Source organism: Oncorhynchus clarkii, chromosome 10 (assembly GCF_045791955.1).
Source record: "Oncorhynchus clarkii lewisi isolate Uvic-CL-2024 chromosome 10, UVic_Ocla_1.0, whole genome shotgun sequence".
Taxonomy (NCBI): Eukaryota; Metazoa; Chordata; class Actinopteri; order Salmoniformes; family Salmonidae; genus Oncorhynchus; species Oncorhynchus clarkii.
The window spans coordinates 52,535,520-52,679,698 of NC_092156.1; the positions used below are offsets into that span (position 1 = coordinate 52,535,520).

The 144,179-nt window shown below is 41.3% G+C and overlaps 5 protein-coding genes across 5 annotated transcripts in view; 3 read left to right on the top strand and 2 right to left on the bottom strand.

Annotated features, from left to right (window-relative positions):
• Positions 1-8,879: 8,879 nt before the first annotated feature.
• Positions 8,880-12,373, bottom strand: LOC139418762 (small ribosomal subunit protein eS6). Its single transcript, XM_071168444.1, has 6 exons — positions 12,319-12,373; positions 11,334-11,465; positions 10,653-10,863; positions 9,977-10,123; positions 9,275-9,432; positions 8,880-9,012 (listed from the first exon to the last, which is right to left on the bottom strand). Exons 1-6 carry the CDS (start codon positions 12,322-12,324, stop codon positions 8,917-8,919), a joined length of 750 nt encoding a protein of 249 aa, XP_071024545.1. The 5' UTR covers positions 12,325-12,373; the 3' UTR covers positions 8,880-8,916.
• A 3,176-nt stretch (positions 12,374-15,549) lies between these two features.
• On the top strand, positions 15,550-44,674 carry LOC139418763 (alkaline ceramidase 2-like). The gene is made up of 6 exons (XM_071168445.1): positions 15,550-15,937; positions 16,469-16,583; positions 24,734-24,875; positions 32,884-33,021; positions 40,357-40,494; positions 41,324-44,674. Exons 1-6 carry the CDS (start codon positions 15,830-15,832, stop codon positions 41,511-41,513), a joined length of 831 nt encoding a protein of 276 aa, XP_071024546.1. The 5' UTR covers positions 15,550-15,829; the 3' UTR covers positions 41,514-44,674.
• A 9,285-nt stretch (positions 44,675-53,959) lies between these two features.
• On the top strand, positions 53,960-88,571 carry LOC139418764 (tetraspanin-5-like). The gene is made up of 10 exons (XM_071168446.1): positions 53,960-54,377; positions 59,448-59,498; positions 60,593-60,739; positions 65,809-65,979; positions 75,781-75,906; positions 79,873-79,920; positions 84,213-84,329; positions 85,524-85,585; positions 86,079-86,124; positions 86,397-88,571. Exons 1-9 carry the CDS (start codon positions 54,294-54,296, stop codon positions 86,089-86,091), a joined length of 819 nt encoding a protein of 272 aa, XP_071024547.1. The 5' UTR covers positions 53,960-54,293; the 3' UTR covers positions 86,092-86,124; positions 86,397-88,571.
• A 14,338-nt stretch (positions 88,572-102,909) lies between these two features.
• Positions 102,910-133,616, top strand: LOC139418765 (microsomal triglyceride transfer protein-like). Its single transcript, XM_071168447.1, has 17 exons — positions 102,910-103,282; positions 105,117-105,307; positions 107,248-107,391; positions 109,461-109,568; positions 109,957-110,213; positions 110,561-110,711; positions 111,085-111,242; positions 111,628-111,796; positions 114,932-115,039; positions 115,582-115,794; positions 118,437-118,648; positions 122,966-123,063; positions 123,291-123,412; positions 126,696-126,923; positions 127,251-127,375; positions 132,121-132,291; positions 132,439-133,616. The coding sequence occupies exons 1-17, from the start codon at positions 103,222-103,224 to the stop codon at positions 132,584-132,586; spliced, it is 2,664 nt and encodes an 887-aa protein (XP_071024548.1). The 5' UTR covers positions 102,910-103,221; the 3' UTR covers positions 132,587-133,616.
• Positions 133,617-136,153: 2,537 nt separating this feature from the next.
• Positions 136,154-144,179, bottom strand: part of LOC139418766 (uncharacterized protein C4orf54-like) — a 28,320-nt gene continuing 20,294 nt past the window's right edge. Inside the window, exon 2 of the mRNA XM_071168448.1 lies at positions 136,154-140,802. The gene's annotated coding sequence lies outside the window, so the exon portion shown is untranslated. The remainder of the gene's footprint in view (positions 140,803-144,179) is intronic.

Sequence of the window (144,179 nt, forward strand, 5' to 3'; positions counted from 1 at the left end):
GATCTCCAGGAAGAGGGTTGGGCAGCCCTGCAGTACAGTAATACAGTTCACACTCAAAAATATTAGCCTACTGGAGCTAGTTTAATTGATAAAACGCAACATGCAACAATTTCAAAGATTTTACTGAGTTACAGTTCATATAAGGAAGTCAGTCAATTTAAATAAATAAATTAGGCCCTAATCTATGGATTTTACAAGACTGGGCAGGGGTGCAGCCATGGATGGGCCTTGGATGGGTTAGGCCCATCCACTTGGCAGCCAGGTCCACCAACTGGGGAGCCAGGCCCAGCCAATCAGGATGATTTTTGTGCATAATGGAACATTTCAGAGATGTTTTATTTCAGCTCATAAAACATGGGACCAACACTTTACCTGTTGTGTTTATATTTTTGTTCAGTGTATTTACCAAAGGTAGCAATAACATCTATGGGCTTTTCTTTTTTCCTGTTGTGTGTAATGTGCAGTAGCCAGTAACCTTTTCTACATTTTGTTACTTTACAGCCTTATTCTAAAATGAATTAAATTGTTTTGTTCCCCCTCGTCAATCTACACACAATACCCCACAATGACAAGGAAAAAAATAGTTTTTGCAATTTTAGCAAATGTATAAAAAATTTAAAAGATCACATTTTCATAAGTATTCAGACCCTTTTCTCAGTTCTTGCACTTTTGGCAGCGATTACAGCCTTGAGTCTTTGGTATGACGCTACAAGCTTGGAACACCTGTATTTCGGGAGTTTCTCCCATCCTTCTCTGCAGATCCTCAAGCTCTGTCAGGCTGGATGGGGAGCGTCGCTGCACAGCTATTTTCAAGTCTCTCCAGAGATATTAAATCGGGTTCAAGTCCGGGCTCTGGCTGGGCCACTCAAGGACCTTAAGAGACTTGTCCTGAAGCAAATCCTGAGTTGTCTTGGCTCTGTGCTTAGGATCGGTGTCCTTTTGGAAGGTGAACGTTAGCCCCAGTCTGAGGTCCTGAGCGCTCTGGAGCAGATTTTTCATCAAGGTTCTCAATTGGCTCTGTTCATCTTTCCCTCGATCCTGACTAATCTCCCAGTCCCTGCCACTGAAAAAAATCCCCACAGCATGCTGCTGCCAGGGTTCCTCCAGATGTGACGCTTGGCATTCAGGCCAAAGAGTTCAATCTTAGTTTCAACAGACCAGAGAATATTGTTTCTCATGGTCTCAGAGTCTTTAGGTGCCTTTTGGCAAACTCCAAGCGGGCTGTCATGCGCCTTTTACGGAGGAGTGGCTTCCGTCTTGCCACTTTACCATAAAGGCCTGATTGGTGGATAGTTGCAGAGATGGTTGTTCTTCTGGAAGGTTCTCAGAGCTCCAATCGGGTTCTTGGTCACTTCCCTGACCAAGGCCCTTCTTCCCCAATTGCTCAGTTTGGCCGGGTGGCCAGCTCTAAGAAGAGTCTTGGTGGTTCCAAACTTCTTCCATTTTAAGAATGATACAGGTGGACTCCAAGATGTAGAAACATCTCAAGGATGATCAATGGAAATAGGATGCACCTGAGCTCAATTTTGAGGCTCATAGCAAAGGGTCTGAATACTTAAGGTATCTGGTTTTAGGAAGGTATCTGGAAGAGCCCTTACTGCTGCTCGATCATCCTATTTTTCCAACTTAATTGAGGAAAATAAGAACAATCCTACATTTATTTTTGATACTGTCGCAAAGCTAACTAAAAAGCAGCATTCCCCAAGTGAGGATGCCTTTCACTTCAGCAGTAATAAATTCATGAACTTCTTTGAGGAAAAGATAATGATTATTAGAAAGCAAATTACGGACTCCTCTTTAAATCTGCGTATTCCTTCAAAGCTCAGTTGTCCTGAGTCTGCACAACTCTGCCAGGACCTAGGATCAAGAGAGACACTCAAGTGTTTTAGTACTATATCTCTTGACACAATGATGAAAATAATCATGACCTCTAAACCTTCAAGCTGCATACTGGACCCTATTCCAACTAAACTACTGAAAGAGCTGCTTCCTGTGCTTGGCCATCCTATGTTGAACATAATAAACGTCTCTCTATCCACCGGATGTGTACCAAACTCACTAAAAGTGGCAGTAATAAAGCCTCTCTTGAAAAAGCCAAACCTTGACACAGAAAATATAAAAAACTATCGGCCTATATTGAATCTTCCATTCCTCTCAACATTTTTAGAAAAGGCTGTTGCGCAGCAACTCACTGCCTTCCTGAAGACAAACAATGTATACGAAATACTTCAGTCTGGTTTTAGACCCCATCATAGCACTGAGATTGCACTTGTGAAGGTGGTAAATGACCTTTTAATGGCATCAGACTGAGGCTTTGCATCTGTCCTCGTGCTCCTAGACCTTAGTGTTGCTTTTGATACCATCGATCACCACATTCTTTTGGAGAGATTGGAAACCCAAATTGGTCTACACGGAAAAGTTCTGGCCTGGTTTAGATCTTATCTGTCGGAAAGATATCAGTTTGTCTCTGTGAATGGTTTGTCCTCTGACAAATCAACTGTAAATTTCGGTGTTCCTCAAGGTTCTGTTTTAGGACCACTATAATAATGTTAACTTTCACTGCTATGCGGATGACACACAGCTGTACATTTCAATGAAACATGGTGAAGCCCCAAAATTGCCCTCGCTAGAAGCCTGTGTTTCAGACATAAGGAAGTGGATGGCTGCAAACGTTCTACTTTTAAACTCGGACAAAACAGAGATGCTTGTTCTAGGTCCCAAGAAACAAAGAGATCTTCTGTCGAATCTGACAATTAATCTTAATGGTTGTACAGTCGTCTCAAATAAAACTGTGAAGGACCTCTGCGTTACTCTGGACCCTGATCTCTCTTTTGACGAACATATCAAGACTGTTTCAAGGACAGCTTTTTTCCATCTACGTAACATTGCAAAAATCAGAAACTTTGTCCAAAAATGATGCAGAAAAATGTATCCATGATTTTGTTACTTCTAGGTTTTAGACTACTGCAATGCTCTACTTTCCGGCTACCCAGATACAGTGCCTTGCGAAAGTATTCGGCCCCCTTGAACTTTGCGACCTTTTGCCACATTTCAGGCTTCAAACATAAAGATATAAAACTGTCTTTTTTTGTGAAGAATCAACAACAAGTGGGACACAATCATGAAGTGGAACAACATTTATTGGATATTTCAAACTTTTTTTAACAAATCAAAAACTGAAAAATTGGGCGTGCAAAATTATTCAGCCCCCTTAAGTTAATACTTTGTAGCGCCACCTTTTGCTGCGATTACAGCTGTAAGTCGCTTTGGGTATGTCTCTATCAGTTTTGCACATCGAGAGACTGAAATTTTTTCCCATTCCTCCTTGCAAAACAGCTCGAGCTCAGTGAGGTTGGATGGAGAGCATTTGTGAACAGCAGTTTTCAGTTCTTTCCACAGATCCTCGATTGGATTCAGGTCTGGACTTTGACTTGGCCATTCTAACATCCATATGCTTATATAACATATCCATATGTTTATTTTTGAACCATTCCATTGTAGATTTTTGCTTTATGTTTTGGATCATTGTCTTGTTGGAAGACAAATCTCCGTCCCAGTCTCAGGTCTTTTGCAGACTCCATCAGGTTTTCTTCCAGAATGGTCCTGTATTTGGCTCCATCCATCTTCCCATCAATTTTAACCATCTTCCCTGTCCCTGCTGAAGAAAAGCAGGCCCAAACCATGATGCTGCCACCACCATGTTTGACAGTGGGGATGGTGTGTTCAGCTGTGTTGCTTTTACGCCAAATATAACGCTTTGCATTGTTGCCAAAAAGTTCAATTTTGGTTTCCTCTGACCAGAGCACCCCTTCTTCCACATGTTTGGTGTGTCTACCAGGTGGCTTGTGGCAAACTTTAAACGACACTTTTTATGGATATCTTTAAGAAATGGCTTTCTTCTTGCCACTCTTCCATAAAGGCCAGATTTGTGCAATATACGACTGATTGTTGTCCTATGGACAGAGTCTCCCACCTCAGCTGTAGATCTCTGCAGTTCATCCAGAGTGATCATGGGCCTCTTGGCTGCATCTCTGATCAGTCTTCTCCTTGTATGAGCTGAAAGTTTAGAGGGACGGCCAGGTCTTGGTAGATTTGCAGTGGTCTGATACTCCTTCCATTTCAATATTATCGCTTGCACAGTGCTCCTTGGGATGTTTAAAGCTTGGGGAATCTTTTTGTATCCAAATCCGGCTTTAAACTTCTTCACGACAGTATCTCGGACCTGCCTTGTTCTTCATGATGCTCTCTGCGCTTTTGACGGACCTCTGAGACTATCACAGTGCAGGTGCATTTATACGGAGACTTGATTACACACAGGTGGATTGTATTTATCATCATTAGTCATTTAGGTCAACATTGGATCATTCAGAGATCCTCACTGAACTTCTGGAGAGAGTTTGCTGCACTGAAAGTAAAGGGGCTGAATAATTTTGCACGCCTAATTTTTCAGTTTTTGATTTGTTAAAAAAGTTTGAAATATCCAATAAATGTCGTTCCACTTCATGATTGTGTCCCACTTGTTGTTGATTCTTCACAAAAAAAATACAGTTTTATATCTTTATGTTTGAAGCCTGAAATGTGGCAAAAGGTCGCAAAGTTCAAGGGGGTCGAATACTTTCGCAAGGCACTGTAAAGCACTAAATAAACTTCAGTTAGTGCTAAATACGGCTGCTAGAATCCTGACTAGAACCAAAAAAAATGATCATATTACTCCAGTGCTAGCCTCCCTACACTGGCTTCCTGTCAAGGCAAGGGCTGATTTCAAGGTTAATACTGCTAACCTACAAAGCATCACATGGGCTTGCTCCTACCTATCTCTCTGATTTGGTCCTGCCGTACATACCTACACATACGCTACGGTCACAAGACGCAGGCCTCCTAATTGTCCCTAGAATTTCTAAGCAAACAGCTGGAGGCAGGGCCTACTCCTATAGAGCTCCATTTTTATGGAATGGTCTGCCTACCCATGTGAGACGCAAACTCGGTCTCAACCTTTGAGTCTTTACTGAAGACTCATCTCTTCAGTGGGTCATATGATTGAATGTAGTCTGGCCCAGGGGTGTGAAGGTGAATGGAAAGGCTCTGGAGCAACGAACCGCCCTTGCTGTCTCTGCCTGGCCTTTTCCCCTCTTTCCACTGGGATTCTCTGCCTCTAACCCTATTACAGGGGCTGAGTCACTGGCTTACTTGTGCTCTTTCATGCCGTCCCTAGGAGGGGTGCGTCACTTGAGTGGGTTGAGTCACTGATGTGATCTTCCTGTCTGGGTTGGCGCCCCCCCTTGGGTTGTGCCTGGCGGAGATCTTTGTGGGCTATACTCGGCCTTGTCTCAGGATGGTAAGTTGGTGGTTGAAGATATCCCTCTAGTGGTGTGGGGGCTGTGCCTCCTGACCCCTCCTGTCTCAGCCTCCAGTATTTTGCTGCAGTAGTTTATGTGTCGGGGGGCTAGGGTCAGTTTGTTATATCTGGAGTACTTCTCCTGTCTTATCTGGTGTCCTGTGTGAATTTAAGTATGCTCTCTCTAATTCTCTCTTTCTTTCTCTCTCTCGGAGGACCTGAGCCCTAGGACCATGCCTCAGGACTACCTGGCATGATGACTCCTTGCTGTCCCCAGTCCACCTGGCCGTGCTGCTGCTCCAGTCTCAACTGTTCTGCCTGCGGCTATAGAATCCTGACCTGTTCACCGGACGTGCTACCTGTTCCAGACCTATTATATGACCATGCTGGTCATTTATGAACATTTGAACATCTTGGCCATGTTCTGTTATAATCTCCACCCGGCACAGCCAGAAGAGGACTGGCCACCCCTCATAGCCTGGTTCCTCTCTAGGTTTCTTCCTAGGTTTGGCCTTTCTATTGAGTTTTTCCTAGCTAACGTGCTTCAACACATGCATTGCTTGCTGTTTGGGGTTTTAGGCTGGGTTTCTGTACAGCACTTTGAGATATCAGCTGATGTACGAAGGGCTATATAAATACATTTGATTTTTATTTTTCAAGAAATTTGCAAACATATCTAAAAAAACGTTTTTGCTTAGTCATGGAGTGTTGTGTGTAGATGAAGATTATTTTTTAAATGTGGTCTATTTTAGAATAAGTAACAAAATGTGGAAAAAGTCAAGGGGTCTGAATACCTCCTGAATGCACTGTATGTATTGGATAACTGCAATATAATTTTCTTTTTTTGGGCTTGGGCTCATTACATGTCATTAATGTATGGATCGTAAAATGCATTTCATATATGGCTCATCAGGCTCAGGTAGCATCAGGTTAGCATTTTCATGCTGATCAAAGCTCTAATCAAACCCAGACATATGATTATGATTTTGAATGATATACATGACTACCTGGGAGAAAAGTGATTTATTATCGGTGTGGGGCATTTGTAAAATACCAGGAAAATATTAAATCCTGGTGTATTAAATCCTTCTCCTTCTTTGGGGTGGACCCACCAGTCTCAATCAACGAGAGAAGATTTTAAATAGACACTATGACATTGTAGATATTATTGGATTACTTTGTTTTATTTTTATAAATGGAGCATTTTCTAAATTCAAATGGATCATCTGCAACTGGACACATTTTAGAAGACATGTTTGGCCGAATCGAGAATGAAGATCGTATTGCCACATTAAGGTTGGTCGAAAATTCGCTGTGCTACACCAAACAGTACTTAACCTGTAACTCCCAGTAATGGATACCAAAAAGCTTTGGTAAAACACATTATCTGATGTAACACTCTGTAGTTAATGCAGGCCTGGAGTTCAGCTGAACAAATCACAGCTCTCACTATAAACTTATCACCAGAAGTAAGTACCAACAAACAAAAAAGTTTTGCATGACAAGCAGTGGAATGATGGCAGAAACAGACTGGTACCCAGGTTAAAGCCAAATGTATAGCCTGTTAACCAAGCCATGCCAAACAATCAGTGCCGAAAAATCTGCGCACCGGAACAAAGCTTCACGTTAACTGTCGCATCCCACAGTCTTGACAGACGCTACAACACCAGTTTTGTTACGTGCGTCTGTCCACGAGCTTGAGATAAAACGGCTGACGGGGCTAAATCCTGAAACATCCCAAAACAACCACGAATTCCTGCTTCAAATAACGCGAAAACATCATTTTTATAATACTTTGTACAGCTTGACCATTACCTCATTATAAATCATTGGTATACAACACCACCATTGATTCAACCTGACACCCATAGCATGAATGACCCAGAGTTGCTTGAATGACTGTTGTCTGACAGAGTAAATGGTTCATCCCGTTCTCTTTGTGGATGTTATCCATGCCTCAGGACATCCCCTCGAATATTCTACCAGACAGAGCAGCCATGTAGTTTCTCCCTTGTGAGTCAGTATATCTGGGTCACTTTATGGCTGCATTTACACAGGCAGGCCAAACTCGGATTGGTCAAAAGACCAACTGAGAAAAAGATCAGAATGGGGCTGCCCGTTTTAAAGGAGCCGTCGTCTTTCCTGTGACGAGTCCACAAACATCACCATTTTCAGAGCCTCTGCGTGGAAGTGCAGTACTAATATTGAGGCACATTTGTATTTTTCTAACAGAAAAGAGAATGTGAAAATTAGTTATGTACGTGCAAAAGTTCCAAGTCAGTTGAATGTTGACGGACAAACAGATTTTTCATAATCTGTCCGGCCCCGGCTTCAAGCACATCAGCGTGGCAGTGTCAACAGCTGTTTGTTCATTACCCTGGCTTCCAAAGGATGGCAACTGTTTAATGAGATCCCCTCCAGATCAAAGATTGCCTTAAATAGCAGTGGGTGCCTACATTTATTTTACGATTGCCCATTGGGCTGTGGCAGTCATTAAAACAGATTCCATCTCAAGTCTTGTTCTCTACACTCCCTTTACAGATTTTAGTGTTCACCAATTACAGTGTCAAGAAAAAGGATGCAAACCCTTTGGAATTACCTGGAGTTCTGCATAAATTGGTCATATAATCCAATCTTCATCTAAATCATAACAATAAACAAACAGTCTGCTTAATCTCACAAACAGTCTGCTTAAACACACAATTACACTTTGTTTTTATTGAATACACCATATAAACAGTTGCAGTGCAGGATGGGAAAAGTATGTGAACCCTTGGATTTAATAACTGCTTGACCCTCCTTTGGCACTAATAATCTCAACCAAACATTTTCTGAGGTCAGGACTCTGACTGGGCCCCTCCAGAAGGCGTATTTTCTTCCGTTGAAGATTTCCTTCTGTGTTTTGGGTCGTTGTCCTGTTGCGTCGTCCAACTTGTTGAGCTTCAATTGGCAGATACTTACATTCTCCTGCAAAATGTCTTGATAAACATGGAAATTCATTTTTCTGTTGATGACAGCAAGTTGTCCAGTCTCTGAGGCAGCAAAGCAGCCCCAAACCATGATGCTCCCTCCACACGTTAGTTGGGATGAGGTTTTGATATTGGCAAACTTGTTGTGAATAGCAAACTCACATTGTGTGAGTTTTTAAATAGGGCAGCGCTAACCAACATCTCCAATCTCGTCTCATTGATTGGACTCTAGGTTAGCCGACTCCTGACGCCAATTAGCTTTTGGAGAAGTCATTAGCCTTGGGGTTCACATACTTTTCCAACCTACACTGAATGTTTAAAGTATGTATTCAATAGACAAAAAAAATACAATAATTATTTTAAGCACGGTCTATTGTTGAAACTTAGAGGAAGATCAGATCCCATTTGACCAATTTATGTAGAAATCCAGGTAATTCCAAAGGGTTCATACTTTTTCTTAACAGTTTTAGGAGCCATGGAGCCTCTTATAGATGTGATAGACAAATAGAACCAGGATGTTTGTTTCAGGCATTGACATTATTTTAGATGTATGAAACAATAAAAAAAAACAGTAACAGCATTTCAGCAAAACATTTAATTCAATTCCACATTTCACTTCTGGCTGGACTCAGATTTGGATGTGGAGGCCCTAAGGGAGGAGAGACGGCGCCTTTTGGCGATCTGTTCCTGGCGCTTCTCCTTAGCCTCCTGCAAACAAGGATGAGATTTGTTAGTCCTCCTACATGTTACTCTGACAAAATTGTTCACGTCATTGGGGATTTTATACATACGGACATTTTTAATTAGTTAACCATTTTATGAGTCAACTTGCAATCATACATCAACTCGCTTGCAATCGTTGGAATGAAATCAATGGTGTTCACAACATTCAGGGCAATTCATTACACAGAATAGATAATGACTCATATTACAGCCAAATGCCTAAGTAGTGCCTAAGTCCCTTCGGTACCTTCATCCTCTTGGCCAGCAGTTTGGCGTACTCGGAAGCCTCTTCCTTGTTCTTCTGGGTGCGCTGTTTCTTAAGGGCAATGCGGCGGCGCTTGTGCTGCAGCACACGAGGTGTCACTAGCCTCTGGATCCTGGGAGCCTTGGTCCTAGGCTTCTTACCTGGAAAAGATGGGGGAGAAGAGGTTACCAGTGGCATTTACTACAAAGTGTGTGCGTGCGCATGGGAAAATAGTTAAGGTTTCAATGTTTATGAAATGTATGTAGATCTTAGTGATTGAGAGTTATAGCCGTTGTTCATTCTAGTTAGCATTCTGAATGTTCACATGAAAGAAATGTCCCATTCATTCAAAATGTCCCACACAAAACTATAAGTTGCCTCAAATTAGATTTTAGCAAATCTACTTATTGGGAGAGCATTGCAGTTCAACCAGCCATGGTCAGAGGGTCAGGTTGCATCTGGTAAAGCAGCTCTACAGTTTCTATAGCACAACATTGTCCCCCCTTTGAGGCTACAGACCAGCCAGAAAGGGTCTACTGGTGTGCCAGACAATAACTTTTGCACAATTTGGCAAGCAGAAATATTAGAAGTAAAAATTTTTTTTTTTTTTAAATCATGCTGTCAAGAGTTTACAAGTGCTGATGTGCTAAGCTTGTTACCAATCCATTCATTAACAGGGCCATTTAGAAGTAGTGTTGGCCTCACCTTCTTTAGTCAGGGGTCTCCTCACAACATACTGCCTGACATCATCCTCCTTGGCCAGGTTGAAGAGCTTGCGGATCTTGCTGGCCCTCTTGGGCCCCAAGCGGCGGGGCACAGTGCTGTCGGTCAGGCCGGGGATGTCCTTCTCACCTGGGAGATGGAGGAAAAAGGTGTCAGGCCACTAGATAAATAAAAAAAAGTCTATACAGAAATCACCACCCATATCATCCAAGCGCTGGCAGCGGGAGCAGAACAGCACTGAGGATGTTCAAGTTGTTTTCAAAGGTATATAGTCTTGAAACATGCACATCTTGTTTTCCTTAATGGGTTTTGTAAATTTGTATTTGGTATATTGTGTTTAATAGATTAGATTTATGCAGGACTCATCTTTAAAAAATTAGAAGGCCCTAGTCTCAGTAGGACTTCCCTGTGAAAATGAAGGTTAAATAATACATGGAAAAAATATGACCTTTCAAAATAACCCAATGTTAAATGGGAAAAGGATTGGGAGAGCATTGCAGTTCAACCAGTCATGGTCAGAGGGTCAGGTTGCATCTGGTAAAGCAGCTCTACAGTTTCTATAGCACAACACTGTCCCCCCTTTGAGGCTACAGATCAGCCAGAAAGGGTCTACTAAGGTGTGCCAAAGTGAGTGGTTACCATCATTACAACTCCATACCTTTCTTGATGATAACCAAGTTCAGCACGCTGAGGTTGGCATCAACGATGCAGCCACGGACAGACTTGCGTTTGCGCTCTCCTGTCCTACGGGGGCGGTAACAGGAATGGCCCTTGGCAAGCAGCAAGCGCACACGGCCATGGGTCAGCACACCCTGCTTCATGGGGAAGCCCTGCTTGTCGTTGCCTCCGCTGATGCGCACCATGTAGCCCTGGGAGAGATGAGAGCCAAGATTAAGTTAAAAAACCTAGCTCTATACAAGGACCTGATGATCATACAAGTTAGACATTTGTTTAGTGAAATGTATTAGCGAAAGGTTTGGAAGAGCAATGCAGTTCAACCAGCCATGGTCAGAGTGTAAAGTTGCATCTTGTAAAGCAGCTCTGCAGTTTCTGTAGCACAACACTGTCCCCCCTACAGACCAGCCAGGAAGGGTCTACTAAGTTGTGTGAGATCATGTTGAGTTGAACACGAAACCGAATGTTGACACTGCTCAAGACACACTGGCATCCAAGGCATTACATTTACTATTCCAAAATTACCCAGTGCTATAGTCAATGAGCTTGGAGTAAATACTGAAGACTACATTCACTTGAGTTTGAGGCTAACTAATTTAACTATTTTTAAAAATTGCCTGCAGGATCTGAAAACTGAGCATCTTTCTTAGTGACTGTAGCTTACCTTCCACTCATCTCCCAGGGGATCAGCAGCCACCTCTGTGGCCATACGCTTCTCGTAGAAGGTTCGCAACTTGCGCTCATCATCCACTTCAATCAGCTTCTGACAGCCAGTGGCAGGAAACGAGATATTCAGCTGAGAGAGACATATCACACATCAGTGTGTTGTAGATTGACCAGATGTAGCAAGCTCTCATTGTTGAGAAGGCCATAGCAATGTACATCAGGCAGATTGCTTGCTAGACAATCACCTTGAACCTATGCTACCCATCCATAACCAACTTTAAATGTCTTGAATAATTAACTACAACAGTAGCCTAACCAAAACGATGGTGAGACAGCTGAATTGAGTGCAACATTATGCAGATGTACACGGGATGCTAGCATGTTGGCTGTTAATGCAATTGGTTAATTCTTGTTAGCTAGTTTCCTAGAAACAAGATTCGTTACACAGAACACGGGATGCAAGTGAATTTCAGTCACGGGAAAATAATTCGGCAGCTAACTTCACACTATTTGGAACGATCCAGGGACACGCTGTTAAGTAGCTAACGTTAACTGTAGTTAACCAATGTCGGAAGCTTGCTGGCTGTAAGCGGCCTTGAGGATGACTACGTTGCGATTATCAAACCTGCAACTGATTGGCGAAATATGGATGTGTGAACAAACCCACATCAGAGATAATATTCGTACCCCCACCCCAAAGAACAGCAGAGGATACGTTGTTGCGGTTCTTTGAATGACGCCCGGCAAGACCTGCACATTTCTCTCAGGAGGCAGACATGTTTTCAGGTTCACTTAGTAACGTTGCCAGCCATAGCTAACTAGCTAGCTAGCAACAAAATCAACATGCATCCTAAAATACAATGCAATATCTGACTAAACAAGATACCGTGTTATAATATTGTAATAAACTACTCCAATTCGGCCTGGACATTAACAAGGATATACATGTTAATTGAAAGATGAGTTGAATTGAATTATCTTACCTTCATTTTGTAAAACTGGCTCGACAACAGTCTGCCACCGAAAAGAGAGCGGATGTCCGCCTTTCTGTCTCACATAGGCATCATATGTTATCGCGATAACACGTGGTGTTAGTTACAATGTTGCGTTTTTATCATATTAATCTTTCACCAGCATTTAAAACTGCATGCACAAATGTAATGGGAACATTCCGTTTAATACTCCTAAATGAAACATGTAATTATTTAAAAAAATGTAACTGAACCTGGTCTCTAATATCCCCATATTCCCCTCCAATGACAGTATAAACAAGGCATTCGTCTTTCTTTATTGTCAACTATAGGCCTTTCAATATGCTGTAATTCACTACATATATGATTTCATAATTTTTGTCTTTATGGAAAATTATACTTGTGCATCATCATGCATCTGTTACAATTAGTTGCTGTATTCAAGGGTAGGCCTACTTGAGATTTCACCACACTTCAGTGCCAGAAACATGGGAGGGAAAGGTAGATTTATGGAGTAATGGGGTGGAAGAGCCAAGATTGAGTGAAATGCTAAGGAAATATTCAGGGGATGTAGTATTTAACTATGCATTTCATTTCATTTCCTTAGGAAGACGAGAATAATGGGTAGAATTTAGACATTCCCTTTCCCTGGTCCACACTCCAGTCTAGTTGGTGGCGGCAATGCGCCCCAAAGTTGGTTGCCAACTGCCATATAAAATCCACAGAAGAAGAAGAAGAAGAATTACAGCGAATTAAATTGTAGACCAGTTAGCCAAAAGAGCTTTGAAACCTGATATAATTGATATTAATGTTCCACTGGGTAGAGGTCAGGCCAAGTGTATGATCAGAGTCATTTTGATAGATGTGTGGCAGAAGAGATGGGACTCTGAGCCCAAGTGCCGGCATTTATATGCCCTGCAAAGAAAGGTCGGTGGACCAATATTCAATGGTCAGATTAGGAAGGAAGAGGTGGTGTTTGCTCGATTGCTCTTCGGACATTGTCCATTGAACTTGTCATTACATCTGGTTGGCAAGCATGTGAATGGTTTGTGTCTGGACTGTATGATCCATGAAACGGTGGAGCGTGCGTTATTATATTGTGGTAAGTATGTTGAGGAGAGGAAAAGATCGAAGTGTAGGGTCATTGAGGTTGGACGGGGTTGGACGGGTTGGAAGGGATTTTGGGGATGTGGGAGGGTCTATAAGAAGTTAGTAGAGCTATTTTTTATTTTCTCAGAAGTACTGAGTTAGGTAGGAGGATTTAGAAATGTTGTAAACCGTAATAGACTACACACTCCAGCACTGTAGGTTGCAGCACGCAACGTTGGCTTGCGGACCACCATTATATACCGTCTGTGAACTGATTGACCCCCCATCTATCTTCAGAGCTCGTGCTGCTAGGTGGCCTAAACTGGGACTTGCTTAACACCCCAGCCACCCTACAATCTAAGCTTGATACCCTCAATCTCACACAAATTATCGATGAACCTAACAGGTACCACCCCAAAGCCGTAAACACGGGCACCCTCATAGATATCATCCTAACCAACTTGCCCTCTTGACTGTACAGTATGTTTGTTTTACTCCATGTGTAACTCTGTGTTGTTGTATGTGTCGAACTGCTTTGCTTTATCTTGGCCAGGTTGCAATTGTAAATGAGAACTTGTTCTCAACTTGCCTACCTGGTAGGTGAAAAAAAGAAGAGAGTAATTGGGTGAAGGCCACGGTGGGGAGGATCACGGAAAATAAAATAAAGAAGGAAGTGGAACATATTATGAATAAAGGTGGAGTGGGGGATTGCACAGGCCTTCGGAAAGATCTGGTGAACGAGAAGATGATGAAAAAAAAAGGAGAGACATTGAATATTTATTGAGTGAATATGGAATAGAGGATCGCACAGAACTTTTTGAAGAGCTTGAGGAGGAAATGGAACAGGACGAGAGTGAGGATTAATTAAATGTAGTGGCAGGTGCTTTGATGACTGCTGAGAAGAAGTTGAGTGTAGAGGAAAGTAGTGAGGTGAGGAAGGTGGGCGTCAAATGCAAAAACAGGGATACAAGCTCCAATAGTTGAGAGATTAAATTTGTTGAGAGTGAGGGTGAACTATCTGCGGTGAGGATCACCAATTTCGGGCCTCGTCCTAAAGATTATTTTGGTCCAGTGGGAGTGAGACTTGTAGAGAGAATGGAGTTTTGCTGTGTGGTTGATCCATATGTGGTATCAGGTTGGGTGGAGGAGAGGTTGGGGACTGTTGAGATGGAGAAGGTAACTTGGAGTGGACTCGTGATTATTTATTGTATTTCCTCCGCCCAGAGGGCGCTCTGGTTTACGAGATTAGGGGCAATAATTTTGACGTGCTTTGCTCTCTATGACAGGGCGCCTTTGAAAGGAATGATAACGGGGGTGGAAGATTCCCAGTGTCTGTGACGCCTGCCGCTTGATGAAACATGGGTCTGTTGGGGAAAAGGAGAAGACATTATCTGTCATGCTGAGTTTTGATGCAGTTGTTACCAGATAAGGTAAAAGTAGGAAGTGTCAGTTATCCATTGAGAGTTTATGTTCTGAAAATATTACAGTGTTTATCAGCATATTGCAACAGATGCCTAGATGTGAGAAGTGTGCAGGAGGGCATGAGACAAAGGAATGTGTAGTATCGGTGTAGAAAGTTCTGTGTGTTAGTTGTGGGGGTGATCATGGGACTGGAGATACGAAGTATCCGGTGAGAGAAAGGCAGATTGAGAGTAGTACAGAAAGTGTTGAATACTGAAGCAGTGAAGAGAGTGATAGAGAAGGATGGGTATAGTTTGAGGGATCCTGAGAGGATTCCCGTGGGTAGGCAGAGGTCGAGAGAGTGATGGGAAGAATGTGCGCTTCAGTAAGGTGGGCTTTTTAGCATTTATAGCCATGGTTGTACTGCAGAAATGAATCGAAAGTCACAGAAAATATAGTTTGTAGTGGTAGCGGCAGAGAGGTACTTGGGATTGCGAGAATTTACTGCAGAGCAGCTAGAGGCGGTGTTGAGTGGTAGTGATATGTCCTCTCAGACCGTTGGTCTGGAGTAGGAATAGATAGGGTTAAATAGTGGAATGAGTGGTGTTTTTTTTTAGAGAGGGCTAATAGGTGGTAGGGTAATTTTCCTTTTTCCCAATTTTGCATTATTATTTCCAGTAATGTAATGTATGTAGACCATGAATGGCATCACACACCAGTGCAGTAGGTGGCGGTGTATGCAACTAGAAGTTCGATGCGATCCGACAACCAAATCCCAAGAAGAAGATGACGAAGAACAAGAACAATAATTACAGCGCTTTTGCACTTTGTTGAGAGCGGAGTTGTACGACAAGCTTGCATTGGGATATACTGGTGATTTAAAATGCGTTTGAATTTGGATGCATTTTGTATACAGCTACGTGTTTCAAATTATGGTAAATATCGTCTAGCGGTCCACAGCTGATTTGATAGTCGACTGCTTTATCTCAATAGTGACTGCGGAGTCCTATCTATTACTAGAACAAGTCGAGACATGACTAATCCTATGTTTTGGGACCAACTGCAAGCTGGAAGCTCCGAGGTGGACTGGTGTGAAGGCAATTACCTTATTTACCCTAGCATTGCAGAGTTTTATAACACGGTTAGTCATTTATCTTTATGCCAATATTGTAATCTGTTTTGTGACAGCCATTGTTTAGTGTCTTTGTGTCAATATTTGCTAATCCTTACTTTTCTGCATGGCACTGCTTCCCGTTATTTACTGTATTGTGATTTCGTTTGAATGTTACTACCCCAGATTGGTAGTCGACACATCCTCACTTTTCAACAGTTGGATTTTTAGGACATAGAAAGGGGTAAAGAACACACAGGCGCAATGGCACCTCCTCTGTTTCAACAGCTGTCAGCTACCATCAATGCTGAGTTGTTTGTTTGTTTTTGCCTATCAAGAAGACATCTTGGTATTTAGATGAAACATTTTCATATTGTTCAGTAGGCCTACCTCTTGTATTCGTATACGTGTTCCTAAAGATTCAGAAGTTCTGTTGCAATACAGAGTGAAATTAATGGATGTGTATTGTATTTATATCAAGCATATCACATGCTTGGTAACTTTTAGGCTACAATTCTGCTCACATTTTCATTCCCTTCATTTTTTTCCCCCTCATTTCAGATCAGCAACATCTTGTTTTTTGTTTTACCGCCTATATTAATGTGCTTGTTCCGCCAGTATGCAACACATTTCAACAGTGGAATATATCTCATTTGGATTCTACTGGTTGTGATTGGTAAGTTGTTTTGACAAAGCATGATGATTCCTTCATATACTTTGACTTGTGTGTGTGTGTGTGTGTGTGTGGTCTGAACGTCATCTTATTTTAAGGGCACTCATACTTATAGGTTTAGGTCTGAAAAAAGGTAGTCTGAATATATAGAACACATCCCACACGTTTTCCTTTAATGGAAGACTTAAGGATGGCCATGTCACTAAAATGGCCATGTCTAGGTGTATGATGACACCAACCAAACATTGCTATCACAGTTAGTGCATTCGGAAAGTATTCAGACCCCTTGACTTTTTCCACATTTTGTTACACCCTTATTCTAAAATTGATTAAATAGTTTTTTTCTCATCACTTTACACACAATATCCCATAATGACAAACCAAAAACAGGTTTTCAGAACATTTAGCAAATGTTTAAAAAAAATCTACTTCACATTTACATAAGTACAGCCTCAGGTCTTCTTGGGTATGGCACTACAGCTTGGCTCACCTGTATTTGGGGAGTTTAATCACATTCTTCTCTGCAGATCCTCAAGCTCTGTCAGGTTGGTTGGGGAGCGTCACTGCACAGCTATTTTAGATCGGGTTCATGTCCGGGCTCTGGCTGGGCCACTCAAGGACATTCAGAGACTTGTCCTGACGCCAATCCTGCATTGTCTTGGCTGTGTACTTAGGGCCGTTGTCCTCTTAGATGGTGAACCTTCACCCCAGTCTGAGGTCCTGAGTGCTCTGGAGCAGGTTTTCATCAAGAATCTCTCTGTACTTTGCTCCGTTCATCTTTCCCTCGATCCTGACTAGTCTCCCAGTCTCTGCTGCTGAAAAACATCCCACAGCATGCTGCTGCCACCACCATGCTTCAACATAGGGATGGTGCCAGGTTTTCTCCAGGATGTGGGGCTTGGCATTCAGGCCAAAGAGTTCAATCTTGGTTTCATCAGACCAGAAAAAATCTTGTTTCTCATGGTCTGAATCCTTTAGGTGCCTTTCTGCAAACTCCAAGTGTGCTGTCGTGCCTTACTGAGGTTTGGCTTCTGTCTGGCCACTCTACAATAAAATACCTGATTGGTGGAAGTGCTGCAGAGATGGTTGTTCTTCTGGAAGGTTTTCCCATCTCTACAGATGAACTCTGGAGCGATGTCAGAGTGACCATCAGGTTTTTGAAAACCTCCCTGACCAATGCCCTTCTCCCCCTATTGCTCAGTTTGGCCAGGTGGCCTGCTCTGGGAAGCGTCTTGGTGATTCCAAACTTCTTCTTTTTTTTTTCTCTTTTTTTTTAAATGACTTTTTTTCTCCCTAATTTTCATGTTATCCAATTGGTAGTTACAGTCTTATCTCATCGCTGCAACTCCCGTACGGACTCGGGAGAGTTGAAGGTTGAGAGCTGTGCGTCCCCCGAAACACAACCCAGCCAAGCCGCAATGCTTCTTGACACAACAGCCGCTTAACCCGGTAGCCAGCCGCACCAATGTGTCGGAGGAAATACCGTACACCTGGCGACCATGTCAGCGTGCACTGCGCCCGGCCCGCCACAGGAGTCGCTAGAGCGAGATGGGACAAGAACATCCCTCCCCTAACCCGGACGACGCTGGGGCAATTGTGCGCTGCCCCATAGGTCCTCCGGTCGCGGCCGGCTATGACAGAGCCTGGACTCGAACCAGGATCTCTAGTGGCACAGCTAGCACTGCCTTAAACCACTGCACCACTCGGGAAGCAATTTCTTCCATTTAAGAATGATGGAGGCCACTGTTTTCTTGGAGACCTTCAATGCTGATAATTTATTTGGTACCCTTCTCCAGATCTGTGCCTCGACACAATCCTGTCTCTGAGCTCTACGGACAATTCCTTCAACCTTGTGGCTTGGTTTTTGCTCTGACATGCACTGTCATCTGTGGGATATTATGTAGACAGGTGTGGGCCTTTCCAAATCTTGTCCAATCAATTGAATTTACCACAGGTTGACTCAATCAACTTGTAAGGATGATCAATGGAAACAGGATGCAGCTGAGCTCAATTTTGAGTCTCATAGCAAAGGGTCTGAATACTTATGTAAATAAGGTATTTCTGTTTTTTATTTTCAAAAGTTTCTGAACCGGTTTTTGCTTTGTCATTAACTTCTTGGTGACAGGGGGCAGTATTTTTCACGTCCGGATGAAATGCATGCCCAAATTCAACTGCCGAACAACAACAAGGAGGAATTTGGACATTATCGAACAAAACAAACATCTATTGTGGAACTGGGATTCCTGGGAGTACATTCTGATGAAGATCATCAATGGTAAGTGAGTATTTATAATGCTATTTCTGACTTCTGTTGACTTCAACATGGCAGATATCTCTTTGGGTTGATTTGTCGTCTGAGCGCTGTACTGTAGGTTTTTTGAAATCTGACACAGAGGTTGCATTAAGGAGAAGTGGATCTAAAATTCCATGTATAACACTTGTATTTTCATCAACATTTATGATGACTATTTCTGTAAATTGATGTGGCTATGCAAAATCACTGGATGTTTTTGGAACAAGTGAACGTAACGCTCCAATGTACACTCAGATTTTTGGATATAAATATGAACTTTACCGAACAAAACACATGTATTGTGTAACATGAAGTCCTATGAGTGTCATCTGATGATCATCAAAGGTTAGTGATTAATTTTCTCTCTTTCTGCTTTTTGTGACTCCTCTCTCTGGCTGGAAAAATGGCTGTGTTTTTCTGTGATTTGGCTATGACCAAACATAATCGTTTGGTTTGCTTTCGTCGTAAAGCCATTTTGAAATCGCACACTTGTGGCTGGATTTACAACAAGTGCATCTTTAAAATGGTGTAAATTACATATATGTTTTGAGGAATTGTAATTATGGGATTTCTGTTTTGAATTTGGCGCCCTGCAGTTTCATTGGCTGTTGACGAGGTGAGACGCTACCGTCCCACATACCCTAGAGGTTAAAGAAAAAAATAAGCAAACACGTTTGGTGTTCGTCAAAAGGCATGTGGGAGACTCCCCAAACATATGGAAGAAGCCTAACCCTGGTCAGATGAGACTAAAATGTAGCTATTTGGCCATCAAGGAAAACGCTATGTCTGGCCAAACCAACACCTCCCATCACCCTGAGAACACCATCCTCACAGTGAAGCATGGTGGTGCCAGCATCAAACTGTGGGGATGTTTTTCATCGGCAGGGACCGGGAAACTGGTCAGAATTGAAGGCAGGAATGATGGATGGTGCTAAATACAGGGGAATTCTTGAGGGAAACCTGTTTCAGTTTTCCAGAGATTTGAGACTGGGACAATCAACCTAAGCATACTGCTAAAGCAACGCTCAAGTGGTTTAAGGGGAAATATTTAAATATCTTGGAATGGCCTAGTCAAAGCCCAGACCTCAATCCAATTGAGGATCTGTGGTATGACTTAAAGATTGCTGTACACCAGTGGAACCCATCCAACTTGAAGGAGCTGGAGCATTTTTCCCTTGAAGAATGGGCAAAAATCCCAGTGGCTAGATGTGCCAAGCTTATAGACACCCCAAGAGACTTGCAGCTGTAATTGCTGCAAAAGGTGGACCTACAAAGTATTGACTTTGGGGTGTGAATAGTTATGCACGCTCAAGTTGTTTTTTGTCTTATTTCTTGTTTGTTACACAATAAAAAAAAATATATTTTGCATCTTCAAAGTGGTAGTCATATTGTGTAAATCAAATTATACAAATCCCCCCCAAAATCAATTTTAATTCCAGGTTGTAAGTCAACAAAATTGGAAAAATGCTAAGGGGGTGAATACTTATGCAAGCCACTGTAATTGCAAAAGGGTTTTCTAATTATCAATTAGCCTTTTTAAAATAATAAACTTGGATTAGCTAACACAACGTGCCATTGGAATGGTTGATGGTGATGGTTGCTGATAATGGGCCCCTGTACGGCTATGTAGATATTTCATAAAAAAATCTGCCCTTTCCAGCTACAATAGTCATTTACAACATTAACAATGTCGACACTGTATTTCTGCTGAGTTTGATATTTTAATGTACAAAAAAAATTGTTTTTCAAAAACCGAGGACATTTCTAAGTGACCCCAAACTTTTAAACGTGTGTGTGTGTGTGTGTGTGTGTGCGCGCGCGCGCGTCTACACTACCGGTCAAAAGTATTAGAACACCTTCTCATTCCAAAGGTTTTTATTTTTACTATTTTCTACATTGTAGAATAATAGTGGAGACATCAACTATGAAATAACACATGTGGAATCATGTAGTAACCAACAAAGTGTTAACCTCTCTAGGGGGTGTGGTTTTTGGCCAACATCCAGTGAAGTTGCAGAGCACCAAATTCAAAAACAGAAATACTCATTATAAAAATTCATAAAACATACAAGTGTTCTACATCGGTTTAAAGATGAACTTCTTGTTGGATGTCAGATTTCTTAAAGGCTTTACGGCGAAAGCATACCATGCGATTATCTGAGAACAGCGCCCAGCAGACAAATCATTAAACAGTTACCAGCCAAGTAGAGGAGTTACACAAGTCAGAAATAGTGATACAATGAATCACTTACCTTTGATGATCTTCACATGGTTGCACTCACAAGACTCATTTATTCATGATCGTTTTGTTCGATAAAGTCCCTCATTGTATCCAAAAACCTCCGTTTTGTTTGTGCGCTTTGTTCAGTAATCCACAGGCTCAATGGCAGTCACAACAGACCGACACAAAATCCGAAAAGTATCAGTAAAGTTCGTAGAGACATGTCAAACAATGTTTATAATCAATCCTCAGGTTGTTTTTAGTCATAATAATCAATAATATTTCAACCGGACAAAAGCTTTGTCAATATAAAAGGAAAACAAGAAAGGCGTGCTCTCGGTTGCGCGCATGAAAAACCTCTGGGACACTGAATGGTCCACTCATTCAGAGTGGTCTTACTCCCTCAATTTTCAGAATACAAGCCTGAAACAATTTATAAAGACTGTTGACATCTAGTGGAAGCCATATGAAGTGCAATTTGAGTCCTAAGTCAATGCATACTGTAATGGCATTTAATAGAGAACTACAACAACAACAAAAATCCCACTTCCTGGATGGATTTTTCTCAGGTTTTCGCCTGCCATATCAGTTCTGTTATACTCAGACATTATTTTATCAGTTTTGGAAACTTCAGAGTGTTTTCTATCCAAATCTATCAATTATATGCATATCCTAGCTTTTGGGCCTGAGTAGCAGGCTGTTTACTTTGGGCACGCTTTTCATCCAGAAATGATAAGTGCCCCCTACCCTAATTAAGTTAAACAAATCAAAATATATTTTATATTTGAGATTCTTCAAATAGCCACCCTTTGCCTTGATGACAACTTTGAACACTCTTGGCATTCTCTCAACCAGCTTCATGAGGTAGTCGCCTGGAATGCATTTAAATTAACAGGTGTGCCTAGTTCAGTTCATTTGTGGAATTTCTTTCTTAAAGATATACTTCTCCTTAATGCAACCACTGTGTCAGATTTCAAAAAAGCTTTACCACGAAACCAAACCATGGAATAATCAGAGTACAGCGCTCTGAGACCAAAACAAGCCATACAAATACCCACCATGTTGTGGAGTCAACAGAAGTCAGAAATAGCATTAAGTATTAATTTACCTTTTGATCTTCACTTCATCAGAATGGAATCCCAGTTCCACAATAAATGTTTGTTTTGTTCAATAAAGTCAATTTATGTCCAAATACCTCCTTTTTGTTTGCGCGTTTAGTTCACAAATCCAAATTCACAAGGTGCGAGAACTAGGTCCAGACAAAGTCAAACAGTTCCATTACAGTTCGTAGAAACATGCCAAACGATGGATAGAATCAATCTTTATGGTGTTTTTATCATAAATCTTCAATAATATTCCAACCGGACAATTCCTTTGTCTTTAGAAATGAAAGGGAATGCAGCTCGCTCTCACAGCCACGTGCGTGATTTAGCTCATGGCATTCTGTCAGACCCCTTAGTCGAACAGCTCTTATTCGCTCCCTCTTCACAGTTGAAGCCTGAAACAAGGTTCTAAAGACTGACATCTAGTGGAAGCCTTAGGAAGTGCAATCAGACCACATTTTACACCGTATATTGGATTGGCAAAGACTTAAACCTACAAACCTCAGATTTCCCACTTCCTGGTTAGATTGTTTCTCAGGTTTTTGCCTGCCATATGAGTTATGTTATACTCACAGACATCATTCAAACAGTTTTAGAAACTTCAGAGTGTTTTATATCCCAATCTACTAATAATATGCATATCCTGCCTGAGTAGGAGGCAGTTTACTCTGGGCACCTTATCCAAGCTACTCAATACTGCCCCCCTGTTAACAATAAGTTTGGAGTGGTTGAAAAACTTGTTTTAATTACTCCTAACTAAGTTTATGTAAACTTCCGACTTCAAGTGTGTGTGTGTGTATGTTATTTATTTTACCCATATACCAATGGGTTCCCTTCTTTGCAAGGCGTTGGAAATCTCCCTGTTTTTTTGTTGAATCTGTGTTTGAAGTTCACTGCTCAACTGAGAGACCTTACAATTATCTGTATGTGTGGGGTACAGGTAGGTAGGCATTCAATGTCAAGCACTATTATTGCACACAGGCCATGTAACTTATTAAGCAAATGTTTGCTCCTCAGCTTATTTAGGCTTGCCATAAGAAAGGGGTTGAATAATTTTTGACTCAACGTTTCAGCTTTTAATTTATTTATTTGTAAAAATGTCTAAACATCATTCCACTTTCACATTATGGGGTATTGTGTGTAGGCCAGTGAAACAAAATCTCAATTTTAATCCATTTTCAGGCTGTAACACAACACAATGTGGAGAAAGTGAAAGGGTGTGAATAGTTTAAGAGTTCAACTGATATTCCTCTGGTTTTGCATTCAGCCCCGATGTTTGGTCTCTGCGAAGCCTACACTGCAGATTATTGTACAGGCTGTGGGGTTGCCTAAATTTACAGCAACATATTCCAAACAACATATTCCAAACAACATATTCAACTGTATCCTGATCTGCAAGTCTGCAGTCTAAAATGGATGACTATAAAGACCGTAAAATAGATTCCAGAGTTAATAGCATACTGCATTACATGCCTAGTGAGACAGCAGCTGCACTGTGGCCAATTCGCATAACTTCTGCCTCTTCTTACAGTTTCTAGAGCTGAGTTCACCTCTGACCTGAGTTGGAACACAGAGCTGGAATCTAATCTAGAGTTGTATGCCTGGTCTCCTGGCTACTTCCTCTGTCTAGCTAGGCCCTACCCAGAGTGTCTGGATGCAGTGAACACTAAGAGGATGTTTCCCAATTCTGGTCCTGTTGACCTGAAGGGCAAAAACAAAAATGTGCCCCCTATTTAGTCCCCAGGACCAGAATTGAGAAACACATCCTCTGTTCACTGCATGCAGTTCTGAAGGGACTGGATAAGTCAAGCAGTGTGGCAATGGCTCCAGCTTGGTGAAAGAGATTGGACACCACAACACAAATAATCTTTAGTTATTAATTTATTCCACTGTAGCCTAAGAACACGTTTCGCCGCAGCCATCCTCTGAGATGGCCCCACCTTGCCTTCCCATGGACAAAATATAGATTTTGCCACATTGTTCACACCTGTGTGGTTCCATCGGATCTGGGGAGGTTAGAGTTTAGGTGGGGGAAGGGCTAGGGGTTGATGTCTGTAGGGAGATAATTGTGTTTCAGGTGAACTCTCCCTCTGTTTTCAATTGACTTCTGAGAGGATGTGTGAAATTGTGTTTCAAAACATCCTGCCGCTAATCAGATAAGTTTGATTTCTGCAAGAGGGTGATATTTCCTTGTTTTGAAAGAACCAAGACCACAATTTGATAAGGGAACATTTTTGGAAAATTATCACAAAGTAATAATATAAAAGTGAATAAAATTAGTCTGGGGGAGTTGAGGAGGAGCTCTGTGTGCCTGCAAATCCTGTGCATCTGAAATGGTACCCTATTCCAGAGTCACTGCTTTTGACCAGAGTTAAAGCAATTTCATTCATAGTCCAAATAAAACACCACCTGTGGACTACCAGTAACACCTGTTGTCAATAGCCCCACAAATGATCAGATGTCTTATTATGCCTATTAAAAGGCAGTGTTGGTTTTGTATAGTATGTAACTCTGGTGTGTGTCTCCCTTGCCTCAGGTATTGGCTCCACATACTTCCATGCCACCCTCAGTTTCCTGGGTCAGATGCTGGATGAGTTGTCCATCCTGTGGGTGCTCATGTGTGCCATCGGCATGTGGTTCCCCAAGAGATATCTGCCCAAGATGTTCAGGAATGACAGGTGAGTCAACAGTTTGCCTTGTCTCACTGCTCAATTCACGCCCTTCACCTTGGCCATTGCGCTTCGATGTTTGCAGATATGAAGGGTCTGTGCAGACTCTAGCCTTTTTGGGGACTGGTTGGTTTCTGTTCCATTAAACTACATGATATCAAATAAAATGTTATTTGTCACATGCTTCGTAAACTGTGATATGCTGATATGCTAAACAGTGATACATACGTACGTACGTTAAACATACATGCATACACTTGTGTGTCCTTTTGAAATTATCTGGATTTCTGCATAAATTAGTCATTAAATGATATCTTCATATTCGTAAAGATTTACATTTACATAATTTAAACATTTGCAGTGTAGGTTTGAAAAAGTATGTGAACCCCAAGGCTAATTAATGACTTCTCCAAAAGCTAATTGGAGTCAACTAACCTGGAGTGTAGTCATTGAGGTGAGATTGGAGAAGTTGGTTAGAGCTGCCCTGTCCTATAAAAACACTCACAAAATGTGAGTTTGCTATTCACAAGAAGCATTGCCTGATGTGAACCATGCCTCGAACATAAGAGTTCTCAGAAGACCCAAGATTAGTTGTCGACTTGCATAAAGCTGGAAAGGGTTACAAAAGTATCTCTAAAAGCCTTGATTGTCTATAAATGGAGAAAGTTTAGCAGTGTTACTCTCCCTATGAGTGGCCGTCCTGCAACGATGACTGCAAGAGCACAGCGCATAATGCTCAATGAGGTTAAGAAGAATCTTAGTGTCAGCTATCTCTGGAGCATGCTAACATCTCTGTTGACGAGTCCACGATACGTAAAACAAGAATCGTGTTCATGGAAGGACACCACGGAAGAAGCCACTGCTGTCCAAAAAAAGTTTGCAAAAGAGCATCTGGATGTTCCACAGCGCTACTGGCAAAATATTCTGTGGACAGATGAAACTAAAGTTGAGCTGTTTGGAAGGAACACAACACTATGTGTAGAGAAAAAGGCACAGGACACCTTCATCAACCTCATCCCAACTTTCCGCAATATTAAGCTGATCCACGCTCCAAAAAAAACAAAAAAAAGCAACCTTCCGGATGAAACACTTATTTTTATTATTATTTATCTTTATTTAACTAGGCAAGTCAGTTAAGAACAAATTCTTATTTTCAATGACGGCCTAGGAACAGTGGGTTAACTGCCTTGTTCAGGGGCAGAACGACAGATTTGTACCTTGTCAGCTCGGGGATTTGAACTTGCAACCTTCCGGTTACTAGTCCAACGCTCTAACCACTAGGCGTACTTACTTCCGGTGCCGACAGAGATGGCCGCCTCGCTTTGTGTTCCTAGGAAACTATGCAGTATTTAAAAAAAAAATAAAAAAAAACATGTACGTGTTATTTCTTACATTGGTACCCCAGGTAATCTTAGGTTTCATTACATACAGTCGGGAGGAACTACTGAATATAAGAGCAACGTCAACTCACCATCATTACGACCAGGAATATGACTTTCCCGAAGCGGATCCTGTGTTCTGCCCTCCACCCAGGACAATGGATTGGATCCCAGCCGACGACCCAAAACAACGACGTCGTAAAAGAGGCAAACGAAGCGGTCTTCTGGTCAGGCTCCGGAGACGGGCACATCGCTCACCGCTCCCTAGCATACTACTAGCATACTAATGTCCAGTCTCTTGACAACAAGGTTGATGAAATCTGAGCAAGGGTAGCATTCCAGAGAGACATCAGAGACTGTAATATTCTTTGCTTCACGGCAACATGGCTCACTCGAGAGACGCTAATGGAGTCGGTGCAGCCAGCTGGTTTCTTCACGCATCGCGCCGACAGAAACTACCATCTTTCTGGTAAGAATAGGGGCGGGGCCTTATGCCTTATGATTAACGAGACATGGTGTGATCATAACAACATACTCGTCCTTCTGTTCACCTGACTTAGAATTCCTCACAATCAAATGTCGACCGCATTATCTACCAAGGGAATTCTCTTCGTATATATTCCCCCCCAAGCAGACATATCGATGGCCCTGAACTAACTTTATTTGACTTTATGTAAACTGGAAACCACATCCTGAGGCTGCATACATTGTAGCTGGGGATTTTAACAAGACTCCCTAAACTGTATCAGCATATTGATTGTGCTACCAGGGCTGGTAAAACCATGGATCATTGCTATTCTAACTTCCGCAACGCATATAAGGCCCTCCCCCGCCCTCCTTTCGGAAAAGCTGACCACGACTCCATTTTGTTGCTTCCAGCCTATAGACAGAAACTAAAACAAGAAGCTCCCACGCTCAGGTCTGTTCAACGCTGGTCCGACCAATCTGATTCCACGCTTCAAGACCGCTTCGATCACGTGGATTGGGATATGTTCCGCATTGCGTCAAACAACAACATTGATGAATATGCAGATTCGGTGAGCGGGTTCATTAGAAAGTGCATTGACGATGTCGTACCCATAGTAACGATTAAAACAACTCCAAACCAGAAACTGTGGATTGATGGCAGCATTCGCGTGAAACTGAAAGCGCGAACCACTGCTTTTAACCAGGGCAAGGTGACCGGAAACATGACCAAATACAAACAGTGTAGCTATTCCCTCCAAGGCAATCAAACAAGCTAAGTGTCAGTATAGCGACAAAGTAGAGTCGCAATTCAACGGCTCAGACACGAGGTATGTGGCAGGGTCTACAGTCAATCACGGATTACAAAAAGAAAACCAGCCCCGTCGCAGACCAGGATGTCTTGCTCCCAGACAGACTAAATAACTTTTTTGCCCACTTTGAGGACAATACAGTGCCACTGACGCGGCCCGCTACCCAAACCGGCGGACTCTCCTTCACTGCAGCCGACGTGAGAAACATTTTAAACGTGTTAACCCTCGCAGGGCTGCAGGCCCAGACGGCATCCCCAGCCGCATCCTCAGAGCATGCGCAGACCAGCTGGCTGGTGTGTTTACGGACATATTCAATCAATCCTTGTACCAGTCTGCTGTTCCCACATGCTTCAAGAGGGCCACCATTGTCCCTGTTCCCAAGAAAGCTAAGGTAACTGAGCTAAACTACTACCGCCCCGTAGCACTCACTTCCGTCATCATAAAGTGCTTTGAGAGACTAGTCAAGGACCATATCACCTCCACCCTACCTGACACCCTAGACCCACTCCAATTTGCTTACCGCCCAAATAGGTCCACAGACGACGCAATCGCAACCATACTGCACACTGCCCTAACCCATCTGGACAAGAGGAATAGCTGTGAGAATCCTGTTCATCGACTACAGCTCAGCATTTAACACCATATTACCCTCCAAACTCGTCACCAAGCTCGAGACGCTGGGTCTCGACCCCGCCCTGTGCAACTGGGTACTGGACTTCCTGACGGGCCGCTCCCAGGTGGTGAGGGTAGGTAACAACATCTCCACCCCGCTGATCCTCAACACTGGGGCCCCACAAGGGTGCGTTCTGAGCCTTCTCTTGTACTCCCTGTTCACCCACGACTGCGTGGCCATGCACGCCTCCAACTCAATCATCAAGTTTGCGGACGACACGACAGTGGTAGGCTTGATTACCAACAACGACGAGACGGCCTACAGGGAGGAGGTGAGGGCCCTCGGAGTGTGGTGTCAGGAAAATAACCTCACACTCAACAAAACAAAGGAGATTGTGGACTTTAGGAAACAGCAGAGGGAGCACCACCTTATCCACGTCGACGGGACAGTAGTGGAGAGGGTAGTAAGTTTTAAGTTTCTCGGCGTACACATCACGGACAAACTGAATTGGTCCACCCATACAGACAGCGTCGTGAAGAAGGCGCAGCAGCGCCTCTTCAACCTCAGGAGGCTGAAGAAATTTGACTGGTCACCAAAAGCACTCACAAACTTCTACAGATGCACAATCGAGAGCATCCTGGCGGGCTGTATCACCGCCTGGTACGGCAACTGCTTCGCCCACAACCGTAAGGCTCTCCAGAGGGTAGTGAGGTCTGCACATCGCATCCCCGAGGGCAACCTACCTGCCCTCCAGGACACCTACACCACCCAATGTCACAGGAAGGCCATAAAGATCATCAAGGACAACATCCACCCGAGCCACTGCCAGTTCACCCCGCTATCATCCTGAAGGCGAGGTCAGTACAGGTGCATCAAAGCAGGGACCGAGAGACTGAAAAACAGCTTCTATCTCAAGGCCATCAGACTTAAACAGCCACCACTAACATTGAGAGGCTGCTGCCAACACACTGACTCAACTCCAGCCACTTTAATAATGGAAATTTATTTAAAAATGTATCACTAGCCACTTTAAACAATGCTACTTAATATAATGTTTACATGCCCTACATTACATACTGTATATACTGTACTCGATACCATTTACTGCATCTTGCCTATGCCGTTCTGTACCATCACTCATTCATATCTTTATTTACATATTCTTTATCCCTTTACACGTGTGTATAAGGTAGTAGTTTTGGACTTTCCTTAGTCTTACCTGGATCGTTAGTGGCACAAAAGAATACGATCAAAAATAGGATGTAGGGAATCATTGCAAATAATTTTTTTTATTGAAGTTGATGTCTCACGTGACATGTTGCATTACATCTCAAGTTGAATTACTGGCGCTAAACAACTCACCCTCACTCATCTCCACAATCAATAAGGGCTCTGAGGACATCCTCTATTCACAATGTCGCAGCTGCTCCCTTCAGGAAGAAGGCACAGAGTTCCCAAAGTGAGGACTTCTCTAGGGCTACAGTGCCTTCAGAAAGTATTGATACCCCTTGACTTATTCCACATTTTGTTGTGTTAAGGGCTGTTGGATGACTGTATTACTGCAACACCGGCAGTCACGAGTCATGACGCCAGTCAAATTCCACGTGACCCTTTATTCACTATAATTAGGCTTCTCCAAGCTCTGATGCTGCTGATGGTGATTTGTAGCCTACCAAACTTGCAAACTACCTGGTACTCAGCACTCTGTCCCTCTAATCACTCTGACATCAATGCAAATGTGATCGAAAATTGAATCAAATAATTTGAGATCCCCATTAGCTCATGCAGGCGAGAAATGAGAAATCAGAGTGATGGCCTCTAAAAAGAGGAGAATCCCATCAACTTTCTATAGGCTAGGCTTACTATATTTATTTATTTCTCAACTTTCCTAATATTAAGCACATTGCTTCACTTTTCAACAGGAGTATAGCCTACCTGGCTGGCATGAAAAAAGCGTCCTCCATTTGCTATTTAAGAGCATGTTTTGAGACCCGTGCATGATAATGGTCAATTCTAAATCAAAACAAGTTTCACACATACAGTACCAGTCAAAAGTTTGGACACTGACTCATTCCAAGACATCAAAACTATGAAATAACACGTATGGTATCATGTAGTAACCAAAAAAGTCTTAAACAAATCAAAATATATTCTTCAAAGTAGCCACCATTTGCCTTGATGACAGCATTGCAAAGTCTTGGCATTCTCTCAACCAGCTTCATGAGGTAATCACCTGGAGAGCATTTCAATTAACAGGTGTGTCTTGTTAAAAGTTAATTTGTGGAATTTCTTTCCCTCATGAGTTTGAGTCAATCAGTTGTGTTGTGACAAGGTACACAATACAGAATATAGCCTTATTTGATAAAATACCATATTATGGAAAGAACAGCTCAAATAAGTGAAGAGAAACAAAAGTCCATTACTTCGACTGACCTTCATGTCATAATCTGGAAAATTTCAAGAACTTTGAAAGTTTCTTCAAGTGCAGTCGTAAAAACCATCTAGCGCTATGATGAAACTGGCTCTCATGAGGACCACCACCCAGAGTTGTCTATGCTGCAGAGGATAAGTTCATTAGAGTTAACTGCACCTCAGATTGCAGCCAAATAAATGCTTCAGAGTTCAAGTAAGACACATCTCAACATCAACTGTTTAGAGGAGACTGTGTGAATCAGGCCTTCATGGTCGAATTGCTGCATAGAAACCACTGCTAAAGGACACCAATAATAAGAAGAGACTTGCTTGTGCCAAGAAACACGAGCAATGGACATGACCGGTGTAAATCTGTCATTTGGTCTGTGTCCAAATTTGAGATTTTTGGTTCCAACCGCCGTGTCTTTGTGAGACGCAGAATAGATAAACAGATGATCTCTGCATGTGTAGTTCCCACCGTGAAGCATGGAGGAGAAGGTGTAGGGGGTGCTTTGCTGATGACACTGTCTGATTTATTTAGAATTCAAGGCACACTTAACCAGCATTGCTACCACAGAATCCTGCAGCAATATGCCATCCCATCTGGTTTGCGCTTAGTGGGACTATCATTTGTTTTACAACGCAACAATGACACAAAACATACCTCTATTTGACCAAGAAGGAGAGAGATTGATTGAGTGCTGCATCAGATGACCTGGCCTCCACAATCACCCGACCTCAACCCAATTGGGTTGAGCAGCCAACAAGTGCTCAGCGTATGTGGGAACTCCTTCAAGACTGTTGGAAAAGCATTCCTCATGAAGCTGGTTTACTGAATGACAACAGTGCAAAGCTGTCATCAAGGCAAATAAATGGTGGCTACTTTAAAGAGTCGTCTATTTTTTTTAAAGTTAACACTTTTTTGGTTACTACATGATTCCATATGATTTATTTCATAATTTGATGTCTTCACTATTATTCTACGATGTAGAAAATAGTGAAAATAAACACCCTAAAATCAGTAGGTGTGTCAACTTTTTACTGGTACGCTATAAATAAAAAATGTAAACTATATAATGTTGTGGATCAGTCCTCAGTTTTCTACTATCACAGCCATTAAACGTTGTAACTGTTTTAACAACACCATTGGCCTCATGGTGAAATCACTGAGTGCGTTCCTTCCTCTCTGGCAACTGAGTTAGGAAGGACGCCTGTATCTTTGTAGTGACTGGGTGCATTGATACACAATCCAAAGTGAAATTAGTAACTTCACCATGCTCAAAAGGATAGTCAATATTCAAAAATGTATTATTTTTACCCATCTACCAATAGGTGCCAGAAGCATACCACCCTAAATCCCACTTTTATCTGAAGCTAAGCAGGGTTGGTCCTGGTCTGTCTCTGGGTGGCAGACTAGATGTTGCTGGAAGTGGTGTTGGAGGGCCAGTATGAGGCACTCTTTCCTCTGGTCTAAAAAAAACAAAAAAAAACACTTAGGGGTGTTTAACCTCGGTGGCCTGGCTAAATTCCCAATATCACCATGGCCACCTAATCGTTCCCAGCTTCCAATTGGCTCATTCATCCCCCCCTTCCTCTCCCCTGTAATCTTTCATTGCTGTAAATGAGAACGTGTTCTCAGTCAACTTACCTGGTAAAATAAGGGTTAAATGAATGCAAATAACGACGCATTGATAAACCTCTCTGGACTTTGTGGTTGAAACTGCGTTTGAAATTCACTGATGTTGAATACTTGACTAATGACATTTCAGCTTTTCAGTTGTAATTAATTTATAAAAAATTCTAATAGCATAATTCCACTTTGACATTATGGGGTGTGTGTAGGCCAGTGACAATCTGAATTTTATCCATTTTAAATTCAGGCTGTAACACAACAAAATGTGGAAAAAGTCCAGGAGTGTGAGTACTTTCTGAAGGCACTGTTTGTCCTTCTTTGTAACCAAAGCCATCACATCTCTGAAATCCAGCCTGGTCTGGGCTTGCACTTTACTGAACTTTTTGGACCTACCATTGCACACTGCATTTTGATCCAGTGCATTTGGATTGATGTGAAGTGTTTCCTGTGTTGGTGGCTTTGCACGGGTATCCTGGCTAAACTGTCCTACATCAAAATAAAGGATTTTTCAAATCTTCAGATAAATTGCATCTATTTGAATCCTCAATATACAGCTGTTTTTGTTATTTTATACTGTTTTTCTGTTTGTGCACTATACTCCCATGTCGCACTCTTCCCAGTGCTCATCACATTCTAAATAAAGCAGATGCAGCTTTGCCAGTATGTTTTGCTCTGTGGTCATATAGGTATCTTTGCCTTCTAGGTCAAGGTTCAAAGTGGTCATCGGCATCTTGTCCGGGATCACCACTGGTTTGGCCTTCGTTAAGCCCGTCATCAACTCGGTGTCTCTGATGACTCTGGGTATCCCCTGCACCGTTCTGCTCATTACTGAGCTCAAAAGGTGAGAATGATTCACTGTTTACTTCAACAGGTGAGTTATTAAGAACAAACACCAACAAATATCACATGCAATAGACTAGCTGGTACATCCTGTTGCAGAAGTGGGACCAAGTCACTATTATTTGAGTCACAAGCAAGTCTTAAGTCACAAGATCCATCTCACGTCGAGTCCCAAGTAGAACAGGTCGAGTCAATTTCCCAGCCCCCGTCCCAACAGGAGGCATTTTGCCTCTTGGTAGGCCGTCATTGTATATAAGAATTTGTTCTTAACTGACTTGCCTAGTTAAAAAAAGAAAAGTCCATGTCGTGCATTCTAAGAGCAAGTCAATTCAAGCCGAGCAAAGTTTTTTCAAGTCATGTCTGAAGTCAAGTAAAAAATCAAATCTATACATGCGATGACTTGTTCAACTAAAAATCTTTCTCTTTTTATTGAGGCTACCAGACAGCCTTTTTCATTATTTTGTCTACAACACATTTTGATTATGTAATTGTAAAATGGGAACCTTGTAGCAGTTATAAGGGCATGAAATCAGCAGAAGGCAAGACGGGTTGATGGGAAAGTGCTATATCATACAAAATATACATGGGCAATAGCCCAAAAGAAATAGCCTCTGTATCAGGCTTAACCTGTCCTATCTGAACAGACACCGGTAGAGAGCAAGACTGCAAAGCCTCCCCTTGGGAGACCAAATTGCTATATCCATACCATTTATACATGGAACAATAATTTGCATTTCACTAGCGACTCTGCCACAAAATGAGTGACAAAACATGGCCAGATAATTTCAAGTCATCAGTCTCAAGTCAAAGTCGAGTCCCGAGTCTTGAGACTCCTTGTCAAGTCTCAAGTCATCAATTTTGTGACTTTAGTCCAAGTCATGTGACTTGAGTCCACAAATCTGTCCTATTGTATGGGGCCTACAGCTAGTTGAGTTTGCTGTCCAGCTAAATTATGATTGAGAAGCCACCACAGATTAAATAATTTATGAATCCATTAAATAACAGAAGGCACATTGACATTGAGTCGTTAGTTCTCTCTGAGGGGCCTCTATGTAGAAACCAGGGTTGGTGTCAAGTCCATTCCAGGAAGAGCATTGAAATGTAATTAATTAATTGGAAAAAAAATATTCTGGATATGAATGTCAATTAATCTTCTGAATTGGAATGTAATGGATCTGAATGAAAGAATACACCCTCAAATGTAAGGATTATTTTTTATAAAAGAATTTGTGGCCTGTTGCTGAGTGAATGTGAAATAGATAGTACTCCAGGCGTCTGAATGTTTTGAAACTGTATCTAATGAGGCGCACAAGGTGTGTTTCGGTGTGTGTTCACATGCGATAGTGGACGTGTGTGGGTATGCACGCGAAAGCCGCAAAGTTGAGCCTCAGGGATAATGTCTTCCTCTCACTCGCATTGAAAATAGCGATTTGCCTCACTTTGCGGATTCTACATCAAAACCTTACCTCAATTAATATGATTTAGTGTTGGATAATATGTAAGCCTCAACAATTCCCGGTGCTTTACGAAAGTGACAAGTGTAATGTTATAGTGATGTCACAAGTTTCATGGCAAGTAAGCAACACATGAAGTGGACTCAATTTCCCAGGGAAAAGAGTTGTCATCTAGAGGCACGTTTTTATTTCTAAACTAGGCACACAATTGGTGACGGGTTGTTAAAGGACCATGGAGTTCAGTCTGCTTCTTGTTTCATGATACTGGTATCGTGACAACACTATGTTGTAGTGTAGTAATTTTCAACCAGTAATGGGCAACACTCAGTCCGTGTTAAGTACATTTCTAAATGTTTTTAGGCCAGAGTGTAGTAGCAGTTAACACACAGAAAACCATTTAGACAGAAAACAAGTTAGTCACATTTTGGAGAGTCCACATTTTTGACTATGGTTGTGTGTCACCTATTTTGCATGGTGTTACTTTGAGCCTGTTCAATAGTGTGTTGCTGTCAATGTTGAAGGAAATAACATTCTTCCAAATAGCAGCACAAAGGGCCATTCCTGTCATGTGCGCGTGTCGGTTTGTGTATATGCACCTGTGTGGAAGTGGGTGCATGATGTTTTTTCCTTTTCCTACAAGACTGACTCACTTAAAGCATTTAGCCTTGATTCATCCATTGTTCTACTTGTTTCTGATTCTTGACATAGCTCACACGGCCAGTCATTGATATTGTTGTTTTGTTTTCGTAGTTCTGCTAAATGGATGACAGTTCCTGCAGGAGACCCTTTGAAACATGGCCTGCTGCCTTCTAGTACATCACAATTGATTTTGTAACTCCGTTAACATTTCCCTCTAGTTTATCAACTGAGCCAATAGCTTAGCATCTTACCCACTCTTATTGAACTAAAACACTTAGCGCTCTCATGTCAAACGCTAAGTGCATTGTTTTTATTAACAATTTGAAGTCATTGTTCAGCAATGAAGGACTTGTCATAACTCTCCTGTGACGATCTGAGGGATCAGGTTACAGGGGGGTCCGCTCTACAGCGTGCTCTCTCTCATAGACTGGGAAGTCGACTGTTTTATGGTCGGTCATAAAATACTCTGCCCCTATGCTCTGTAGTGTTCGAGATTGGAAAGTAAACTTTGGAACACAGAGAGACCCTTGGACATCAAAAGTTTGATTAATTAAATAAATGTTTCTACTTTTGAGAATGTGGGAATGTTCGTGGACACTTAGGGGACAGTTATGACGAGTGCTTTTCATTTGGTGATCTCATGAAGGACAGGAAACACACAACTGTATCTCTTAAAGTGTACATTTCCCAGCTGTCAGGTTTACATCTAAATATTGTGAAACGTATGTGTTTAAACATGAAACTATTTGTGAAAAGATGTGATGTTAACCTTCTAAATGAGCGTATGGATTTTTATATAAAGATTAACTAGTCGATTGCCACACCCCCGTGAGCCCAGACATCACATTAGGCGTCATAGAACCTCCCCTTCTTCCACAGAGTATAAAACCCACTTCCTACAAAATATACATTAAGTAATGGAACGCCAGGATGGAGTCCCCACATTGGACTGGCTACAAATCCTAGACGTAGAATTACTAGTCTGCAGCTAGAAATTACGTAAACCTAGGACGAGAATACCCACAACCCCCAAAACATCTAATCTAAGAACATGTTACACCTGACGTATCCATTACAACAGACACTATCCAGAGCCACGGAGAAAACTACAACCACGAAGGACATTGTGACTTCTGGGGAAGTTAACCAGAGACTCTGATGAACTGACCGCGATTCCAACAGAGAAAAAAATAACGACATACGGGCATAAATATATACATTGCAATTATTCTTGAATGAGTGGCCGTTCATGTGAAAAGGATTAGCATTTCATTTAATATAATTATCAACTGTGTGTAGTGAATCCATTTTGTCTTTCCCGCTCTTTCTCAGTCCCCACCCCTTTCCTTTGTCTACCAAGCAGTCATATTAGCTTCATCAGCTAGAGACTTTTTCTTTGTATAATGTAGTAACCCAAATATCTACTGTTTGTTTGTTTGTTGTGTAATTCTGTGTGGTTAGTTAGTTATACAAAATTGGCTTAATTATTTATTTACTATCGCTGATTCATGATTTAGGCTAGGGTTCGTGCAGATATCTAAGGGGTTGCGACATTCAGTAATGAGAACTGATGAGGTAATAATTCATTAATAGAAGACTGTAATATTAAAATATCTGAAGCGTTATATTCGGAAAATTATAACTCTACATCTCAACATTTTTCTTGGTGCCCTGACTTCCTAGTGAATTAATGTTTACATGATTAGTTTAATCCCTTAATAATTAAACCTAGAGAACTCATTTGATAAGTCTTCACATTTAATGATAGTGACAGACATAACAGACTCATCTGTTATTTACGCAATACATTTCAAACCAATTTTTTTTATTTTCTTCATAATCTTGCTTAAGTGGGTGAATTTTTTTATTTATTTTTAAATCACTGTTAATGCATTATTTGTGTTCTACGTATGTTTTATCATAGAGCCCAGTTTAGAATGGCCTCATCCTGAACTAAAGGAACATATAGGATCTCTGACTATTCCTGGTTGTAACTTCGGGGAAGCACTTGAAAAGGGAACTATTTAATATATGTGGTGCATCTTGCTTTCATTCTATTATCTTTGTGTGCGTTTTTCTTTTTATACCTTGGGGTGAGAGTAGCTTCATCAGACAGACAGACAGACAGAGTATATTGAAAGCAGGTGCTTGCACACAGGTGTGGAATTATCATCTCCTCATGCTTAGTGTATAGAAATGCTGAGCAGATCCAGTTGCCCATTATTTTTGCTAGAAGAAGAGATCTCAGTGACTTTGAAATAGTTGATTGTTGGGGCACGTTTGGCTGGTGACAAAGACTGCTCAACTTGCTGATGTTTCACTATGTCACCAGATCTCAACCAAATTGAACACTTATGGGAGATTCTGGAGCGGCACCTGAGACCAGCATTTTTCACCACCATCAACAAAGCACCAAATAATGGAATTTCTCGTGAAAGGATGGTGTTGCATCCCTCCTATAGAGTTCCAGAGACTTGTAGAATCTATTCCAAGGCGCATTGAAGCTGTTCTGGCTCGTGGTGGCCCAACTCCCTATTAAAACACTGTTGTATTTCCTTTATTTTGGCAGTTACCTGTAAGTAAGAGTTTACATCGCAATGGAGATTAGTATTTTGTCTGCATATATTGATTGGTACCTGTGTCGCTAGTAGGTGGGTCGTCCACGAAATGAGTCCGTTTTGATATTTTTAGTAGAGATTGTGCACCAATATTGCATTTTAAAAGCCTATTAAATTAAATGAAGTGCCCTTTAAAATTCAATAAATCGAAATGTTTATATGAACAAGGCAACAGTAAACATGTCGTCCCCCATGACTATCCATTATATTGACCAGATGCTCAAGTCGCTCTAACAATGAAAATACATTTCTTAAAAAAATGGAAGACAGTTAGCCTGGGTACCAGGCTCTTCAGCTGGTTAAAGTGTTGGGCCAGTAACCTAAATGTTGCTGGATCGAAACCTCGAGCCGACAAGGTAAAAATCTGCCGTTCTGCCCCAGAGCAAGGCAGTTAACCCACTTCCCCGGGTGCCGAAGACGTGGATGTCGATTAAGGTAGGCCACAGCACATCTCTGATTGAGGGGTTGGGTTAAATGCGGAAGACACATTTCAGTTGACGGTATTCAGTTGTACAACTGACTAGGTATCCCCCTTTCCCTAATCCACACCCTGTACTTCGCCTCTTCCTCTCTGATGTGACTCACAAATTTCAGTTAATTACCATAGTTCCTGCCTTGTGCCAATCAGTGCAATTTTGTAAATGACAAATCTCTATGGTGAGATGCATCATTCACCAAGTTTGGTCAAAATTGGGTCAGTGCTGTTTGAGTTTGCGTGTAAGGATGGAGGGACAAAGACTTACTAAAGTACAAAAAAATCACTGACTTCTAGGAGGATTTTAACTCACTTACTCCCCAGATTTCTCGGTTTTCATAATCATTGGAAATCCCTAGTTATTTTGTTGCTTTGAAAAAGTAATTTATGAAGATTTATAATTTTATTTCATGTGATTTAGGGACTGTTAAAAAACCTGTCCCTCATTTTAAGATCAACCCTGTTCTATGAACTGAACTCTCATTTGAATAATTTTTTTATTTGAACCTTTATTTAACTAGGCAAGTCAGTTAAGAACAAAATCTTATTTTACAATGATGGTCTACCCTGGCCAAGTCCTAACCTGGATGACACTGGGCCAATTGTGCGCCGCCCTATGGGACTCCCAATCACAGCATCCTGGGATCGAACCAGGGTCTGTAGTGACCCCTCTAGCACTGAAATGCAGTGCCTTAGACTGCTGTGCCACTCAGGAGCCCAATATGGTGTTACTATTACAAAAATAAATATATCTTAACAAACAAACTTGCATTCAATTGCCCCTCCCCTGTTGCACACAACCAGCTTCCATTCCCCCTGTCACAAGGGGATTTATGGCTGATTTATGGCCTGTTACGCTCCACCCTGTTACTTTATTTGGCACTTAATACTCACTTACTATAGGCCTATTTTAACTTCTTGAGACGGGAAAACACGTTTTTATTTATTTTTTTATACATGTTATGAAGTTGAAAATGTGCACTTCATGACAATGTTAAAATCAAGTGTATTTTTTTCAACAAGTTACACTCATTTTGTGGAACGACCCCATTGTCATTTCACTACCAATAGTCCCTGTGTTTTTTTTAACATGCGTATGTCTCCTTCAAGCACAAAGTTGCATCGAAATGTGCTGATATGAGTTAATAGTTCTACCACAGTTCTTCTGACATTCTATTTCCTGACACTGTCTTTGTCCCGTCTCTTTATTTTTGCACTTCCTCTTTTACTGCTCGTTCTCTTGTGCATGCGTTTCCCCTTCTCTGTGCTTAATTAGCCAGATGTACAGACTAGAGCTGGGCGATATGAACAAAAATCCATATCGCGATAAATTGCCTGAATTGATGCGATAAATAGAACAATTTTATAGCATTAATATGCACCACAGTTTGTTTTTAAAATGTATTATCCTTTAAACTACTACTACAAGTTTTATGGTTGTAGCCATCAATTGTCCCATTAACAGTCACCCATATTAGCAAACTTCACATTTCTCTAGTACAGCCTACTTTTTGTAATGAACGATATCAGCAAAATGCCTGCGATAAGTGGTCGGTGTTGAGGATTTAATGGTTTCTCGTCCCAGTACAGACCACATGTCACGACACGGCCCATCGCCACACTTCATTTCCCCTGTCAGGCCGAGTCGCCCGTCAATGTGACATGGGACTGAGGCTCAGTTAAATACTGCTCATGCAGTGTGTGTATTTGTAAATGGCAGTACACAACTACTGTCTGACTGAATTGGAAGCATTTACCTGAGGGGAGTCTACCTGCTTGTTATTATTTTTATACCAGATTCAAAATCTGTATAGGGATTTTAGTTGACTATGGCGGCAGGTAGCCTAGTGGTTAAGAGCAACAGGCCAGTAACCGGAAAGTTGCTGGTTTGAATCCTCAAACAGACGAGGTGAAAAATCCCTTGAGCAACACACTTAACGCTAATTGCTCCTGTAAGTCGCTCTGGATAAGAGCATTTGCTAAATGGTGTTGGCTGTAGTTCTTGTCAATATAGAATTGACATTTTAACAGCAAGCCATGAAGTGTTTGTGTGTGTGTTTTCTTGCTAACATTTGAATAGTGTGTGTCACGTATATGTCTTTGTGTGGGTACTTATGCATTGCCAATATGTTATTGTGTGGTGTTTGCAGGTGTGAGAACCCACGTGTATTCAAGCTGGGGCTTATCTCTGGGTTTTGGTGGGCTCTGGCTCTCCTCTGCTGGATCAGTGACAAGATCTTCTGTGAGATGTGGTCCTCTGTCAACTTCCCCTACCTACACTGTGCTTGGTGAGCTTGAAACTGCATGAAAAGTCATTGAGAGAGTTTTCATTTACATTTTGGTCATTTAGCAGACACTGTTATCCAGAGTGACTTAGTCAGTGAATTCAACTAAGATAAATAAAATAAATGAATCGTTTAAGTGACAATGTTTTCAGACCTCAAGTGGTCTAATGGTGAGATGAGTCCATGCACCACACTGTCTGATATGTAGATCCAGCTACTGTATATGCCTCAATCTCAAATTAGTGGGAAAGATGGGTAGCTACCGTTTTAATGTAATCCTTTTAAATGGGGTCACCTTGACGTTCCATCACACATGGTGCACGCATGATGATGACACATATTCTTATGACAATGGCTTTCAGAATTATTTTCCCTTTTTAAGAAGCTTGAAGTATTTTATTAACCACTCTAATGTAGGGCTATTCGATTCTAAGCCTGTGGGATGAAACCTGCAACACCTTTGTTTTCAAAGTCCTAATCAGGTGCTGATCTGGATCACCAGAGGACAGCAATGGTTGGAAATTGCACCTGCTGTTTTTAAGAAGGAAAAAATACATGAAGATTAAAAACATGAAATTGTCTTCACACTTTCTGTATTTAAAAATGTCATTTTTCCTGACACCCAGCAGACTAAACTAGTTGAAAACATGTTATAACCAGAAGCTGGTTGAAATTGTCATTATGAATGTCCTTACAACCATTTTTGCCCACTGGGCAAGTTCTTTCACGTCAGTGCAGATAGAAGAAAGGAGATGAGGAAGGGAAGCCACTCAAGTTTGTTGAGATACACCAAATGTTTTCGGTCCTGACCCCATGACTCTTGTTCCCACAGGCACATCCTTATCTGCCTAGCCTCCTACCTGGGCTGTGTGTGCTTCGCCTACTTCGACGTCGCCACAGAGGCCCCCGAACGAGGCCCGGTCATCATGTTCTGGCCCAACGAGAAATGGGCCTTCATCGGAGTGCCCTATGTCACTCTACTCTGTGAAACCAAGAAATCTGACTCTGTCAAGGTGACATAACATCCTCAGGGCCCACTGAGCTTGGAAAATTCCTCACTATGAGGTGCTCCCCAAACATGCACACAAAATACGCCCTGATGTCAGACAATCTGAACAATGCATGTAGAATGCTTTAAAATGAAGTACCTCTAAAGTACTTCTCTGACATGGGTGACAAAGTCGACATAACGTGTCCGTTATCGCTTCAAAATGAAATCCCCTCAATAATGCAATAATGTTTATGCAACTTAGTGTCAAAGCACAAAAGTGACATAAGTGAGGTTACATCAATGCTAAGAAACTTACCAAGTTCATTAATCAACTGCGAATGTAATTCTCAGGCTTTGTTGTGGTGATCGTGAATAATTACATTTAGAGTAAGGCAGTAATGTATATAGGTGTGTTGCAGTGTTTCTCACAGAAATTTAATTTTTCAGCTCTGGATCTATTATTCAAAATGCTCACTGCCCTTACATTTTCAGGCAATTGAGCACAAATGGTGAGGACCTTGCCAATGGTGTATATTGTGCAGTATTTACAGTATTTTGTGCAGTGGCTGACTGATTGTTAATACTGTTATAGACATATATTAATTAACCCCTTAGACTCATGGGAATTGACCTATAGGGAGAAATTGAAATATGGAATGCATAACCAAGGTAGCAATTAAAAGGGAACAGTTTGGTTAGTTATTGGAAAATTATCACACTAAGGCTGAGGACACACGACTGAATCCAAACATTACATTTTTTGTGCATTTTACTTTCAATGTACTTTTCTCCGCATTTGTTGATAACGAAATCTAAATAATCTGGATACATTCAGTTACATGATAAAAAAATATTATTGGAAAATTTGGGTTAGGTACAACATAAGACAAAAAAAATGACAAGTGAGAGATCTAATTGGTGTTCCCAAGTGGCTTCTCCAAAGTGTGCACAGTTCCGAAGTAATTTCAATGCACTTTTTATGACTCAAAGAAGAGTCTTCAACTATAAGGTGCTTTTTTTCCCTTCTCTCCTAGCTGTGCCGTTGAGGAACTAGAGCACGCACATATGTAGTTTTTTGTTGGGAACACAGCCCTGCATCCCCGTCTTTACACAATTACTGTTGTTTACGCAATCCAAAACCGGTCCATTATAAATCGCAATCTGGGTCAGGTGGGCATAACGTGAAAGATTGTTCTATTGCCAACATGACTAGCTAAATCATAAAATATGTACTCACAGTGTTAGGCCTTCACAAGGCAATTCAGAGAAGCAGATAATCATTTTGGTGCGCATAGAATGGAGTCGTGTGCATTCAGATGCATGGTCCTGCAAATTTATCACGATACAACAAATAGGCTCATTCTGTTCAGGACAACCCAGGTTATAATGCCATGTCATCTGTACATCAAACATGTAATATACATGTTGACACTATATTACTTGAGTTGATATGGTAATGTGAAGTAGATGTGGTGTTTGGCTTGGTTGTATGACATCGGAGTGGTATAATCATCCTCATAATTTACAGCCTTTCCCTCACTCAGACAACAAAACATTTGCTAAAGTTGCCCAATTATAGCGGGAGGGATGAAGGCAACTTCTTGTCGCGCGCGGTGCTCAAGTTCAGAACAACTGTCAGTCAAGACCCATACAGAGCTGTGAAGCTGAAATCCTGAGGAAATCCTGAGCTCTGACTCATGTATAGCATGTTACTGTACAGCCACTGTGTATAGCCATTGTGTTTGAATTTAGGCTCTTAGCAATCTTTTTCCACACGTATATGGGTACGAATGTGAAGCGTTAAGACTTTCTGTACACAGTATTATCTCAGTTATTGCATTATCTACAACTATATTTAAGAGCATTTGTATTATATACTTTAAAATGTAAGGCCTAAAGCAAACCATTTTTTTCTCCCCGTTGAAGGCTCTGGAACACACCTTTTTGAAGTAAGAGGTGTTTAGCTGATTCTTATTTTAAACACTCCCCCCCCCCCCCCCCAACCAACGTCTTTACTGAATGCGGAGTATTAGAAGAGAAATGTAAGTCAAGTCTCAGATTGTCAGTTGTCATGAAAATGAGAGTAACAGAACTGACATGTAAAACACTGTCTCAACTGTTCATGATAGTGAATTGCAACGATATAAATACTCGCATAGGCATAAAAGGGATAGGTCAGTTACCATAGTAATTGTTTGCTGTTGATGTCTTCATGATGCCTTGACAGCAATATTATGCTGGTTGTTACATGGCCAACCCTACTGAATCGTTACCCAAGTCTAAACTAGACAAGTCTAAACTAGACAACAAGGGAGTGTTTGCACCTGTTATTTTCAGAAGGGAATAAGATAAAAGCAACAAGAATAAAACGCACAACTATCTTAATATTTAATCTACCTTTAGGACTAAAATACACTTTTATTATAGGAGATTCATGTGCCGTTGAACATTAGTTTTTAGTCCAGGAGTAGATTTTCTCTCTGTCTGGGGAAACTGGCCCTTATTATTTTTATATTTCCTCCTGGAAAATAAGTGGTGCAAAATGTCACTGGTGCAAGTGCTAAACAACTCTGGATGGCCAATGAAGTAGGTCTATTTAACAAATTAATTAATAATTATGTTATGAATTTAAGTTGCTTTCTTAATTGTCATTTTTGTGCCAAAATGTAAGTTTTTATTTTTTTTTACAGTACTTTTAGCCCTTAGAGAGAAATATAAGGCATGCAATGCATATCCAATTAAGAGGCACTGTGTGTAGTGGCAAGCCTTGCGTGAAGCTGGTTGGCTTTTTCAATATGCCATGATCTGGCCTATCGGTTGATTCCATGTAAGTGAATTGAAATTGAGTAATTGAATACAACTGCTCAACCTACACTACCATTTGGAAGGGAAGGTTGTTGGTTGCGGGAGGCATAGCAAACACTTTTGACTCCAATAACAGTATTACCACAAGTAATTTAATCTCAAATCAATGACCTTTTTGTGGACTCCATTTGGAACTGTTCTGTTTTAAACTAAGCTATACTGTTATTTCTTTAAACAGTCTGATACAATTTGTTTTGTAAACAATTTGTTGGGTTGTGTGGTGTCAAAGTATAGGGGCAAACAAGTGCAGGAAACAACTCTATCCAGAGTCCACAAAGTGGTATATTTTGTAACTACAGTATCTGAAGTATTTTGTTTAGCCAAAAAGTATATTTATATTTTCCTAAATGTAGAGCACAACCATTCAAATACATGTTTAAAAGGATGCAAGACAAAAAAACCTGAAGTATTATTATTTAGGATTGTCAACCATTGTAGTGAGTAGATGTCTTTTAAGGTATTGTATGGGAAAGGAATACTTACCAACTCACATGTAGTGAGTGCACTGTTTTAACAAAGGCAAAAATAGCTGCGCTGGTGTCTACAAACCTTGATACCTTCTACTTGGACTTTATTTAAAAACCTGCAGACATGCAGGATGGTAACTGTTTTTAGAATATGACCGTGTAAAATCAAGAATCACCATTCTGTTGCTTTCCAAATGTGAGTGATTTGACAAAGTGCAAAGCTTTTTTACTTGTCAAAATATGTGTTTTGAATCCTATGACAGCCTGTGTAGTAGGCTAACTAACTAATACCCCTTTCACACTATTGTGCACTCCCAAAGCAATTTGTGCTGGCTTCACATTGTCCTTTTCAGCAAGGTTCCAGGAACTAGTGGATGTGTAACTGGGCCAACTGAGTTTGGCTTGGCTCAGTAGTGTGAGAAAAAACAAATGTAGGACCTGTTTGAATGCTTTCACTTAAACAACGCAATCTTATTTCTCTCCCTTCCTCAAAGTAATCACAGATGTGAGATGTTTGATTGGCAAAAGCAGTGGTGTTTAAGCTTTACTTTTACTTAACCAATCACATGTCAGTGATGGCCTCAAGGTTAGGGCGGAAAGAATTATGCATTTTCTATTGAAACGTCCTTGAGCTAGCCAACCTAAAGCCTACATAATTGTAACTCCGTTCAAGTGAAGTTTAATCTATAAAAATAGTTCTTGATCCATTTCTCTACCTGTAATGACAATACATTCAAGTTGCACAGCAATATTTATTTTCAGAGTTTATCCTGTTTTGTAGACAAATATTTTGAATGCGATTGAAGTATTTTATATCATTATTTTATGCAACAAAATATAAACTACTACAAAAAAATGCACTGTCTTTGCATTATTCTTTTTGAGGAATTGATTCAGTTGGTTAGATTGGGCATCAAACACAGAACATCGAACACATATTGGAACATTATAGCAAGTCTGTCAAAATATGAGTATCTTTGATCACCAACTTATAACTATGGCTCGCTTTAAAACATGTTGGCTGGAATTGAAGCCTATTGTCATGGTACAGTGAAGTTGATATGTTAAAGCGTTAAGCAGCTGTATATTAGGCCAAGGACAATGTGGTTTCTGCCCTAGTCTTGTCATCTGTTGTCCTACCAACTAAAACTACCTGTTGATCAGAGTTTATGCCACCAGGGGGCAGTGTGTTAAAACAAAAACTTACCGACCATCGAAGCACATAAGGAAGCTGCAGCTTTGACTGAAGTGACAACCACAACAACAATGTCACATCCATGTCATTGGAAAACCTTCATACACAGTGGATTGTGAATTTGTCTGAAAGCTGTCTGTATGGGATCAATTTGTGAAGTTATTATTTATTTTTAAATGTTTAATTTTTACATGTAGCTACATTCCAAAATATATGTGAGATTGATTTGCAAACATTTACTAGATTAGAATGCTTAACTTTGACTGACTATTTAAACAATGACAGGATCCATAGACTAGATGTAACAAGTGGTGTAAAAATAACTGAAAGTATTTTTTTGGGGAGTACCAGTACTTTACTATGTATATTTTTTACAACTTTTACTTCACTACATTCCTAAAGAAAATGATGTAGTTTTACTCTATACATTTTGGCTGACACTCAAAAGTACTCGTTACATTTTGAATGCTTTGCAGGATAGGTTTTATTTTATTACACACATCACGGGAATGACTGAAATGTTCTGATGCCGGGCATCCTGGCGGTTGGCGGAGGGGCATGGAGGGGGGTTGGGCAGGGGGATAGCCTTTTACGTCTGGGCTTCACAAGAGAAGGTCACGATTGGTTTGTGGGGTGTCCTTCATTTATTTGGCGTGGGCTACGGCCAAACAGTAGCCTGTGTAAAGTTGGTTTAATAAACCGTCAATTCGTAAACTCAATCCTCTGTCTGGACAATTGTTCCTTTATGATCTAGTCAGGTCATTACAGTATGTTACCAATTAAGATTGGATCAAAAAGAGAGGGTCCTTGCCGGCTGTGGGAGCACAGTCCTTTCAATTCGCACTGACAGTCCTCCAACATCGTCACCACTTTATAGTTACCTGAGTGGTGTTCTTGCGTTCACTGCTCACCAGTCAAATTTGCCAAGTCTCTGGAGTTGAAATGCAAGAACTGTGTTCGCTGTTGGTATTGCACTCTGGACTACTACACTTCCCAAAGCAAATGTTGTTTTCCAGCACCAGTCTTGCAGTCGTCATGATGAACCCTCTAAAAATAAACATATCATTTACTCATCCAAGTACAAATAAATTCTAATACTTCTTGGGGTATTTGGAAATATTCTTACCTGTGACATTGGTAACGTACGACACATCTGCTGGTTGATCTCATAGTGTCTTAAGGGTATTATAGACAACAACTCAGATCTTCTTCGTAGCAAAAAGCTCTCCCAGAACGATTTGGCATTATTTTGACGAGAGTCGTTGATCTGTCCTGGAATGGATGTCTGTTTCAAGATGGAAGCAACCGCAGTGAGTTGGCTAACCAAGGGCAAATGTCCATTACGCGTGGCATCATTACGCGTGCCATTATGCATCTATTCCATTTTCTTTTTCAGACTCCTACGCTCATTATTGGAGACGTCACCCTGTCGCAGTGGCCTAAACCACCCGCTCCTCCCTAGTTCTCCAAATGGTATTCCAAAGCACGTCTGAAATGTACACTGCTCAAAAAAATAAAGGGAACACTTAAACACAATGTAACTCCAAGTCAATCACACTTCTGTAAAATCAAACTGTCCACTTAGGAAGCTACACAGATTGGCAATAAATTTCACATGTTGTGCAAATGGAATAGACAACAGGTGGAAATTATAGGCAATTAGCAAGACACCCCCATTAAAGGAGTGGTTCTGCAGGTGGTGATCACAGACCACTTCTCAGTTCCTATGCTTCCTGGCTGATGTTTTGGTCACTTTTGAATGCTGGCGGTGCTTTCACTCTAGTGGTAGCGTGAGACGGAGTCTACAACCCACAAAAGTGGCTCAGGTAGTGCAGCTCATCCAGGATGGCACATCAATGCGAGCTGTGGCAAGAAGGTTTGCTGTGTCTGTCAGCGTTGTGTCCAGAGCATGGAGGCGCTACCAGGAGACAGGCCAGTACACCAGGAGACGTGGAGGAGGCCGTAGGAGGGCAACAACCCAGCAGCAGGACCGCTACCTCTGCCTTTGTGCAAGGAGGAGCAGGAGGAGCACTGCCAGAGCCCTGCAAAGTTACCTCCAGCAGGCCACAAATGTGCATGTGTCTGCTCAAACGGTCAGAAACAGACTCCATGAGGGTGGTATGAGGGCCCGACATCCACAGGTGGGGGTTGTGCTTACAGCCCAACACCGTGCAGGACGTTTGGCATTTGACAGAGAACACCAAGATTGGCAAATTCGCCACTGGCGCCCTGTGCTCTTCACAGATGAAAGCAGGTTCACATTGAGCACGTGACAAACGTGACAGTGTCTGGAGACGCCGTGGAGAACGTTCTGCTGCCTGAAACATCCTGGAGCATGACTGGTTTGGCGCTGGGTCAGTCATGGTGTGGGGTGGCATTTCTTTGAGGGGCCGCACAGCCCTCGCCAGAGGAGGCCTGACTGCCATTAGGTACCGAGATGAGATCCTCAGACCCCTTGTGAGACCATATGCTGGTGCGGTTGGCCCTGGGTTCCTCCTAATGCAAGACAATGCCTCATGTGGCATGAGTGTGTCAGCAGTTCCTGCAAGAGGAAGGCATTGACGCTATGGACTGGCCCGCCAGTTCCCCAGACCTGAATCCAATTGAGCACATCTGGGACATCATGTCTCAGTATATCTTGCACCACAGACTCCAGGAGTTGTAGGGAGGTCATACAGGCACGTGGAGACCACACACACTACTGAGCCTCATTTTTACTTGTTTTAAGGACATTACATCAAAGTTGGATCAGCCTGTAGTATGGTTTTCCACTTTAATTTTGAGTGTGACTCCAAATCCAGACCTCCATGGGTTGAGAAATTTTATTTCCATTGATAATTTTTGTGTGATTTTGTTGTCAGCACATTCAACTATGTAAAGAAAAAAGTATTTAATAAGAATATTTCATTCATTCAGATCTAGGATGTGTTATTTTAGTGTTCCATTTATTTTTTGAGCAGTGTATATCCACATACTTCTGTTTGCAGAATGCATATGGATATGATTGTTGAGAAAAATATATGCATCGTCTCTACAAGTTGCAACTGCTCACAAACTTTGGCAGCCTGCAAGCGATGTTCCTGGATGAAAAAGCACAAGCCAAATGCGGAGGAAATGGATGTCAACGTTTTGTTTTATGACCGGGGAAATTTAAGTGCCCCCCCTAGACTGAACTTTTTTATTTTTTATTATTATTTTTTTCCTCCCCAATTTCGTGGTGTCCAATTGTTGTAGTAGCTACTATCTTGTCTCATTGCTACAACTCCCGTACGGGCTCGGGAGAGACGAAGGTTGAAAGTCATGCGTCCGCCGATACACAACCAGCCGCACTGCTTCTTAACACAGCGCCGCATCCAACCCGGAAGCCAGCCGCACCAATGTGTCGGAGGCTACACCGTGCACCTGGCAACCTTGGTTAGCGCGCACTGCGCCCGGCCCGCCACAGGAGTCGCTGGTGCGCGATGAGACAAGGACATCCCTACCGACCAAGCCCTCCCTAACCCGGACGACGCTAGGCCAATTGTGCGTCGCCCCACGGACCTCCCGGTCGCGGCCGGTTACGACAGAGCCTGGGCGCTAACCCAGGGACTCTGATGGCACAGCAGTACAGCGCCCTTAACCACTGCGCCACCCCTAGACCGAACTTAACTTAACGGAGAACCTTGAAGTATTTAGTAGGCTACTACAAAGCACGTGCTAAATTTGTCAGCAAACTGCCTCAAGTTCCTGTTGACATGTTGTCTTTTGATGTCTTCTCTTCTCTCAGAAGTAAAATCGAATTGTTTGTCTGTGTATTAACGAAATAGACATTACACGTCGTTTAGGGATGCAATTACCAATGCCATATGCTTTACATGCAATAATGGTATTATAACGATCATTTTCCTGAATTAAAAAAATATTTTAATTTATGGTTTTAGATTCATAGGCTATTTGCTGACAAATACTCGGTTGCAAAAAAAGGTTATTATACAGGATCTTTTTTAAAGCTATTGAAATCATAACAAACTACAGATTCTTCACCTTTCAGTAAAGAATGTATTCTTAATCAATAATAATAATACTTGATGGGAAGTATGTATTTTCCCCCAAAATAATGGTCCTATTGTTATTATTCAGAATAATTATTAGTAGAACTATTATGCTAAGTTTTACTAACAAAATACAAGAAGCCTCATATTGAGAGATTGTTTCAGACCTTAATAGAGGGCTCTAATGATACACAACTGGCTATTGGACCATATGAGAGGGAAGATAATGGGTCAACTCACAGCTGTGAAAACTGTCCTTAGGACATTTGCACATTTGTTGCCTCCTGTGCCTGGACCATACTGCTACATTCACTTCGAAGTTACACCTGTTAGCTATATATGTGTTCAAACAATTTAGGTTTTTCATTTGTATATATCATCATGTGAGTCATTGCAAACAACTATATTTTCATAATAAAAACAAATGTTACATTTAGTCTTTCAGATCTTGCCTGATAGAACATAAGAAATTAGAAAAAAATATTTAGTAGAATACTGTATGTCTAGTCAGTAATGGGATATTTGTTTTTGAATAATCAACAGGCTGGTTCAGTGGGCAAGAAAGGTGAAGCGATAAAGCCAGTAATTGCTGACCAGACCGGACACGTCGCGTGTGCGAGTGTCGCAAAATACATGTTATTCAATTATTGCACCCACACTGCTCGAGCGCGCCAACGAGCGTCTGCGTTGCCAAGGGCTAAAATAGAACTCATTCTTATTTGTGACGCAGATCGCACTGCAAGTCCTGCCTCTCCCATCTCCGCATTGGTTTATAGAAGCAGATACCCACGTGCCATCTCCTCATTGGTTATACCCACGTGGGTGATTGAAAGACGAACTGTTTTGCCGGTAGTTGTGGTAATAAAATGAAAGTTTAGATGCAATCTTCATATAAGTTAAATTATGAAAAAGCCTGGAAGGAGAGATGACTAGAAACGATTTGGTTGGCCGTTTTATGTGTGGATTAATTGTCGGAGTAGAGGTCCTTGTGCATTTCAGGTAAAATAACAACTCAATGTTTATATCCCAGGACAAATTAGCTAGCAACAGCAAGTTAGCTAAATAGGACAAATTAACGTTAGCTAGCAAGTGCAAGCTAACTAGCTAAATTGCCATACATGTTTAATGCTTTTCGACCTGTCCCCAAATTAATGTAATTGGTTCAGAGTTGTTTTGATATTTAAACCTGCGTGTCGTTATCGCGTTTGGTGTGGGGGGGGGGGGGGGGGGCAAAATAAATGTGTGCACGATAGCGCACGATGGCGCACGCGTGCAGCCTGTTTGGGTTTCGTGTAAGTGACAAAATGAGACCAACAGCTGTTTATTTTACGTTTAATTTGCTCTGTGTAAAGTTCCTATCTGATTTGGTGACACTTAATCTGATTACTGTGTAGGCCAAGTATTCTTGTGAGTACAGTCTAACAAGTATTGTTATTAGTCATTTTTACGCTGTACTTACAGCAGTAACCCTAAACTGTAATTACAATGCTACATTTTACTAACAGGAATAATTACACAGTAATTATAGCACGGTGAGTGTATTTGAGCTGTGTGACTATAGATTGGGGTGTCAATTTGGTTAGATGGCCATGACAGTATGAGGGACCGGAGTAGGACTTTAGTTTGGACATTTGGGATAAAGCCCTTATACAGGCACATGCACAGCTGTGTCTGACATGCCTAACTGTGTCTGAGCACCTCACCCTTTGCCCTCCCAATCACCAAGTGCCCCATTGGGTGGTGGTATAGGTCGCCGTCAAGTTCGCCACCCCCCCACCCCGTCCATTGGTTTCGCCTTTTGGTCTGCCCTGGATCTCGCTCGCGATTGGTTGCGCCTGTTTCCCGGTCTGTCCACTGAGATTGCACGCTCCCGGTATCCGATCATGCATGTCTTGCGATGTGTGTGTTAGGCAGGACCAGAATACCTAACCCAAGACCTCACCTAGCTATAGGTGTGTTTGTGTGAGACAAGCTACATACTTTAAATATAAACAGTACTGCCACAGCAGCATAACATTTGATTAACACTTTATAACACTTGATTTACATCATCATCAAGATTCGGTCTGGTTGGCTGATACACGCAGCAGTGAGACTCAAAAAGAGAGGAGAGGAGCGGCTGCATCAACTATCCTCTGACCTAACGCCAAAATCTCTTCAGTATTGAGTTGCAGGTGTGTCAGCAGCAACAGAGTTAGTTGACTCTAGCTAACCACAATATACTACAATATCCACACAGGCCACTAGCCAGCCAGACATATATCATGGGTTATAATATTATACTATGAAGTTATTATTTAGAAGAATTTAAGATAAAATCATTTTTACTCTGTGATTTATCGAGCTAGCTAACTTGCAAATGTTCATCAACATCAATAGCCCACCCTCTTTTACCGATCTCAATAATGTCTTTAGGAGGTAACTAAGTTAACTTGCTTCCAATTTGTGATGAGTAAGTGTGTTGTTGCAATAAATATATAGGCATATTCAAAAAAAGAAAAATCACTACAGGGGCTGTTATGAATTTCTAGAAATTAATGCTTAAAGTAGATAATTTTTTTCAGGGAGGGGTACATTTTGAGCCCCTGCCCACTGAAACGTCTGCACAGCCCTGCCCTGGAATACTTGTCCTCAATCAGGGCATCAGTTTATAGTTTTAGCAAGGGTGGCACCCTTTGAGAACAGTGTCCTCATCACAGTAGAAACCTCTTCCAAAGCCCAACTGGGTGCAAACCCGGGAGAGCAGAAGAATGCCAGGTGATATGGCTGCTGACTGTAATTATCAATAACATGTCTTTATTGGACTATGGGCATTTTTCATTTATTTAAATGTAACCTTTATTTAACTTGGCAAGTCAATTAAGATCAAATTATTGTTTACACTGGGCCAATTGTGCGTCGCCCATATCCAATCACAGCTGGATATGTTACAGCTCTTGCACTGAGACGCAGCGCCCTGGACTGCTGCGCCACAAGTTTGCAGTTCACCCCCATTCACACACACATCCCCTAAGAACAATTTGACAATTGTCCCGATTACGTATTTCCTAAAATTTTTATTTTATTTTACTAGGCAAGTCCGTTAAGAACAAATTCTTATTTACAGCCTGTGAACAGTGGGTTAACTGCCTTGTTCAGAGGCAGAACGACATATTTTTCCCTTGTCAGCTCTGGGATTCGATCTAGCAAACTTTCAGTTACCGGCCCAACGCTCATTAGGCAACCTACCGCTTTTGCAAGTCAAAACAAACTGCTGCGCTGTGGTATAGGCATGGCCATTAAAACCAGGGTATAGGCACAGACAGAACAATGAGGCAGATATTTCACCGGATGTATAAATGTGAAGCATCCGCTTGGCGTTTCCACTCACTATCAAATGTGATGGTGAGAAGAAGCTCAGTGGCCGGCAGTGAGAGAAGATAGATTTGTAGACTTTACCCTTTGCCAAACATTTTTTATAAATAAAACGTTCAGGAGTGCTAGGGCGAAACGAGTTTTGCGTTCTCTTACGGAAATTTGCAAATACATGCTAGAACGCGCCAATATGATATCGCTAGCTCGTGCTTGGCTCTGCCCACCTCCTAATTGTTCTGCCAACTGTGACTCATTTGTTCCAGTTGGAAACTACAGGCTGTGGTCTATCTTTGTTAAAGGTCTATTGTCGCGTTCAAAACAACCGGGAACTAGGAAAAATATGAGGTCAAATCATGACGTCCGTGAACTTCAGGACGGAAAATCGGAGCTCCAGAAAAAGGATTTCAGAGTTGGGTGACTGTTCAAAACGAGTTGTTTCCAAGTTGTTTTGAACGCACTGAAGTCGGAAGTCGTAGATTTCCAAGTTTCATGTTCCGAGTTCCCAGTTGTTTTGAACGTGGCATATATAGTCATGACATGAAAGCTCTCATTGGTAGGCAGACACGTCCATCAAATAACAGCCATGTCTAGATCATGGACCAGACAGAAGAAAGGTTTTAATCTGGTTGGGCTCATACACTGTAGGTGAAATATATATATATATATATATATATAGAATACGACATTTGATATTTGTTTTAAAGCAGATAGTTTGTGACCCTACGCATTTCAAAGAGGAAGCAAGATGTTGAACGTTATTACACGCTGAACAATTGTCGGAACATTTCTACTGGTTGAACCGTTAACTGCGGGTTTTCCGAAACGAACTGTCGAACCCAAACCAGATTGGATGTGATTTAGCCCTATTCTGGTGGGCGACATTTGTAAATACGAGCCAAATGATGTCCGGAAAGTATTTCAAGGCTCATGAAGTCAGTTGCTGTATCAAATATTTCATATTTGGATTCAATATAATATTTTGGGTAAGTAAATCTGCTATATGACGTTTTCAGTGTCTGTCATGGCTTTATAGACTAGCCTACATCATATTGAAATGCTTTTCAACCTTGGCCTGCGTTTCACATATGGGGGAAAATGGGCAAGGAATTTGTATCATTAATGTTTTTTTTAAAGTCTTACATCAACGGATGCAATAAATAACATAATTGATCGAATTGAAATCTGAATGCAGTGCACATTAGGTTATTGTCGACCATTATTAACATTGAATAGGTGCTTTATGAGGAGACCAAGATACGGGACACCAATAATAGCCGAATCGGTGGTAAATGCGGCAATGTTGAACTAAAATAGTAGAATTATGGTTTATTTTGATAAACGCGGGGTCTGGACCTAGATAAGCAGCTTTCCTCTTGCTGTTGTAATTCTAAGCATCCATTTGTGATTACGTCATAATGTCATTTTTTTGTCATTAAATTTGTAGGCCTACTGCTCATGGCACTCCTTAAATGAAATGCAAACTATAGCAGCTTACATCTGATAACATGCTCCCTCTATTGTTTCTATTTTGCAACATCTTGGCATCACTGTGCATGACAATTATGTTAACATGCAGACTATTGAGAAAAATATCTACTTTATCTGATATTGAATCTTTATTTAACTAGGCAAGTCAGTTTTGAACAAATTCTTATTTACAATTACCGCCTACCAAAAGGCAAAAGGCCTCCTGCGGGGACGGGGCCTGAAATAAAACATAAATACAATTTAAAAATAGGACTAAACACACATCACAACAAGATAGACCTAAGACAACAACATAGCAAGGCAGCAACACATGACAACACAGCATGTTAGCAACACAACATACAACAACATGGTAGCAGCACAAAACATGGTTCAAACATTATTGGGCACAGACAACAGCACAAAGGGCAAGAAGGTACAGACAACTATACATCACACAAAGCAGCCACAACTGTCAGTAAGAGTGTCCAAGGTTGAGTCTTTGAAAGAAGAGATTGAGATAAAACTGTCCAGTTTGAGTGTTTGTTGCAGCTCATTCCAGTCGCTAGCTGCAGCGAACTGAAAAGACCTTTGGGGACCTTTAACAGAATGTGACTGGCAGAATGGGTGTTGTATGTGGAGCATAAGGCCTGCAGTAGATATCTCAGATAGGGGGGAGTGAGGCCTAAGAGGGTTTTATAAATAAGCATCAACCAGTGGGTCTTGCGACGGGTATACGGAGATGACCAGTTTACAGAGGAGTATAGAGTGCAGTAATGTGTCCTATAAGGAGCATTGGTGGCAAATATGATGGCCGAATGGTAAAGAACATCTAGCCGTTTAAGAGCACCTTTACCTATTGTTCTATAAATGATGTCTCCGTAATCTAGCATGGTTAGGATGGTCATCTGAATCAGGGTTAGTTTGGCAGCTGGGGTGAAAGAGAAGCGATTGCGATAGAGGAAACCAAGTCTAGATTTAACTTAAGCCTGCAGCTTTGATATGTGCAGAGAGAAGGACAGTGTACTGTCTAGCCAGGGGCGGCAGGGTAGCCTAGTGGTTAGAGCGTTGGACTAGTAAACGGAAGCTGACAAGGTACAAATCTGTCGTTCTGCCCCTGAACAGGCAGTTAACCCACTGTTCCTAGGCCGTCATTGAAAATAAGAATTTGTTCTTAACTGACTTGCCTAGTTAAAGAAAGGTAAAATAAATACTCCCAAGCTCTAAACCCTCAAGAGGTTGTAATAACACCTGTGGGACGATGGGCATTCTTCTTACTAAACCACATTACCTTTGTTTCTCCATTGCACCCTATAGCCATACTGCATACATAGGGGCCTATATGTAATTATAGCCTAGAGTAGATATACACTCACCGGTCAGTTTTTTAGGTATACCACCCCGCTCATGAAAATTGATTGCTCCTACAGACAGTGAGTCAAGTGGCTGTGGTTTGTTATATATAGCAGGCAGACGGGCATCGAGGCATTGGGGCGGCAGCGTAGCCTAGTGGTTAGAGCGTTGGACTAGTAACCGAAAGGTTGCAAGATCGAATCCCCTAGCTGACAAGGTACAACATCTTAACTGACCTGCCTAGTTAAATAAAGGAAAAAAAAAAAAAATATTCAGTTACTGTTGGATTGAACATTAGACTGGGCAGAAAAAGCAACTTTGAGCGTGGTATGTCATTGCCAGTATCTCAGAAACAGCCGTCCTGGACTTTTCGCGCACGACAGTGACGAGAATGATGCGACAAAAAAACAAAACAAAAAAGTCAGCGGCAGTCTTGTGGGCGAAAACAGCATGTTGATGAGTGGTCGAAGGAGAATTGCAAGCTAGTCCAAGCTATCAGCCGGGCCACAAACAGACAAATAACAGTTCTGCAGTGGTGTGCAGAACAGCATCTCAGAATGCACAACTCTTCGATCCTTGTCACAGATGGGCAATTGCAGCAGATGACACTGGAACCCATTCCTATCAGCTAAAAACAAGAAGAAGGGGCTCCAGTGGGCACGCAATCACCAACACTGGACAATTGAGGAGTGGAAAAACATTGCCTGGTTCCGGTTGCGTCATGCATCTGATGGCAGAGTCAGGATTTGGCCTAAGCAGCCTCAGTCCATGGACCCATCCTGCCTAGTGTCAACGATACAGGCTAGTGGCGGTGGTGTACCACTGTCCAGCATGGACCAACATCCCTGTGGAACGTTTCTGACTTGTAGAATCCATGCCCCGAAGAATTCAGGCTGATCTGGAGGCAAAGGGGGTACGACCCGGTACTAGATGGGTGTACCTAATAAACTGGCAGATGAGTGTAGGTAGGCTACAGTGTAACTGAAGTCTAGGTAGGTTTACTTGTTCCACGTACATGTTTGCGACATGCACAATGTCAAGGATTTTGTTGAGTTTACAAATGTAATGTTAACATGTAATTACTCAAGTTGTAGCCTAAGTAGTCTACTGTCACAATACTGTATTATCATATTAATATTTATCTCTACAATCATTTCATTGTGCCTGCCTACCATGGAGGCAGGGAGCCTAGTTGGACCAGTAGCTGGAAGGTTGCTGTTTCAAGCCTCGGGCCAGGCGTAAACTGGCCAGTACTGGCAGGTACCATCAACTGCATTTGTGCATCTGAGCAAGGCATTTACACTTAAACTGCTCTCCATCCAGAAGAGCTGCTCCATGGCTGACACTGCGCCTTTCAACGTGTGTATATACAGCACAGTATATGGGGGCAGGTTGAGATATACAGTATACAAATGTCTGTTTCTTATGAAATTGACAATAGTGTATCTATTCTATTCAAATCTATGCTAAGGGACCATTTAAAGTGGGACCCCAAATTCGTGATTGCAAATTGCCTTCACTGAAGTGACGATAGGTCGAGTGGCACTAAAGGATAAAGGGGCATGAATTACATCTATATCCAAAATAGATAGGGTATCTTTGTACATACAAATGTATTGAAGTTGTAACACATTATATAATTTTCGCCGTCAATACACTCCAAAAAGACCAGAAAACAAATGCAGATCTGGTGCATGCAACGTGTTTCGACTATGTCTTCTGAAGTGAACCATTATATATCAGATTGATTGTTTGAGTCATACAGTATAACCTGGTCTGTGATATCTGTTGACACAGTGCTTCCCATAGTCTACAATTTGTTGCCATTGTAAGATGTTCCCGTGCTGATTGATAGGTTAGATTATACATTCAGTAGACTACTGATGGAATCCTTGTCTTATAAAAAAAAATAATAATAATAATATTAATAATTTTGGGATAATTATTTATTTTCATATACGGTAGATCCTCACATCTTGTACAGCATAACTTGACAGGTGAAGTGAACTTCAGGTTAAATGTACACTACGGCGCTCTAAAACACAGTGCGGCAAATCTAATTGTTACGGATGGATGCGCACTATATTAATTCAAGTATATATGACTTCTGTTGTAAGGATGTAGATCCATTGATATAAAACCTATAGGCAGGTTCACTGTACACAATTAAGCCTAGTCCTGGACTAAAAAGCGCTTTCTATTTGGCGATTCTGAGACAGTTTCCTGAATATAAGCCTCTTGGACTAATAATCATTTTCAATGGACAATCTCAATTTCAATATGGTTTTTAAGCCAGCACTAGGCTTAATCTGTATCATGGAAACTGGCACTTAGAGTGCTCTTTAGTCCAGAACTAGTCAAGGCCTAATCTAGCCTTGTCTAAGATCTGTTTGTGCTGTTTTCCCAACTCTTGTGGTCAACGTCATATCAAAAAAGTGTCTTATATAATTTAATTGCAGAGTCATTTATTTTACCATTTTACCATCTTGAGGGCAGGGAAGAGCTACAGGCAAGTGTAAGGCTTAGGTTTGAGGGCCATGTCATACCTACAATGTTATAATTTAAGATACATGGCACACAGATTACCTGTTCTTAAATCAAAGCACTGAAAGAGCCAACTGTATCTCTGCAGAAAATTTGTGCTTCCTTTATTATGCTTTCAAATTGCTTTTAAAGATTCATACTAGTGTAGGAGGCCCTAGTGTTGTAGGAGGCCCTAGAAAGTCTCCGACACTAGGGCCATGTACATTTCAGGGTTTGTCCTGGATACTGTGACGACTATTATGTAACATAAACAGTGGTTCAGTCCATGTGCTTTAGCACAAGATGATAACCCAGTTAATGAAATGCCTGTACAGTTTCTCCCTCATCAATTGCTTTTACGGGTATCGCATTGATGGAAATGCAGGAGGCTATTGTGCTGTAGTATTTTTGCTCACATTATTTCAGGGTTATAGAATTTTGCGTATTAGTCCATAGAGTTATGGCAGTTCTAAATTCCTGGCCCCAAAAAATTGAGGAATCCTCCTACATAACAGCAATAATTGGTTGATGTTAACCCCAACAATATTCAGTACAGCATACCTGTGCACATTTTTCATGTCTTGATGGTTGATTAATGGTGGAATAACTTTCCTCAACCACAACTCAGTAGATAAGCCAGAGAGGATGTCTCTAGTTTTATATTAATAAGTCATATCTAAAATACTTTCTCTCTCTCTCGTGGTTCACAGTTACTTGGAGTGGCGTTCCTTGGCATAGGGCTTTGGGCATGGAGCGAGAAGGTGAGTCCAGCTGAGATCCCTGGGTGTCCTGTATCCTATAGATAACTAATGATCTGCTAGCTGACTGCTCAAAGAATTCGAAACACATTGCAAGTGTCTGCAGGTATAGTGCATTATGATGCAGTTATAATGCATTGTAAGACTTTTTGAGCATAATGTCTTATAATTATTTAATAATGATCCAGACTAAATACCAGCCAATTTGAGTCAATATAAGCCTGTTTATAACACATTATAAAGGCTCATATACATGCTTAATAGAAGTTATAAAGCATTATGCTTGCAGGCTTTAAGTGTTATAGAAGAGATCCTAGTGTTATTTATTATTTCTGTTCTACCAATAAAGAAGTATCATATGCCATGGTAATAGATCACAGGTTTATAAGTCTATGACGAGACTGACCCATGTTAAAGAGTATTCCACATCCACCTGCCCTGCATGCGATCATTTCTGTCAAAAAAAAGTGAAACACTGGAGTTTTCCTGTGGGAAGCGTGACTACACAATAGCTCCTGAATGGATTGGACATTCACAGGTTCATTTGTATTTATTAGCGATAACACAATGAAAAAATGGGTTTCTCCTCTTTTGGCTCATATTTCCAAGCTGTCATGCATATATGTGTGTGCGTGTACATATCCTGGTGTGGATGTGTGCGTGCATGCATGTATATGTTTTTTTATTTATTTAACTAGGCAAGCCAGTTAAGAACAAATTCCTATTTACAATGACGGCCTCCCCCAACCAAACCCAGATGACACTGGGCCAATTGTGCTCCACCTTATGGGACTCCCAGTCACGGCCGGATGTGATTCAGCCTGGATTTGAACTAGGGACTGTAGTGACGACTCTTCAACTGAGATGCAGTGCCTTAGACCACTGTGCCACTCGGGAGCCCAAAATGCTCGTGTCTTTGTCATGAGAGTCCTAGAGTGGAATCATTTTTGTATGTCCAATAAGGTCTCCATTGCTCAAGCTCCATGTTTCAAACTCTTTAAAACAGTTGACATGATTGACTATGAATAAATAACATGACTAATTGACTCTTCATGAGTCAATTATATCTAGTGATATCTCTCTCTCTCTCTCTCCAGGGTGTGCTCTCCAACATCTCATCCATCACAGACCTGGGGGGCTTTGACCCCGTCTGGCTCTTCCTGGTGGTGGGAGGAGTTATGTTTATCCTTGGCTTTGCCGGCTGCATCGGAGCACTGAGGGAGAACTCTTTCCTTCTCAAGTTTGTATGTTCCCCTTTTTATTCGAGACCATTATATTTTACATTGATATGACATAACATTGGAAGTATTTTTCCTCCCCTTGTCAATACTTAACCCTACCCTACCAAGCAATTATACAGTTGAAGTCGGACGTTTACATCCACTTAGGTTAGAGTCATTAAAACTAGTTTTTCAACCACTCCACACATTTCTTGTTAGCAAACTATAGTTTTGGCAAGTCGGTTAGGACATCTACTTTGTGCATGACACAAGTAATTTTTCCAACAATTGTTTACAGACAGATTATTTCACTTATAATTCACTGTATCACAATTCCAGTTGGTTAGAAGTTTACATACACTAATTTGACTGTGCTTTTAACCTGTCTAGGACTGGGGTTCCGCCTCCCAACAGCCAGTGAAAGTGCAGGGCGCCAAATTCAAAACAACAGAAATCTCATAATTAAAATTCCTCAAGCATACAAGTATTTTACACCATTTTAAAGATACAATTCTTGTTAATCCAGCCACAGTGTCTGATTTCAAAAAGGATTTACAGCGAAAGCACCACAAACGATTGTTAGGTCACAGAAAAACACAGCCATTTTTTCCAGCCAAAGAGAGGAGTCACAAAAAGCAGAAATAGAGATAAAATTAATCACTAACCTTTGATGATCTTCAGCAGATGACACTCATAGGACTTCATGTTACACACTACATGTATGTTTTGTTTGATAAAGTTCATATTTATATAAAAAAATCAGAGTTTACATTGGCGCGTTACGTTCAGTAGTTCTAAAATATGTGGTGATATTATTGCAGAGAGCCACATCAATTTACAGAAGTACTCAAAATAAACATTGATAAAGATACGACTATTATACATGGAACTTTCGATAAACTTCTCCTAAATGCAACCGCTGTGTCAGATTTCAAAAAAACTTTACGGAGAATGCAAACCATGCAATAATCTGAGTACAGCCTTTAAACAACAAATCAACCTACCCACTACTATTGGGTAGTCAACATTACTCAGAAATAGCATTTTAAATATTCACTTACCTTTGATGATCTTCATCAGAATGCACTCCCAGGAACCCCAGTTCCACCATAAATGTTTGATTTGTTCGATAATGTCCATCAGTTATGTCCAAATATCTTCTTTTGTTCGGGCGTTTGGTAAACAAATCCAAAAGCTCGTTCAGGTCTGGCCATTACAGCCCGTAGAAACATGCCAAACTAAGTATAGAATAAATCTTTAGGATGTTTTTAACATAAAACTTCATTAATGTTCCAACCGGACAATTCCTTTGTCTGTACAAATGAAGTGGAACGTAGCTACCTTTCACGTGAGCGCGCCAGACCGAGGCTGTGGAACTCTGCCAGACCACTCACTCAAAGAGGCCTTATGAGCCCCTCCTTTAGAGTAGAATCCTCAAAACAGTTTCTAAATACTGTTGACATCTAGTGGAAGCCTTGGGAAGTGAAACATAACTAATATCACCCTGTATCTTCAATGGGGGCTGAGTTGAAAAACTATAAACCTCAGATTTCCCACTTCCTGGTTGGATTTTTTCTCAGCTTTTTGCCTGCCATTGTAACGGCTTTCTTCTATCTCCTCCTCGGACGAGGAGGTGTAGCAAGGATCGGACCAAAATGCGGCGTGGCTATTGAGATTCATGTTTAATAAAACAACGTAAACACGAATCAATACGAAAACAATAAACGTAATGTGAAAACCGAAACAGCCTAAACTGGTGCAAACTAACACAGAGTACACTAAGGACAATCACCCACAAAACACCCAAAGAATATGGCTGCCTAAATATGGTTCCCAATCAGAGACAACGATAAACACCTGCCTCTGATTGAGAACCACTTCAGACAGCCATAGACTTCACTAGAACACCCCACTAAGCTACAAACCCAACACACCACATACAAAACCCCATGCCACACCCTGGCCTGACCAAATAAATGAAAATAAACCCAAAATACTTCGATCAGGGCGTGACAGCCATATGAGTTATGGTATACTCACAGACATCATTCAAACAGTTTTAGAAACTTCAGCGTTTTCTATCCAATACGAATAATAATATGCATATATTAGCATCTGGGACAGAGTAGGAGGCAGTTCACTCTGGGCATGCTATTCATCCAAAAGTGAAAATGCTGCCCCCTATCCCCAAAAAGTTGAACAGCTTGGAAAATTCCAGAAAATGATGTCATGGCTTTAGAAGCTTCTGATAGGCCAATTGACATAATTTGAGTCAATTGGAGGTGTACCTGTGGATTTATTTCAAGGCCTACCTTCAAACTCAGTGCCTCTTTGCTTGACATCATGGGAAAATCAAAAGAAACCAGCAGAAAAAAATTGCAGACCTACACTAGTCTGATTCATCCTTGGGAGCAATTTCCAAAAGCCTGAAAGTACCACGTTCATCTGTACAAACAAGAGTACGCAAGTATAAACACCATGGGATCATGCAGCCGTCATACTGCTCAGGAAGAAGACGCGTTCTGTCTCCTAGAGATGAACGAACCTTAGTGCAAAAAGTGCAAATCAATCCCAGAACAACAGCAAAGGACGATGTGAAGATGCTGGAGGAAACCGGTACAAAAGTATCTTTATCCACAGTAAAACGAGTCCTATATCGACATGTCCTTAAAGGCCGCTCAGCAAGGAAGAAATCACTGCTCCAAAACCGCTATAAAAAAATCCAGACTACAATTTGCAACTGCTCATGGGGACAAAGATCATGTCCTCCAGTCTGATTAAACAAAAATATAACCTTTTGGCCATAATGACCATTGTTATGTTTGGAGGAAAAAGCTTGGTCACAAATGGGTCTTCCAAATGGACAATGACCCCAAGCATACTTCCAAAGTTGCTGCAAAATGGCTTAAGGACAACAAAGTCAAGGTATTGGAGTGGCCATCACAAAGCCCTGACCTCAATCCCATAGAAAATGTGTGAGCAGAACTGAAAAAGTGTGTGCGAGCAAGGAAGCCTACAAACCTGACTCAGTTACACCAGCTATGTCAGGAGGAATGGTCCAATGATCCTCCCCCCCAGGGCACGTCATGACACAAATCAATTAGCACTGTTGGGAGATTTGGAAAGCCATAGGCAAATCAATCAACAATATAATAATACTTTTATTATAAATATTCATCTTTAATTTACAATCTGTAAGTACTAAGTGATTAGAAAGGTTCAGAATTTATGTGAAACATCACAGCACAGTTGAAAAATATATATTGTGTGGTTTACATAGATAGGTGGGATGGACTGAGAGTAGCTGAGGGGTTATAAAGCTCATATTCTATAATAGTTATGACTGAAAACACGATATATAATGTATACAGAATGTTTTTAATTATATCCAGATATATATAATGTATATCAAATAACTATATTCTTCCTATGTAACTACTGTGAAAAAAGTGCCATTTATGTAAAACGTGTGTAGAATGTACATGTAACAAAAAAAACTAAAAGTAATTTTTGTCCTCTGAAGAGGGGAGATGGGACACAATTTTTTTTACATTTGAAAATAATAAAAATACATTTACAAAAGCTCCTATCGCAACCAGTATACAACCTGCTCATTAACTTCTTATGGCAGGGGGCAGTATTGAGTAGCTTGGATGAATAAGGTGCCCAGAGTAAACTGCCTGCTACTCAGTCCCAGAAGCTAAGATATGCATATTAGTAGTATATTTGGGTAGAAAACACTCTGGAGTTTCTAAAACTGTTTGAATGATGTCTGTGAGTATAACAGAACACATATGGCAGGCAAAAACCTGAGAAAAATCCAACCAGGAAGTGGGAAATCTGAGGTTTGTCGTTTTTCAACTCTTGGCCTATCGAATACACAGTGGGATATTGGTCATATTGCACTTCCTAAGGCTTCCACTAGATGTCAACAGTCCTTATAACCTTGTTTGATGCTTCTACTGTGAAGTGGGGGCGAATGAGAGGGTAATGAGTCAGAGGTCTGTCAGAGAGCTACAAGCTCAGTCTCGCGAGCTCTGTTCCATTGCATTTCTACAGACATAGGAATTCTCTGGTTGGAACATTATTGAAGATTTATTTTACGTCCTAAAGATTGTTTCTATACTTCGTTTGACATGCTTCTACAAACTGTAATATAACTTTTTGGACTTCTAAAGCGCGTCGTGAGATTGGATTTGTTTACCAAACTCGCTAACAAAAGTAGTATTTGGACATAAATTGTGAACTTTATCGAACAAATCAAACATTTATTATGGAACTGGGATTCCTGGGAGGGCATTCTGATGAAGATTATCAAAGGTAAGTGAATATTTATAATGCCTATTTCTGACTTCTGTTGACTACACAACATGGCGGATATCTGTTTGGCTTGTTTTGGTCTCTGAGTGCTGTACTCAGATTATTGCATGGTTTGCTTTTTCGGTAAAGCTTTTTTTAAAATCTGACACGCGGTTGCATTGAGAAGTTTATCTAAAGTTCCATGTATAACACTTGTATTTTCATCAACATTTATGATGAGTATTTCTGTAAATTGATGTGGCTCTCTGCAAAATCACCGGATGTTTTTGGAACTACTGAACATAACACGCCAATGTATACTGAGATGTTTTGATATAAATATGAACTTTATTGAACAAAACATACATGTATTGTGTAACACAAAGTCCTGTGAGTGTCATCTGATGAAGATCATCAAAGGTTAGTGATTCATTTATCTCTATTTCTGCTTTTTGTGACTCCTCTCTTTGGCTGGAAAAATGGCTGTGTTTTTCTGTGAATAGGCACTCACCTAACATAATCGTTTGTGGTACCTTTCGCCGTAAAGCCTATTTGAAATCGGACACTGTGGTGGGATTAACAAGAAGTGTATCTTTTAAAATGGAGTGAAATAATTGTATGTTTGAGGAATTTTAATTATGAGATTTCTGTTTGGCGCCCTGCACTTTCACTGGCTGTTGTCATATCGATCCCGTTAGCGGGATCTCAGGCATAAGATTTTTTTAAGTGATTTGAACCAATTTTTCTTGCTGGGTATTCCATATTAAGTGTTGGCCAATGTCACTCTGTTCCAGTTCTCTGTGTTCCTGGGGATCATCTTCTTCCTGGAGCTGACAGCTGGAGTCTTGGCCTTCGTCTTCAAGGACTGGATAAAGGACCAGCTCAACTTCTTCATTAACAACAACATCCGGGCGTACCGGGATGACATTGACCTACAGAATCTCATAGATTTCACCCAAGAATACGTAAGAGCAGTTATCTTTTCACAACTGTCTCTCTGTGTGATAAGATAATTTACTGGTGCATCCAGTGGTGTATTTGGGGCTATACGCAGGTACAGTGCCTTTGGAAAGTGTTCAGAATCCTTTACCTTTTCCACACTTTGTCACTTTACAGCCTTATTCTAAAATAGATTTAAAAATAATAATAATAATTCCCTCAATCTACACACTAACCCATAATGACAAATAAAAAAGTTGTTTATACATTTTTGAAAATGAATAAAAAATTTAATACTGAAATATCACATTTACATACAGTTGAAGTCGGCAGTTTACATACACTTAGGTTGGAGTCATTAACTCGTTTTTCAACCACTCCACAAATTTCTTGTTAACAAACTAAAGTTTTGGCAAGTCAGTGAGGACATCAACTTTGTGCATGACACAAATAATTTTTCCAACAATTGTTTACAGAAAGATTATTTCACTTATAATTCACTGTATCACAATTCCAGTGGGTCAGAAGTTTACATACACTAAGTTGACTGCCGTTAAACAGCTTGGAAAATTCCAGAAAATTATGTCATGGCTTTAGAAGCTTCTGATAGGCTAATTGACATCATTTGAGTCAATTGGAGGTGTACCTGTGGATTTATTTCAAGGCCTACCTTCAAACAGTGCCTCTTTGCTTGACATCATGGAGATATCAGCTAAGACTTCAGAAAAAAATTGCAGACCTCCACTAGTCTGGTTCATCCTTGGGAGCAATTTCCAAACGTCTGAAGGTACCACGTTCATCTGTACAAACAAGAGTATACAAGTATAAACACCATGGGACCATGCAGCCGTCATACTGCTCAGGAAGGAGATGCGTTCTGTCTCCTAGAGATTAATGTACTTTGGTGAAAAAAGTGCAAATCAATCCCAGAACAACAGCAAAGGACGTTGTGAAGATGCTGGAGGAAACCGGTACAAAAAGTATTTATATTCACAGTAAAACGAGTCCAATATCGACATAACCTGAAAGGCCACTCAGCAAGGAAGAAGCCACTGCTCCAAAACCGGCATAAAAAAGCCAGACTATGATTTGCAACTGACATGGGGACAAAGATCGTACTTTTTGGAGAAATGTCCTCTGGTATGATGAAACAAAAATAAAACTATTTGGCCATAATGACCATTGTTATGTTTGGAGGTAAAAGGGGGAGGCTTGCAAGCTGAAGAACACCATCCCAACCGTGAAGCACGGGGTGGCAGTATCATGTTGTGGGGGTGCTTTGCTGCAGGAGGGACTGGTGCACTTCACAAAATACATGGCATCATGAGGGAGGAAAATTGTGGATATATTGAAGCAACATCTCTGACATCAGTCAGGAAGTTAAAACTTGGTCGCAAATGGGTCTTCCAAATGGACAATGACCCCAAGCATACTTCCAAAGTTGTGGCCAAATGGCTTAAGGACAACCAAGTCAAGGTATTGGAGTGGCCATCTCAAAGCCCTGACCTCAATCCTATAGAACATTTGTGGGCAGAACTGAAAAGTCGTGTGCGAGCAAGGTGGCCTACAAACCTGACTCAGTTACACCAGCTCTGTCAGGAGGAATGGGCCAAAATTCACCCAACTTATTGTGGGACGCTTGTGGAAGGCTACCCGATTTAAACAATTTAAAGGCAATGCTACCAATACTAATTGAGTGTATGTACACGTCTGTGGTGAAAGAAATCAAATCTGAAATAAATCCTTCTCTTTACTTTTATTTAGACATTTCACATTCTTAAAATAAAGTGGTGATCCTAACGGACCTAAGACAGGGAATTTTTACTAGGATCAAATGTCAGGAATTGTGAAAAACTGAGTTTAAATGTATTTGGCTAAGGTGTATGTAAACTTCCGACTTCAACTGTAAGTATTCAGACCTTTTACTCAGTACTTTGTTGAAGCATATTTGGCAGCGAATACAGCCTCGAGTCTTCTTGGATATGCCACTACAAATGTGGCACACCTGTATTTGAGGAGTTTCTCCCATTCTTCTCTGCAGATCCTCTCAAGCTCTGTCAGGTTGGATGGGGAGTGTCGCTCCACAGCTATTTTCAGGCCTCTCCGGAGATTCGATTGCGTTCAAGTCCGGGCTCTGGCTGGGCCACTCAAGGACATTCAGAGGCTTGTCCCAGAGCCATTCCTGCGTTGTCTTGGCTGTGTGCTTAGGGTTGTTGTCCTGTTGGAAGGTGAACCTTCACCCCAGTCTGAGGTCCTGAGCACTCTGGAACAAGTTCCTGGACATTTCTGGGGAGAATGCCCCTAGCCCTCACCCTTCGATCCAAAAGGTCCCAGACTTGCTCAATGGGATTGAGATCTGGGCTTTTCACTGGCCATGGCAGAACACATTCCTGTCTTGCAGGAAATCACACACAGAACAAGCTGTATGGCTGGTGGCATTGCCATGCTGGAGGGTCATGTTAGCATGAGCCCGTAGGAAGTGTACCACATGAGGGAGGAGGATGTCTTCCCTGTAACGCACAGCGTTGAGATTGCCTGCAATGACAACAAGCTCAGTCCGATGATACTGTGACACACCGCCCCAGACCATGACAGATCCTCCACCTCCAAATCGATCCCGCCCCAGAGTACAGGCCTCGGTGTAACGCTCATTCCTTCGACTATAAACGCGAATCCGACCATCACACCTGGTGAGACAAAACCGCGACTCGTCAGCGAAGAGCACTTTTTGCCAGCCCTGTCTGGCCCAGCAATGGTGGGTTTGTACCCATAGGCGACGTTGTTGCCAGTGATGTCTGGTGAGTCTCCCAATAGCGCTGTCTTAGGCGTCACAGTACTGACATTGCAATTTATTGCCCTGGCCACATCTGCAGTCTTCATGCCTCCTTGCAGTTTGAATAAGGCACGTTCACGCAGATGAGCAGGGAGCCTGGGCATCTTAGTTTTGGTGTTTTTCAGAGTCAGTAGAAAGGCCTCTTTATAGTGTCCTAAGTTTGACCTTAATTGCCTAACTGTGACCTTAAATGCCTACCGTCGTAAGCTGTTAGTGTCTTAACGACTGTTCCACAGGTGCATGTTGATTGTTTATGATTCATTGAACAAGCATTGGAAACAGTGTTTAAACCCTTTACAATGAAGATCTGTGAAATTATTTGGATTTTTACGAATTATCTTTGAAAGACAGGGTCCTGAAAACGGGACATTTCTTTTTTTTTGCTGAGTTTATATATGAAGACTCTTTAGTGACAAAAATAAGGGGTAAAATACATGTACAAATGTAATAAAAGAAAGATCAGGATTTTTTTTTATCTCTCAGATACAGGACAGACACTTCAGAACAAACTTCCTTTTGATTGTTTTGGGGGGGACTATCTGTTGTTCCATTTAGGGAATCTGTTATTCAATGCGTTTGTGTCACGTGTGCTCCTTCTCCGGCCTCTAGGTCACCAGGCAGCTTGTGATGGCGCACCCCTGTCACCATCATTATGCGCACCTGCGCGTCATCACTTACCTGGACTCCATCACTTCCCTGATTACCTTCCCTATATATGTCACTCCCTTTGGTTCCTTCCCCAGGCATTATTGTTTCTGTTTCTGTGTCATGTCTGTGTGTTGTCCGTGTTTCTTATTTTGTATTATGTTGTGTTTATTTATTAAAACACTCACTCCCTGAACTTGCTTCCCGACTCTCAGCGCACATCGTTCAAGAATAACCCCTCACCTAGGCAAGCATCAGGGAGTGCTTTTTTTTGTGTCAGGTGGAATGATGTCAGGTATGGGGGCCGCTACAGGCTTTCATGCCTCAGCCAGATCGCCTGGCTTCCCTGCCTCCGCCAGCTCGTCAGGCTCTCATGCCTCAGCCGGATTTCCAGGCTCCACTGCCTCAGCCAGCTCGTCAGACTTTCAAGCCTTCGCCGGATCGCCAGGCTCCCCTGCTTCCACCGGCTCATCAGGTTCTTGTGCCTCAGCCAGATTGCCAGGATCCCCTGCCTCAGCTGGTCTGTAAGGTTCCCGCGTCCCAGCCGGCAACAGGTTCCCGCGCATCAGCAGGTATGACCGGTCCGATCCTGATCCCCGGGATCGTCCCTTGGGTTGGCGTCCTGAGGCTGGAGCCGAAGTCGCCAGGGAGGGGGTATCGTCACGTCTGCTCTCTCCGGTGCTCTAGGTCGCCATGCTCCCGCGTCTCAGCCGGCCTGACAGGTTTCCCGCACCTCAGCAGAGGTGACTGGTCCACTCCTGATCCCTGGGATTGTCATTTTGGTCAGCGTCCTGCGGCTGTAGCCACGCGTCGGGGAGGGGGTACTGTCACGTGTGCTCCCTCTCCGCCCTCTTGTTCACCAGGCAGCTCTTAATGGTGCACACCTGTCACCATCATTACGCGCACCTGCACGTCATCATTCAACTGGACTCCATCACTTCCTTGATTACCTTCCCTATATATGTCACTCCCTTTGGTTCCTTCCACAGGTGTTATTGTTTCTGTGTCATGTCTGTGTGTTGTCCGTGTTTCTTATTTTGTATTATGTTGTGTTTATTTATTAAAACACTCACTCCCTGAACTTGCTTCCCGACTCTCACCGCACATCGTTACAGTTTGTATGGGCTAATAGCAGTCAGGCCGAATACAAATGTTAATTAAATACTTTTTAAATATTGTTTTTTGTTACTTCAAGGGGTCTTAAAAATGAAATAGCAAAATTTGTTTGAATTTTAACAATTATTTGATGAAAAAATGACTATGTGCTTTCAATTTATGATATCTATCGGTAAAAGTTAACTAAGATAACAAAAGTTTGGTCCGGAGTCTTGGCTGAATCTTTGCGATGCGCAATTCAGACCCCAATACACCTTCCCAATTAAATGTTCACTGCAAAGTAGGCAGAATGATATCATGATGATTTGTATCAATCGGGAGGGCATTTGTTAAAGCAAAGTGTGGGCAGCGGTGACCGCTGATTGGCTGTATATCCGTGACGCGAGGTGGTTGGAGTTGTCAACAAAGGAGCATGACAGAAACAAGTTTCTTAGAAAATATATACTGTATGAAGCAATCTGTGCATTTGAACAACAGTATAAATACACCTATTTCACTTTTGCTTGTCAAAAACCGATTGACCATTGCTGCACATGCTGCCGCTCTTTTGAACAGATTAGATTATGCTGTTTAGAACGAGCAGCCAGCTCACGAACAACAAGTGCACCAGGGAGAATGCAACAAGCATGCAGATGCAATAAGTGAAAACACATTATGTAACTGGGGATAGATTGCTAACATAATGTCACAAAGCATGATTCGCTAGCCAGTTAACTTTCATATTAATTTGGAAAGACTTGACATTGGCATGGGTGCTAGCTAGCTAGGTAGCTGATTTTTAAAGGTAGATAACTGGTTAATTTGACAAAAACATAAAAATATTTCTCAATGTTTCTCAAAATGACTGTAGCTGGCTAATTAAATCGATCATGCTTTGTGATACACCCAGTGCTTTGGAATACAATCCGGAGTAGTTCCCCCTCATAGCAAATAGCTGGCAAAACAATCCAAGCAATGTTCGCACGGCCTATGCGCCCACAGAGGCGAAGCTGCTACTGCTGGCAGTCACTGAGGGGAAGAGTAGCCCAACAGCTTGTTTTGAACATTTACCAGACTTTTATGAGTGTTTAGAACACAATCCATGAATTATATATATATTTTTAAATAAAAATGTTGTCACTTTTTTATCAAGTTTTTTTGTTTTTTTTGTGGACCAATCACAAGTGGGGCACGGCTGCTAATGCCCTAATGGGTGAGCCGCCGCTGACTGTGGGCCTACATTCAAATCGAATCAAATTGTATTTGTCACGCACCGAATACAACATGTGAAATGCTTACTTACTACAAACCCTTAACCAACAATGCAGCTCAAGAAATAGAGTTAAGAAAACATTTACTAAATAAACTAAAGTCAAAAATATAATTAAGTCAAAAAGTAATACAAGAAAATTACAATAATGAGGCTATATACGGGGTACAAGTACTGAGTCAATGTGCGGGGGTACAGGTTAGGTGAGGTAATTTGTAAAGTGACTATGCATAGATAATAAACAGCGAGTAGCAGCAGTGTAAAAACAAAGTGGGGGTGGGGGGGGGCGCAATGTAAATAGTCCAGATGGCCTTTTGATTAATTTTCAGCAGTCTGATGGTTTGGGGGTAGAAGCTGTTAAGGAGCCTTTTGGTCCTGGACTTGCCGTGCGGTAGCAGAGAGAAAAGTTTATGATTTGTGTGACTGGAGTCTTTTGACAATTTTTTGGGCCTTCCTCTGATACCGCCTAGTATATATAGGTCCTGGATGTGAGGAAGTTTGCCCCCAGTGATATACTGGGCTGTACGCACTACCCTCTGTAGCGCCTTACAGTCAGATGCCGAGCAGTTGCCATACCAGGCGATGATGCAACCGGTCAGGATGCTCTCGATGGTGCAGCTGTAGAACTTTTTGAGGATCTGGGGACCCATGCCAAATCTTTTCAGTCTCCTGCTCTCTTCACAGCTGCCTTGGTGTGTTTGGACTATGATAGTTATTTGATGATGTGGACACCAAGGAACTTGAAACTCTCGACCTGTAACACTTCAGCCCCATCGATGTTAATGGGGGCCTGTTCGGCCATCCTTTTCCTGAAGTCCACCAACAGCTCCTTACATTGTCATAGGCCTACAGTACAGAAACACCACTAGCCAAATGGTCTGTTGCCTGTGTTCAGTTGAACATTTTTTATTTTGTATATTTTTCACTGACATCAAAAATGGTCTCCTGATATGGTTTAAGCATTGTTGTGGACTTAAAAAAAAAATATATATATATTTTTTAAGTGTGATTTTCAGAGTAAAATCTAGAAAAAAGTATTCACACTCCTTAAACTTTTACACATTTTGCTGTGTTACAGCCTGAATTTAAAATTAATTCAATTGAGATTTTGTGTCTCTGGCCTACACACAATACCCCTAAATGTCAAAGTGGAATTATGTTTTTCTAAATTTTTACAAATTAATAAAAAATGTAAAGCTGAAATGTCTTTAGTCAGTAAGTATTCAATGGCACGCCCAAATAAGTTCAGGAGTAAAAATTTGCTGAACAAGGTCCCTCAGTTGAGCAGTGAATTTCAAACACAGATTCAACCACAAAGACCAGGGAGGATTTCCAATGCCAAGAGACCACCTAATGGTAGATGGTGTCACGATCGTTTAGAGATTGATTGGACCAAGGTGCAGCGTGTTAGGCGTACATTTTTCCTTTATTTAAATGACACCGAAAAAACAACAATATACAAAAAAACGAACATAAAGCTACATGCAGTGCAGAAAGCAACTGCACACAAACATTCAAGATCCCACAAACTAAAGGTGGAAAAAAGTCTGCCTAAGTATGATCCCCAATCAGAGACAATGATAGACCGCTGCCTCGGATTGGGAACCATACCCGGTCAACAAAGAAATAGAAAAAACTAGAATGCCCACCCAAATCACACCCCGACCTAACCAAATAGAGAAATTAAAAGGCTCTCTAAGGTCAGGGTGTGACAGATGGGTAAAAATACAAATAAAAAATACACTGAATATCCCATTGAACATGGTGAAGTTATTAATTACACTTTGGATGATGTATCAATATACCCAGCCACTACAAAGATACAGGCGTCCTTCTTAACTCAGTGGCTGGAGAGGAAGGAAAACGCTCAAGGATTTCACCATGAGGCTGAATGGTGACATTAAAACAGTTACATAGTTTAATGACTGTGATAGGTGAAAACTGAGGATGCATCAACAACATTGTAGTTACTCTACAATACTAACCTAAATGACAAAGTGAAAAGAAGGAAGCCTGTACAGAATACACATAATACAAAACATGCATCCTGTTTGCAATAAGGTACTTAAGTAAAACTGCAAAAATAATGTGTGTCACGTTCTGACCTTTATTTCCTTTGTTTTGTCTTTATTTAGTTTGGTCAGGGCATGAGTTGGGGTGGACAGTCTGTGTGTTTTTCTATGTTGGGGTTTTGAGTTTAGCCTAGTATGGTTCTCAGAGGCAGGTGTCGTTAGTTGTCTCTGATTGAGAATCATACTTGTGTAGCCTGGGTTTCACTTTTGAGTTGTGGGTGTTTGTTGCCACACGGTACTGTTTCGGTTTTCGTTCATGTTCACATTTATTGTTTTGTATTTCATAGTGTTCAGTTTGTCTTAAAATAAATGTTATGGACACTTACCACGCAGCGCATTGGTCCTCCGATCCTTCTCGCTACTCCTCCTCAGAAGAGGAGGAAGAATGCCGTTACAATGTGCCTAAGATATTAACTTAATGTCCTGAATACAAAACATTATGTTTGGGGAAAATCCAACATCACTCTTCATATTTTCAAGCATGGTTGTGGCTGTGTCAAGTTATGGATATGCTTGTCATCGGCAAGGTCTAGTGAGTTTTTTAGGATAAAAAGAAACAGAATAGAGCAAGGCACAGGCAAAATCCTAGAGGAAAACCTGGTTCAGTCTGCTTTCCAACAGACACTGGGAGAAAAATTCACCTTTCAGCAGGAAAAGAACCAAAACACAAAGCCATACACTGGAGTTGCTTATCAAGACAACATTGAATGTTCCTGAGTGGCCTAGTTACAGGTTTGACTTAAATCAGCTTGAAAATCTATAGCAAGAGTTGAAAATGGCTGTCTAGGAACGATCAACAACCAAATTGATAGTGCTTGATAAAAAAATATATATTGTACAATGCAGGTGTGCTAAGCTCTGAGAGACTCACAGCTGTAATCGCTCCCAAAGGTGATTCTAACATGTATTGACTCGGGGGCTGTGAACACTTACGTAAATTAGGCATTTCATTTTCAATCAATTTACAACATTTTCAAAAAACATGTTTTCACTTTGTCTTCATGGATTATTCTATGTAGATGGGTGAAAAATAAGTGGAACAAGTCAAGGGGTATGAATACTTTCTGAAGGCACTGTATAGGAAAGCATAGACTTTTTCAGACCTTTCCTTCACGGGTGGGCCATTTGGGAAATGTATACAACTTTTCAACTTTTCTCCAATACTATAGAGCCATTACCATGTCCATCAATTCTTGAATAGAAACCTAGTTCACACTCCCGATTTTGAAGTCAACACAGTCGCTACAGTCCCATTAGTTTTCTTTGTAGCCTCGTTTGAATGTTGCGGTTGCGCACATTTGTACGGAATGGGGTGAGTTTACGTTAGTTATTTTCAGAAGCTTCTGCCTAGCATTACCTAGCTAGCTAAATAACCAAATGCACATAAAACTGTCTATGTGGATTGACAACTACCTAGGTTAATGGAAAGTAATGTAAGGGCCACACCCACTGTGATGCTAGTAGCAATTCAATTATGTGTATTACTGAATGCTCAATTATGTGTATTACTGAATGCAATGTTTACCTCTCAGTAATGCTGCGTTTATATGGTACGAGGTTGATGGCAAACAATGTAATTGTTTTCAATGAGAGCATGACAGTAAATGCTGTTGAGGCTGAAGGTGAATGTCATTAGCCGCCACAGTAGATGACACTTGCCACCAGAGTTCAAATATTTCAACTTTTGGTGTGTGCCCTAGCTTTGTTTTCTACCGGATGTTGATTTGCAATGTTTATTTACTGAAATCACCATAGCAACTCATACCATTGTGCTGGCTTGCTTTTGCCATCACTCATTTTCTTGCTTTTTTGTCCTACTGGTATGACGTTTTTTGTGTCCCTTGTCTGAGCTCAGCATAAGACGTTGTTGATGTCTAAACAGGATGTTGTTCTGTCTCTTTGGCCTTTCCAGTGGGAGTGTTGTGGAGCCTTTGGGGCAGACGACTGGAACTTGAACATCTACTTCAACTGCACTGATTCCAACCCAAGTCGCGAGAAGTGCGGAGTCCCCTTTTCATGCTGCACCAAAGACCCCGCAGTACGTGTTCTCTCACTTCACTGAACTATACCCACTATCTTCTGAAGTACAGACAGCTTTTATTGGAGTTGATCAGTCAGTACTTCAGTTATAAAATGCCCCATTCTAATGTCCAGCCACCAGCGTATTACATTAGTTCATACCAATACACTTGAATAGTAAAGTGGCCTGCGAACACACTTAGCAAAGTCAGTAGGTTAAAGCTCAATACCGTCCTAGTTGTTTCTCTCTGCCTAGTCAGAAGACATGTCGTAGACTCTCTCTGTCAAACGCACTGGCTAGATTACAGTGTTTAGTCTTCTCAGAGGCTGCCGAACAGAATGTCCTATCTTAGCTCATGTCCCTTTTTAAGGGGTTAACGTCTCACAGTGGCTAACTTCACGTCACCATAAATCATACTCATACGACACAAACAAGGAGGGACACAACTAGCCTGTGCCGCACAGAACTAACTCATACTACAGCCAAACGGCACACAAATAGGCTATATAACCCTAGCTGAACCTTGTTTGAAGATGTTTATGATGAAATCTCTTTTTTTAGCATGCAACAAGACCAGATGGCATATATCTTCAAATTACATTTCCTTGCCTACAAGCACGTGCAAAATCTAAGTCCTTGACATTGACATTATCCATGATATTTGAAAAATAACTAATGGTTTGGCTTACTATACAGGTCAATATACAGTGCCTTGCGAAAGTATTCGGCCCCCTTGAACTTTGCAACCTTTTGCCACATTTCAGGCTTCAAACATAAAGATATAAAACTGTATTTTTTTGTGAAGAATCAACAACAAGTGGGACACAATCATGAAGTAGAATGACATTTATTGGATATTTCAAACTTTTTTAACAAATCAAAAACTGAAAAATTGGGCGTGCAAAATTATTCAGCCCCTTTACTTTCAGTGCAGAAAACTCTCTCCAGAAGTTCAGTGAGGATCTCTGAATGATCCAATGTTGACCTAAATGACTAATGATGATAAATACAATCCACCTGTGTGTAATCAAGTCTCCGTATAAATGCACCTGCACTGTGATAGTCTCAGAGGTCCGTTAAAAGCGCAGAGAGCATCATGAAGAACAAGGAACACACCAGGCATGTCCAAGATACTGTTGTGAAGAAGTTTAAAGCCGGATTTGGATACAAAAATATTTCCCAAGCTTTAAACAACCCAAGGAGCACTGTGCAAGCGATAATATTGAAATGGAAGGAATATCAGACCACTGCAAATCTACCAAGACCTGGCTGTCCCTCTAAACTTTCAGTTCATACAAGGAGAAGACTGATCAGAGATGCAGCCAAGAGGCCCATGATCACTCTGGATGAACTGCAGAGATCTACAGCTGAGGTGGGAGACTCTGTCCATAGGACAACAATCAGTCGTATATTGCACAAATCTGGCCTTTATGGAAGAGTGGCAAGAAGAAAGCCATTTCTTAAAGATATCCATAAAAAGGGGCGTTTAAAGTTTGCCACAAGCCACATGGGAGACACACCAAACATGTGGAAGAAGATGCTCTGGTCAGATGAAACCAAAATGGAACTTTTTGGCAACAATGCAAAACGTTATGTTTGGCGTAAAAGCAACACAGCTCATCACCCTGAACACACCATCCCCACTGTCAAACATGGTGGTGGCAGCATCATGGTTTGGGCCTGCTTTTCTTCAGCAGGGACAGGGAAGATGGTTAAAATTGATGGGAAGATGGATGGAGCCAAATACAGGACCATTCTGGAACTCCTGATGGAGTCTGCAAAAGACCTGAGACTGGGACGGAGATTTGTCTTCCAACAAGACAATGATCCAAAACATAAAGCAAAATCTACAATGGAATGGTTCAAAAATAAACATATCCAGGTGTTAGAATGGCCAAGTCAAAGTCCAGACCTGAATCCAATCGAGAATCTGTGGAAAGAACCTAAAACTGCTGTTCACAAATGCTCTCCATCCAACCTCACTGAGCTCGAGCTGTTTTGCAAGGAGGAATGGGAAAAAATTTCAGTCTCTTGATTTGCAGAACTGATAGAGACATACCCCAAGCGACTTACAGCTGTAATCGCAGCAAAAGGGGGAGCTGCAAAGTATTAACTTAAGGGGGCTGAATAATTTTGCACGCCCAATTTTTCAGTTTTTGATTTGTTAAAAAAGTTTGAAATATCCAATAAATGTCGTTCCACTTCATGATTTTGTCCCACTTGTTGTTGATTCTTCACAAAAAAATACAGTTTTATATCTTTATGTTTGAAGCCTGAAATGTGGCAAAAGGTCGCAAAGTTCAAGGGGCCGAATACTTTCGCAAGGCACTGTAGGTACACTTCAACTATGACAGACAAAATGAGAAGAAAAAAATCCAGAAAATCACATTGTAGGATTTTTTATGAATTTATTTCCAAATTATGGTGGAAAATAAGTATTTGGTCAATAACAAAAGTTTATCTGAATACTTTGTTATATACCCTTTGTTGGCAATGACAGAGGTCAAACGTTTTCTGTAAATCTTCACAAGGTTTTCACACACTGTTGCTGGTATTTTGGCCCATTCCTCCATGCAGATCTCCTCTAGAGCAGTGATGTTTTGGGGCTGTTGATGGGCAACACGGACTTTCAACTCCCTCCAAAGATTTTCTATGGGGTTGAGATCTGGAGACTGGCTAGGCCACTCCAGGACCTTGAAATGCTTCTTACAAAGCCACTCGTTCGTTGCCCGGGCGGTGTGTTTGGGATCATTGTCATGCTGAAAGACCCAGCCACATTTCATCTTCAATGCCCTTGCTGATGGAAGGAGGTTTTCACTCAATCTCACCATACATGGCCCCATTCATTCTTTCCTTTACACAGATCAGTCGTCCTGGTCCCTTTGCAGAAAAACAGCCCCAAAGCATGATGTTTCCACCCCCATGCTTCACAGTAGGTATGGTGTTCTTTGGGTGCAACTCAGCATTCTTTGTCCTCCAAACACGACGAGTTGGGTTTTTACCAAAAAGTTATATTTTGGTTTCATCTGACCATATGACATTCTCCCAATCTTCTTCTGGATCATCCAAATGCTCTCTAGCAAACTTCAGACGGGCCTGGACATGTACTGGCTTAAGCAGGGGGACACGTCTGGCACTGCAGGATTTGAGTCACTGGCGGCGTAGTGTGTTACTGATGGTAGGCTTTGTTACATTGGGCCCAGCTCTCTGCAGGTCATTCACTAGGTCCCCCCATGTGGTTCTGGTTTTTTTGCTCACCGTTCTTGTGATCATTTTGACCCCACGGGTGAGATCTTGCGTGGAGCCCCAGATCGAGGGAGATTATCAGTGGTCTTGTATGTCTTCCATTTCCTAATAATTGCTACCACAGTTGATTTCTTCAAACCAAGCTGCTTACCTATTGCAGATTCAGTCTTCCCAGCCTGGTGCAGGTCTACAATTTTGTTTCTGGTGTCCTTTGACAGCTCTTTTGTATTGGCCATAGTGGAGTTTGGAGTGTGACTGTTTGAGGTTGTGGACAGATGCCTTTTATACTGATAACAAGTTCAAACAGGTGCCATTAATACAGGTAACGAGTGGAGGACAGAGGCGCCTCTTAAAGAAGAAGTTACAGGTCTGTGAGAGCCAGAAATCTTGCTTGTTTGTAGGTGACCAAATACTTTTTTTACACAATAATTTGCAAATAAATTCATTAAAAATCATACAATGTGATTTTCTGGATTTTTTTTCTCTCATTTTGTCTGTCATAGTTGAAGTGTACTCTCATCTTTTTAAGTGGGAGAATTTGCACAAATGGTGGCTGACTAAATACTTTTTTGCCCCACTGTATATGCCTATATCAAGCTCATTAACAACCCCAGTTTTAGCAGCCTCTACATCCATTTCTATCTACTGTTTGCAAACTTCTCGCAGGTTTGGTTGAGAGTCAATTAGGCGAATGCTGTGAATATACCGTTTATAAATATCCTCTCGTTTATATTGTAGGAGGATGTCATTAACACCCAGTGTGGCTACGACATTCGAGCTAAAGCGGTGAGTTTAATCATTCTTTTTGCAGAAAATATGTTATTTCCCAACAGTAACTTATTTGAGATTCCTGGAAATGCTGTGAAGTACTTAATCCAAGAGTCTGCACCTATATTCTAACTCGAAAGTTGCTGTTATTAGTGTTGAGCCGACACAGTTAGGCTGGTGCAATGCCTGAGTAGTAGAGGGGAAAACGTTCTTCAGAGACCCGCTGTCTTGCCTCTTGGATCAAAATGAATAATATTACATGGAAAGGGGGGACTTGATCCTAGATCAGCACTCCTACTCCGAGACACTTGATACATACAGCCCCAGAATCCAACATTACGGCAGTCAGTTCACTTGGAAGCAAGCTCTGGGAGCTTTTTCCACAGCATGGGGATGGGTTGTTTCATCAAAAGGCAGCCCTCAAAATAAAACAGTGGAATTGCGAAATAGGAATCGTAGAAAACTGTTTCCCATTAGTCATTGGCAGGTTGGTTGAGCTAGATGAGGTAATTCTTACTGCACTCCACCCAAGTCTAAGTCACAACACTGGTCTCACAGTCCATCACCACTCTCCCAGCCCCCCATTTAACAACAGCTGGTTCCCTCAGTACTATGGGTTGCATGGAATTACTCATGGTGGAGAAATGTGCTTTGGGCCAAGTACCATGGGAGAGAGAGTAATGTAAGGAAGGGGTGTATTTATTTTCCAAACATTACCCTCAAACTGTGAAAAGCATACATTTGGAAACTGTTTTGATAAGATTCAGTTCAGGGAAGGTATTTTAACAAAAGGACATGGTGAACTGCAGGATGTTCATGGAATGGCCATTTGGTGAGATATAGTAAGCTCCAAGAGTATTGGGACAGTGACAAATGTTTTGTTGTTTTGGCTCTGTACTCCAGCACTTTGGATTTGAAATGATACAAACATTTTTGGTTAGAGTGCAGATTGTCAGCTTAATTTGAGGGTATTTTTATTCATATCGGGGGAACCGTTTAAAAATTGCAGCACGATTTGTACATAGTCCACCCATTTTAGGGGGACCAAAAATTATTCTGACCTAGGGCTGTTATGGTGACCGTATTACCGCCACACTGACGGCCATGAGTCATGATAGTCAAATTCCACGTGACCGTTTAGTCACGGTAATTAGGCTTCTTCAAGCTCTGATGCTGTTGATGGTCATTAGTAGCCTACCAAGTTTGGTACTCAGCACTCTATTGTCCCTCTAATCACTCTGACATCAATGCAAATGTTATCGAATATCTAATCAAACACTTCACGAGAGCCCATGAGCTCATGCAACATTTCTATAGGCTATGCAATTACGTGAGAAAACAGAATGATGGCCTCTATTAAAAAGAGGAGGATCCCATCAGCTTTCTATAAGCTATGCCTACTATATTTATTTCTCAACTTTTCTAATATTAAGCACATTGCTTCTCTTTACAACAGGATGGCATGAAGATTAACAATGGGAATAGCATCCTCCATTCGCTATTTAAGTGCATAGATGACATGTATTTTTTCCTCCTGCCCCTGCTTCGAGACAGGTGCATGATAATGGTCCATTCTAAATAAATAAAAATTCACACATATATTATTTAGTATATGTAAAGACAAGATTAAATCAAGAATAGTCTGATGGTTGACAATATTAGGCTATCACTTGTGAATGATATATTTGTTGCCGGGAAAATCAAGGCATTTTTTCAAATCATCATTACGGTCGCATCATGCAGCCTTAGAATATAAAAAAAAAATCTAAACATATAGCCCAACGTTTGCATCTGACCATGGAGAGCCCTCGGGGTTCACGATCGTTATATCTTTGTTGTTTTGGAAGTTTCACTATCATTAAAATGTGGAACTCTACTCACGCTGTGCCTTGGTCCAATTATTCATATGACGGTCGTGACGGTATCAAAAATCAAGTGGCCAAAAACTTCGTAAAGTTAAGCACATTAATCTGATTTACAACAGGTGTAGAGCCCAACTGGCATACATATGCAGCGAGTGGGTATCAAGTTTGAGTTTCAATATAAATAAACCATTGAAATACACATTTATAATAAAAGCATTACATGCATAATTGCATTTGCTGTCACTTTTGAGGGTGGTGTTTTCCTGCTAATGGAACATTTGCGCGTATAGCCTAATGCCATGGGTCATTGCTAAGCTTATAATGTGAAGAAATAGCCTAATAGTTTAGCAACATTTTAAGTTAAACGTTCTGATCTGTTGCGTCATTACTTTAAACGTTTTTTTGATGCTAGTGGTTGTATTATGACATCCCACAACTGTCCCAGACTATGCTGGGAATATTTATTTCCCGCACAGAATAGAATAGGTCAACTTTTGTTCTATGGGGGATAGTATAGTGTGCGTTTGCTGTTCGTTAGGCCTACTTCTCTTGATGATTGACTAAAATAAATGTGGACAGTTCTTTCAATATCTTCAATTTGCGCTTCGGAGTTAGATAAGGAGGACAGTTGCGTCCCCGATGTGTCTGTCTTCACTTGTATCCTGTGAGAAAGACCCGATCAATTGACAGAGAGTGAGAGGTTCTTCGACGCGCCCAGCTGGGAGAAGGGAATTATAATTATTATATTCAGCCCAAGGGCACAACAGCTGCTGGTCGCAAAAGGCATGGATTTTTTTAGGGGGCATTATGGCCACACAAAAATAATGCCGCCATGAAATCTGATACATTATCCAGTGCTTGTCAAATTTTAAAAGACTGATGAAGTGTGTACAGCCTGTGCAAAAAAACAAAGCAGAGCTCATGCCTTTCAAATCATCAGCATTATGCAGCCCTAGAATGTTTTAAAAATCTAAACACATAGCCCAAGGTTTGTTTCACAACTAAAGTTACATAAATAACTCTAAATTCAACATATAGGAGTACCTGTTTCTTTATTAACCTCTCAACACAGAATAGCCGCATGTGCGCACTCCCCCAAATAATTTGGAGAAAATATCCTTTTTATTTTATTCAGCTATGTTCAATTGTGTTCTTCATACTATATAAAATAATCTAAAATAATGCCACGGAATTCAAAGCAAATCATGTCTGCTAAATGAACTAGTGTAGCCCACAGCCATATGGCATTGCCAGATAAGATAAAATAAGCCAGATAAGGACAACTCAGAGTATGCTATTCTGTTCTTCTGAAACACACTACATTTTCTTCATATCATGTTTCTTTAGACTGGTATAAAATAAATAATGGATTTATTGTGATGGTGTAGGCTATAGTACATGGATTTCTTATACTTTTTAAAGTGTAGATGTTCCTAAGGTCTGCATCAGTGGCTTGTGGGCTATGCATGAATGCCAGTAGATGTTAAATGTGTTAATTATCGGTCAATTACCATGAGACCGGCAGTTATTAGCTTGAAATTCACCGGCTAACACAATTTCATGACCGCCACAGCCCTAATTGTGCTTAAAGGAGTTTAAAGTAATCAAAAGTTGAATATTTGGTCTCCTATTCCTAGCACGCAATGATTACATCAAGCTTGTGGTCTAAACACTTGTTGGATGATTTTGCTGTTTGTTTTGGTTGTGTTTCAGATCATTTTGTGCCCAATAGAAATTAATGGTAAATAATGTATTTGGTCATTTTGGAGTCACTTTTATTGTTTATAAGAATATAATATGTTTCTTAACTCTTCTACATTAATGTGTATGCTACCATGATTACGGATAATCCTTAATGAATCGTGAATAATGATGAGTGAGACGCATATTTTTCATCTGTAACTTTCTCACTCATCCTTATTCACATTTCAAAACAACAAATGTTGTGAAATGTGTCACTGTCTCAATACCTTTGGAGCTCACTGTATATGGCATGCAAGTCAGGGTGAAGTTTCCGCTACACGCTGATCTTTGGTCAGTTTTGCATTTAGGATTGGGGGAGGGGAAGCTGATCCTAGATCTATATCTAAATGTAGGAGAAACTTCACCCCATAGTGCCCGCGAAAACACTTGAGGTGACTAATAAGGTGGCTAACAAAAGCTGACATTTAACATCTAGGCTACTGAAGCGTGATTAACCTGATGTACAATTCACATAATAATATAACAATACTTTAAAGTAGCTATGCCATTTAGCAGACGCTGTTATCCAAAGCGACTTCTAGTATAGTAACTGTTTTTTGTAAATGTGGTGGTAGCATGATGCTCTAACCAACTGAGCTACACTTGATAACAGAGTAAATACCAATTAAATTATGGACTGTAAGATAAAAATGTTAGCATGAAAGGTCATTGTTTTGTTTTGTGTCGTCTCTGCTGTGTTAGGACTCGGAGCAGATGACCTTTATCTACATCAAAGGCTGTGTGCCTCAGTTTGAGAAGTGGCTTCAAGACAACCTGACAGTGGTGGCAGGGATCTTCATAGGAATCGCTTTACTACAGGTTGGGAACACATGTCTGATACATACACCGGAGTATGAACCCTAGTTTTACCTGTCTGCTTTCAGTGCATTTTTGGTTTTAAAGCTAAAGCCTGGGATTTGAGAAGCTGTTCAATGGTAATTTCAATTCTTGATATTTTACACATTGATATAGCTCACTGTATATGTATAATTTATAAATGCCTCATGAGTTTAGCACAACTGTTTGTCTTCACCAAAATCCAAAATATAAGGGACGGAAATCAATCCAAAGCTGCGTTATGGCGCACTTGACATATTCAGATCATTTCCAATAGAGCTGACATCTGCCATGTTTACCTTGGATGCGATCTCCACGTATGCGGTAACATTGGCTTTAAAAAGGTACATTGTTCGACAACGTTCTATGGGTTGAATCCCCTCCAAGGTTTCATTATTCCATTGTTTACAAACACGAAGAATGTGAACTAACGACATATATGGTTGAAACTATCATGTAGATGTCATGGACTGTCAGACCTTGCATCTAGAGTGCTGTCTATGAATTTGAGAGGGGTTACATTTCCCGACCCCCATCCCTCAGATGTATAATAAAACAAATAGCGGGCACCCCTTTTGTTGTTTTTTCAAATCCCAGAATGTAGCTTTAAGGGGCTGTACTTTCAACATTGTTATTTCTCTTACATGTCGCGGGAATGGACTGTAACTTGAAATAGCCAGGTTTTTTTTATTTGATAGTGGTGTCAATGATACATTTCTTAAGATGTCCTGAAACATTGTTTATCTCTGCTTTTTATGTTCATAGCTGACTATGCTTGTGCATATGGTTGTGGACTTTACTTGCTACTATTTTGTATTTTTTTATTTTACCTTTATTTAACTAGGCAAGTCAGTTAAGAACAAATTATTATTTGCAATAAAGGCCTAGGAACAGTGGATTAACTGCCTTGTTCAGGGTCAGAACGACAGATTTTTACCATGTCAGCTCAGGGATTCGATCTAGCAACCTTTCGGTTACTGGTCCAAAGCGCTGACCACTAGGCTACCTGCCGCCCAAAATGATACTAAATGATGACTTAGGCTATTGTCTGAGAATAGAATTTAGACATTAAAAAAACTGTATTGCTGATCATAAAACTGACCATGAAACACTGAAATCAACTAGATCTATCACCACAGTAGCGATGTCTCACCTAATCTTTGTGCCCTTTTTCAGATTTTTGGGATCTGTTTAGCACAGAATCTAGTGAGCGACATTGAAGTAGTGAGAGAGAGTTGGTAAGAACCACAATTGATTATTTAAAAACGTATATACTTATATTTTTTTTTTTACTTCCATGTTCAAGGAAAACCACCCCAAAACTATATTTTGGTATTTGTTTCATTAGTCCATTGATGATTTATTCCCCAAAATGTTTTGCATGTCAGCAATCAAGTTTTCAACATATGTAACTTTAAAAATAAGAAATCTGGCCTGTATGATGCATTTTGAATCATATGATGCTGCAGAGTTCTGTATTTTGAAAGTTACATATTTTGGGGGTGGAGTTTTCCTTTAAACCAACAAAATAAGTGTGGTTTCAGTATAGTTATGCCCACCTGGTGGTCATAGCCAGTACTAAGGGATTAAATTCTGTTGACCTTGAATCACTCTGCGTGGAGATGATGTATTGAAAAAACATTTAAATACAACCAGGATTATAAACCCAGGATTTGGTGAGTGCACTTTTCATTTATTTTCACTTTCCTCTCTTTCCCCGTCACACATCAGTTTGTTTACCTGAAACACCTCAAGCAAACTAAAGGTTGTAACGAAGGTAAGCCCCTTTACGCTTGTTCTACAATCGTTCTAGACTCCAGAATCTTTTTAATCTCATCTATTAAAGACCATGGAACCAATAAAACTATAGTTGATAAATAACAGTGAAAGAAGTCCTCCCTGCTACCACTGTATTCTCTTGATTGAAATATATGTCCTTAGATTAACTACCATACTTTGACCTACATCTTTCATCCATACATTTAAATGAAATATTTTAATCCATACATTTAAATGAAATATTGATTTGATTTCGTATCTCCCATGCAGATCTCTTGAGTTTTGCCACCTTCTAAAGGGAGACGATCAGGACACTTGAGAAATGTACAAAATGAAGAGTCTCGCTGCTTCCTTTATGCTCTGTATATAATACTTTTGTAAGAATTTGTTTTTAAATGTCTCACTGATGCAGTGTCAAACACTGCCTGGAAGGGTCATGTACAAAGCCATATGTATACATATGTGTATATAAGGGAGCCAGACATATGTATCTATATGGCTCTGGTCATGTACAGTATAGAGGTAGAGCTGAGGTCGTTCTGTAAATGCGCTGCATGCCTATTCATAGGGCACTCGTTCTCCTACCTGTATTCTTTATTGTTATAATGTCTGATGTATTGTACAGTATAAGTCAGATTCCCAGTATGGAGTGAATTGGCTGGGTAGCACTTTGCACACTGTGTTATAAAGCCTGCATAGCTGTAGCAGTAACATGTATTGTAATGTCATGCTATACTGTGTGAAGTGTCACAAATTGGTTTAGGGTCCCTAAACCATTTTGTGACACTTCACACAGTATAGCATGACATTACAATATCATGCAGCAGTTTGGGATCTTTAGTAAGTTACATTTAAATTAATGACTGTGTTTTGTGATGTCGTTGGTCAAAAAGTGACATGATGAACTATCATTAGGTAATGTGCTTGGTGTCATGTCATGGCAGAATTCATCTATGCTTCATGAAGTTTGAGTCTCGTAATTAAGTGTTCCAGTTTCTAAAGAGGGAACAAGATTTAAAGAGAATTAGTGTTACTAATACCACACACATCCTGTCTATTGACTAGCAATAACTTCAAGAACCACGAACTAACTCAATTTCAGCCACAAGTGTTGTATTTCATTGTTGTGTTCAATTTATAACAGTTGCCCCATAAAGGTGAGGTATCAAAACCCAACTAGGTTCTTTACTGAATTTTGATTGCCTTTTAGCTGTTCTTGATTTATTTCTCTGTTTTGTCAGAATTTTTTCAACAGAAGAATCCCATGAGGCAAAAATTTGGCAAATGTCGTCTTAATGGCATCATTTTGTGGTTGTATGGTTGAGACTTCATAATTCCAGATGCAACCGAACGGTCTCTGTTACAGTATAACCAGGCGATGACATCAAGAGGTCATGGGAAAGAGTAATATTTTGGTTGTTATTTGGTCAGATTAAGAGCGTTTAGGCCAGTAACTGAAAGGCCACTGGTTCAAATCCTGAGCCGACTAGGTGAAAAGTATAACCCTAACTGCTCTTCTAAATTGCTCTGGGTAAGAGTGTCTGCTAAATGAATACATTTTAAATAAAAAGACAATAACAAAACTTACTTATGAAACCTGACCATGTCATTAAAATGACATTGCAACCAGTTTTGCCTGCTTGGATGAGACTTCGCTGATATTCACCCACCTAATGTTCCTGGCAGGCACACAGCACATCACCAGCTGGTTCGCTTTCTGGAAGCAGACGACATTTGCACTCTCACCAGCAGATTTTAAGAGGGAACTGAGATATTTGTATTACCTTTATGTGAGACCACATTGTATTGATTGAAGTAGGGTTGTGGTCAAAACCATTTAAATTTAGAATGACATGACTTACAATTCAAGATTTTAAAAGTGCTATTTTGAATTTCAATAAACTTTCTGAATTGAAATGGAGGTGACCACAACCATGTATTGAAGTGACCTCTGATTTGATCTCAAATCTAGATCCTCAAAAGACGTGCAAAAGCTACATTAGACGCTGTGGCCCTTATTTCCTAAGGCAATATTTTCATTAGAGTAAAAAACAGTACATTGGTAATAATGGCTGGAATGGAATGGTATCAAACACATTTAATACCATTCCATTCACTCCATTCCAGCCATTATTATGAGCCGTCCTACCCTCAGCAGCATCCACTGGTGCACACTCTAAGTAAATCTGGCCCTATTTGGGGTATAGAGTAAGAATATCACATATTCTGTAAAAACTGACTTTTTGATTTTCTTGGGGATTGCATGTAGGTTGTACTTTTCACAGCGCCATCTCACAAAACACAAAAACAAACATTTTCCCTGTGCCATAGGTGTGATCATGATGTTCTGTACTTTCATGTCATATGTGTTTTAAATCATGTAAATAACTGGATAGTGAGAAGTTGTAAATATGTCAAAATAAATGTATGCTGCTTTGTATTAAAGTGGGTCTGGTAGGTGATTCATTCATGTATTTGTGTAAAAGTGTAACATGTTTGTTGACACGTTGACCATTAACCACCGGCCAATTCATCATTATTTAAAAAAATAAAATAAAAAAATCTGGAAATGTAAGAAGAGAATGGACATAAGACTGTCAGCTGGCATGTTAGACTAGTTTAAGAGGCTACCAGATTGATTCAGCTTACTATTGTGCCGCTTTGGAACTGTATTTGATCCAGATCCATCAAATAAGGGCCCTCAGTCTATCCGGAAGGCCAACTTTAGTGGCTTTAAGGAGCAGTTCTCTCTGTGGGTCTAACCCTGGAAAAGTTCTGGAAAACGGTTAAAGACCTGGAGAATAAACCCTCCTCCTCACACCTGCCCATGTTACTTAAAGTTGATGATGTGGTTGTTACTGACAAGAAGCACATGGCTGAGCTCTTTAATCACCACTTCATTAAGTCAGGATTCCTATTTGACTCAGCCATGCCTTCTTGCCCGTCCAACATTTCCTCATCTCCTACCCCTTCTAATGCGACTAGCCCCGATGCTCCTCCCTCTTTTTCCTCTACCCGCTACAAAGTTTCTCCCTGCAGGCGGTCACTGAGTCCAAGGTGCTAAAGGAGCTCCTTAAACTTGACCCCCAAAAAACATTTGGGTCAGATGGTTTAGACCCTTTCTACTTTAAGGTTACCTATCATCGCCAAGCCTGTCTCTGACCTTTTTTAACCTGTCTCCTCTCTGGGGAGGTTTCCATTGATTTGAAGGCAACCACAGGTTTGTCCTTTATTTAAAGGGGGAGATCAAGCTAATCATAAATGTTATAGGCGTATTTCTATTTTGCCATGTTTATCAAAAGTGTTGTAAAAACGTGTCAATAATCAAATGACTGGCTTTCTTGATTCTCTTTGCGATGCAATCTGGTACCCGCTCAGGTTATGGATGTGTCACTGCAACCTTAAAGGTCCTCAATGATGACACCATTGTCCTTGATTCTAAGCAATGTTGTGCTGCTATTTTTATTGACTTGGCCAAAGCTTTTGATACAGTAGACCATTTAATTCTTATGGGCCAGGCTAAGGAGTATTGGTGTCTCTGAGGGGGTCTTTGGCCTGGTTTGCTAACTACCTCTCTTAAAGAGTGGTGTAATAAAGTCAGAACATCTGCTCTCTCAGCCACTGCCTGTCACCAAGGGTGAACCCCCAAGGCTCAATCCTAGGACCCACACGCTTCTCAATTTACATCAACAACATAGCTCAGGCAGTAGGAAGCTCTCATCCAATTCAATGCAGATGATACAGTCTTACTCAGCTGGCCCCTCCCCGGATTTTGTGTTACATGCTCTACAACAAAGCTTTTTTAGTGTCCAACAAGCTTTCTCTGCCCTTAACCTTGTTCTGAACACCTCCAAAACAAAGGTCATGTGGTTTGGGAAGAAGAATGCCCATCGTCCCACAGGTGTTATTACTACCTCTGAGGGTTTAGAGCTTGAAGTAGTCACCTCATACAAGTACTTGGGAGTATGGCTAGACGGTACACTGTCCTTCTCTCAGCACATATCAAAGCTGCAGGCTAAAGTTAAATGTAGACTTGGTTTCCTGTATCGTAATGCCTCCTCTTTCACCCCAGCTGCCAAACTAACCCTTATTCAGATTACCCTAACATGCTAGATTACGGAGATGTAATTTAAGATTGGCAGGTAAGGGTGCTCTCGAGTGGCTAGATGTGCTTTACCATTCTGCCATCAGATTTGCCACCAATGCTCCTTATAGGACACATCACTGCACTCTATACTCCTCTGTAAACTGGTCATCCCTGTATACCCGTCGCAAGACCCACTGGTTGATGCTTATTTACAAAACCCTCTTAGGCCTCACTCCCCCCTATCTGAGATATCTGCTGCAACCCTCATCCTCCACAAACAACACCCGTTCTGCCAGTCACATTCTGTTAAAGGTCCCCAAAACACACATCACTGGGTTGCTCGTCTTTTTTAGTTCACTGCAGCTAGAGACTAGAATTAGCTGCAACAAACACTCAAACTGGACAGTTTTATCTCAATCTCTTAATTCAAAGACTCAATCATGGACTCTCTTACTGACAGTTGTGGATGCTTTGCGTGATGTATTGTTGTCTCTACCTTCTTGCCCTTTGTGCTGTTGTCTGTGCCCAATAATGTTTGTACCCTGTTTTATGCTGCTACCATGTTGTGCTGCTGCCATGTTGTGTTTCTACCATACTGTGTTGTAATGTGTTGCTGCCATGTTATGATATTGTCTTAGGTCTCTCTTTATGTAGTGTTGTATTGTCTCTCTTGTCGTGTTGTGTGTCTTGTCCTATATTTTTATAGATTTATTTTTAATCCCTGCCTTATTTACAATGATGGCCTTCCCCGCAGGAGTTCTTTTGGGAAGGCCGTCATTGTAAATAAGAATTTGTTCTTAACTGACTTGCCTATTTAAATAAATCAATAAAATTAACCATTTCATCTCAGATATCATCAAAAGCCTTTTCCTGCTAAATGTCTCTAGCTGCAGGTAAATTAGTGACAGTACACAAACTACATGGGTGAGGTAACCATCCAGTGATAATTGACTCAGCCAGGGCCGATTCCAGGCATAAGTGACATCAGGCACAAGTGACATCGCCGTAACTCAGTCTCAACTTACTATTGAGAGTAACAATAGTAGAATGCACCAGGTGCAATTTCGAAATGTGGTTCTGCAGAAGCAGTTTTTCTGTTCTTCTTTCAGTCGCTGGCAGTCACTCAATTAGCCATGTCAGCTAACAAATTTTAGATTGGTAGTTAATCTAGCCAGCTACCTAAACTTGTAGTAATCATGGCCGAATACCGACCGGGCATGCAGGGCACGTGCCCAGGGGCCCTGACCTCTAGGGGTCCCCCATTGATTTTGATTGTGATTCCTCACTCAGATAATATTAGCATGGCATAAGTCATTACAAAATGTGTAGAATGACAGGAAATGTGCTTTAAAACTGCACCCAGACTTATCTCTCTTCTTATCTTCCAAATCTTAAAACAGGAGTGGCCTACGTTATACGCGTTTCTTCCAGCCCTGCTCTAGCACACCTGATTCTATTAATTAGCTGCTCATCTTCACATTGATTAGCCAAATTATGTGTGTTAAAGCAGGGCTGGGCTACCCAGTATCTCCAGGAGGATGTTTTTAATTTGGATAATAATACATAATAATACATAATTTGCTTATGATAAAATAACATGTAAAAAAGTTCATTAAAATAATTAAATCAAAGCATACTTGTGATGTGCTTAACAGGAGAGTATACATAACACGTTATTGTGCTGTATGGTTTCCTTGGGATTACAAAACAAATGCGGGCCTCCTTTATCAGAGGCCCGCCCGGGAAGGCCTTTGTTAGTGGTTGAGCTCTGGTTTGGGAAATTTTGTTCAACGCGATGCATGACCTGCATGTGAGAAAATACAAACACCATGTCTGGTTATTTTGCTTTAAAGGGATAATTCATCCCTAAAGAAAAAGCACTTACATGGTGTCTTTTCAGATACTTGCCTTTCTAAACAATTCATAAATATGATCCACACAGGTATAGCTATTGATTTGCCTCCATGATGAGCTGGACAAACAATGTGCCCATCTCTATCTCTGTAGGACTTAGTATCTGGGGTGGGAATAAAATGAGGGTTTACGCAGACTGATTTACAAACAATATAATGCATGAATATGAGTTAATATGATCCACTAACCTGGTGTGCAGGACAGAAGGGAGATGAAATCCTTATCTCTGTGCTACCTCCTGATAAGAGTAATTCTCTAACCCCAGGCACTATGTCACCTACCAAAACAGACCATTCCTTGACTGAAACAACGAACATGCAAATCGTCTGTAGGCTCTCTATTTAAATAAAAAACAGTGAATTGTTTACAAACATTTTTGAAACACAAAATGAAAATGCAAGGATCACTTTGGATTTGTTGCTCAAGGCCTTGCAGTTCAAGTGTGTGAATATGTTGTTGATGGGGAAGACTTCAGGTTTAGGGTTGTCACGTCCTGACCTTAGTTCCTTTTGTATGTCTCTATTTTAGTTTGGTCAGGGCGTGAGTTGGGGTGGGCATTCTATGTGTTGTTCTATGTTTTCTATGTGTTTGGCCTGGTATGGTTCCCAATCAGAGGCAGCTGGCAATCGGTGTCTCTGATTGAGAACCATACTTAGGCAGCCTGTTTTCCCACTATGGGTTGTGGGTAGTTATTTTCTGTATAGTGTTTTTGTTGCACCTTACAGAACTGTTCGTTTGTCGGTTTGCTGTTTTTGTTCAGTATTCATCTTTATTAAAATTATTATGAATACGTACCACGCTGCACTTTGGTCCGATCCTTCCTACTCCTTCTCAGAATAGGAGGAAAACCGTTACAGAACTACCCACCACCAAAGGACCAAGCAGCGTGGTGAAAGGGACTCCTGGACAGGTGAGCAGCGCTATCTGGAGTATGAGACAACCTGGGAGGAGATAGAGAGGTGGTCGGTCGACCCAGGGAGAGTGCCGGAGCCCGCCTGGGATTATCTAGAACGGTGCGAGGAGGGATACTGGAGAATGGAGTTGGTGACACAAACAAGGCAGCGCAACAGCAAAAACATTTTTTTGGGGGGGGGAGGGGGCACACGGGGAGATTGGCGGAGTCAGGCGATAGACCTGAGCCAACTCCTGTGCTTACCGGAAGAAGCGCAGTACTGGTCAGGCACCGTGTTATGCGGTCAAGCGCACGGTGTCGCCAGTACGCGCTCATAGCTCGGTGCGCTATAGGCCATTCCCCCGCAAGTGCCATGCGAGAGTGGGCATCCAGCCAGGGCGTATTGTGCCGGCTCAGCGTGTTTGGGCTCCGGTACGCCGTTTCGGCCCAGGGAATCCTGCGCCGGCGCTGCGTGCTGTGTCTCCGGGGCGCTGGGAGAATGCAGTGCGCCCTATGCCTGCGCTAAGGGAGAGATGCGAGTGGTATGCACCAGATCTCCAGTGCTCACCCACAGCCCGGTTCAACCTGTGCCTGCACCGTTACAAGGGTAGTTTTTCTTTTAGTGGACAATGATGTTTCCCAGCTCTCAGCTGTGACATGACGATCACAAAGACGCTGTCCGACAAGTACTGCTCCTCATGTTTAGAGAATGCTTGCACATCTCCTGCAAGAACACACTAAAATTCAGTCACAGAGGAGACAAACCTTTGACTACTGAACATATAGATAGATACCTAGTCCTTCACCCCTCTGCTCAGCTTGTTGTCATCATCAAACTTCACGTTATTATTGAACAGGGCCAGGTGCTTCCTACCAGACTCATGAGAATACATCTGATAGTGCAAAGCAATGACAGATGCAAAGGTTATTTACGCCTCGATCACACCTACAAAATGGAACACAGCATCATCTGGATATGTGTTCAGCAAAAGTTTAACATTCACCTTCTGCTACCATTTCTGTCAAGCCGTCTATGCATACAATTTGATGCATACGTTTGATGTATCCTGCTTTACAAGTGGCGGGGTTGGCGGACACACAGCACCGTAAGGCGGTCTCCAGATCCTGGTTCACCCACTCCGTTTGACCGTTGGACTGAGGGTGATAGCCTGAAGACAAACTGGCTGATGACCCCAGATGAGTACAGAATGCCCTCCAGAATCTGTAGGCAAACTGGGGGCCTGCTGAATGAATGAATGAAACATGCTGAATGCAAAACCCCAAAACTGCTTGACTCTGCTGTGCCGTGGCCAGTTGACCACCGCTTCTACCTTTTGGGAGTCCATCCATACACAGCCCTGAGACACGATGTACCCCAGGAAGGAGATCTGAGGAACGCAAAACTCACTTTTCGTCCTTCACAAACAAGTGGATGTGTTCAACCACGGACTTGTAGAAGATCAGGCTTGTCATCCCCAGCCGGGGAAACAGGAGAATCGGAAGCCTCCAGACGAGCAGGGCCAGAAAGCTGTGGAGAGCGTTGCTGGCAGGTGGACTGTCATGAAGGATTCCATCCCAGAACTCTTCCTGAGGGCCTGTCAATTTGAGGATTATGGATAGAAAGCCAAGGATGTCCAAGAACCAGGGGAAGCGCAGGAGAGTACACCAAATATAACTGGATAAACTCGACATGATAATACAGAACTTGTAGCTGAATAGGCCTGGTGAGTTGCTTCACCTTCCCAGAACCTAAGAGTTGACCATCCAGCGCAGTGACCGACAACGTAATGCTCAGCTTAGTGAGAGGCAGCCCCTGTTGGTCCAGAAAACAGCCGGTAGCCCCATGTCTATAAAAGCAGGAATGTCCAACTGCCCATTGTCCCACCGCAGGTTGGCCGGAAGCAAGGTGCGTACCATTTCGGCAGCTGGAGACTGTATCTGACTCGCCAGTATTCTCCCAACTACTGACAAGTTATCCCGTTTCCCGTCAGCTTGGGACAGAAGGCACTGAAATGTCCAGACTGTCCACAGTAAAGACAACGTTGCTCGTTAATGCTGTGCCTTCTCTCCAGAGCTGAAAGTCTGGTGCATCCCAATTGCGTCGGCTCCTCTGAAGGATATGAAGGAGAACAAGAGCCGAATTGAGAACTCTGATGACAAGCAGACGCAGCATAAGGCAGTGGAACAAATGACGATATGACTCTCAGTGGGACCCAAAACACTGGAAACAATTCGTAACCCATCCGTCCTCTCATGACGATGTTCCTGACGCCGGTTGTCAATCCGGATGGCCAGAACGATAAGCTCATCCAGAGTGTCGGGGTTGTCCTGGGAATCCAGTGCATCCTTGAGAACCTTGCTGAGTCCGTCAGAAAGGCTGAGTGAAGTGCCTCTGTATTCCATCCGCTCTCAGCGGGAAGCATCCGAAAGTAAATGGCGCAATCAGTTACACTACGGCTGCTCTGCCAAAGCACTTTGAGTCTTTGAGCAGCGTTCCTGCCACTGATGGGGTGATCAAAAACCCTCTTCATCTCCTGGGTGAAGCTTTTCCAATTAAAACACGTCTCATTGCTGCTCCCATATGGCCATGGCCCAGGCCAGAGCTCGTCCTAAGAGAAAGAAGATGACTTATGCCACTCTGGAACACACGGTAGGAAACGTTGATGCCTGCAGCTCGAAGGCCAGCGAACATTGGAGCAGGAACCCACGACACCTCCCAGGATGCCCCTCATAGCGCTCCAGTGCCGGGAGATGAGGCTCCAGAAGGGAGGAAGGAAACCCAAGGAAACAACAATCAAATAAAACAGAAACTGTGACAAACCCCAACCAGTGGCAATAAAAATAAAAATAAACTTTGTGGGATGAATGCCAGCAAAGCCACTACACAACACAACACTAAACAATACATTAATTGCACTATATAAGTGACAAACAGTGCCCACAAACTGTTGGGGCCTACATAAAGCTGTCCCAACAGGAGTCTGAACATCTTACCACTTGTCACATTGGTATGAATGAGTCGGGAGATAGGTGCAGGAATAGTTTTTTTTATTACACCCAAATTATGGCGTGTTGTGTAAAGGCACGGGGAAGAAGACCAAACAAACACTATACAAAACACAGGGTAGAAACCCAAACAAAAGAGCGAGGAGTTCCCTCAAATATATAACAAGTGCACAATGATTGACACACGGGACGAGACCCGTAATCATCTGCGCAATCCACAATGGCACGAAAGCCAAAACACAGCACAGGCACTCACACGCACCAACGGACATTGTAACAATAATTGACAGGACAATGGTGAACCAAGGACACACTTATACAATTTGTAATCACTGGGAATAGGGGCCAGGTGTGCGTAATGAAAGTTCCAGAGGGATCCGTAACACCACTGCTACACCTGGTTATCAGCGGAGCCTTGTCTGGCAGCGAAACAGTTCATTCAGCCTCATTTACTGCCTTTAAAAAAAACATAGCTTATATGGCTGACTTGCTTAAACAAATGTGGTTTCTAATGACAATTGAGATGTACAAACCATGGCATAAGGGCACGACAAGTGGATAAGAGGCAATCCTTAATTTTGATTAAGACATTAATGAGCGAGCTCGGACGGACAAAGTCAATATAACTATTTGTTTTGCACTTTTGAAATGTACAGCGACAGAATTCAGAACATGGGCCGTTCTTAATGTATTCTCCTTGTACACTAAGTCAGAACCGTAGGATAAATAAACAGGGCACATAAGCAGACAATGAAAGCTCTTACAATGATTGATGATTACATTTCTCTAAAGCAGGATATAGGCTACGTGTGCACCTCCAAGTCAGAACAGTAGACGAAATTAAGAGGTGTAAATAGACCAAATTATTAGGGTGAGGCACATGGGCTACTAACATCTTACTATACAAAATACACTTACTATTACTTTCATAGTAATAGGCAGGGTAGCCTAGTGGTTAGAGCGTTGGACTAGTAACCGGAAGGTTGCGAGTTCAAACCCCTGAGCTGACAAGGTACAAATCTGTCGTTCTGCCCCTGAACAGGCAGTTAACCCACTGTTCCCAGGCCGTCATTGAAAATAAGAATTTGTTCTTAACTGACTTGCCTGGCTAAATAAAGGTAAAATAAAAAAAAATAAAATAAAAAAATTACTTTCATAGCTTCAGTATACATATCTCCCTGGCATATTGCATAATTTATGCAGCAGCCTACAATACATTTTTGGACTCACCTTGTTGTGCTGTGCTCACTTGAACTAGGTGGCGTGGCGGTCCTTTGTGGGCAAATTTTGTCATCAAAGTCTGTCATTCTCTGGATTTCTGGGGCTTTCAAAACAACTGGGAACTCTGGAAAAAAACAAGATTGAATCATGATGACGTCATTGATTTTCAGCTCATAGCTCTAGAAAGAGGCCGGATTTACAATTCCATGTTGGATGACAGTTCAAAACTTATTTCCCAAGTCAGAGCTTGTTTTTTCCTGACTTCCCAGTTGTCTTGAACTCACTGAAGTCAAGTTTTTGCAGTTACAAGTTAACAGTTGTTTTGAGCGTGACACAAATCATGCGTCCTTGACAGCATGACCAATGTTGAATGTTTATTATTTTAACTTGGAAAAGAGCCCCTTGATCCCAGATTTGGGACCACACAGTACTCCTCTGAATAGCAGGCTAGTGATCGCTTTGCAATGCTTGCAGTTAGCCACTGTCACTGATTCTGTCCAAACCACTCATTGTTGAATTTGCAATTTCAAACTTGTTGTGTAATGTTAATGTTTATATCCAATGGCTGATGAGCACCAAATCTATAATTTATCTTCATATGACAAGGATTAAAATGGATTTGCCAGTAGATTGTCGACTTGATTCATGATGATAACTGATAGCTAAGATTTTCAAAGTATGATGTTGACATGATCAGTCCAATCAACGTGATTTGACATCATGTTATCTGTGGCCAATGACCTTGAGCCTTCTTGGATGGGCACTTCTAATGTAACTCTAGGGCAGCACCCAAGGGGCTAGAATTTTCTAGCTCTACACTTGGACTTGGCTGTGACGTAGTGTCCCCATGAGTGGCAGAACACTGAGCCATTTTTCTGCTGGCTTGCCCCACCACCACAGAAAGCACTGAGCTAGGCTGAAACACCTGCATTTTGGAGTTGCCTTACTTAAGAAAACAAAAAAGAGACCATGTTTGTATGCAGCTTTATTAACTCAATGATATATTAGTTTAAAATTATTATTTTTTACATTGTTTGCAAACTGATATGTGACAAGTATTATGGCAAAAAAGACAAGCCCCCCCCCCCAAAAAAAAGAATGTGGGGCTCTGCCCTACCTACCCTGAATTACGGGTCGCCACTGACACCAACACATGTTCATGTCATTATTACTATTCAACTGGATAATTTTTTTTTTTAAATGACTTTGACTACCAATAGTGACTGCAATAGCCAGCAAATTGTAAGCATTTAAAACTTGCAAACCTTGATATGTTCGTTTAAAAGACACAAGTCCAGGATGGGAAGCAACGCTCCATCGCTCTTGGGAACCAATAAGTACCGGTCTTACCACCCGCTCTGTACTTCTGAAGGGACCACCCGAATAGACTGATTTTGAAGGACAGAGGAAACCATTGACGTAATGATACCACAAAAAGGAGGAGGGCTAGCTGCGTACACTACAGATCCTGGTTCGATCCCAGGCTGTGTTGCAGCCGGCCGCGACTGGGAGACCCATGGGGTGGCGCACAATTGGCCCAGCATAGTCCGAGTTAGGGGAGGGTGTGGCCAGACGGGATGTTTTTGTCCTATCGTGCACTAGCAATGTCATAGTGACTATTAAGTTCTTGGTCACCTCCCTGACCATGGCCCTTCTCCCCAATTTCTCAGTTTGGCCGGGCGGCCAGCTCTAGGAAGAGTCTTGATGGTTCCAAACTTCTTCCATTTAAGAATGATGGAGGCCACTGTGTTCTTGGGGACCTTCAATGCTGCAGACATTTTTTGGTAGTTTTTTTTGGTAGTCCTAATATTGAGTTTCACCCACCCCCCCTTTCGCCTTCAGAACAGCCTCGATTCGTCAGGGCATGGACTCTACAAGGTGTCAAAAGCATTCCACAGGGATGCTGGCCCATGTTAACTCCAATGCTTCCCACAGTTGTGTCAAGTTGGCTGGATGTTCTTAAGGTGGTGGAATATTCATGATACACACGGAAAACTACATGAAAAACCACGCAGCATTGCAGCCCGTGACACAAACTGGTATGCCTGGCACCTACTACCATACACCATTCAAAGCCACTTAAATCTTTTGTCTTGCCCATTCACCCTCTGAATGGCACACATACAAAATTAATGTCTCAATTGTGTCAAGGCTTTAAAACTACACTAATGGAAGTGGATTTAAAAAGTAAAGGATCACAGCTTTCACTGGGATTCACCTGGTCAGTCTATGTACACTCAGTGTATACTTCCATTCAGACTACTCTTGTGAGGCTTGTGGGCGTCCTAAAGCAAATACAACCAACATGTACGTGTTCATGAGAGTAAACAGTTTCCATAGAGGGGTCATATTAATGTGTAGCCCAAACTGTTTCGGACGCCACAGACAGAAGTTGGCATATCGGCGGTACCGACTTCAGACGATTCCCATGATGCTTGTGGGGGTCATGGAGCATAACGGAGAACACCATCGTGTTCTTGACAGTCTCACCTTTCCTTTTTTAATTTAGGACCCCTGTAGGTTAAATATGAAAAAATGATTTGATAAAATATTAAATTTGACCTTTACTACAATAGCCCATGGAAACACATTGAATAACACATTATTAAATGGCGAAACACAGAAGAAAAAAAAATCAGGTTTTGAAGTGTCTGTCCTACACTATACAGTATATACAAAAGTATGTGGACACCCCTTAAATTAGTGGATTCGCTATTTCAGCGACAACTGTATAATTCGAGCACACAGCCCTGCAATCTCATTAGACAAACATTTGCAGTAGAATGCCCTTAATGAAGAGCTCAGTGACCTTCAACGTGGCACCATAAGAAGATGCCACCTTTCCAACAAGTTACTTTAATTAAATTCACTTTTAATAAGGCACACCTGTTAATTGAAATCCATTCCATTCCAACCACCTCATGAAGCTGGTTAAGAGAATGCCAAGATTGTGCAAAGCTGTCATCAAGGCAAAGGGTCGTTACTTTGAAGAATCTAAAATCTAAAATATATTTTGATTACGATTCCATATGTGTTATTTCATAGTTTTGATGTCTTCATTATTATTCTACAATGTAGAAAATAGTCCAAATAAATAAAAACCCTTGGATGAGTAGGTCTGTCCAAACCTTTGACAGATACTGTACATATCCCAACCAGAAGCCATAGGCAACAATTGCATTGAGCTAAAGGCTAGAGCTGCCGCTTTCAAGGAGTGGGACACTAATCCGGATGCTTATAAGAAATCCCACAATGCCCTGCGACAAACCATCAAACAGGCAAAGTGTCAATACAGGACTAAAGATCGAATCCTACTACACTGGCTCTGGCGCTTGTCGGATTTGGGAAGGCATGCAAACTTTCACGGATTACAAAGGGAAACCTAGCTGAGAGCTGTCCAGTGATGCAAGCCTACCAGACGAGCTACATGCTTTATATGCTAGCTTCGAGACAAGCAACACTGAACTGTGCATGAGAGCACTATATTTTCCAGATGACTGTGTGAGCACACTCTCTATAGCCAATGTGCGTATGATCTGCAAACAGGTTAACATTCCCAAAGCTGCAGGGCCAGATGGAATATCAGGACGCTTACTCAAAGCATGGGCTGACCAGCTGGAAAGTGTCTTCACTGACATTTTCAACCTCTCCCTGACTGAGTCTGTAATACCTACATACAGTACGTATTTCAAGCAGACCACCATAGTCCCTGTACCCAAGAACGCCAAGGTAACCTGTCTAAATGACGACCGCACTGTAGCACTCACATATGTAGCCATGAAATGCTTTGGAAGGCTGGTCATGACTCACATCAAATAAAATACAATTTTATTGGTCATATACACATATTAGCAGATGTTATTGCGGGTGTAGCGAAATGCTTGTGTTTCAAGTTCCAGCAGTGCAGTAGTACCTAACAGTTCACAACAATACACACAAATCTAAAAGTAAAATATTGGAATTAAGAAATATATAACAGTTAGGACAAGCAATGTCTGAGTGGCATTGACTAAAATACAGTAGAATAGAATACAGTATACACATTTGAGATGAGTAAAGCAGTATATAAACATTATTAAAGTGACTAGTGTTCCATTATTAAAGTGATTCCATGTCTATGTATATAGGGAAGCAGCCTCTAAGGTGCAGAGTTGCGTAACCAGGTGGTAGCCAGCTAGTGATGGCTATTTAACAGTCTGATGGACTTGATATAGAAGCTGTTGAATTAGGTTTGGTTTGAATTAGATTTTGAATGAGTGTTTGATTGAGTTGGAAAGGGAGTTAAAACGGGAGTTGAAATTGTGATAGACAACAAAAAAATACTCCGACTTGATTGATGTCTTCTAGTTTTACTCGCTATAGTGCCCTTATTACTGTGTAATTTGTTTTATGTCATTACAGTCTGAGTATGGTTAATTACTAATTATTACGCTCTACTTACTTTGGGTTAGGGGTAGGGTTAACGTTAGAGTTATTGCTACAGTGTAATCATTAGTTACAACAATACTTTTTACACTGCAATTACATAAGTAGTTACACAATAATAATGGCAATGTAATGTAAGTGTTACCACATACCACATACTGCACCACTACCAGTATTTCTAGACTGACAATTGTTCAGAACAAAAGAATAACATCACCTGAAAGACTATAAAGACAATATGATCTGTACTCAATATCTCTGTATATATCTACATTTTTCCCCAAATGCATGAAAAAATAAAGTGAACCGATGAATGCCTATTAATGAATGCAATAGATCGATTGGAAATCACTCAAAATTACATTCATCCAGACATCGATGAAGTAGGGCTGCATGCAAAATCTCATTTAATCATTGTGGTGTTGTCGCTGATGACAGAGTTGATCTAATCAGATAAGTATCACCTTGAAAGGAGGTCTCCATATTCCTTTCCGAAGTGTGAGATACTTTGTTTATGGTTAATCAGTAGAAGCATATGAGCTTCAAAAAATATATATAGATAGGATTCTCCAATAAAGACAATTATAAAAACGACTTCACTGTCAAGGAAATTACTTCACTGCTTGATAAATTCTAGAACTGTTATTTCCCTTTCCCTCGCAATGTACTCAAAGATATGAATCATCTATAATGTAAACCCAGATAAATTTATCCCTGATGGGGAATGGGGGGGGTCACAGGTCACGGATCAGTCAGCGTCCCCTCCCCACATGTCCCCACATCCATCCTTACCATTAGAGTGTGGAAACGCAAAACTGACCTCAAGCTGGTGCTTACAAATTCCCCCAAACCGCACACAAACACGGCAAAAAAACAAATACTTACCATTGGCTCATATGCTGGCAGTTATAGTGTGACGTGTATAGTCAATTTCCTTCAACCGTGTGTGCAACGATGTCAATCTGTTTATTACCGACATGCAAAATTAGGTGAAAGGTTCAATCTCAAATTGACGCCGTCTCACAACCGAGGGGTAAATGTCACCATAGTTGAACCACTTTAGACGTACGTTGTAAATGTAGAGTTTTATTGTTTTAAACTTGTTGCTTAAATTTGGGCCAAATTCGGAAGTATCGCTACTGCTGTGAAACTACTGTTTTAGCCTATATGTAATTGTCTCGCTGATTTTATCATGATAGGCTACTGCTTGAGGACGAAATATCGATGTCAATTCGCATTTGTGCATGCGCTGTTGATAAGCCTATCATCCGATCATTAGGTGTAACGTAAATTAACTGCTCCCGTATCCCCCAGCGACAGTGGGCATTGCACCTATCGATATTTGAAGGGATTGTTAAAACTCTGCGCTACAAGTTAATGATTTGCTCTTTATCTCGTACTTAGTTCTTGAGCGTGGAGTTTGGATTCTGCCCTCCACATCGTTTAACATAATTTGAGTAGCTTCAGGTAGCTGAGCCTTTCTTTCTGGCCTGTGAGCGCCTATTCAGTAAACCTGCAATCACCTTCTTGCTCCTAATATATAGTGCAAAATGTTAGCTCTCTTTGTGCTTTTGCTCTGTATGACATCTTCATTTTCTGCTTCTAATAGAGGTGAGTTATTGGGTTTTTTCATGTACCGATATGTGTGATGAATATGTTGTTTTATATTGTGTTGGTTTGTGATTTGCTTAGAGAGTATGTTAGGAGTTGGGCTCTAGGCCTACAGTCAAGGAGTTGGGCTCTAGGCCCACAGTCAGTGACCTTGGAACTTCTGTAATAAAACCTTTGAATGGTCTTGCAACAGCCAAGAAACCAACAAATCACTTTCGCTGGAGATTCACAAAACATGTTCGTTCCTAAATTCAATAGTTACATAGAGTTTCCTAGTGATGTGTGGCGCAGTGGTCTAAGACGCTGCATCTCAGTGCTAGAGGCATCACTACAGACCCTGGTTCGATTCCACATTGTATCACAACCGGCCGTGATTGGGAGTCCCATAGGGCGGTGCACAATTGGCCCAGCGTTGTTAAGATTTGGCCGGGGTAGGTCTTCATTGTAAATAAGAATTTGTTTCATAACTGACTTGCCTAGTTAAATAAACATTTAAGTACACAACCAATAGTAATTAGTCCCCTAAACATTTGAGGCAACCTGCAGGGTAGGTATTGTGGATATTACTGTAGTTGGTGGTGCTAAAGTAGTTTCTTTGGGTGCCATATCTATTAATCATAGGTGATATTAATGAAATTCTTTAATGTTCAACTTGGTCAGTAGAAACTGAGTCAGTTGACAAAGTGGTTGAATACAGCTGTCTGTGACAGATTTTGTATGTTTGATTCAGCACTTGGTGATGCAACTCGAAAGTGACACGTCAGTCTTGACTGGCCTAATGTCACTTCTTTTGGAATGCTACACTGTATTAGAGCAATAGAGGACTTTAATAGTCCACCCACAACGTTCACTGTCTCCAGTGTTGATTGTGTCCATCAGAAACGTAGACCATCGTAGGTTTATCTTACAAGGGTTCTCGTAATAATGACACGATATTACAAGCTGCAATTGCACCACCATGAAGGGCTCACCTTCTCACCTTCTGAATCCAGGATGTATACATATTACTGTCTGTTTTAAATCATCTGCTACAGAGGATAAGATTTTTGGAAGTATTTTGCCCAAAGCTACACATGGTTTTACATGTATCACAGTCTCATCCACTTGCCTGATCTTTCTCTGTCGAACCAGTAGCAAATAGCCAGGGGACTAGGTCACGTGTGTAATGGTTAAACGGTTAATTGTTGCCAAGACATTACAAATCTAACAGAGTAACTAATTCCTCCAATCTAAACTCAAGCCTTTTTGTAATGATTGACATGCAAAGGGAAGTAATTGACTGCTGAGGAAAATACCTTAATTCAATCACTGCTTAATGGTATATACCAACAATTTTTTTAGGAGTTGTTTTGACAGACATCTCACTCAGCAGTGAGGGCCCTTTAGTGTTAATCAGCTTACTGACATTGTGCAGTTACTGATGAAAGACCTTGATATTTATATAGACAAACACCTGGTCTAAGTGACTCCCAACCCTTTGGGGTCCTCAGGGTCTCCGTAGCCATGTTCCAACTGCTCTCAGCCTAGTGAAAACACCCTGGGTTGTCACCCAATTGACTCCAGAAAAGTGACACAGGAATATTCTACTCCAGAAAAGTGACAGTTGGTTTCAACTAGCCAGGGTTAACAAATGCTTGTGTAAAAGGACGTTAAACTGGCCCTGGGCTAATTTTAACCCAGGGTTAAGGATAGCCCTGGGCTAAGAGAATGCAGTTTGAAAAGGCCTAGTGGGGCTCAAAAAGAAAACAGACAGAACCCCTGCCCTAAGTCACTCATTCACTGTGCGCTTTGATATCACGCTGTGATTCCAGCATGCCCCCTCCTGTTGTTTCAGGTGCTGGTGCTGCTGGACCCAGGCTGAACAATGACCGGTTGTACAAATTCAGCTACACCACGGAGGTGCTGGTGGACAGGGCCAAGGGGTCAAAAGATGGCAGTGCTGGCTATAGGATCTCCAGTGACGTGGATGTCAATTTAGTGTGGAGAGACCCCAGCAGCAAGGACGACCAGCTCATACAACTGGTGGTAAATAATCCCACAGCACCACCTCCTCACCCTGACCCTGACTTTGCTGATAGCTACATTGAGGGAAAATGTACTGGACTGATGGTACCTGCATCTGATGGTCAACGAGATCAAATCACGACATCAGTGATCTTCAGGTCGAAAAGTCAGAGCTCTAGAAAGACGCCCGGGTTTCTGACTTGGAATTCCGAGTTCAAAACTATTTTTTCCAACCGCCTCTCACGGCCTGCTCTCTCCTTCCTTTCCTCCAGTGAGACTGACCAGAGAGAGGGGACACAGTCTTCCACCTGATGGCGAAACTCGAATCCCACCGCATCTGCCTCATGCACAAATTCATGTTGTTCCTATGACCAAAGAAAGTTAAATATTCCTTAATATTAAAATCGACACGACGAGCTGCTAATAATAATAAAACGCAGGGCTATCGATACTTGGCTACTCATTCATTGCAGCTGCAGCCCGAGCGGAAGTACGAAGGAGTGCGTTTTGTAATAGTGTTGAATAAAAACAGTGACAGTGCTGAATATAAACTTGAACATGAACTCACTCATAAAAACAGCTGTATTCGTTGAGTCTCTCTGTGGTCATGGTTTCAAAAGTTATTCAATCTTACATAGGCTAGTAGCCTATTAAATGTAGCTGTGGCCAGGGTCATGGAAGCTCTGTAGCCACTGTGATTTGAGCTATCCGATTGGGCAGAGAAGTAGGTGCACTCGATTTAGTAACAGATTTGCCAGGTAGGCGGAGTTTGTCTCATGGGAACACTTTGCTACCCGGTGCGCAGGACTTTTGAGTCAAGTGCACCTACCGGCAACAGCGCAACACGATTTTAAAAAAGGAGCGCAAGCCTTTATCGTTCGTTGGCTTTTCTACATAAATATTTGGTGAATGACATGGAATGCCTTGAAGATTGATCGCGATCGACCGGTTGGCGACCACTGCACTTACTGTAAGTCGCTCTGGATAAGAATGTCTGCTAAATGACTTAAATGTATGTTGGATAGATTAACCTGAATCCCAAATCCACCGTTAGAACCCCAGCCACTAGACCATATGTAGATCTGAGAGTATTGGATATGTGTAACTGGTTTATGGCAGTAACCCTACCTCGCCTAGTTGGGACTTTCACCATAACACTTAGACCTATCCAGTCTTTTCAGATCTACACAAACGCAGAGAAGGCAGTGAGTAGGGGTTAGGGGTTGATTTAGGATTCATTCAGGGTCAGACAGAGCCAGTTTTTGTCAAACCTGGTTACGTGTTTCCCTGGGATATATATATATATATTTTTTTTTGAAAACACCTCTTGTTTTGGGAGGGTACATGTTGGAGTTTATACATGCAACATATTGTTTACAATGTGATAGGAAAGGAAACTCAAGCACATATTGATATGATCCTGGGAAAGTGGTCTTGGGAAAGTGGTCCTGGGAAAGAGGTTCTTAATGTCCCCTGTAATTGGCACAAATAGAAAAAAAGCCTGGTCTGATTGTGTAAAAATAGTACTTAAGTTCTCAGACAGGCCCCTCAGGGAGTCTGTTTTATAAATTGTATTTAAAAAGGCCTGGGTTCAAATAGTATTTGAATTCTGTTACACTTAAGTTGTGCTTAATTGTGCGTGCCTGGCCCAAAATCAGTCATCTCAAAAGTGCCAACATGCCTGCCTGGAATTCCAGACAGGCTAAACCAAACACTGACATTTTTTTTTTAAACATTTCAAATACTATTTGAAGTCTATACCTTCCACTCTGGTTGTATTCTATGGAGAATATTGATATTGAGCTGATTGACATGTCCTAAGCTTTTTAGTCACTAACTTTTCTTCTGCCCGTTGAGGAACATGCATCCATGTTATAAATTCCTCCTTTTTTCTTAACATGACTATGTCCTCCTCTTTGTCCTCCAGATCATCTAACAAGCTCTTCCATTCCCATCCACAGATCTCAAATGTGAAGATAAAAAATGTGGCCCCACGCTCAGCCAAGAAGAACATATTCCAGGGCGCAACAACGCAAAGCCTTCTCGGAGAGAAGAAGCTGGCAGCACTGGAAAGGCCCTTCATGGTGCACCTGAAAAACGGAAAGGTAAGAGCTGTGGATGTTGGTTTGTGTCTATGGAAACAAACAGTTATTAGACATTATAAAGGGGCTCATTCATGCTCATAACAGGTCTAAAAAAGAATTAGAACGGATCATAATGTATTATACCTGCAGGCGCTAAGTAAAGTGTTACTGTATGTTTTTATCGATGCATAATGCTAAATTATTGATTGAATTTAAGGCAGTTACTAGGAACACGAATGTACTTTGGGTATACTGTAGTGGAGATTATCTGCCATAGGTAGATGTAGTAACATGTGTAGGTAGTAGGGTGTTTAATTATTACCAGAAGTATACTAGATATACTACAAATAGCTATTTTTCTATCATTGTAGTACTTTTGTTATATCCTCATAGGTCAATAGTCATAAAAGTATTGTTCAATTTTACATGTATTTCTATATCAACCATCACTTTTACTACAATCAGTTTAGATAAAAAAATACGTAATCTAGTATGGGAGCCATTTCCGGAGCATCCTTGACGACATCCATATTTCCGAGGACTATTCATGGAGCTGTAATTAGCAATGTGTTAGTGTGGTGACGCTGGAAGGGGAAATACCAGACAGATGGTGTGTATGTGCAAAGGTCAACTGTTCAGATTGCCGGCCGTCCGGTTATCAGATCCCACGGGAGACAAGTGTGGGGGTATTGGCGTGGCAAAGGGGCCCCGTTCCTTGATGACACAGACATGGTGAGGTGAATAGTTGAACCAGTTGATCAGTGAATGTCCTGTTGAATGCATTGTGATCAGCTAAATCTGTTATGAAAATAGTAACAATTTAGCACTGGACTGTACATATTGAAACTAAATGTATCTCATAGTATTACAAACTATAATAAGTCATTACATGCACTCACCGGACAGTTTATTAGATACACACATCTACTATTGAGTCGGACCCCCCCCCTTTGCATTCCACAGGAATGTTCCACAGGGATGTTGGTCCATGCTGACGAGATGGCATCACACAGTTGATGCAGATTGGACGTCTGTTAGCTTGCATGATTCATGTCATTCTCCTTGGCCCACTCTCATCAACAAGCTGTTTTCGCCCACAGGACTGCCGTTGACTGGAAGTTTTTGTTTGTCGCACCATTCTCTGTAAACCTAGACACATTCGTATGTGAAAAACCCAGAATACCATGCTCAAAGATGCTTAGGTCACTTGTTTTTCCTATTCTAATGTTCAATCAAACAGTAACTGAATGCCTTGATGCCTGTCTGCCTGCTTCATATTACAAGCCACGTGACTCACTGTCTGTAGGAGCCACCTATGTACCTAATAAACTTCCCGTTGAGTGTAAGATAATGAACGAGTGACAAAGATTTTGAAACTTTTGTGATAATGGTGACCTTAGGGTGACGATGTGTTTGTTTTTACTACAATGTGATCTATTGTCTGCAACCTTTGTACTTCTGTATTGTATTTAAGACTTTTTTTTCTGCAATCTCTGCAATGTTAGACATGGTTTTTCAAATAAAGCTTTCTATCACTATTGAGTTGATAAAGGCTGAATATGGACAAATAAGGTTAAATAAGGTTATAGTTTTTAACAAATATAGTAAATAAAGCCTAATCAATCTAGTCATGTAATCTAAGCCTCAAAGTGTGATTTATAGTATGATGCCCTGAGTTGAGTGGAATATGCTGGGAAAGTGAATAAGACATTTGTTTGATAGTGTCTGACTGCAGAATTTGTCTTGGGTTGCGTTCCTTGCCGTGGGCATTCCTTGACAAGAAAATGGCACTCATATTGGCCCCTGCGCAATGCCATGTGCATACCTTGCCAAGAAAAAAGGAACTCCCTCGCAAGGAACACCCTCAAGATGAAGTTCAGTCAGATCCTATGAAGTCAGACCCTATTCCATTTGTTGACATCTCATGATTATCTGAGGCACTTAGATAATGTTAATCTGAGAAAACTACAGTTATGTCACTGTTCCCTGTCATTTGACTCTAGTGCATTGTTACTATGCACACTTTCAGCAAATAAGAAGTCACTTTCGTATCGTATTGACTTGTTTGTTGTTCCATTCCTCTGTTTCAGGTGAGCAGCTTTTACTGCTATAAGGCGGAGCCTGCTTCCATTAAGAACTTGAAGAGGGGTGTGGCCAGCCTGCTGCAGGTGCAATGCAGATCTGGGAAGGTCATAGAGGTAAATGAGATCCAATACATATGCAGTTATAGGTAATCATGGAAACAGTTAAATGTTTTACTCTACAGTCGTATTTTAGCAGGCACTTACAAAGATAAATTACTTTTGGGTCATTTTTAATAAACTCAATTGGTAACCACCACGTGTGATTATTGATTATATGTATGATTTTTGTTTCAAAGATTCCTAGAGAAACCAAAAAGTAATTATAAGTGGATACTCATGTAATTGCCATTATATCATGTCATCCAAAAAAAATAATGCACTGTAAAATACAATTTTATGAATTCTCAATGTAAATCATTCAAACAATTGCTTAAAACTGTTTTTCAATGGTTTTCTGTATGAGTACTTGGTTGGCTGACTGATCTGTCTGGTCTGGGAACAGAATGACGTGTCCGGGAGGTGTACGGTAGAGTATAAGGCTGCCCAGGGCCAGGTGACAAGGACCAAGGCTTTGGAGACCTGCAAGACCGCAGAGACCGGCTTCACCACCTACATTCAGGTCCTGGGCGTGAGTGGGGAGTCCAGCTCTGTCACTGTTTTCACCCTGGAGGATGGCTTCATTAAGTCAGCCATAGCCAAGGAGACTCACATCTTAGCAGTCAATGCACGCCGCACCACCGCTGCTAAAATAGTGTCCAGGTAAGGTTGGCACAAATCAAATGTTATTTGTCACATCCGCCGAATACTATTGTAGACCTTACCATTAAATTCTCACTTACAAGCCCTTAACGAACAATGCAGTTTTAAGAAATATAAGACACAAGGGAGTCCAATGGAATGTTAATGGTGAAAAACATATCCTGTAAACTTTGAGTCAATAGTTTATTTTCTTCTTCTTTTGTTTACTACACTAATTCAACACATGCATTTTTCATTGTGAAAGTAATGTTGTTTTTTCACTTATTGATTGAATAGGCTTTCTGAGAACATCAATAGCAAAGGAACAGAAACTGATTGATGGATTTGTTTGTTTATGTTGTTCTCAGGCAAAGCTTGACGCTGGTAGCAATTGAGGCTGGGCCGTTTGAGGCTGCGGGGAAGAATGTCGCCAGTGTTGTCAAATCACTTGATGAGAAATTGTTTGCTGTTGGTGTGGCAGCTGAGAAGGTCAAATCCCAATGCAAGGGCTGTCAATCGGTGAGTGGTTGTGAGAAGCAATAAAGCAAAGAAATTGCTTCAGGTTGTTGTCAACCTTGGACACTGACTTTTCCCTCTGAAAGGTTCCAATATACTGCCAAAACAAATGCTTAAAAAATTACTCTTTGCTAAAGAATAATTAAAAAGGGCAGAGCAGGGCAAAACTATGGTGGCCTGGTTGATTGCTGCAATGGTGCTAGAATTAAATGATCAGAGTACGGGGTGTTACAATAGTGTGAAAAGCTGCCCTTTTTAGTAGTCTGCATTTGCCAACACTATACCACACTGTCGATACATGTCCTTGCCAACCAAACATTTAATTAAGACATTACTATTTTTCCTTTCTTTTCCTTTTCTCTGCCCATCCCACTAGCTGTTTGAGCACTGGCAAGCAGTCCAGAAGCAGTTTGAACCAGATAGCTTGTCTAAGGCCATCGCTCCCCGAAGCTTCCTGGCTCTCATCCAGAGCATAAGGAAAGCCTCCAAGGACGAGATCCTCCAAGTGCTGAAGCGCTCCAGCAAGACTGCCTTGTAAATCCCTAGCACTTTCCCACCTCTCTGTCTCTCTCTCCCTCCTTTTCATTCTCTCTGTCTGCCTCTTTCTCTAGCTCTCCTCTTTTTTGTCTTTCCCGCTTCATTCCCTTTTTCTTCTCTTTATTTTCACTTCTCTAATATCACTCTTTCTCTTCTCGATCTCTCATTTTCTCCTCTTTTTCTGTCTTTTTTTCTCTCTCTCTCAGGCTTTGATGCTTTCTTATGAGATGTAGAGACTCCTCACCCCGTTTCCTTGCTGTCTGTCTCTCGCCCCATGTTTCTTTTGGCCAGAGCCACATAGTTAACTATACAGGGAATATGGTGCCATTTTAGATATGACTTCTGACTCACCGCCTCTCTCCAACTCTCTTGGGGTCTGCAGACCTCAGGTGGTGGACGCCGTGACCTCGTCCCAGACGCCCGATTCCTTGGACGCCATGCTGCAGTTCCTCAACTTTGCCGACCCCAAAGGCCTGGTTCTGCAGGAGAGGTTCCTGTATGCCTGCGGCTTTGCCTCGCACCCCAACGAGAGAATGCTCCAAGCTTTGGTGGTGAGTGGCCAATGGCTGACTCTTGCTCAAATTCTACATTTTATGGTGCCTTCAAATCAAAATAAATTAAAATCATGTCCAACACAGCAGGATGGGGAGAAATTGTTTGGTAAAAAGTCAGTTCAATGTTTTCAATTGGTTAGACAGATGTTTTGTTTTATTTAACCGTTATTTAATTAGGTAAGTCAGTTATGAACAAATTCATATTTACAATGACGGCCTACCCCAGCCAATGGGACAATTGTGCATCGCCCTATGGGACTCCCAATCACGGCCGGATGTGATGCAGCCTGGATAGGAACCAGGGACTGCAGTGATGCCTCTTGCACTGAGATGCAGTGCCTTCGACCTCTGCGCCACTCGGGAGCCCAAAAATGCATCATTGTGACTTCTGACGGACTGCGCAACACAACACTGTACCCTCCCCCAACGCACAGCTCCCAGTGAAAATCATTGACTTACTGTGTTTTTTACGTATCCATTTTTTTCTGGTTTGAAAGCACCCTTATGCTCATCATCAGGGCAATATTCAGTAAGAACATTAGCACAATGTTTTACAACTTTACATTTTAGTCATTTAGCAGACTCTCTTATCCAGAGCGACCTACAGTTAGTGCATTCATCTTGAGATAGCTAGGTGGGACAACCACATATCACAGGCATAGAAAGTAAATATTTCCTCAATAATGTAGCTATTAGTAGAGTCAGAGCTAGAAAGGGGGGGGGGGGGTAAAGTGCAAGTGTTGGTACATTTATTTATTATACATACAGTACCAGTCAAACGTTTGGACACATACTACTTCAAGGGTTTTTCTTTATTTTTACTATTTTCTACATTGTTGATAAATAGTGAAGACATCAAAACTAAAATAACACATATGGAATCATATAGTAACCAAAAAAGTTTAAACAAATCAAAATCAATTTTATATTTGAGATTCTTCAATGTAGCCACCCTTTGCCTTGATGACAGCTTTGCACACTCTTGGCATTCTCTCAACCAGCTTCACCTGGAATGCTTTTCCAACGGTTTTGAAGGAGTTCCCACAAATGCTGAGCACTTGTTGGCTGCTTTTCCTTCACTCTGTGGTCTAACTCATCCCAAACCCTCTCCATTGGGTTGAGGTCAGGTGATTGTGGAGGCCAGGTCATCTGATGCAGCACTCCATCACTCTCCTTCTTGGTCAAATAGCCCTTACACAGCCTGGAGGTGTGTTGGGTCATTGTCCTGTTGAAAAACAAATGATAGTCCCAGTAAGCGCAAACGAGATGGGATGGTGTATCGCTGCAGAATGCTGTGGTAGCCATGCTGGTTAAGTGTGCCTTGAATTCTAACTAAATCACCGACAGTGTCACCAACAAAGCACCCCCACCACCTCCTCCATGCTTCACTGTGAGAACTACACATGCGGAGATCATCTATTCACTTACTCTGTGTCTCACAAAGACACAGCGGTTGGAACCAAAAATCTCAAATTTGGAATCATCAGACCAAAAGACAGATTTCCACCAGTCTTAATGTCCATTGCTTGTGTTTCTTGCCCCAAGCAAGTCTTTTCTTCTTTTTTTGTTTTTAAAATATTTTTTCTCCCCAATTTCGTAGTATCTAATTGTTAGTAGTTACTGTCTTGTCGCTACAACTCCCGTACGGGCTCGGGAGAGACGAAGTTCGAGAGTCATGTGTCCTCCGCAACACAACCCAACTAAGCCGCACTGCTTCTTAACACAGTGCGCATCCAACCCAGAAGCCAGCCACACCAATGTGTCGGAGGAAACACCGTGCACCTAGCGACCTGGTCAGCGTGCACTGCGCCCGGCCCACCACAGGAGTCGCTAGTGCGCGATGAGACAAGGATATCCCTACCGGCCAAACCCTCCCTAACCCGGACGACGCTAGGCCAATTGTGCGTCACCCCATGGACCTCCCGGTTGCGGCCGGCTGCGACAGATCCTGAGCTCGAACCCAGAGTCTCTGGTGGCACAGCTAACACTGCGATGCAGTGCCTTAGACCACTGCGCCACCCGGGAGGCAAGTCTTTTCTTCTTATTGGTATTCTTTAGTAGTAGTTTCTTTGCAGCAATTCAACCATGAAGGCCTGATTCATGCACTCTCCTTTGAACGGTTGATGTTGAGATGTGTCTGTTACTTGAACTCTGAAGCATTTATTTGGGTTGCAATTTCTGAGGCTGGTAACACTAAGGAATTTATCCTCTGCAGTAGAGGATAACCCTGGGTCTTCCTTTCCTGTGGCAGTCCTCATGAGAGCCAGTTTCATCATAGCGCTTGATCGTTTTTGCGACTGCACTTGAAGAAATGTTTAAAGTTCTTGAAATGTTCTGGATTGATTGACCTTTATGTCTTAAAGTAATGATGGACTGTCGTTTCTCTTTGCTTATTTGAGCTGTTCTTGCCATAATATGGACTTGGTCTTTTACCAAATAGGGCTATCTTCTGTATACCACCCCTACCTTATCACAACACAACTGATTGGCTCAAACGCATTAAGAAGGGAAAGAAAATCCACAAATTAACTTTTATCAAGGCACACCTGTTAATTGTAATACATTCCAGGTTACTACCTCATGAAGCTGGTTGAGAGAATGCCAAAAGTGTGCAAAGCTGTCATCAAGGCAAAGGGTGGCTACTCTGAAGAATCTTACATTTTTAATATGTTTTGATTTGCTTAACACTTTTTTTTGGTTACAACATGTATGGAATAATGTAATTTCATAGTTGGGATATCTTCACAATTATTCTACAATGTAGAAAATATATTTTGTTTAAAAATTTTAAAAATAAACTTGAATGAGTAGGTGTCAACTTTTGACTGGTAGTGTAAATATTTTTCAACCTTGCCATTTGAAAATGTTTTCTCCATACTGATCACGACCCAGCGCTCTCAATGCACCCTTCATGACATTGTTGATTGTAGCATTTCTGTGGCTCACTCTGACTATGTCCTGTGTTGCGTTAAAGGAAATAACACATACATTATTTGTGGGGCAGTTGTTTCTCCTACTCTTAGATTTTGTACCTACTCTCTAATGACTTCCAAAATTGCAATTTTATTTAAAATCATGTTTTTTGGGGTACTATATAAATCATATGATGATAATGACACATTGTTTTTTCAGGACATTTCAAAGGGCAAGATTGGCAGTAAAGACATCAAAGAATCGGTGGTGATCATCATGGGTGCCATTGTGCACAAACTCTGTCAAAAAGGAGGTTGCGAGCTACCAGTGAGTAAAGTTATCGAATATGTTTAGCCCGTGTCTATAATGAGGGGAGTTGTACAAAACTAATTCTTAAAGAGATTAAAACATTATTTTTTACTTCATATTAATAATCTCAAGCACCACCCCAACGTCATCAAATGTGAAAATGGCGTTTTTCTGTTTCATAGTTCAAAAGATGGATGAATATAAGTGTTTCCGATGACGTCATCTTGTTGTGCATCATATGATTTTAACCAACTATGAGTAGGCATTGTCTCGATGAATATGAAGTAAAATGTGTTTAAATGTCCCTTTTAAGCAATTTAATCATCTTCAACCAAGATAATACTGATTTGACTTTTTTAACTGAGCCAAGTGTGACTCTATTGGAATGCCAGACTGGAATAGTGAAGTGAAACAGTAGTGAGAGGTAGCTGTGTCTGATAGCTTGAAAATATACAGAAATGATCCCGTTGTGAAATGCACCAAAGAAAGTCACAAATTCTTAAAAGGAACTATACAATGGCTGATTTATTGTGTGTGTTTTTGTCCCATGTTCAACGCAGACTGTGGTTGAGGTGAAGAAGATGATTCTGGAAGGTCCCGACAGCACGCAGGTGGTGTCAGACATTCAGATGTACCTGCTAGCGCTGAAGAACTCCCTGCTGCCCGAGGCCATTCCCCTGTTTTCCAAATATGCTGAGTCAGAGGTCGGGGCATACTGCACTATCTCCCTCACAGCCCTGCAGAGATACGACGTCGCCCTCATCACAGATGAGGTGAGGCCATTGGAATAGCCAGACAACCATTCATGAGGGAAGCTGGATTGCCATTCCCAGAGCCATATATTTAGATGTATTTATCTTATTTCGATAGACACTGAGTACCAAAAGTATGTGGACACTTGCTGTAACTTAACAAATTGTGGAAAAAGTCAAGGGGTCTGTATACTTTCCGAATGCACTGTAAATACTGTTGTATGTATGTATACTGCATGTATACTGCAATCGGAAAGTATTCAGACCCCTTGACATTCCCACATTTTTTTATGCTACAGTCTTATTCTAAAATATATTAAATTATTTGTTTTCCTCATTAATCTAAACACAATTCCCCATAATGACAATGGAAAATTTGTTTTTTATAAATGTTAGCTAATTTAATTTATAAAGAATTTTACAGTTTACATACACTCAGGTTGCAGTCATTAAAACTTGTTTTTCAACCACTCCGCAAATTTCTTGTTAATTAACAAACTATAGTTTTGACAAGTCGGTTAGGATATTTTTGTGAATGACACAAGTAATTTTTCCAACAATTGTTTACAGACAGATTATATCACTTATTCCAGTGGGTCAGAAGATTACATACACTAAATTGACTGTGCCTTTAAACAGCTTGGAAAATTCCAGAAAATGATGTCATGGCTTTAGAAGCTTCTGATAGGCTAATTGACATCATTTGAGCCAGTTGTAGGTGTACCTGTGGATGTATTTCAAGGCCTTTCTTCAAACTCAGTCCCTCTTTGCTTGACATCATGGAAAAATCAACAGAAATCAGACAAGACCTCAGAAAAAAATTGTAGACCTCCCTAAGTCTGGTTCATCCTTGGGAGAAATTTCCAAACGTCTGAAGGTACCACGTTCATCTGTAGAAACAATTTTACTCAAGTATAAACACCATGGGACCACGCAGCCGTCATACCGCTCAGGAAGGAGACGCATTCTGTCTCCTCGAGATTAATGTACTTTGGTGCGAAAAGTGAAAATCACAGAACAACAGCAAAGGACCTTGTGAAGATGCTGGAGGAAACAGATACAAAAGTATCTCTATCCACGGTAAAACGAGTCATATATCGACATAACCTGAAAGGCCGCTCAGCAAGGAAGAAGCCGCTGCTCCAAAACCGCAATAAAAAAGCCAGACTACAGTTTGCAACTGCACATGGGGACAAAGATCGTACTTTTTGGAGAAATGTCCTCTGGTCTTGCAATGCTTAGAGTTTGTCAGAATTTGTGGGTTTTTGTTTGTCCACCCGCCTCTTGAGGATTGACCACAAGTTCTCAATGGGATTAAGGTCTGGGGAGTTTCCTGGCCATGGACCCAAAATATTGATGTTTTTTTCCCCAAGCCACTTAGTTATCACTTTTGCCTTATGGTAAGGTGCTCCATCTTGCTGGAAAAGGCATTGTTAGTCACCAAACTGTTCCTGGATGGTTGGGAGAAGTTGCTCTCGGAGGATGCGTTGGTACCATTCTTTATTCATGGCTGTGTTCTTAGGCAAAATTGTGAGTGAGCCCACTCCCTTGGCTGAGAAGCAACCCCACACATGAATGGTCTCAGAGTGCTTTACTGTTGGCATGACACAGGACTGATGGTAGCGCTCACCTTGTTTTCCCCGGACAAGCTTTTTTCCGGATGCCCCAAAAATTCGGAAAGGGGATTCATCAGAGAAAATGCCTTTACCCCCGTCCTCAGCAGTCCAATCCCTGTACCTTTTGCAGAATATCAGTGTGTCCCTGATGTTTGTCCTGGAGAGAAGTGGCTTCTTTGATTCCCTTCTTGACACCAGGCCATCCTCCAAAAGTCTTCGCCTCACTGAGCGTGCAGATGTACTCACACCTGCCTGCTGCAAGCTCTGTACAGGTGGTGCCCCGATACCGCAGCTGAATCAACTTTAGGAGACGGTCCTGGTGCTTGCTGGACTTTCTTGGGCTCCCTGAAGCCTTCTTCACAACAATTGAACCGATCTCCTTGAAGTTCTTGATATGCCGATAAATGATTGCACCTAAATCAATCTTACTGGCAGCAATATCCTTGCCTTTGAAGTCCTTTTTGTGAAAAGCAATGACTGCACGTGCTTCCTTGCAGGTAACCATGATTGAGAGAGGAAGAACAATGATTCCAAGCACCACCCTCCTTTTGAAGCTTCCAGTCTGTTATTCGAACTCAATCAGCATGACCGTGTGATCTTCAGCCTTGTGCTCATCAACACTCACACTTGTGTTAACGAGAGAATCACTGACATGATGTCAGCTGGTCCTTTTGTGGCAGGGCTGAAATGCAATGGAAATGTTTTTGGGGGATTCAGTTCACTTGCATGGCAAAGAGGGGCTTTGCAATTAATTGCAGTTCATTAGATCACTCTTCATAACATTCTGGAGTATATGCAAATTGCCATCATACCAACTGAGGCAGCAGACTTTGTGAAAATGTATATTTGTGTCATTCTCAAAACTTTTGTTTTTTCAGATTTTATTGAAAGGATGATAGCAGTGGGGAACTATAGAGAGAAGTTGTGTTAAAGGGCATTAGGTCGGGTTCAAACTTATGCCAACATCATAGATGTGTGCCCGCGCTTGACCAGCCTGGCCACCAAAACTGATCTTTTAAACTGTTTTCGTGCCTCACTCCATTTCAGGTGAAGCAGACGGTGAACCGAGTGTACCACCAGAACCGCCGGGTCTACGAGAAGAATGTGAGGGCAGCAGCTGCGGATGTCGTCTTTAGCAGCAACCCCTCATACATGGAGGTGAAGAATGTGCTCCTGTCCATCGGAAACCTTCCCAAAGAGTTGAACAAGTACATGCTTTCCAAGGTCAAGGACATCCTCCATTTTGAAATGCCTGCCAGGTGGGTGATGGGATTTACATTTGATTTGATTTTTTTTGTGTTATTTTCATTTTATTCAGACTGAAACAGCACTAAATGAGTGGGGAGACTGGCGATTGGGCTGGGATTCGTACCCACACTGGGGTGGTGTATATGTGGTGCAGGCAGTGGTGTTACTTGCTAGACCAGCAGGCACTCATTTTATTTAATTAAAATCCTAAATTGAAGGCAGGCATTACTTACAGTGAGCTCCAAAAGTATTGGGACAGTGACACATTTTGTTGTTTTGAAATTATACAATGTTTGAGGTTAAAGTGCAGACTGTCAGTTTTAATTGAGGGTATTTCCATCCATATTAGTTGAACCTTTTAGAAATTACAGCAATGTATGTAGTCCCCCCATTTTAGGGGACTTGAGTGTACGAAACATCAAGAATAGACTCATAGCCCCCCACCCCACCCTCAGAATAGCCTCAATTCGTTGGGGCATTGTCTTTACAAGGTGTCAGTAGCGTTCCACAGGGATGCTGGCCCATGTTGGACTCCAATGCTTTCCACAGTTGTGTCAAGTTGGCTGGATGTCCTTTGGGTGGTTGACCGTTCTTGATACACATGGGAAACTGTTGCACGTGAAAAACCCAGCAGCTTTGCAGTTCTTGACACAAACCTGTGCACCTGGCACCTACTAACAGTCCGGTCTCGAGATAACATATTGAGTGTCTCGGTCTTGACTCATTTGTACTTGGTCTTGACTCGCTCTCGGACAGTGAGGACTCGTAACTTCTTGCCGAGACCAGCGTAGTAAAAAACCCTGCATAAAACCGCTTTGCCAGGCCAAGTATATACACTCCTTTCTTGAAACAGTATCTTAACAGCCTTTTTGTATTTATTTATTTATTTTACCTTTTATTTAACTAGGCAAGTCAGTTAAGAACAAATTCTTATTTTCAATGACGGCCTAGGAACAGTTCAGGGGCAGAACGACAGATTTGTACCTTGTCAGCTCGGGGGTTTGAACTTGCAACCTTCCGGTTACTAGTCCAACATTCTAACCACTAGGCTACCCTGCCGCCCCTTTATATCTATTATAAACGTGTTTGCGCAGTGGCAAACCTATAGGCCTTCAGTGTGTGACAGGTTTGATTCTGAAAGGACAGCAACCGTAATACCAGCGCACTCATGTAGGAGAGTGCACTTTCCTTAAACACAAAGGGCCAGTGGTGTATCCCTACTTCTTAATCCCTACTGATGCCTAGTGGAGGTACACGATTGTTCAATTATGTAGTAGAATAGAGAAATCCTGCACAAAGGAGCTTCTGTGATGGTTCAGAGGGTGGTGCGGTCTGCCCATCTCATCACCAGAGACACACTGCCGGCCCTCCAGAACACCTACAGCACCCGATGTCACAGGAAGGCCAAAAAGATCATCAAGGACATCAACCACCTAAGCCATGGCCTGTTCACCCCGTTATTATCCAGACGGCGATGTCAGTTCAGATGCATCAAAGCTGGGACTGAAAAACAGCTTCTATCTCAAGGCCATCAGACTGTTAAATAGTCATCACTAGCCGGCTACCACCCTGTTACTCAACACTGCACCTTAGAGGCTGCTGCCCTATGTCGTGTCTTTGGCTATGCCGGATTAAGTGATATGACATGCTATTCTATAAAATAATTTCTCCGTAATTAATATTACCAGATTGAGCTAATCATGTAAATGTAATTAACTAGAGAGTCGGGCACCACAAAATAATATTTATAGAGCTGTTATCTTCTGAATAAACTCTTAAAGACCTAGTAATATTTTACATCAATAGCAGTCAATATTATAATCGTCACCTTAATTCAGTCTCTTCTTAAAGTTGTAAATTCTTGGTTATTGTCATTAACCCTGGCTAACAAGTTGAATCAGCAAGACAAAATTGGGTTTATTTATTTACTAAATACCTAACTAATCACACAGAATTACACATACACATAATTAATCATAACTTGATTACAAATTACATCATAAAGGAAAACGTCCCTAGCAGGCGGAACAGATATGACAGCTTGTTACACAAAAGAAAAGGGGCTGGGTTTGAGTGAAAGAGCGGGAAGACTGAGTAACAAAGGAAGAAGCTGTGCTATCGTAAATACAGTATCTTATGCATTCTAAATTACCACCCATTTGGAAAAGGAAAATGCAATAAATATTTACTCTGAGCTGTGCTTCAGTAGGTTGGTGGTAGATGGAAGGCCGTGTTGCCAAACCGAGTCCTTTGAAGAATGTCTCTGGTGGTCAATTGGATACATTGTAGTAACGTCGTTTTGTGATAGACTGGATACTCTGTCTGTTCCTTCCTAACCCTCGTTTGCAGCTGCTGTTGCTAACTCAACGGCTAGGAGGTATCACTTCTGTAGTGAATAAGAGTTCAAAGGGGGCTGTTGCTGGGCAACACGGACTTTCAACTCCCTCCAAAGATTTTCTATGGGGTTGAGATCTGGAGACTGGCTAGGCCACTCCAGGACCTTGAAATGCTTCTTACGAAGCCACTCCTTCGTTGCCCGGGCGGTGTGTTTGGGATCATTGTCATGCTGAAAGACCCAGCCACATTTCATCTTCAATGCCCTTGCTGATGGAAGGAGGTTTTCACTCAAAATCTCACGATACATGGCCCTTTCATTCATTCCTTTACACGGATCAGTCATCCTGGTCCCTTTGCAGAAAAACAGCCCCAAAGCATGATGTTTCCACCCCCATGCTTCACAGTAGATATGGTGTTCTTTGGATGCAACTCAGCATTCTTTGTCCTCCAAACACGACGAGTTGGGTTTTTACCAAAAAGTTATATTTTGGTTTCATCTGACCATATGACATTCTCCCAATCTTCTTCTGGATCATCCAAATGCTCTCTAGCAAACTTCAGATGGGCCTGGCTTAAGCAGGGGAACGCGTCTGGCACTGCAGGATTTGAGTCCCTGGCGGCGTAGTGTGCTACTGATGGTAGGCTTTGTTACTTTGGTCCCAGCTCTCTGCAGGTCATTCACTAGGTTCTGGGATTTTTGCTCACCGTTCTTGTGATCATTTTGACCCCATGGGGTGAGATCTTGCGTGGAGCCCCAGATTGAGGGAGATTATCAGTGGTCTTGATGTCTTCCATTTCCTAATAATTGCTCCCACAGTTGATTTCTTCAAACCAAGCTGCTTACCTATTGCAGATTCAGTCTTCCCAGCCGGGTGCAGGTCTACAATTTTTTGTTTCTGGTGTCCTATGACAGCTCTTTGGTCTTGGCCATAGTGGAGTTTGGAGTGTGACTGTTTGAGGTTGTGGACAGGTGTCTTTTATACTGATAACAAGTTCAAACAGGTGCCATTAATACAGGTAACGAGTGGAGGACAGAGGAGCCTCTTAAAGAGGCCTGTGAGAGCCAGAAATCTTGCTTGTTTGTAGGTGACCAAATATTTATTTTCCACCATTATTTGCAAATAAATTCATTAAAACACCTACAATGTGATTTTCTGGATTTTTTTCCTCATTTTGTCTGTCATAGTTGAAGTGTACCTATGATGAAAATTACAGGCCTCTCTCATCTTTTTAAGTGGGAGAACTTGCACAATTGGTGGTTGACTAAATACTTTTTTGCCCCACTGTATCTACAGTACTAAATCCATGTATAGTGTGTTTGTGTATGCGTGTTTGTGTGCCAATGTTTGTTGCTTATTGTTGTCTTGTGTATTGAAGTAGTCAAACGTTTAGTATTTGGTCCCATATTCCTAGCATATTCCTAGCACAAATGGTCCACCAGCCAACTGTGATGGACATTGGAGTCAACATGACCAGTATTTGGTCCCATATTCCTAGCACACAATGATTGCATCAAGCTTGTGACTCTACAAACATGTTGGATACATTTTGCTGGATGTTTCATATTATTTTGTGCCCAATAGATATGGGTAAATAATGTATTTTTGTCATTTTGAAGTCACTTTTAAATAAGAATACAATATGTTTCTAAACATTTCTACGTTAATGTAGATTCTAGCGTGATTACGCATAATCTTGAATGAATCGTGAATAATGATGAGTGCGTTAGTTATGGACGCACAAATATCATACCCCAAAGACATAACCGCTCACCATTACAATAAAAGGGGAGGTTAGCATTTTTGGGAGGTATGATATTTATGCCTCTAACTTTCTCACTCATCATTATAATTAATTCAGAATTATCCGTAATCATGCTAGCATCCACATTAATGTAGAAGTATTATATTCTTATTTACAATAAAAGTGACTCCGAAATGACACAATGCATTATTTACCATTTCATTTCTATTGGTCGCTACAATTTCCAGCAAAATTCTACGGCAAGCCATGAAGGACATGATCTCCCACAACTATGACCGCTTCTCCAAGGTTGGGTCATCCTCTGCTTTCTCTGGCTTCATGGCACGTAAGTGGCCCTCTCCACCTTTCTCCTGAAAAAATGAAAAAAATACTTTCCACATTAAGGATTTTTTTTGTACATTTTAAAGAATAATCAATACAGCTATGTGATATAATCATATATGGATCAAGTTCATAGTCTTGTTGATTAGTCATTGCTGCCATGAGACACAGTCACAGGTTCCATTTTTTGTACTGTATAATTATGTTTATAACTAAATCAACTTCCTGCAGGTACCGCTGATGCCACTACCACCTACAGTCTGGACATTCTGTACTCTGGCTCTGGGGTCCTCAGGAGGAGCAACATGAACATCTACGGAGCCAGTAATGGCGCCCTTCTACATGGCCTCCAGGTAATGAGAATGAATTTGTGAATTGATAATGAAGAAATAATTATATTTACAGTGCCTTCATAAAGTATTCCAGGGTTCTCACAAGGTGTTTGAGGTGCTTAAAGTACTTGAGTTTGGCACTCTGAAATTCAAGTACTGGAATACGATAAATCAGACATTTTCTCAAGTTTGTAGTTTAAAATACTTGAATTAAAACGAGAAGAGAACAGGAAATATAAAATATGTTAATATGAGATATGATCTAATTTCCATGCAGACTGGTTGCCAGGCGAGCTCACTCATTCCACCCACACTGTCGCCAGGCAGCTACAGAACTGACTGATTAGGCGCAGCCAAAGGTTAATTTGATAGCTAAAATGCCGGGCAAATGTAGCTATTATAAAGAATAATTATTCCTGGCAAGATATTGATGTTTATGAATGGGGTTTGCCAGACCTAACCAGGTGGAGGGTAAACACCATTTTACGTACCTTGTTTATTTGTGAAATAGCGTTTACGCACCTTTTTAATTCAGTTAATTATCGTTTACCCATTTATTATTGCGTTCCCAGCATTGATCAATGCTCAGGAGGCTTCTTGATCTGAGTGCTAATCATGCCTACCTCTGCGAACGAGTGGAATCATGAGTAATTAATGTATGCTCGTTATGTTTGCCTTTTCCCCCGGAATTGGCTTGTTTGCAGCGCATTAATTCACTACTCTGTACGGGAAACTCCGCCCAGGACATAGAAAGGTGAAACAAACTAGCTCACCAGAGACCTACAGTAGCAAGTGGCAGAGAGACGCCATTGACAGTCAGAATTTTCTAAACATCCCTCGTCTCCTGCCGTGTCAACAGATATCCCCCAAACAAAAACCCCCTGACACTTGGAGAATGAGTGTACAACTGGTAAATAGTCACAGATATTTCAGTCAACTAGGTATCTCAAGGGCTGGCTATTAGCCAGGTATCTAGCGATAACTATACTGAACAAAAATATCAACTCAACATGTAACAATTTTCAACAATTTCAACAATTTTACAGTTCATATAAGGAAATCAGTCAATTGAAATATGTCTGTTAGGCTCTAATCTATGGATTTCACATGACTGAATAAGGTGCCAAGCCATGGGTGGGCCTGGGAGGGCATAGGCCCACCCACTGGGGAGCCAATCAGAATACTTTTTTCCCCACAAAAGGGCTTTATTACAGACAGAAATACTCCCCAGTTTCATCAGCTGTCCGGGTGGCTGGTCTTAGACAATCCCGCAGGTGAAGAAGCCGGATATGGAGATCCCTTGACTTTTTCCGCATTTTGTTGTTACAAAGTGGGATTTTTTTACCCCCTTTTTTCTCCCCAATTTTGTGGTATCCAATTGGTAGTAGTTAGTCTTGTCTCATCGTTGTAACTCCCATACGGACTCGGGAGAGGCTAAGGTCGAGAGCCATGCGTCAACCTAACCAAGCCGCACTGCTTTTTGACACAATGCCCATCCGACCCAGAAGCCAGCCGCACCAATGTGTCAGAGGAAACACCGTACACCTGGCGACCTGGTCAGCGTGCACTGCGCCCGGCCTGCCACAGGAGTCGCTAGTGCGCAATGAGACAAGGATATCCCTGCCGGCCAAACCCTCCCTAACCCGGACGAAGCTGGGCCAATTGTGTGCGGCATGGGCCTCCCAGTCACGGCTGCTTGTGACAGAGCCTGGGCTCAAACCCAGAATCTCGCCACCCGGGAGGCCTAATTGTAATTTTTTGTCAATGATCTACAAAAGACTGTCAAAGTGGGGGGAAGGGGGATTCTAACATTTGTAAACAAAGAAATAATATGAATAATAAAACACTAATATATATTTATTAGATAAGTATTCAACCCCCTGAGTCAGTACACATTAGAATCACCTTTGGCAGTGATTACAGCTGTGGGTCTTTCTGGATAAGTCTCAAAGAGCTTTCTACACCTGGATTGTACAACATTTTCCAATTTATTATTTTCAAAATTCATGTTGGTTGTTGATCATTGCTAGACAACCATTTTCAGCTCTTGCCATTAGATTTTGAAGCAGATTTAAGTCCAAACGTAACTTAGCCACTCAGGAACATTCACTATCTTTTTGGTTAGCAACTCCATTGGAGATTTGACCTTTTTAAGTGTTTTAGGTTATTGTCCTGCTGAAAGGTGAATTCCATCTTCCAGTGTCTGGTGGAAAGGTTTCCCCCTCAAACCAGGTTTCCCTCTAGGAAAATGCCGTGTCTGACGTTTTTTATTCTTTTTGGAATAGAAATATTCCAAAACATGCATCCTGTATGCAACAAGGCACTAAAGTAATACTGCAAAAAAACTGCAAAGGAATACACTTTTTTGGCCTAACTGCAAAGCCTTAATGTATGGGGAAAACAAAACACATCACTGAGTAACTGTCTCATTTTCAAGCATGGTGGTGGCTGCATCATGGTATGGGTATGCTTGACATCGGCAAATACTGTGAAGGTTTTTAGGATAAAAAGAAAAGCGATGGTGCTAAGGACAGGCAAAATCCTAGAGGAAAATCTGCTTCAGTCTGCTTTACACCAAACACTGCAAGAGGAATTTATCTTTCAAAAGGACAATAACCTACAACACAAGGCCAAATCTACATTGGAGTTGCTTACCAAGAAGACAGTGAATGTTCCTGAGTGGCCAAGCTACAGTTTTGACTTGAATCTGCTTGAAAATCTATGGCAAGACGTGAACATTGCTGTCAAGCCATGATCCCCAACATCTTGACAGAGTTTGAATAATTTAAAAAAGAATAATGGGCAAATATTGGTGTGCAATGCTCTTAGAGACTCACAGCTGTCATCGCTGCCAAAGGAGTGATTCTAACATGTATTGACTCAGAGGTGAATACTTATCTAAGGAACATAAGTGTTTTATGTTCAAATAATTTGTAAAAAAATATAATTATTTCTTTCACTTTGACATTAGAGTATTTTCTGTAGATCATTGGCAACAACAAAAAAAAGAAACCTTTGTAACACAATAAAATGTGAAGAAATCCAAAGGGGGTGAATACTTATGATACCCACTGTACATCTAATCATGTAGAAGAGCAGAAGCTTAGATTTTGCACGCTCTTAGGTTAAGTTTGCCGTAGGTACTGCTTATTTTATTGGAGAACATGCTAAACTGATCCAAGATCAGTATTTAGGGGCAACTTCACCTTAGAATGACTTGCTTTACTCAACTAAGGAAGATGAACCAGTGCCGACTTGTTGACAGTTAGGATCTGACTGCCATATTTGATCTCTCGCTGTCCAGGTGGCAATTGAGGCCCAAGGCATGGAGTCCCTGATCGCGGCCAAGCCGGACGAAGGCGAGGAGGACCTGGAGTCCTTCGCTGGGATGTCGGCTCTGCTTTTCGACGTCCAGCTGCGACCTGTGACCTTCTTCAAGGGCTACAGTGACCTCATGTCCAAGATGTTCTCCATGTCCGGCGAGCCCATGAACGTGGTAAAGGGCCTGATCCTGCTCACTGACCACTCTCAGGTTGGCATCCTTAAATCAATTAATCAACCAATCAGTCAATCGATCAATCAAACTTTATTTAGAGTGTATTTTTTTAATGACACCCCACAAATAAAATGTTCTACTGTATCATATAAAGTCGCTGATATCTCAGACATTTTTAACAATTTTCTTCATATAGACTCAATTAAACTATTATAGGTGTTGGTATCCGCCTAGGCCACATTTTAGTTGTCAGTGCCTTCTTCAGCCACTTGGTTTCAAACCATTCTGACACTAGCACTCACTGGCCCGGACGGGCAAGCAGCTATTGTGATTTTACTCCTGTTTTCTCATTCTCTCTTTCAGGTCATCCAGCTTCAGTCTGGGCTGAAGGCCAATGCCGAGTTCCAGGGTGGCTTGGCCATCGACATCTCAGGAGGCATGGAGGTCAGCCTGTGGTACAGGGAGTCAAAGACCAGCGTCAACAACAGGTAGGGAACCTGGGTTCAATAGTGATGGGCAGGATGATAACAGAAACACTTTTTAAATTTGATCATTCTTCTCATATGTTGCCTGATTGTACTCAGTCATGCTTATCATTGGATAGTTTTTAATAATCATCGCACGATAATGACAAAAGGTTTTTGGTGGGCTCAGATTAGAGAAATAGGCCAAAATTCAATCCAATGCGTGTTATAGAACAACTGAATTTTAAAGGTAAGTTATGCTTAAGCCGACATGCTCAACATTTACAAACTCAATTGGTAATACATGAGGATTGACGTTAAGGGTTGATCTAAAAATGATGACTTCATTTCATACACTGATTCATAGAGCATGTTCGCGAATGGTGATGTGACTATTCTTGTCTCATCAGATATATGTGAAGGTGACATTTAATTCAGCTCTAGAGTAGTTGACTGATTGATGCTTCCTGTTAATGCAAACACAATAGCCATTTCAACCAGAGAATATCAATCAATCAAATGTATTTATGAAGCCATTTTTACATCAGGAAATGTCACAAAGTGCTGTACAGAAACCCAGCCTAAAACCACAAACAGCAGGCAATGCATATGAAGAATAACGGTGGCTAGGAAAAACTCCCTAGAAAGGCCAGAACCGAGGGAGAAACCTAGAGAGGAACCAGGCTCTGAGGGGTGGCCAGTCCTCTTCTGGCTGTGCCGGGTGGAGATTATAACAGTATATGGCCAAGATGTTCAAATGTTCATAGATGACCAGCAGGGTCAGATAATGATAATCAGTGGTTGTAGAGGGTGCAACAGGACAGCACCTCAGGAGTAAATGTAAGTTGGCTTTTCATAGCCGACCATTCAGCAGTAGAGAGAGAGTCCAAAACAGCAGGTCCGGGACAAGGTAGCACATCCAGTGAACAGGTCAGGGTTCAGTTGAAACTAGCCAGGAGGAGAGGAGAGAGGGAATACATAAATTCAAACAGGACACCGGATGAGACAGGAGAAATACTCCAGATATAAGACTGATCCTAGCCTCCCGACACATAAACTATTGCAGCATAAATACTGGAGGCTGAGACAGGAGCAGTCGGAAGACACTGTGGCCCTGTCTGACGATACTCCCGGACAGGGCCAAACAGGCAGGATATAACCCCACCCACTTTGCCAAAGCACAGCCCCCACACCACTAGAGGGATATCTTCAACCACCAACCTACTACCCTGAGACAAGGCCGTGTATAGCCCACGAAGATCTCAGCCATGGCACGAACGCGAGGGGGGCGCCAACCCGGACAGGGTCAGTGACTCAACCCACTCAAGTGATTCATGGAAGTGCACCAGTAAGCCAGTGACTCAGCCCCCATAATAGGGTTTGAGGCAGAGAATCCCAGTGGAGAGAGGGGAACCGGCCAGGCAGAGACAGCAAGGGCGGTTCGTCGCTCCAGTGCCTTTCTGTTCACCTTCACACCCCTGGGCCAGACTACAGTCAATCATAGTACCTACTGAAGAGATGAATCTTCAATAAACACTTAAAGTCGAGACCGAGTCTACGTCTCTCACATGGATAGGCAGACCATTCCATAAAAATGGAGCTCTATATGAGAAAGCCCTGCCTCTAGCTGTTTGCTTAGAAATTCTAGGACAGTAAGGAGGTCTGCGTCTTGTGACCGTAGTGTACGTGTAGGTATGTAGGGATGCGCTTGTTATGTTCAAAATAGGAGAAGGCCAAGTACAGGAAGCTGCTCTTTCAGTAGTTTAGTTGGAATAGGGTCCAGTATGCAGCTTGAAGGTTTAGAGGCCAAGAGATATAGGATTCAAAAACTTGAGTGTCTCCCTTGATCTTAGGCCTGGCATTGTTTTGCAGACTCAGGACAACTAAGCTTTGGAGAAATACGCAGATTTAAATAGGAGTCTGTCATTTGCTTTCTAATGATCATGATCTGTGGCAGCGAGTAGGTCCGGAGACATGTTGGACAAAACCCACTGAGTCGATGATGGCTCCAAAAGCCTTTCGGAGTGGGTCTGTGGACTTTCCCATGAAATGTGCTGTCGTAAATGTTAGGAACACCTCTGCCTTTGCGGGATGCGCGGGGGATATGGTCACTAGTGTAACCAGGAGGTGAGGCCTCATTTAAGACAGTAAATTCATCATGCTTAAGCACCCCTCCAGCTAGGATGGAGTTCGTCACTCCTCAGCAGGCCAGGCTTGGTCCTGTTTGAGGGTGAGTCCCAGAAAGGGGGCCAAATATCTACAAATTCTATCTTTTGGGAGGGGCAGAAAACAGTTTTCAACCAGCGATTGAGTTGTGAGACTGCTGTAGAGCTCATCACTCGCCCTAACTGATCAAGTAGATAAATGTGTGACATTATCCAGTGATTAAAATGGAGATGGAATTGTTAGAATCTAGATGGGTGCTTTACAGTTCCAAGACTTTACAGGAATCAGGGCCGGATTTTAGTACATGTACACCTTTTCCTTCGCACGCCTTTCCTACGCACTTCTCAGATGTTGGTATTCAGACTTACCTGGTGTGTAAACAGGCTTTGTAGGCTTGGTTCCCTTTTGTGCGCCGAATCAATTTGAACACTCCCGCTGGCCAACAGATTTTATCTTGGTGTTTTCATTCAATAGGGTTTTCAGTACATTTATCTAAAGCCATCCCTTTAAATTTGGTGTACTTTTTTTAATTAGAATTTTCTCGACAGACTCAGTAGAATATATGGCAAGATCGGTTCAGAGTATTAGGGATCAATGAAAGAAAACCATGTAAATACACTCATATTCGTGTCCTTTTCAGCACCAATTGGTTGATGAAAGAAATACTCTGATCTTGTATATCACTTAGGGTTAGGAAAGTATTTATGAATAATACAAAAGAAATGGTTTGAAGAGTCTGTTACGCACAATATATTGGTGATTCATCCTGAAAGTTGGCATATTCAATTCCTGATCCCTGAAATATTGGAAGGTGAGAAAAGTGTAGAATTGGGGTTGAACAGTAGTTGTAAAAATCTACCCTAATAATTCTCACTAATCATGGAACTGTGATGAAGACGGTCCAGTCATCGTGAGCCAAGCTCCAGGTTTTAACTGCTGGTTTGCGTTCCAGAATGATTAAAATAGGCTACATGTCCCAAATTATTGCACAACTTGTAATATGTTAGCTTAATATATTTATTTAACTTTATTTAACTAGGCAAGTCAGTTAAGAACAAATTCTTATTTATGTAAATGATCCACTATTGCCAGCGGTCCTCAGGAACAGCCACGCTAATGTGACACAGAAAAGATGGGTAAACTAACGATGTAATGGAATGATACAAAAGGTAAGAAAACTAATACTAAAGTCAGTGACCGTTATAAATGTATGTAGGTATATCTGATGGTGGCTACCGATAGTGGCTAATATTTTACACAATACAAATTGTAAAAAATACAGTGAAAGGTATATTATAATTGAAACATTCTTGAAATCATAAATCAACTCAGTAGGTTTGGCACTATACTGTCATTTGCTCATGGCTACAGAAGCCTATAGCTAGGTCTCCAAATTTCATCCTAAGTTTAAGGCCAGCATTTCATCAACTTCACTGGGGAAAGGTGATATGTTGATATGCTTCAGTTTGCTGCCATATGACTGGTTTTGCATTTGTCTCCAGCATTCATAAGGTAAAATATATCAAAAACAATTGTAATTTATATTTACAATCCACTTATCCAAATGGTTTACTAATTTACCTAGCTCCATTGCATGGACAATGGTGTTAATTCTTTCTGAAAAAATAAATTGGATGTTCCACATGGAACCGACAGATTCCTCAACCTTATTCATCATTTCATCGCGTATAAAGGTGGTGGAATTATGAGGGAGTAAAGGTCAGAATACAGTGTAGACACACCTCCGCCACACCTTCATTTCTTTGATCTTAACCTCAAACGAATAACGGGTGAATAGCATGCTATTCTAATGCTAATCCTCATTTAAAGGTTGGAACACTCATAGAGAGGAAAGTGCATAAAGGGGAATTAGGTTCCATTTAAACACGCTTAACTCTGGTCGGAATTCCCCATCAAAGCATCTCAGACTAGGATCAGGTCTCCTCTGTCCATGTTGTAATCTTATTCAAAAAGGCAAAACTGATCATAGATCAGCAATCCTACCATGAGGCATTTAATTCCAGTGCTTGAATCACCTATTTGAGCCTAATGGTCTTGTCTCGACAATGTCAAGTTGTTTTGTCTAGTCAAAATGATGTTACCCAAGATCTGATTTGGTTGGTCTGATCTTAGTGCCATTGGGATTGTTCCTTCAAATATACTAGTTGAAGAAATGACATTTGCTCGATTCATGACTTCCTAAACGTGGAACACTGATCCAGATACTGTAGATAGACTTCTGCTGCTTTCTTGGTCTTTGTTTTGCAATGGCATTTTAGGTGGCATTCTGTGTTGGGTCAAAGTCAACGAGGGGAATGGCAGAGGCAGGTGTATGGATCAGGGGCAGTCGTAATGTACCTCCTCTCCTCTGATAATAGACCAGCAGGCTATCTATAGGAACAGAACAAACATCTTTGCCAAGGCATGCTTCGACAGACAGACAGACCTCTGTCTACCATCAGTCACCACCTGTTCATTTTATGTTGAGTCAAAAGGCATTTTACTGGTCAAAGACTTGCAAAATGCAATTGAATCTTAATTTGAGAAAATGAACAATTTATTCTCATCCACCCATGAGTTTTTGTAATTGTGTCTATTTTCAGGGGAGCCATGGTGGTGACTGGGAATGTGACCGTGGACATGGACTTTGTGCGCACTGGGATGGAGGTGAGCTTTGAGACAGAGGCTTCTCTAGACTTTATCACCACGGTCCAGTTCTCGGAGTACCCTTTCCTGGTGTGCATGCAGATGGACAAGACCACCTTCCCCTTCAGGTAGGCCAGGGCTAAGACCAATTGCAGCCTAGTGAATTCTACATTGTATTTTCAGTGAATTATGAATGAGTTAATGGCTTATTATAATTCCACTCTGAGCTGTCTCTGATTACATAGCTCATGAATTGACATAGTCCCTTATTGCAGTGAGTCCCTAACAAAATACGAGAGCCTGCCATCGGGGAAGAGCTACGTGTCACGCAGGGGCCACAAGCAGCTGTTGCCTGGCTCAGAGTTCCCACTCCACCAGGAGAACTCCAACATGTGCAAGAGGGTGTTTGACTCAGACTGGTAGTCTTCTCTGGGTCAATCCATCGGTAAGAAGATGGAAGATCTTTTGCAGAGTGTAGAGTTATGGATCAACAACTCTATTTTGTTATTACGTCACAGTGTAAACAGTGTGTTGTATGAGGCGGATAAATGGATGCTAGCTAGTTAAGATATGACCATTGTAAAATGTGTGCCTTTTTTGTTGATCTGATTGGAAAATGGGCAACATTTTTCACCGCTTTACGTCGGAGTTCAGTTTACTGAAAAATTGCTAACTAGAGGCTAACTTGTTAGCTGTTTACTACTATTTATCTCCCTTTCGATCCCACAACACAATGCGTTATTTACAGTGTGACAATAGTGAAATAAGGTTATTCTTTTAATGAGTCCTACTTGAAATTCTGTCTGGAGAGTTATTTATTATTATTTTTTAAAGCTATCCAGGAACACCTACTGTATCGCACCACAGGCAAAAAACATGAAATTGATTTTTTTTGTTTTTGTTTTTACAACATAAACATGTTTTTATTTCAAATCAGGAATTTCTCTGGTGACTTTATGAATTTGTTTGCATATCTATTTATATGGGTAGATGAGTACCACATTATGTGGTATATACCCAATATAGCTATGTGATACAACACCATATTCACCTATGTAAATATGGTACATAGCTTTGGTGAGTTGATGCTATAGTTGAATTTGCTGTAATTTACATAAATGCTCACATTACACAGTTTCTAGTTTGTGGATGTGGTTTCCATGGCTACAGAGATTGAATTACACTAAAGTCATTGCGTAACAATGTAATCATTACTTGATTCACTCTGTAACAAGCTTGAAGGAGCTGTTACATGAGACCAGATAACACAGGGTTAATTTATTTAATTAATTTCTATAATTTGAATTTATGGATGTTAAACATGTATATCAATAGGAAAATGTATGAAGAATTTATTTACATTTGTAATTGGGCCTATTTACATAATTTGGTCCTGTATCCCTAAGAAATGTGACTTAGTATTATAATTATTACATTAAACCTTTGATATATATTTTTTTGTACCGTAGTTTGAGATCAGTTTGTTAGGTTTGTACTTGACCAACAACAAAGAGTGCACTGGAACCACTATGCCCCATTGGCTTGTAAGTGTATAAGAAATTGTACATACAGTATGCAGTGCTTTTCTGGCATTACACTAGTGTGTATGTGTAAGATTATTTTCAAAAAAGATATGAAAAACAATTTCCATTCTGGTTGTCTTTTGACCTTTCCCACTAATATTACTGACCTGCACTTGGCCGTTGTGCCTACTTGGTTAAGCTAAGAACACTGGCTTACCTGACATGTCTTTTAGTTAATAATAGATTTTCTGTGTGGCTTCTTCAGGTTGACAATTTTAACGCATGTCAATCATAGTAGAAAGTTATGGGAAGAAGTACAGTACATAAGGGATATTTACAGATAGTGCCTTCAGAAAGTATTCATACCCCTTGATTTATTCCACATTTTGTTGTTACAGACAGAATTAAGAATGGATTAAATATTTTTCTCTCACCCATCTACACACCCCATAATGACAAAGTGAAAACCTGTTTTAAAACATTTTTGCAAATGTATTGAAAATGAAATATAAATTATCAAATCTACATAAGTATTCATGCCCCTTTGCTCTGACACGTCAAATTGAGCACCAATGCATCCAATTTCCTTTGACCATACTTGAGATGTCACTACAACTTGATTGGAGCCCACCAGAAACTATACCATGAACTCCAAGGAACTGTCTGTAGATCTGCAAGATGATAGAATTGTGATGAGGCATATATCTGGGGTAGAAAACCATGTATATAGTTTCCAAAAGCACAGTGGTCTCCATCATTGGGAAATTGAAAAAATATGGAACTACCCAGACTTTGCCTAGAGCTGGCCATCCGACCAAACTGAGCAACCGGACAAGAAGGACCTTGGTCATGGAGGTGACCAAGAACCAAATGACAACTCTGACAGAACTAGAGAGTGCTTTGGCAGAGAAGGAAGAACCTGCCAGAAAACACGACCGTCTCTGCAGCACTTCACCAATCTGGACTTTATGGGGGAGTGGCCAAGCCGAAGCCACTCCTGTGAAAAAGGCATGTGAAATACTCCGAGCATAAGGCAAAAGATTCTGTGGTCTGATGAGACAAATACTACGCTGTGGCCTGAATGCAAAGCACTATGTCTGGAGAAAACCAGGCACAGCTCATCACCCATCTAACACCAACCCTAATGTGAAGCATGGGGATGCTTTTCAGGGGCAGAGACTGGCAAGGCTAGAGGGAACAAATAACGGAGCCAAGTACAGGAAAATCCTTAATGAGAACCAGCCTCAGAGTGCAAAGGAAGATTACAGGCAAGGCAATGCTGGAATGGCTTCAGAACAAGAATGTGAAAGTCCTTGAGTGGCCCAGCCAAAGCTCCCCTGTTAACAGAGCTTGAGAAAATCTGCAAGGAAGAATGGGAGAAATTCAGGCTTTAACACAACAAAATGTGGAATAAGTCAATAGGTAGGAATACTTTCTGAAGGCAATGTATGTTTACAGGATATGGTTAGAAAGTAATTTCACAAGCCTATTAACGTTGCACTTTAGTAATGATTTATAGTATAAAAAACATAAAATGTGGGAAACCAAGTCCTGTTATGTTTTTTACACTTTGTGTTGATGGCATTTAGCATAAGCAAAGTATGTCATCCAGGGGAGAGCATTGATTCTGGATGCCTAATTGACCCCTAACCCCTACAGACTCAGTCTTGTCAATCTGAGATATAAGCATCATGTAAATCACTTCATCTTGTCTTATGATTGGCTGGGTGGAAATGTCGCCATATCACCTCCACCTATCCAATCCTGTCAGATCTACGGAGTGGCTAGGGATTAAGGGCCAGGGGTTGATTTGGAAATCAGCATGATATGAGAGTGAGTGAGTGTGTGAAGGAGCACTGAATGAGTAGTGCACCCATTTGCTGACCGGGGTGAGTCAATAAATCGTGTCTGGCCTTGTGTCACAGTTGTGACATCAGAGCCCCCGGTTGGCATCCAAGCACAACAAGAGGGCCTTATAGGAGATTCTTTAGGAAGTACAGAGAGCAGCTGGGAGCGAGGGGTTGTCTGCCAGTCTCACTGCCTCCATGGCAACGATGTAAACACACCAGCAAACTGTCAGGTTGAACTTAAGCCCAGGCCGGGTGAGGTTTCAGGGCCATCAGAAAGCTAACCTTGCACCCTTTGGCAGACTCCAACACTTTTATGTGTCTCTCCAAGTAAATCAATTTGCTCCTCTTGTTTTTCTCGGGATGCATTTTTTCAGGAGCAGATTCAGTAGAGCAGAAAGTTGCTGGAAAGGGTTGGGGGGACATCATATTACCAGCAACAGAAATTATACGAATTGACCAGAAAAACACTGGTTGGGACACCACTTAGTGTGTTTAAAGATAGCTGTGATTCCAAACGCTTTGATCACTGTCAGTATGTTATGGAAGTACCTTAGCAAAGAAAAATGGACACAAGCAAGACAACCATGGTGAGCAACATACGCAACAGACAATGTTAATTAGCTTGCAATTTGATTTATTCCAAACACTTATAGGCTTTTGGGCCTACAGCGTGTTCTTTTCACCTCAGTCTACTTGTCATATTTCATCACCATCACCTTGCAAGTGCAAACATGGCACTGCTTCATCTAACAAACTCTGCATTGACCTCCCGGTCTCGTGCTCCTTCTTAGGCCGCCATCTTAAGTACGTAAAGCATAATACTTTCACAATACATACATAATGTCCCTTTTGTATGACTGTCTTGCAGACACCAAGGCTAATGTAGCCACTCAATCATAATAGCGCCGTTCTTTCTCATGCATTCATTCACGTACATTTCTCCCATCGCAAAATGACTTCCCCATCAGTCTTTCATTCTTTTCAACATCTTTCAAAAAGCAAGCATTTACACAGAATGTTTCTTTCATTGGGCATCAGGGAACATGAAAGCAAGTAGATTTATGGGCTTTGGGAGGGATGTTGTGCTTAGGTGAAGCTGTAAACTGAGATTTCTTATTCAATGACTCATAATTTATGCTACAGTGTGTCTGGGTAGTTCTTTACTAAATTATGTTATCACTTTGACTAAGCTTAACATATATCATGTCAAATCATGACTGTTCATGTTAGTGACAAATTATAACTCAGTAAGTTATGAAATGCTAACATCAGCTAAGTTGAGCTAAAATGTAATGTAACTTTTCAGAAATGGACATACAATGAAGAGACATAAAGGTAATGACAGTGTAATGACATATTTCTGTTGTAGTCAGCTAGACTAGAACATCTAACATTACCAAATTAAATACACATATTTACACAGTGCCTTCATACAGTATTTATAACCCTTGACTTATTCCACCCTTTCTTCTGTTACAGACAGAATTCAAAATTGATTAAATAGATGTTTTTTTCTCACCCATCTACACACTTAATGACAAAGTGAAAACATGGTTTATGAAATGTTTGCTAATTTATTGAAAATGAAATAAAGAAATATCTCATTTACATAAATATTCACACCCCTGAGTCAATACTTTGTAGAAGCACTTTTGGCAGCAATTACAGCTGTGAGTCTTTCTATGTAAGCCTCTAAGAGTTTCCACACCTGGATTGTGCAACATGTTCCCATTATTATTTTTAAAAGTATTCAAGCTCTGTCAAATTGATTGTTAATCATTGCTAGACAACCATTTTGAGGTCTTGCCATAGATTTTGACCTAGATTTAAGTCAAAACTGTAACTCGGCCAGTCAGGAACATTCACTGTCTTCTTGGTAAGCAACTCCAGTGTAGATTTGGCTTTATGTTTTAGGTTATTGTCATCTGCCAGTGTCTGGTGGGAAGCAGACTGAACCTTTGCTTAGTTCAGTTACGTTTCTTTTTTATCCTGAAAAACTCCCCAGTCCTTAACAATTACCACGATGCAGCCACCACTATGCTTGAAAAGATGGAAAGGGGTACTTAGTAATGTGTTGTATTGGATTTGCCCCAAACATAACACTTTGTATTCAGGACCTAAAGTGAACTGCTTTGCCACATTTTTTACAGTATTACTTTAGTGCCTTGTTGGAATATTTTTATTTTGTACAGGCTTCCTTCTTTTCACTCTGTTAATTAGGTTAGTATTGTGGAGTAACTACAATGTTGATTATCCATTTTATCCTATCACAGCCATTCAACCTTGTAACTGTTTTAAAGTCACCATTGGCATCATGGTAAAATCCCTGACCGGTTTCCTTCCTCTCCGGCAACAGAGTTAGGAAGGAAGCCTGTATCTTTGTAGTGACTGAGTATATTGATACACCATCCAAAGTGTAATTAATAACTTCACCATGCTCAAAGGGATATTCAATGTCAGATTTTTTTACCCATCTACCAATAGGTGCCCTTCTTTGCGAGATATTGGGAAAACTCCATGTTCTGTGTTTCCAATTCACTGCTCGACTGAGGGACCTTACACAAAATTGTATGTGTGGTGTACAGAGAGGATGTAGTCATTAAAAAAGTAATGTTAAACACTGTTATTGCACACAGAGTGAGCCCATGCAATTGGAAAAAAATGAAATAGTAAACATTTCTAAAAACATTATTCCACTTTGACATTATTGGGTATTGTATGTGACACAAAACCTCAATTTAACCAATTTTAAATGCAGGCTGTAACACAACAAAAATGTTGGAAAAGTCAATCGTTTCTGAAGGCACTGTAAGTAGTGTGAATGTACTGTTCAGAAAAATGTGCTACTTTGTGTCAGAATTCAATTAGACTACATTCTAGTATTCAACAATTCATCAGGATAATGTGTAACGAATTTCCTTTTGAAGGACAAGAAACATCATCAACCAATTTTCAACTGTTATAGTATGCACTGCTATTGGTTGGTGAATAAAATAATTTAGCTGGCCTGCCAAGTACACAAACGTGCCCAACAGCAATTACAAACCCTTAAGAAGGAAATTCAGTTTACATACCACAGTATATGAACCATTTCATAAAAACCAACAACACAAGACATGATATGTCAAAAAAAAATACATTGTCTTCTTTGGTTTGACATTTTGAAAGGTTTCATGTTTGACGTTTGAATCCAAATGTTTGCATGATGAAGGTGAAATACTATAAGTCAATTTAATACATCCTTTTGTAACAGGTGAACATTTTCTAAATGTTATAGAGCCATGGCCCAGTGGGTTGTACTGTGACTATACTTACTTTTACAGTGGAATCAACTCATAGGGTACTTTTTTTATACAGTATGTTGTCACGGACGGAAAACTCAAATATATTTTTTTACACAATTCAGGTTCATAGACTGACCAGCAGCTCCACATACCTTGTATGTATGTTCAAATTTGTAAAACAAGAAAAACAGCAACCTACAGTATGCATATTCAAAAATGAAGAAAGCACCATTGCACTAAGCATGAGCGTCTATTGTTGCACTGCATAATTGTTCATAAGGAAATAACAAGATTAGTGTTTTTAATTTGATTTCAAATCATAACCTGAAATGACTGAATTGAAATTTGAATTCAACCCAACCCTGGTCCTGATTGAATATGAATATAAGCATTATTTACAATTGGCATTCAGAATTATTCTAAAATTATTCAGAATGGGCATGAATTGGCAGTATCCATTATATTTGAAATAATTGCCATTTAAGAAAAGGATCAAAGGGAAAGACAATTCCTTTCCCGTTTCTGTTTACAAGTAGGCAACCACAAAAACATTGTGAAAACTGAAATAAAAAATACTCATGTATGAATGAATGATTGACTGATGCATTTCTAATGTATCTGAGCTCTCTGTATTCTACTTCTATGCCATCTTTCTATCGCTGAAGTAGCACGCCAGCCTGTTGTCTGTTCACATAATGCATAATACCTCACAATTACTAAACACCTACAGTGCACACAGGCACCATATCATTGTCCTCTTACACATGAGTGTAAAAGTTAGCCAAAACCTATAGAGGAAGTTATCCCCTAAAATGTCTCAACTATAGCTGGCTCCCCTAAGCCTAAAGCTACTTGGGAAATGTTTGCCTCAAATACACTATATAGCCAACCTCTGACCCTGAACAACCACTAAATATGTGGCAGGTCCCAGGGCTCCAGCTTTTCTCGGCAACACAGTGTGTTTCTCTTAAGTCTATCCTCATATTATTTGCATACAAAGAGAGTGCCACACGAATGTCAAATAAAAGCACATCAAATCACACAATGCAATAACTGTGTGGCCATTACCTGCAAAATTAGGAAACAATGGGTGCAGCTAGTTCAGAGAGAGAGAGAAAAAATAATTCTACTTCTACAGGTCACCTAACAGCCAAGAGAAAAAGGAAACGCGTCAGTTCAGAGAATAAAAAAAATCCCTTGTTAAAAATCCTTCGTGGGTTGGATTTTGAATTTATATGATGCATTAAATTGGAATTGACCCACGTGCAAATGCAAATGTTTTCCAATGTATGGTGTAATAGGGTCTACTGATGTCTATTGTCTACTGATTATATCTACTGATTAAATATTTTGGTTGGGGCAATCACACCCGCGCACGCACCCGCGCGCGTGTGACTTTTATGGGCCTTCCATTTAAATCGAAATCTTTACTTATTCTCCCATGAATTATAGAAGCTTGAACATTGTATGCTACTGTATGATGAATGATAGTGTTTGCTGCAATATATTTTTTTCAACAATAACTGCGAGAAACAAAACACATCTTGTTCTGAATTCCTGCTTCACAGGAAGGGAAACATGCTGAATTCATGGTTTGTGGACCCAATAAAGTGTCTAAAATGTTGAATCTTAATAGGAAAACAGTCATTATTTCCTTTTGAATCACAATATTGCAGTGCCTGAATCCAAATGCTTTTGAACAAAAAGGGATGGTCTGTAATCTAAATACAGATCCGAAAGCAGTCTTACAAAGCAATTAGTTACCTTACAAACAAGTAGTAGGCATAGCTTTACAGATACAGACAGATGCTGCAATGACCACCGGCAGGATAGAGTTGGATGGGGCGGTGATGGTGGCAGGTGGTTGGGCTTGGAAACATGGTGGGTTCAGGTTGAATTTGGTGGATGGGTGCGAAGAAGGGTGTGAGAAGATGACCATGAAATATCTACTTATCACTGGACAGGCTCCCCAAGAAGCACTCCTGTGTAGAAAAACAACAAAGGATTGTGGTCAGGACACATGTTATAAAACGTAATCAGGTTAAGGGTCAATTTGAAAAGGCTTGAATTTGTTTTTGTTTTCTTGGCAAACCTCACACACAATATTTTGACCACATCCACTTTTGCAACAACGGTTCAGTGAATTTAACACTCACATTAACTATTATACCTGTGTGATACTAATTAGTCAAGAAATTGTATTCAGAGGCTAATTCAGTGGCCTTGTGATTAGAGTGTCCTCCCTGACATTGGTTTGGGGTTCAAACCCCGGTGAGTCATAGCAAAGAAAAGAAAATGGGACCCCATGCTTGGCACTTGACATTAAGGAGATGAATTTGGGGTAAGGCCCGGTGATATACTAGCATTCTGTCCAGATGTACTTACATCAAGCTACTTCACACTACAGAAACAGGAGATGGGCTGTTCTGGCTTGGACAAGGTTTTTTAAGGTTATTTAATTGTATTGACTCAACTATTGACAAAGTGACAGGACACCATTATGTTAGCTTTAGGGACGTCTTTATGAAGATAAAACCAGATATTTTACACAGAGCATTGTGCGTGCTGTTGTACAGTGGTTCCCAACCAGGGGTACTAGGACCTGGCCTATCTACAGGGGGTACTTGAGAAGACTCATGAGACCATAGGCCTACAGGTAAAATGCACATGAGGGGGTACTTCTAGGGTACTCCAGGCAGAGCAACAGAAAAAATACTCCAGGTACAGTAACCAAAAAAGGTTGGGATCCACTGCTGTAGTGGATTTTGCCACAACAATAACATTGTACTAGCATGCTGTTATTTAAGTGATAATGCCCTTGAAGTCGGTGTTTGGAGGATATATTGGCATGGGTGTTGTCAGGCCTGAGACAAAGTATTATAATTTTTATACAACGGGTTACCAACATGTTCAAATAATGATTTACATATTTTCGTTTAAAAGTGATTTTGGTTCATTTATTCATGCTAAACTCAGCAAAAAAAGAAACATCCTCTCACTGTCAACTACGTTTATTTTCACTTGTGCAAACTTTTAACATGTAAATATTCATATGAACATAACAAGATTCAACATTTAAGACATAAACTGAACAATTTCCACAGACATGTGACCAACAGAAATTGAATATTGTGTCTCTGAACAAAGGGGGCTGAGATCTGGGCTCTTCACTGGCCATGGCAGAACACTGACATTCCTGTCTTGCTGGAAATCACGCACAGAAAGAGAAGTATGGCTGGTGGCATTGTCATGCTGGAGGGTCATGTCAGGATGAGCCTGCAGAAAGGGTACCACATGAGGGAGGAGGATGTCGTCCCTGTAACGCACAGTGTTGAGATTGCCTGCAATGACAACAAGCTCAGTCTGATGATGCTGTGACACACAGCCCCAGACCATGACGGACCCTCCACCTCCAAATTGATCCCGCTCCAGAGTACAGGCCTCGGTGTAACGCTCATTCCTTTGATGATAAGCGCGAATCCGACCATCACCCCTGGTGAGACAAAACCGCGACTCGTCAGTGAAAAGCACTTTTTGCTGTCTGGTCCAACGACTGTGGGTTTGTGCCCATAGGCGACATTGTTGCCGGTGATTTCTGATGAGAACCTGCCTTACAACAGGCTACAAGCCCTCAGTCCAGGTTATCATAGCTTATTGCTGACGGTCTGAGCACTGATGGAGGGATTGTGCGTTCCTGGTGCAACTACGGTAGTTGTTATTGCCATCCTGTACCTGTCCCAAAGGTGTGATGTTCAGATGTACCGATAATTGATGATGCAATTACAAAGCAACTACTAAATTAACTTATAATATAAAACAACATTATTACTTGAGTAATTACAGCGTTATTACATAGGTCTAACATTTCATATAAAGTGTTACCCTTTTGACAAGGTCAAAATATTTGGTGTGAGGTTTTGTGTGGTGTTATTATACAGGAATAAGAGCAACTTAATGTAAAGTGTGACCATTAAAAGATACAGTAAAACGTAGTAAAAGTATATTGTCCCTTTATGTAAGAGCTGGAGGTCAGCACCACTCCACCTCCCCTTTTTGGAGAGAGGGGCGACCTATAAAAAGTTTAACCTGCTGCAGCCTCGCTCACCCACCTATTCTCCCCCTCCCCCCAGCATTTGATCTCTCCCAGCAGCTGTCCTCCTCCTGCCTCAGCACAACAAATACTTTACATTGCCTGACCTTTTCTCTCCCGTCGCTATCCCAGCCGTGCCCAATGCTACAACTCAACCCCATCTGACTCCCCTGCCACTGACCCAGCTGACATGTATCCCTCACGCAATTGTCTCAATACACCGACGTGTGTGTGTGTGTGTGTGTGTGTGTGCGTGCGTGCGTGCGTGCGTGCGTGCTTGCGTGCGTGTGTGTGTGTGTGTGTGCGTGCGTGCGTGCGTGCGTGCTTGCGTGCGTGTGTGTGTGTGAAAGAGAAGATGAGGACAGAAGGGGTAGGAGAGGGTGCATAGAGGTGAAGAATTATGAATTGATTTTGAGTTTCAATATATCCACAAATGTCAATACACAAAGGACAGTGCCAATGGAAATCTCCATTCACATATATGATCAATTTAATATTGAGGAACCCAAATTACATAAATGTAATTAAGTTAAATGTAGACGTAATTCATAAAATTGTGTGAAATAAATATTCAACATTTAAACTGTATTTTGTCACACTAACCAGGTTTCCATCCAACGTTTTTATGCCCTTAAAGTACATGCCGGACAAAAATGTCATGACAGGCCTGATGGAAACTTTAAATTTGTCATAAACTTTCCAAATGTCGACAAAACAAAATACGATAGACAAGGTGGGATTTTTTTGTGCCTGTAAAATTAATAATGCAATAAATGGCAGTAAAAACGCTCTTATATGCAAATATTTACAGTGCCTTGTGAAAGTATTCGGCCCCCTTGAACTTTGCGACCTTTTGCCACATTTCAGGCTTCAAACATAAAGATATAAAACTGTATTTTTTTGTGAAGAATCAACAACAAGTGGGACACAATCATGAAGTGGAACGACATTTATTGGATATTTCAAACTTTTTTAACAAATCAAAAACTGAAAAATTGGGCGTGCAAAATTATTCAGCCCCCTTAAATTAATACTTTGTAGCGCCACCTTTTGCTGCGATTACAGCTGTAAGTCGCTTGGGGTATGTCTCTATCAGTTTTGCACATCGAGAGACTGAAATTTTTTCCCATTCCTCCTTGCAAAACAGCTCGAGCTCAGTGAGGTTGGATGGAGAGCATTTGTGAACAGCAGTTTTCAGTTCTTTCCACAGATTCTCGATTGGATTCAGGTCTGGACTTTGACTTGGCCATTCTAACACCTGGATATGTT

Coding starts and splice junctions, on each gene's coding strand:
- LOC139418762 (XM_071168444.1), bottom strand. Junction 10,864..11,333: donor CCCTGGGAGATGAGTGGAAG/GTAAGCTACAGT, acceptor CATCTCTCCCAG/GGCTACATGGTGCGCATCAG. Junction 9,433..9,976: donor GAGACCCCTGACTAAAGAAG/GTGAGGCCAACA, acceptor CATCTTTTCCAG/GTAAGAAGCCTAGGACCAAG.
- LOC139418764 (XM_071168446.1), top strand. CDS start 54,294: ATGATGTCCGGAAAGTATTTCAAGGCTCATGAAGTCAGTTGCTGTATC. Junction 54,378..59,447: donor GATTCAATATAATATTTTGG/GTAAGTAAATCT, acceptor CGTGGTTCACAG/TTACTTGGAGTGGCGTTCCT. Junction 75,907..79,872: donor GCTGCACCAAAGACCCCGCA/GTACGTGTTCTC, acceptor TTTATATTGTAG/GAGGATGTCATTAACACCCA.
- LOC139418763 (XM_071168445.1), top strand. CDS start 15,830: ATGACTAATCCTATGTTTTGGGACCAACTGCAAGCTGGAAGCTCCGAG. Junction 16,584..24,733: donor GATTCTACTGGTTGTGATTG/GTAAGTTGTTTT, acceptor CCCTTGCCTCAG/GTATTGGCTCCACATACTTC. Junction 40,495..41,323: donor CCCTACCTACACTGTGCTTG/GTGAGCTTGAAA, acceptor TTGTTCCCACAG/GCACATCCTTATCTGCCTAG.
- LOC139418765 (XM_071168447.1), top strand. CDS start 103,222: ATGTTAGCTCTCTTTGTGCTTTTGCTCTGTATGACATCTTCATTTTCT. Junction 107,392..109,460: donor TGCACCTGAAAAACGGAAAG/GTAAGAGCTGTG, acceptor CCTCTGTTTCAG/GTGAGCAGCTTTTACTGCTA. Junction 118,649..122,965: donor CATTTTGAAATGCCTGCCAG/GTGGGTGATGGG, acceptor TACAATTTCCAG/CAAAATTCTACGGCAAGCCA.